This window comes from Mirounga angustirostris, unplaced genomic scaffold (assembly GCF_029215605.1).
Source record: "Mirounga angustirostris isolate CCGP_5_RB_7025 unplaced genomic scaffold, mMirAng1.0.hap1 SCAF_3, whole genome shotgun sequence".
Taxonomy (NCBI): domain Eukaryota; kingdom Metazoa; phylum Chordata; class Mammalia; order Carnivora; family Phocidae; genus Mirounga; species Mirounga angustirostris.
This window is the reverse complement of record NW_026991711.1, coordinates 186710429-186849357: the sequence shown is the minus strand read 5'-3', so window position 1 is coordinate 186849357 and position 138929 is coordinate 186710429. Positions and strand designations below refer to the sequence as shown.

The 138929-nt window shown below is 43.0% G+C and overlaps 1 protein-coding gene and 1 long non-coding RNA gene across 2 annotated transcripts; one reads left to right on the top strand and one right to left on the bottom strand.

The window, feature by feature from the left end:
• The first annotated feature begins 16017 nt into the window (after positions 1 to 16017).
• Positions 16018 to 18686, top strand: LOC135363925 (uncharacterized). The gene is made up of 3 exons (XR_010410334.1): positions 16018 to 17038; positions 17341 to 17547; positions 18197 to 18686. It is a non-coding gene; the product is annotated as an uncharacterized LOC135363925 (long non-coding RNA).
• A 7701-nt stretch (positions 18687 to 26387) lies between these two features.
• On the bottom strand, positions 26388 to 112665 carry CAB39 (calcium binding protein 39). The gene is made up of 9 exons (XM_045867770.3): positions 112297 to 112665; positions 76159 to 76314; positions 51225 to 51389; positions 48942 to 49060; positions 44089 to 44257; positions 37004 to 37063; positions 33280 to 33345; positions 29538 to 29681; positions 26388 to 28940 (listed from the first exon to the last, which is right to left on the bottom strand). The coding sequence occupies exons 2-9, from the start codon at positions 76270 to 76272 to the stop codon at positions 28752 to 28754; spliced, it is 1026 nt and encodes a 341-aa protein (XP_045723726.1). The 5' UTR covers positions 76273 to 76314; positions 112297 to 112665; the 3' UTR covers positions 26388 to 28751.
• Between the last annotated feature and the right edge of the window lie 26264 nt (positions 112666 to 138929).

The window sequence follows — 138929 nt, the reverse complement described above, 5'->3', positions numbered from 1 at the left end:
ATTCATCCACCCACCATCCGTCCGTCCGTCCATCCACCCATCCATCCATCCACCCATCCACCCATCCATCCATCCATCCATCCACCCACCCACCCACCCACCCACCCACCCACCCATCCATCCATCCACCCATCCATCCATCCATCCATCCCTCCCTCCCTCCCTCCCTCCATCCATCCATCCATCCACCCATCCATCCATCCACCCACCCATCCATCCCTCCCTCCCTCCCTCCCTCCCTCCCTCCCTCCATCCATCCACCCATCCATCCACCCACCCACCCACCCACCCATCCATCCATCCATCCACCCATCCATCCATCCACCCATCCATCCATCCACCCACCCATCCATCCACCCATCCACCCATCCATCCATCTATCCATCCATCCATCAGGCATGGACTCAGCCCCTTTCGCAGCCTTATCCCATCCAGCTTCCTCCCCAAGACCAGCGTCCCCCTAACACTGTCTTTGTTAAAAGTGTTTGTCCGGCAAATACAGCTTCTAGACAAATTCCTCATCTCCCCTCGCCCACTTCATACCCTCCTCTTTGGAAATGCTGCTGCCTCCACTGCACCTGCCCTCACTGCTCCCTCCCACCGGTCCTGGGCCCAGGAGTTGGCTTCAAGGCCAGGTGCCGAAGTGCCTGCATCCTGCGTCCATCCACATCTCTTTCATATTCCATCATCCTTTTTCCTTCATTTTTCATTCCTGTAGAATCTTCCTGAAGGTCTCTGGGGACACGCGCTAAGGATGCTGGGAGTAGAGAAACGAGGGCAGCCTGCAGCCTCAGTTAGTGAGTGACCAGCCCTGTGGCCCGTTTCTCCCCTATCCAGGAGGGCCTAGTGTGGCAGGAAGATCTGCCGGGTGGGTGACTGGAGGCTTGGGTTCAAGACTTTGCTCCTGCAAAGTACCACTGGGATTGTGTAGGACCAGGGGCTTGTGTTACTGGAGTGTCTTTTGGCACCCAAACCCTGGATCCTTCCTTACTGTCCCTGGTCCAGACTGGACCGGGGACAACACCCAGTAGACTACACATAGCCTTGGGCTGAACACCAGCTTTTGGTTCTGCAGTTGAGTTGACTGGGGAAGGCAGGGGAGTCTGAGAGCTTGTTGAGGATAGTCGGAAGTCCTCCACTGACCCTTCCTACATGTCAGGTCTTGGGTGGCTGCCTTGAGCCCTAGGTGCCCACATCCTAGACTCCAACATCCTGGTTCAGATCTTGGATGAACCTATCAGCCTTGAGGACAGACAGCTTGAGAAGGAAGATTTAACTGATGCTAAGGCCACCACCCTAGTAAACTGGGAGAAGGAAAGGGAAGGTGGAAGAAGATGGTTTGGAGGCAGATGAATTTGGTTTGGACAAGAGCCAGAGAGGAAGTTGTTAACCACCTCCAAGGACTCCTAGTTGAATCTTGATGTTTGGAGAAGTTAAGTCCCAGCCCTTGGTTAGATTCCCACCCAGCATCCCCAACATACATTCCTCCATTCAGAAAGTGTTTCCCAAGGGCCCCTGCATGTCAAGCTTTGTGTTAATCCCTGTGGCAGAAGATAGAAAGCCCTAAGATGCAACCCGGCAACCATAGACCTAATCACGTTCAACCTTCCACCTGCCAAAGTCTCATAATGTTTATGAAATTTACCCACAATGCTTTGTTCTTTTTAATGGCTGAGTAATATTCCATTTTGTTAATATACTGCAATTTTCTGTCTGTTCTCCTTGTTATGGACATTTGGGTTGCTTTCGGTCTTTGGCTATAATGAATAAAGCTGCTGTGAACATTTCTGGACATAGCATTTTTTGTTGACATTTGTTGTCATTTTTCTTGAGTAAATAGCATCACAAAGAATGAGGTAGGAACGGTCCACTCCAACAGATAGGCATATTTTATCACATGGCGTTGATAAAGTGAACCAATGTTTAGTTGGTTTGGTTTTATTCTTGTGTTTAAATTCTCCACAGATATTGCACCCTCTAGTTGCCTGACCTGGGGCAGATCATTCATACCACCCTGTCCCCCTCCTCGGTATACTACTGCTTAGGAGTGGAATTTTATCATTTTATACTCCCACCAGCAATGTATGAGAGTTCCAGTTGCTCCACAATTTCACCAACGTTTGGTGCTGTCAGCCAGTCTAATTTTAGTAATCTTAGCTGATATAATCTTGTTTTGTTTTTGTTTTTGTTTTTAGTGAGGGAGGGGGGAGGGGCAGAGGGAGAGGGAGAGAGACAATCTTAAGCAGGCTTCACGCCCGGCGTGGAGCCTACAGGGGGCTCAGTCTCACAACCCTGAGATCATGACCTGAGCCAAAATCAAGGGTTGGTCGCTTAACCCACTGAGCCACCCAGGTGCCCCCTTATTGTGGTTTTAATTTGCATTTCCCTGATGACTATGAATGTTGAGCACCTTTTCTTATGGTATTGACCATTTGTATATCTTCTTTTGTGAAATGTCTGTTCAAGTCTTTTGGTCATGTTAGAGGTTAGATTGTCTTTTTTATTATTGATTTGTAGGAGTTCATTGTATGAATATACATTTGTAGGAGTTCATTGTATGAATACAAGCCCTTTATCGTATATATTTATTGTGAATATTTCCTCTCAGATTGTGGCTTGTCTTTTCATTTTCTTAATTTTGTCATATGATGAGCAGAAGTTTACAATTTTGATACAGTTTAATGTATCAATTTTTAATTTTATGGTTAGCACTTTCAGGGTTTTGTCTAAAAAATCTTTGCCCACCCTGAAATTTTGAAGATATTTTATTTAGTATGATTTCTTCTAGAAGCTTTGTAATTTTAGGCTTTACATATAGGTCTATGATCGATTTTTAGGTTTTTTTTTTTTTAATGTATAGTGTAGGGTAGAAGTTAAGGTTTTGTTTTGTTTTGTTTTCTATATGGTTATCCATATAGAAATGTTCCAGACTCATTTGTTTAATGAAATGGAAGCTCCATTTTCCATTGAATTGCCTTGGCACTTCTGTCAAAATCGGTTGACAATTTATATGTTAGTTTATTTCTGGACTCTGTTCTGTTACATTCTTCTAGTTTTTTTTCTACCCTTACGCCAATTCACACTATCTTGACTGTTGTAGATTTCTAGTAAGTCTTGTAATCAGGCAGTGGAAATCTTTTTCTTCTTTCTCAAGATTACTTTGGCCCTTCTAGATCCATAAAATCTTTAGAATTGCCTTGTCAGTTTCTATAAAACAAATTGGGTTCGAGTTGAATCTAGAGATCAGTTAGGGGGAAATTGATGTCTTAATATTGAATTTAAATCCATGAACATGGCATTTCTCTCTGTTTTGTTTAGCTTGTCTTTAATTCTTCTCACCAAGTTTTGCAGTTTTTAGTGCAGAGGCCTTATATATCTCTTGTTAGATTTATGCCTAAGTGTTTTATGTTTTTGATGTTATTGCATTTATTATATATGTCATCTTCCAATTCTTTACTGGTAGCATATAGACATACAATTGATTTTGGAAAATTGATCTTGTATTTTGTAAATTTAATATATTTATTTGTCACAGTATTTTTTATAGATTCCTTGGGCTTTCTAATATATATTCATGCCATCTGAGAACAAAGACAGTTTTACTCCTTTTTCTCAATCTTTATGACTTTTATTACTTTTTTTTCTAGCCTCATTGGTTAGGACTCTAGTAGTGTCGAATAAAAGTGTTAAGGGTAGATATCCTCATTTTTGTTTCTCATCTTAGGAGGGAAACGTCCAGTCTTTCACCATGAATGTAATTTAGTTGTAGGTTTTTCATAGATGCCCTTTGTATTAGTTTACCAGGGCTGATAAACAGGCTGACACCACAACTCAGGTGGCTGAAAACAAGAGATTTATTGTTTCAAAGTTCTGGAAGCTCTAAGTCTCAAATCAAGGTTTCAGGGGCACCTGGGTGGCTCAGTCAGTTAAGCATCTGACTCTCAGTTTCGGCTCAGGTCATGATCTCATGGGTTGTGTGTTGTGGCACTGAGCCCCATGTTGGGCTCCGAGCTCAGTCTGCTTGAAGAGTCTCTTCCTCTGCCCCTCCCCCTACACATGTTTGTGCGAGTGCGTGCACACACACATACTCTCTCTCTCCCAAATAAATAAATGCATCTAAATAAATAAAATCAAATCAGGGTTTCAGTAGGGTTATGCTTCCTCTTATCCCTATAGGGGAGAATCCTTCCTTCCCTCTTCTACCTTCTGCTATTTGTTGGCAACCCTGGCATAACTTGACTTAGAGACACATCACTCCAATCTTTGCCTCCATTATCACATGGCTTTCTTCTGCCTCTGCCTCTGTTTTCACATGACACTTTCCTCTTCTTGTAAGAACACCAGAGTCATACTGGATTAGGGCCCACCATGATGACCTCATCTTAACTTGATTATATCTGAAAAGACCCTATTTCCAAATACAGTCACATGTACAAGTTGTTAGAAATTCAACACATCTTTTTGGAGGACACAACTCAACCTGTGACATCCTTAATCATATTGAGGAAGTTCTCTTTTTTCCTAGTTTGCTGAGAGTTTTAATCATGAATGGGTATTACATTAGATCAAATACATTTTCTTCACCTATAGAAGTGACCATATGAGTTTCATCTTTTATTAGAAATTGTATTAATTGATCATTGAATATTAAAAGAGCCTCGCATTCCTGCGATAAACCTTACTTGGTCATAATTACTTTTCATATATTACTGGAGTCAACTGGTTGATATTTCATTAAAATTTTTTGGTTGTTGTTTGTTTTGTTTTTTTATCTATGTTCATGAGGGCTATCAGTCTCTCTTTTCTTGTAATGCCAATTTTTGGTATCAGGGTTATGCTGACTTCACACAATGAATTAGGGAGTCTTCCATCCTCCTTTTCTTTTTTTTTCCTGAGAAAGTTTAAGTGAGATTGGTGTTATTACTTCCTTAAAATATTTGATTCATTCACCAATAAAGGCATGGGGATCTGGAATCTTTACTATGGGAAGGCTTTTAATTATGAATTCAACTTCTTTAACAAATATAGTACTATTAAGACTTTCTATTTCTTCTTATGTCAGTTTTGGGAATTGCACCTTTGAAGGAATTTGTCCATGCCATCGAAATTGTCAAGGTGGTGACATTTTAGTGGAGAGGTCAGTGTGCAAGGTCAGAACCCTCAGCAGGCCAAAAGAGAGAACCCTAGACCAAGGCCTTTGCCTGGGCTCTTTCAGCACACTACGGAGAGTAAACAGATAAAGCTGGCCTGGTGATCATTGTGCCATCTGTGAAGGGAGAACAGGTGAAACATTCTTGGGAGTTTATTCACTATCTGAAAATTCTCATAAGGGAGCAATGATGTGCACATAAGTTTGGCTTAAATTTGTAAGGGCTTGGACCCCCTCCCTCCTCAAAAAATTTTAATCTGTTTAAATCAGTAGTTCTCAAAGTGTGTTTTGGGGACTCCTGGGCATCCCCACAACTCTTTCTGAGAATTTGGAGGTCAAAGCTATTTTTCTAATAACATTAAGATGTTATTTGCCTTTTTCAATCTCATTCTCTCATGAGAATACAGTGGAGTAATTAAGAAGTTACCCGACATGTGGTATCATAACAGATTGGAAGCAGAAGAAAATAGGAGAATCCAGCTCTCTTCTGTTAAGCTAGATATTAAAGATATTTGCAAAAATGTAAAGTGGCTCCACTATTCTTATGACTTTTTTTTACTTTGGAAAATATAGTTTTAAAAAATAAAAATATTATTATATTAACATGTAATAGGTTTATATTGTTATTTTTATATGACTTAATAAATATCCCATATATGTCTCAGTTTTAATTGTCAATATGTTAAATATCATTAAATGTATTTCCTACATAAACAAAAGATCTTTAGGATCCTTGATGTTTTTAAGAGTTTAAAGGGGCCCTGAGGGGCGCCTGGGTGACTCAGTCGTTGAGCGTCTGCCTTCGGCTCAGGTCAAGATCCCTGGGTCCTGGGATCGAGCCCCGCATCGGGCTCCCTGCTCAGCGGGAAGCATGCTTCTCCCTCTCCCTCTCCCCCTGCTTGTGTTTCCTCTCTCGCTGTGTCTCTCTCTGCCAAATAAATAAATAAAATCTTAAAAATAAATAAATAAAGGGGCCCTGAGTCTAAAATATTTGAGAACTGTTGATTCAGACAGTTTTTTGGGGGGGAGGTGGTGAATACATTTTATTGAAATGTGACATATGCCCACAAATATTCTTAAGTTATAAGCGAGCAGCTCAGTGGATATTCACAAAACAAAACAAAATATTCACACACATGTAACTAACCCCCAGATCAAGAAACAGAGAATTAACATCCCCCTTTGTCGCCACTCCTGACCCAAGAGTAAACAGTATCCTCATTTCCTACCCAGTGAGGAGCTTTGCCTATTTTTTAAAATTAGTCTATGGGAATCTCACGGTGTGTGAGATTTTTCTGTCCAGCATCCTTAATGTCACAATTGTGAGGGTCATCCATGCTGAGGGTCCTGAGGGCTGGTTCATTCTGGAGTGCATGGTGTTCTGCTGTGCACCCCGATGTGCATATCCAGTCTGCGGTTGGTACGCACTTGGGTTGTTGCCAGTTCGGGGCTCTTACCAACAGCGTTCCGTTCTTCCATGTGACCTCAGCGAATGTGCGCACCCATTTCTGCTGAGCACCTGCTGGGGACTGGGTTTCCTTTTTAGGGTGTCTTTTTCACTTCACAGACTGGAAGGCAAGGCTTTCTCTGCAGCGAGCTTACGTTCCACAAGAACCACCCTGATGAAGGTGCCACTCAGAATCTTCCACCAGTCCTTTCATTTATCATCTTGCCACACACACGGTCTTAGGGATGACCCTCAAAGCTGGATTTGTGCTGTGAAAGTCTTTTGACGGGAAGAGTTTCTTTGGAGAGAGGTGGTATAGTGTCTGGGTTGTGGCCATACATCCCTTGGGACTGAATCTCCATCCCCACCACCTCCTAACTCCAGGACCTCCTCAAAAGAGCTTCTCACGCTCTGCTGGTGTTGGGACTGCTGGGAGCCAAGACAGGCCTGCAATGACCTCACTGAAAGTCTCCCCACACACCGTCACACCAACCTAGCCCCTGTGACACACGCCATCAGCAATATCATGGGTAAGAACTTCCCTTCAAGAGAGCAACTCCAAATGTAACATTCTGAGGAATAAACTTTATGGCCTATGTAAAGAAAGGCACAATATTTCATGGAAGGCATAAAGCTTAAGTAAAACGAAGAGACAAACCGTCTTCTTGGATGGGAAGATGAAGAAAATGTTGATTCTCCTCCAAATCAAAGCAAATCCAATTAAAATCCTAATAGGTTTTTGCAGACAAGCAGAAATACTACTCTAAAATTTGTCACTGCAGTTGCCAGGAATTTTAAAAGAAAAAAGAATGATAAGTACAGTTTTCAGCATAACAAAATACTATACTGAAATTTACCCAACGAAGATACTGGTGACTATGGAGTGGGGACTTTCTAACTGTACCAGGCAAGAAGTCATGATGGAAAATTTGATATGTTTACATATCTGAAAATACCATGTATGAAATAAAGAGGCAGTTGTCAACTAGGAAAAATCCTAGTTATTCCTGATAGAGGTAAGGCTGAGAAATGTAGTCCTTTTAATTTGGCAGCAATGAGCTCAGTAGATTTCTATTACTAAAGAAGAAAGAGTGAGAGAAGCAGGGAATCAGCAGTTCCTGCAGAAAGAATTCATAATAAAACAGTAAGAGTCCATAGAATTAAAAAAGGAATTCAGAGGTGCCTGGCAGTCAGAGGAGAACGTGATTCTTGATCTTGGGGCTGTGAGTTTGAGCCCCACATTGGGTGTAGAGATGACTAAAAAAATAAATAAAACGTAAAAAAATAGAATTCATAATATAAAGAATAAAAATAAAGTAAATGACTTAAGGATTGACACCAAGAACCTAGGAGGGGACCAAAAAAACAAACCTGAAGAAAAGAGAAGGAAATAAATTAATGGGAAAATGGAAAAACGGGAGAACTGGTAAGTATGTATATTTTTCTCTTTTTTCTGCAACATCTTTTTTCTCTTCCCCAGCTTTATTGAGGTATAATTGACTAGTGAACATTGTATGTACCTCAGGTGTACAATGTGATGATTTGATATATGTATGCATGGTGAAATGATCACCACAATCAAGTTCATTAATACATCCATTCACGTTGTTGCCACTTTGTGTTTGTTTGATGAGAACATTGAAGATCTACACTATTTAGCAAATTTACTGTATACAGCACAGTATTGTGAACTAGTCACCATGCTGGACGTTAGATCCCTAAGACTTATTCATCTTAGAACTGAAAGTTTGTACCTTTGGCCAGCATCTCCCCACTTCCCCACCCCCCAGCCTGTGGTCACCACCATTCTACTCTTTGGTTCTATGAGTTTGACTGTTTTAGATTCCACATGTAAATGAGATCATACAGTACTTTCTTTCTCTGTCCACTTTATTTCCCTAAGCATGATGTCCTCCAGGTTCATCGATGTCACAAATGTGAAGGTTTTCTTCATTTTTATGGCTGAACAGTATTCCATGATATATAGAGTTTTCTTTATCCATTCATCCACTGATGGACACCTAGGTTGTTTCCATGTCTTGGCTATTGTGAATAATGCTGTGCTGAACATGGGCGTGCAGATTATCTTTTTGAGACTCTGATTTCATTTCCTTTGGATACTTACCCAGTAGTGGGATTGTTTGGTCATATGATAGTTTTATTTTTATTTTCTGAGGAACCTCCATATGGTTTTCCATAATTGTTATACCTGCTAAGTATATGAAAAGATAGCTCTTCTGAAAAAATCAGTAGAAAGAGACAAATCTAGAGAAAATCTAATTAATAAATAAGAGAGAAAAATATTAATTTAATGAGAAAGATATAATTATAGATAAGGTGGATATTATAAATTATAAACTATTTTTATATACAATCATATCTAATAAATATAAATATTTTGAAGTGAATGAGTTAATAGGAAAGTGTAAATGGCCAACACTAACCAAAGAAGAGGTAGAATATCATAATGCCCTATAATCAGGGAAACTACCGAAGAAAGTTCTCAAAGCAATTATCTCAAAAAAAGGAAAAAAATTTATTTCCTTCTCTTTTCTTCAGGTTTGTTTTTTTGGTCCCCTCCTAGGTTCTTGGTGTCAATCCTTAAGTCATTTACTTTATTTTTATTCTTTATATTATGAATTCTATTTTTTTAAGTTTTATTTACTTTTTTAGTCATCTCTACACCCAACGTGGGGCTCAAACTCACAGCCCCGAGATCAAGAATCACGTCCACGAGATCCAGATCAAGACCACTTAACTAGATAGTTCTCTCATAATGAAGGAACAGCTAATTCTATGGATGCTTCCATTAATTTTAGGCATCGATGATATATTCTGACACCAAAGTCTGACAAATAAAGGAGAAAAATATAATTTCAGTTATGAATAGAGATACAAATATTCAACAGTCCACAAGAAGAGTGAAGTGCCATCAAGTAGAACTTCTCCCAAGAGTAAAGACACAGATTTCATGCTTGAAAATCCATTTGAGGAGAAATTGCTTTGTCAAATAATGCTTAGAAGCAATAGCTATTCAAACTTGAAAAGCATAGGAAAGAATAAGAAAATAAAATGACTATTATGACAAAACCCACAATAACCACTGTTAATACTTTGTTATTTTTCATCCAATGTTTTTTACTCTCTCTTAATATGTGTGTGTGCTGTGTTTTCTACAGAACCAGGACCCCATTTCATGTGTATTTGTGTGTGTGGAGTGTGTCTGTGTTCTTTTTTATTTTCTTTTCTTTTTAAAAAAGATTTTATTATTCATTTTTAAGATTTATTTATATATTTTAGAGAGAGAGTGTGTGAAACAGGGGAGAGGGAGAGGGAGAGAAAAAATCCTCAAGCAGGCTCCACACTCAGCGCGGAGCCTGACTCGGGGCTCGATCTCATAAACCTGAGATCATGACCTGAGCCGAAATCAAGAGTCAGATGCTTAACCGACTGAGCCACCCAGGTGCCCCAAGATTTTACTTTTTTAAGTAATCTCTGCACCCAGTGTGGGGCTCAAACTTACAACCTCAAGATCAAGAGTTGCTCGATCCATTGACTAAGCCAGCCGGGCGCCCCCAGTATGTGAGTGGTCTTAACTGGGGGCGTTTTTGACCTTCAGGGAACATTTGGCAATGTTTGCAGACACTTTCAGTTGTCACAGCTTGGGTGGGCGAGGCGCCATTGGCCTCTGATGGGTCGAGGCTGGGGTTGGTGCCTCATCTATAATACACAGGACAGTCCCCACAACAAAGAATTATCCAGTCTGAAATGTCAATGGTGCCAAGGTTGAGAAACCCTGATGAATATCTTGCTTTTTTTCTCTTTAAAATAATTGCAGCATTTTCTCATGAGGTAGGTAGAATTCACCCCCACCACCTTGCCCACATTCCCCACGTGATGTTGTTACCTTAAGTGGTGCAGGGAACTTCACAGAAGTAACTACGTTACTAAACCCATCCTGGATTATCTGTGTGGTCCCAATCTCATTGCATCGCTTAGAAGCAGAGAACTTTCTCTTGCTGGGGCAAGACAGGTGTGGCAGAAGGAGAACTCAGATTTGAAGCATGGAAGGACAGGAGTGGTTTTGCTGGGTAAAGATGGGGCAGGTGCAACATGACAAGGAATGCAGGAGAAACTCCCAGCTGAGGGCAAGAAGGCAGAGACCTCGGTCCCACCAGCACACAGAACTGCATTCTGCCAACAACCTGAATGAGCCTGGAAGTGCTTTCCTTCCCCTGCCCCCACCCCTGGACCCTCCAGGTTTCGAGCTTGAGCTGGCTCACACCTTGCTTTTGACCTGTGAGCCCAGGAGCAGAGGAAACAGCAGAGCCCACCTGGATGTTGACTGACAGAGCTCTGGGATGATGAATTGTATTGCCACTAAATTTATGATAATGTTCCCGCAGCAATATAAAACAAATATGTACGGCACAATTAACAATTCTCTCATATTCACGAACATCCGTGTGTGTAGATCTTTGTCCCCATCTCATAGGCTTTTTACACATGTCACCTGGTTCCTCTCTGGAAATGTTTTTTTTTTCAATTTATTATCAGCCATATTTGAGAGAAATGGCTACACCTTGCTCTTACTAACATTTAGTGAAATCATGTAAAATGTATCCTTTAATTTGATAAGTAAAAACGTATACCTTGATATTATATCTTGTCAATTTTTCATTAAAATAATTTAAAGTGAGATATTTGCTAATGATGTATTTTTAAAAATTTTTTAAAATTTAAAATTTTTTAAAATTTAAAAATACCTCTTGGATTTATCAATTCTGCTTTTTCCTGTTTTCTAATTACTTTATTCTGCATTTATTTATTATATTTTTAACAGTTTTTTTTTTTTTAGAGAGAGAGAGAGAGAAAAAGAGAGCGCGAGAGCAAGTGGGGGGAGGGGCAGAGGGAGAGAGAGTCTTAAGCAGGTTCCCCCCGAGTGTGGAGCCTGGCATGGGGCTCGATCTCACAACCCACAAATCATGACCTGAGCTGAAACCAAGTGTCGGACGCTTAACCGACTGAGCCATCCAGGTGCCCCTATTTCTGCCTTAAAAAACATTAATTTCCTTCTCTTTTCTTCATGTGTATTCCGTTCTTCTTTTCCCAACTATTTTTATTTTTATCGTTACTGAAGATGAACTTTCTTTTTCTCATGTTCAAATTAGGGAAGACAGGTCAAACTATTTCATAGGTAATGATGATTAAATCCTAATATTAAGGCTTCAACGAGATAACAAACAGCCCAGAACATGGAGGTACTTATTGGACCTCAAATAACTTTCTGCTGTTGGCTGTTTGGGTCACTTCCAGTTTTTCCCTAGTATAAACAATGCCTTAGCGGACATCCTCATTACTTTTCACAAAGGCATTCTTACCTTTCACAAAGACTTCCAACCCACCAATTTCTTACCTTCCTCCAGCCTCGGCAGCAGGGGGGACATTTTTTTTTTTTCCAATTTAAATCATTTAAAAAAACCGAGTGACCTTGTTTTATCTGCACTTTCCAGAATACGGCTCAGAAAATAAAAATATCAATAAGAATACAAATTTGAAATAGATTTAGGAGCACGTTGTTTTTACCCATTATATCACATTATATCAGAGACTTACTTTTTAATACAAATTTATTTAAAATAGAAATACTTTGTTTTTCTGGGGATAAATTAAATAAGTGCATATTGCAGAAATATCAGACAATATAGGAAGTCAGCCTTATTGGGGCACTTGGGTGGCTTTCAGTGGGTTAAGGGATCAACTCTTGATTTTGGCTCAGGTCATGATCTCAGGGTTGTGAGATTGAGCCCTGCATGGGGCTCTGCGCTGGGCACCGAGTTTGCTTAAGATTCTCTCCCTCTCCCTCCGCCCTTCTCCTGCCACTCACACACGCAAGCATGCTCTCTCTCTAAACAAACAAACAAACAAAAAAAAGGCAAGAAAAGAAAGTCAACTGTATTAGTTAGCTAGGGCTGCCATAACAGAGTCCCACAAACTGAGTAGCTCAGACAACAGAAATGCACGGTCTCACAGTTCTGGGGGTTTGAAGTTCAGATCACGGGGCTGCCATAAGTAGTTCCTTCTGAGGCTGTGAGGGGCAGTCAGTCCCCGGCCTGCCGCCTGGCTTCTCCTGGGTTTACTGGTCATCTTTGGTGCTCCTTGGTGTGTAGAAGCATCACCCTGATCTCTGCCTCCATCTTCACATGGTGTTCTCCGTGTGTGTGTGTGTGTCCAAATTGCCCCTTTCCCCCGTTTTATAAGGACACCTATTATCCCATCCTAATGACCTCATCTTGACTAATTACATCAGCAACGACTGTATTTTCAAATAAGATCAAATTCCAAGGTACTGTAAGGCTTAGGATCCCAACATATGAATTTTAAAGATTTTATTTATTTATTTGACAGAGAGAGACACAGCGAGAGAGGGAACACAAGCAGGGGGAGTGGGAGAGGGAGAAGTAGGCTTCCCGCCAAACAGGGAGCCCGATGCGGGGCTCGATCCCAGGACCCTGGGATCGTGACCTGAGCCGAAGGCAGATGCTTAACGACTGAGCCACCCAGGCGCCCCCAAACATATGAATTTTAGAGGACACGATTTGACCCACAACAGCAACCTTGTTCTTCCCTAGGATCACAGCTGTTGTATGCAATCGGTGCATATTCTCCCAGGTTCGATCCACTTGCGTGTGTACACTCACAGTTTGTCAAAATGGAATTATACAGTTTTCTGATCTGCTTTTTTCACTTAACTAAATGTTCTGAACACCTTTCCACGTCACCAAATACACATTATATTTTAATGGGCGTGTAGAATTCTACTCTTCAATGCGCCATGTTTTATTGATTGAAGAATATTTGTTTTTCCAAATGTTTGCTCTTACGAGCAGAGGCACCATGAAGGCATTTTTTTTTTCCAATTTAAATCATTTAAAAAACCATGAAGATACTTGTATGCAATGTGCTCTCTTGATCCCTAGCTTGCTATTTTCCCAAGATACATTGCTGCAAGTGGGTCTGCTGGTTTAAAATGGCCTGTGTCTTGCAAAATATTTTGACACACATTGACAACCTTCCCTCCAGAAACGCTGTGATCTTCACACTCCCGCCACCAAAGCACTTTCTCTTCCAGACCTGCCTCTCCCCGGCCTTCCACACCCCAGCCAGGACAGCTCCCTTCTAGCAGCTGAGGTCAAATCTTGAAGTCATCCTTGTTGCCTTTTTGCCTCACACCTCGCACTGGATCTATCAGCACATTCCCTGGGCTCTGTCTCCAAAGTCTATCCAGTCGGACCGCTTCTCCCGCCTTGATCCCCGCCGCTTTCTCACCTGGAGCCTCTGGCTTCTCACCTGGACCTTGGCAAGGTCTCCCCCGGGCCCCGCAAAGTCTGTTCTCGCCACAGCCGCCAGAGGGCGCACGTTCTATCGTAAATCAGACCGGGCCCGGCCTCCGCTCAGACTTCTCGGCTTATTCGGAATAAACCGCACAGCCCTAGCCGGGCGGGCGGGGGACCGGGCGGTGTGTGTGTGGGGGTGATCCAGACCCCACTCTTTGAGGCCCTGCCTGTGTCTTTTCCCCGTTTTTCCATTCCCGTGTTTATCTCATAAAAAACAGAAGACCCCTTTGTACATTCAGAATATTAGCTCTGTCCACCAGAAGTCACTGGAATTTTTCCATTTTGACATCTGCCTCTTTATTGAATTCATGGACTGTTTTGATAAGTAAATCCATCACATTTCCCCTTATGATTTCCCCCTTGCCTGTACACTTAGAAAGACTCCTCCTTAAACTTATGTGTTCACCAATATTTCCTTCTAGCATTGTTATGTATATAGGACATCAAAATCATTAGTACTTTTTCTTTTTTAAAGTTCTTGACAATTGTAATGCATTGGCTTCTCAAGACAACTTTTAGAATGAATTTTCTAGTTGTCTGCAAAAACCTAGGGGGATTTTTGTTGGCGTTGCTTTAATTTGGGGGGGAAACCGTATTCCTATCCAGGAATACGGTTTCTCCCTCCATTTACTGGAAGCTTTATGGTCCCCGGTAAAATGTGCCTTTTTTTTTTTTTAAGATTTTATTTATTCACTTGAGACACAGAGATACAGAGAGGGAGAGAGAGAGCATGAGCAGGGAGAGAGGCAGAGGGAGGAGGAGAAGCAGGCTCCCCGCCGAGCCAGGAGCCCGATGTGGGGCTCGATCCCAAGACCCTGGGATCATGACCTGAGCCGAAGGCAGATGCTTAACCATCTGAGCCACCCAGGCACCCCCAAAATGTGCCTTTCTTTACGTAGGTCGCAGAGAGTTCCCAGGAATTGTGTTTTCGCAGGTACTCTCGTGAAGGCACCTTCGCGGCCGCGGGGTTCAAACGGAAACCAAGACAGACAAGCGCCTTACTGTTCCCTCGCATCTTCTGTTCTAGTGAAAGGAGACAAAAATAATCAAGTAATTATCTCCAAGGGAAATAAATAATTTGAAGATCATAAAGCAGGAACAGAGAGGGGGGTGGGGGGGGCAGCCGTGGCTAGGGGTCAGGGTGGGCTTCTTGGAGGAGGTGCCGCGGAGGGTCAGGTGAAGGAGGAGTCAGCGCGGGAAGATGGGTGTGCTAGACATTGCCCGCTCTTGTCAAATCCCGTATTTTTTATACAGGGGAACATTCAATTAGGAGGAAAGTGGAATATATCCGTCCTTGTTGCCTTGCGCGGTCCTTCATATCCGTGTCTCCCAACGCGGTTATGTGTCACCCACAAGGACGAGTGAAGGTCTGTTTGTCATGTGAGGAAGTGGGGTCTGCAGGCCCAGAAATGAGTTCTTGTTTGGGGAACGTGGATGTCGGAGCTTTGGCCTGCGTGTGGGGACAAGCCAAGGCGAGAGGCCTCCATTGGAACCAACCCCGACAACAACTTGATCTTGGATTCCTGGCCTCCGCATTGTGAGAAAGTAATTTTCTGTTGTTTAAGTGAGACAATCTTCCCTACTTGCTATGGCAGCCCTAGCCGACTCATACATGTAGATTAGTGTTATCTTTAGAAGGAAATTTAAAAGAATCAAAGTGTGGCGGTTGACACAAATGACTTACTGTAAGAAATGTTTGTAAATATGGGCTTTCTATTCTGGGAGAGGGACAGAAGTGGGTGGATTCAAGATGGGTTGGAAGTAGAGTCGGAAGAATGTCAGAGACTGGACACGTGGGGAGGTGGGAAGGAAAGAGAATTCCCAAGGATGATTCCTGGGTTTGGGGCCTGAGGAAAGGGGCAGATGGTGGGGAAATGGGAGGAGAATCTATTTCTTGGCTCTCTGGGGTTTGAGATGCTCTTGAAACATCCAGGAGACATCCAGTAGCAGCTTGATAACGTGAACTCTGAAAGCAGGTTGGGCTGGAGATAAAAATGTGGGATTCCGCAGCTCACAGGCAGAATTTAAAGTCATGGGACTAGATCAAGTCACTTGGATGAAGAAGCCGGAGGCTGGGGTGACGTCTGATATGTTAGGTTTTTATTTTCATTTATATTAAAATATTTTCTTATTTCCCTTGTGATTTCTTTTTTCTTTTTTCTTTTTTTTTTGGCACAGGATTATTGTGAAAAGTGTTTTTTAATGCCGCCATATTTGGGGATGTGAGAGCTATCTTTGTGTAATTGATTTCTAATATATTTCTATTATGTTCAGAGAGCATACCCTAAATAATTTAAATCCCTTTTCTCTCAGATTTGTTGAGCCTCACTCAGTGGTCCCGTGTATAGCTGATCTTGACAAACATTTCGTGTGTGCTTGAAAGAAATGTGTATTTTGTGCAGTTTGGGGTTTTAAGTTCTACGAATGTCAATTACAGCAAGTTGGTTGGTAACATTATTCACATCTCCTGTACCCTCAGTAACTTTTTAAAAAAATTAACTTCATTTTTTAGAGAAGTTTTAGATTTACAGAAAAACTGCAAATATAGGACAGAGGAGTTCCCATATGCCCCACACCCAATTTCCCTCAAAATTAACATCTCACATGGGGATGGTACTTTTATTACCATCATGAATCTGTATGCTTTATTCAGATTTCCTTAGTTTTTACCTGATATGCCTATTCTGTTCCAGGATCTCACCCACAATCCCACATGACATTTAGTCATTCCCTTGTTTTTGATGACCTTGACAGTTTTGAGATATTCTGTAGAATGTCCCGCTAAGGGATTTGTCTGATGTGCTTGTTATGATCAGATGGGGGCTAGGGGTTTGGAGAAGGAAGACCAGAGGTCAAGTGCCATTCTTTACTGCTTCATGTCAGAGACATGTGATCAACATGACTCACGCCCGTCGATGCTGATGATCAATCACCAGGCTGAGGAGATAATTTGTCGGTTTAACGGAGCATCCTGCGTTTTATCGGGTAACGCTCTCCAGCCACCTTCCTGGCCTCTGCCAGATGTCCACGTGGAACATCAGGGGTGTAAGTTTACTCCTCAAAATATGGGCATCCTTCCCCAATAATTTTCATCTGATGTATGAATGTTCTTTTCTTTTTTATTTATTCATTTGAAAGGGAGACAGAGACAGAGAGAGCACAAGCGGGGAGAGAGAGAGGCAGGCTCCCCGCTGAGCAGGGAGCCCGACGCGGGGCTCGACCTCAGGACTCTGAGATCATGACTTGAGCTGAAGGCAGACGCTTAACCGACTGAGCCACCCAGGCGCCTCTGAATGTTCTTTCCTTAAGCGTTCAAGGGTTTTTTGTTTTGTTTTGTTTTGTTTCAGCCACCTGAGCTCTCAGCCCATCGCCGTGAGTTTTTTCGCTCGTGGGAAATAAGCTGGCTTCAGTAATGGCCCAGGATCCTTTGGAATTTGCCTGACAGAATCTTGGCTCGTGCTCTGTGATTGTCCAGCGCGGCCGGTCCTGCCATCTGCTTTGGAGAGATTCTCCTCTCACGTTAAAGGGCAATTTCCCTGTCGCTTGGAGGTTTGGTGAGCCTTCATCTGTTTGTCTTGCTGTAAATCAGCAAGGCCCTGAATGTCTGCTGGTGCTATTGTCTCTCCCTTTCTGTGTTTTCTTAACATCAGTGAAGCTTTTGAAGTTTGAAGACTTTACATATGAGGACACTGATGATTTCATCTTCCTCAGCCCATGTGGCGTACATCTGATTTCCTTTAAAGTGTTTTGAAATAACGTTTTGAGGGAGGGCATCGATCAGTTTCTTTAGGAGTCCTTTTGATCTGTCTAGGAGGTGTTTATTTACTCATTTGAGAGAGAGCGAGAGCATGAGCGGGGGGGGGGGGGAGAGGGAGAGGGAGAGAGAGAGAGAGAAAATCTCAAGCAGAATCCCCACTGAGTGCAGAGCCTGACTGAGCCACCCAGGCACCCCAAGACTTTCTTTCTTTCTTTCTTTTTTTAAAGATCTTATTTATTTATTCGTCAGAGACAGAGAGAGAAAGAACAGCAGGGGGAGAAGCAGGCAGAGGGAGAAGGAGAAGCAGACTCCCAGCTGAGCAGGGAGACCAATGTGGGGTTCGATCCCAGGACCCTGGGATCATGACCTGAGTCAAAGGCAGACGCTTAACTGACTGAGCCACCCAGGCGCCCCAACTTTCTTTCTTTTTCTTTTTTCTTTTTTAGAGTCATCTTGGAGTCACAGTAAAATTCAAAGGAAAGTACAGAGATTTCCCATATACCATCTGCCCCCCACTCACGCACAGCATCCCCCACCACCAACATCCCCCACCGAGTGAGACATTTGTTATAGGTGATAAACTGATGGTGACATGTCATTATCACCCAAAGCCCATGGTTTAAGCCAGGCTTCCCTCCTGGTGTTGTACATTCTATGGGTTTGGGCAAATGTATAATGGCAGGTATCCATCAGTTTTTTTCACTGCCCTAAAAATCTTGGCCATTTTAATAGGTGTGTAGTAACACCGCATTGCTGTTTTAATTTGTATTTCTCTGGTGATATATGATGTGGGGCATCTTTTCATATGTGTCTTTGCCATTGGAATTTCTTCTTTGGTGAGGTGTCTGTTAATAAAGTTTTGGCCCATATTTAAGTCGGGTTGTTTTCTTATTGTTGAGTTTTAAGAGTTCTGTGTAAAGTTTGGATAATAGTACTTTGTCAGATGTGTCTTTTGCAAATACTTTCTCCTAGTCTGTGGCTTGCTTCTTGTTCTCTTGATAATGTCTTTTGCAGAGCAGAAGTTTTTAATTTTAATGAAGTCCTGCTTATCAGTCATGTCTTTCGTGAGTTATGTCTTTGGTTGTATTGAAAAGGTCATCACCATATCCAAGGTCATTTCTCCTATGTTATCCTCTGGGAGTTTCATCATTTTGCTTTTTACAGTTGGGTCTGTATCCAATTTGAGTAAATTTTTATGAAGGGTGAAAGGTCTGTGTTTAGATTTTGGAAGAGGCCCAGAATCCAATCACCCCACGAATGATTGGGATTATCCACTTTCCTTCTATTTACCGTCCTCTACCCTATTTTCTTGTCCAAACTCAGATGAGGGAATTTCTGGGCCGAGTGAACTGTTCTTGTGTTTGGGGCTCTTCGGGACTCCAGTCTGTCCCATGAACCCGCCCCACTTTCCGGGATCTGCCTGATTTCCTCTTGCCTTGCCAAGTCTCTCCATCCATGGCAGGACTGCTCTTACCCAGACCAGGCAGCACCTCTGGGTTCTGGAGGCTGCCTCAGCTCCCCACCAAAGCTCCCCTCAGCTCACCCACGAGAGCCTCAGTCCTCTTAGCAACTAGTTCATCCAGCTTCCCTCGGGTCCCCCAGCCGGCACCTAGCATCGCCATGAGTTGGAGAGGAACACCTGGAAGCTACCAGATGTCCCCAGCCTTCCTGGGAGCCCCCCTTAGCCAGCAGCTTGCTCTCCCGGAACCACCTCTGGGGCTTCCCCAGGCTCCCCCAGGGCCTCAGTTGTGGGCGTTCCCTCTGCACAGCCCCCAGACAGGCCGCTGTGGAATGAGGATCCTCCAGGATCACCACCACGCCTGGAGGAACCCGGGCTCCTGCCTCCCGCCTCCCGCCTCCCGCCTCGTCTGCCTGCATTTAGGACAAGAGCCAGAGATCACTGCCACCGTGTGGGCCCGTGAGGCTTCCACCAGCCAGACTCAGAGCACCCCAGTGGCAGCTCAGGAATGTCCTCCCCCCCTGCCTTGTCCCTGCTGGTGACAGGCCGCGGGGCAGAGGCCCTCTGGGAAGGTCTAATGGGAGGCTGGGCGCCCACCTGTCCTCAGAACTTGGCCATGTCTCAGGGCGTCACGGCCTGCACGGGCACAGGGGTTCTGGTTGCTCGGCTCCCAGCGAGGAGGGGGCAGCCGCCTCTCTCTTCAGCACATCTGAGCACCTGGCCTGCCCGCGGGAAGGACCGGAGCTACCAGCCCTCGTGGGTTCTGTTCTTTCACTCGATCGCGGAGTGGCAGCCCTGATGGTGTTTTGTGGGCACTCGTCCCCAAGACGCTTCCCTGCCATCTGCTGGAAAACTGGCAGATTAAATACACAACCCCGGGTATGACAGGAATGATGGTACCCCTAGAGGCCTGCAGCAGGCTCCCCTGTTGGGATGTGGCTCTCAGCTGAGCTTGCATGATGCCTGACCCCTGATCTCCCTGATCGGCAGAAGCTCATGGTCAGGGGGGACAGGGACAGAAACATAAGGTGTGATACACAAGAGAGGGATGGACAGCAAACTGGGAGCCCAGCTCAGACCCACACCCTCTCTGGGGGGCCGCACGGCTCAGGATCCCTCCTCTGGGTGCTGGGTCCAGGCCTGACCCAGTCCTCTGGTCCCCAGGCTGGTCCACACCACGCCCCGCCCCCCAGGTCTCTCCGGTGGCCCTGGCCATCGTGGGTGGCCTCACGGCCTGGCATCACAGCCGCATCCCCCTGGGCCCACTGCCCGCCCTCGTCCTGGAGGATGAGCTTGCCTGGAGCTGCTCTTTACTCATTGGCATGGAAGCCAGATGACCTGCGGCTGAGGCTGAGCACCTGCACCCCGTGTCACCTGCCCTCTCTGGCTTCTCCACGTGTGGCCCCTCGGCCGCAGCACCCTGGGAGCTGGTTAGAAAGGCAGAATCTCAGGCCCCATCATCCCACACCCTCTGGATCAGAACCAGCTTTTTATCAACCCCCCGGGTGCGTGCCAAGGACATCACCGTTTGAGGCCAGACAGCACCTGGGAGCTGGGAGCACCTCGGAGTGGCACAGGGCTCCGACCTATGGGGACGGTGAGTGACAGAGCCGTAGCCGTAGCCGCTCCTCTCGCGCATCTCATGTAAACAGCTGATCAGAATGGGTGGGATTCGGAGACCCCCTTTTGCCACTGTTCCCTGCGTCACTGAACCACCTTGAGTTTGCTCCCTGGTGAGTCACAAGTAGAAACTGACACACAAAGGAAGCTGTATTTGCAGCAGATAAAGCGATCAAGGGGAATCGCGTCCAAAGCTGTGACTCCCCAGCAAGAGTGAATGGGTTTCCCTTGTTTAGGGTTAGAGTGAATATTTAGAAAGGGGAGCCTTATCTCCGTGTGTGGAGGAGGCTCAGGGGGCGTCTGTGCCTTAAGCAAACTCACCCCCACATACACTGTCATGTACCCCTACATACACAGGCTTGTGCTCTCACTTGCGCGGGGATTTTAGCATTATAATGAGGGAAAGGTAAGTGGGTCACTCCGTAGGTCACCCCACAGTCCCTCTGCACAGGCATCAGTCAGGGGTCGAGCTCGGGCTGGTCGGGGCGGTCTGGGCCACCCCGGCTCTCCTGGGCAGTTATTGCTTCAAGGGTAATTTTGGTTCCCATCATGCGATGCTATGCTTGTCGGGTGTTTTGCCTGAGTTAAGAGAGAAGCTGGAAAGAAGAGCTTAGGGAACAATGTGGGAGAAAGAATGGTGGGTCCACACAAGCAGGTGAACAGTAAAAGGTCGGGTCTTGGGGTCTGGCCTCAATTATCTGCTTATTGATGACTTTTGGAGGAAGACAGGCAATTGGAAGAGGGTGTAGAGGGTCAGACTAAAGAAAAGAGATCCTGCCTGCCCAGTCCCCTTCTGGCTCTGTTACGTGGCCTTGGCCAAGAGGCTGACCCTGCCTGGGCCTCTGTTTCCTCATCTGTAAAGTCGGGATCCCTGAGGACCTATCCACCTGAGTGTCATGAGAATTGAGTTAACCCTTGTGGAGCACTTGGTAATCACTCAGTCAGTATTATGGGGATTGTTGGTGATTAACTAAGAACCTTGAGAGAATGGGGATCTGTTGACGTGGGTGCTTTAGGAGGACTTAGATGCAGAAGGTCAGCAAATATTTACCCGCCAGTCACCACAAAATACACATTAAATCAATACTGATGCTGTATTGCATCATCACACAATTGAATCTGTAAGTCTGTTTCCTAAGAAGGGAAAAGAGCTTTCTTAGGATTTTAGAAGGCTTGTTGTAATTGGTGCAAGGACGTCGCCTTTGCAACCTCGAGACCAACACACTTCAAGGCAAAGCAAGCAGGATTTGCCCCGGACAGGATGGGAGGAAGGGGTGGGAGCTGAGGCAGCAACTCAGGAGCCAGAGCAGAGCTGGGGGCCCCTGGCAGGTGGGCCGCCCTGAGTTCCGGTTTGGGCCGGCACATCTGGGATTGCTGCTGGGCGTCCATGAGGCAGTGGGAGAGTGAACTCCAGGGAAGTTGCTGTGCATGCTGCTCAGGCCCCTCAAACACACGGGGCCCTTCATCTGGGGTTCAGCAGTGTCTGCAGGACACATATCCCCCTCCCCCCGTCCATTTTTGGGATCATTTAATTTTGTTGCCACCATTTTGTAATGAAACATTTCAAGCATACAGAAAATTCTACAAGGGAAGTTTACAGGTGGAAATGATATCATGGGGAGAAGAGACAGCTCTCTCATGCAGAACCATTCCAAATAATCCATGTGGATACTTGCTACTTGTGTCCAAGCAAGTGGAGCCTGATCCCCACTCCTGGAATGTGGGCTGACGTGGCGACTTCTTCCTGAGGACAGAATCAAAAGAGGGAAAACGAAAGAACAGCTTTACTGCAGAGAAACCTGTCTCCACCAGATGATCAAGGTCAACATCGAGGGGTAAGTCATGGGGCTGTGCGCACCCTTGATAAGATGCACTGAGGATGGCACTCTCTCTGGGTGGTCTTCCTCCCCCAAAACCCATAGTCTCATTGTAATCAGGAGAAAAATTTCAGACAGATCCCACCTGCGAGAGATGCTACAAAATGCCCCTCAGGGCAAACCCTTAAGGGAGTCTGAGGAGCCGAAGGAGACACGATGACCAGATAAATGTCATGTAGGGTCAGATCGGGGACAGGGGAAGGACGTTAAGGAAAAACTAAGGAAATCTGAGGAAAGTATGGATTTGAAGTATTAATAATACTTTCGAGTATTAATAATAACACATCAGTATTGGTCCATGAATTATGACAAATATACCATATTAATTTAGGATGTTAATAATAGGAGAAGCCAGATGTGGGGAATATGGAAACTCTCTTTATTATCTTTGCATTTTTTTCTGTAAATCTAAAATTCTTCTAAATGCTAAAGCTGCTTTAAAACAAAACAACCGTATACCCACCACCTAAATTCTACCCTTCATACTTTACGGTCCACACATTGCATCCGTATGATGCATCTATCCCTCCCTCTGGCTCTTTGTTTACCTCTCTTGACTGTCCTCTTTTTTCTCTCTCTCAAAAGGGCACTCGGGAAGCTGGGGCAGGTGGGCACTCAGCGCCGCGGGGTCCCCAGGCGCAGCTACGCTCCCGGAACGCCCCGCCCCAGGCTCAGCTGCAGCTGGAAACAAGGAGCTCTACTGCCACCCAGTGGATTTTTTTTAAGAATTAAAGTTGAGTGCAGGGGTGGGGGAAGCTGGAGGAGGCCGTGCGGGCAGGGGGCTCCTCTGGCTGGGAGCGTCTCTGAGCCCAGCTGCATGCGACCCTAGCCCCGTCGCAAATGTTTAGCTAGACCCAGACATTTGCTAATTCTGGCCCCGGTTCCCAACTGTGCGGTCATCTCGCAGGGTTATATATGCTACACTTTTCAAAAAAGTCTTTTTGGGGAAGAGAAAGAGCATGAGGGAATCGGGACCTTTCCAGTTTTGCTAGTAGTTTTGACGACCATGAAGAGTAACTTCGGAGCAGTGGCATGGCCTGTCTAGCTGTTTCTGAAAGATAGGAGTCTGGAGGCTTCAGGTGACTGGGGCCTGGGTCTGCAGCCTGTCCTGGGTCACAGGTACCTGGTGTCAGGCTTTGACACACACTGCGGCCACAGCCTCTCCTAAATGCCAGGGCCAGAGGGACAGGACGTGCGTGCTCTGAAGGGCAGGCAGCAAGCAGGGCCGCCTCTTCTAAGAGAGGCCCGTGTGTGACCTGGCTGACCACAGGAGTGGCTGTTCATGCCTCTCGGTTAGGAGAAGGAACAAAACCAGCGTGTCGTAGTTTGGGTCTCCCCAGAAGCAGAGCCTGGGGCAAGGGTTCAAATGCTGGTCATTTGTTTGGGACTTGATCCCAGGAAGCCCTGGGACGGAGCGGGACGGGAGCCAGGGGAGGGAAAGAATCTGCTAAAGGATGCTTCATGGAACCATTAACATCGTGGTTTTGGAGCTCGGTTCTGCTGGGAAGCACCTATGCCAGCTGAGGTCAGGTGAGGACGCTGGCTTCTGGGGACATCAACTGCCACCCTTTTGGTGCCCTGGGCCACAATAAACAGCTTTGAGGGGGCAGAAGTGGGTGCTAAGGAGACGGGTGGGGGCCCTGCCGGGTCCTTAGTGTGTTCGTGCTGGGGGTGGACAGCAATCCTACTCCAGCCACCTCATCCCCATGCGGGAGAGGTCCAAGGTGGGGCTGCCTGACGGCTGGGGAGAGCTCAGGACCACAGGGAGATTCAGCTGAGCATGAGAAGGTACTGTTTGGGTTAGGAGTGGGGCGGGCAAGAGGGGACCCTCCCTGCCTTCTCCACACAGGTGAGACTTTGTAAGGTGGGGAGATGCAAATGTCTCTCAAACGTGGAAGGGAGCATGAGGGCCGCCCCCCCACCAGGGAGGAAGGAGAGGGAGCCAGCTGGGGGTGCGGCCTTGTCTGGAAGCTTCCCCTGGGCCAGCCCTGAGGCTCCTCCCACAGCCTTGGCCATTGCCCCTGATGAATCTCCCCCAGATGGAAGACCCAGGTACTGAAAAACAGAACAGGCCCATGTTATTTCCACAGAACACCAAGTATTTAGGTGATAAAAATTTATTACCAAGGAGCTAAAGCTCATCTTGTAGAGAATGTTGAAAAATATGAATCTTGCCCCCCCAAATCTCCAGTGTCTAGCCTTCCTGAAGTGCGGCCTAGAAAAATGTATTTCGCAAATTACAGAGGACACGACCTCCTGCCTAGAAACCCGGTGGTCACTCACTGTACTCGGGGACCTAGATCCCCAGGGACCCGCCAGGCACGAGGCCTCGGGGCACGTGCTGGCCCTTCTGGGCGTCAGTTCCCACCTGGTCACACGGGCAACCAAACATCAGCGGGGCCTTAGAGGTCACGGGTCCTCAGGGCCCGCGGCCAGAGGCGAAGGAAGCACTGGCAGCCGGAAGCCGACGGTCCTGTCCTGGCAGAGCGAAGTGGGACGCGTCCCGAGTGCTCCTGAGGGAGCGGTTTCCGTGGGGCTGGCTTCCGTGAGCAGCCGAGGGGGCTCTGAGGTTGTAGTGCGGGGTGTCTTACCTTGTCCTTCACTTTCTAGAAGAGGATGGTCAGAGAGAGAGGGTATCAGGCTCTGAAAGTTGCTGTAAGGACACAAAGGGCCAGGGGGAGAACACTCCTTGTAAACCGAGCAGCAGCTGAAGGGAAGCGTATCTGGGGGCACTTCTGGCGAATTCTCAGGGGGATTACTCATTATCTCAGAGTGGCTCTCGTCTCCTGAATGAACAAGGTATCGAGCATTAAGCCTTCAGAAAGCTTTTGCAGTCAGGATCTTCTTTGGTCCTTATAAATAATACATATAAATAAAGAAGCCAGGGTAAGAGCTACGCGTTACCTCTGAGCAGCCGGACCCTCAGTTTTTCTTGCGCCACGTGGGGAGGTGACACCCGAGTGGTGACTGGTACGAAGTGGGACGTGTGCTAGCGCATGAGGCCAGCCCTCAGCATGGCCACTTCTTCCCGTCTGATCAGAGAAAGGGCAAAGTCACAAGTTCTGACCTTATGGGACCCTGTCACCTTTGGAGATGACCGACTGAACTGGAAGAGATAAATAAGATGTTGTTCACGTGAAGTGCTTTGGCAAGAACACGTCCCCTGCCATCCCCACAGAGAACAGCGGTCCCACGGACAGACCAAGGTTAAAATGAGAAGCGAGGACAGGGCTATGCCCCCTCAGCCCAGGCGGCCCGGGGACAGACGGTCGCTTCGGCGCTTCGGTGGCATTCTTGCCTTCACTGTAATCTCACCCTGTAACTTATACCCTCCTGCCCAGCGGTCCAGTTCTACCCTTGAGTGTTCACAATAAAAGGTCACAGAGCAATGGATGAAGGGCCCGCTCCCCAAATCCTAGGGTCTAAAAAAGCCATCAAACAAGGGGTGACAATACTGAACTGTGAGAAGCAGGGCCAGGGAGCTGGGAGCCCCAGCACGTAAGGGAAAGTCGCATTCGACACCAAAAGTAGAACCTTGAATAGGAAAAAAGACTCGGAGAGGCATGTGTGTTAACTGTTTCCGGTTAGTTTGTGACAAGATTTGTGCTGGTGTTTCTCCTGACGGGGCTGTTCACAGGGACACAAGTGCAACCACCTGTAAGACACCATAAAAACGGACAATGCTGTTTCTCCAAAATTTTATTTTAATTTAAATTACAGGGCCAGCCAGATATTCTGATAAGAAATTTACGTTTCCTCAGGAAAAAAGAAATGCTTTCATGGCATTGTTAACAACTGTATACATCTCCACCTTTTTTTTTTTAAGGGTTAAAAATCACATTGAGTAACTGTAACGGACTTACATAAAATTAAATCTTTATAACACACAAAGAAACCACTTCCAGTATAGTAGTTTTGGTGATGTGAATATATTAAATGATCGTAACTTCAAATGCAACTTTTCAACTTTGAATGTTTTCACATTTTTGTTAAAAAACAAAACCAAAACAGATCCCAATACATCGGCGGCGTATGGGTTCTGACAGGCTGCACCCCCACTGCCTTCCACACGGGGGCGCCAGAGCCGTGAAGCCGCCGCCCAAGTGGAAGCTGGTTGGTTGGTTCAAGTTTGAAGAACCAGCTTGGCGCTTGGCAAGGAAACCTTTCTTCCACTTGCTTTAACTGATGTTTTCACGCTAAACCCAGATACCAAGCACGAGACCACGAGAACCAGAACGCTTCATCACGGTCACGTCTGCCGTTCCCTTCCTAAACATCTTGGATATTTTCATTTCGAGGAGCTTGGATCGCTTTCCATACTTCCGATAGAAAAACAGGAATTATTTTACACAGATTTTGGAAAAGACAGCCTCAGAAAACCAATTATAATGTAGGCTGCCTTTTTAATGGGATGGAATAAAACACATCTATGTTTCCTGGAGCTATCTTCCTCACTGGTATTCCTAGGAGGGTTGAAAACCTCATGCTTAAAACATCCACTGGGAGACTCATTTTGCTGGCTGATAAATAATTCAATTAGTGAGAGAGGCTAGCAAAGAGTAATTATATAAATTTCTTAATCAGCTACAGCCATGCTGAATTCAAACTGGCAAACTCTGATTTGTTAAGATGTTAGCTGTGATCTCTGTATCACTAAGATGAACAGATACCATTCTAGTAACTTTACACAGATATGTTCTAGGAGACATTGTTCTGCTGTGGTCACAGTAACAAAAAGTGGTGCAAAATCAGTTACTTCATAAATACTGATCATCTGCAGCATTAAGGAACAGGACATTAAAAAAAATAAATTTCCCCATAGGACACCTAGGACTAGGGACTCTTCTTTTCCTAAGAGAAGCCAAAGTTTTAATTATTCAGTTTCACAACTATTGTACTGGATTACTTACTCTAAGAAGGAAGAGGTGCTCTACAGAGGCTTCCCCCACATACGGAGAATCAGCAGTAATTTAGCATAATCGGGATCATCCGTATCTGGCAAACTCACAACTCATTTAAATGAATAAGGCCAATATCACGCAGGAAAGCGTAGCCGATGGACGGCTCCCCAGTAGGTAACTGAATACAAAGGATTGGTTTCCATTTTTTTCTTTTAATGCTGTGATACTTAAATGTTAAATCAGCATTTTCATGTGATCGGAAGTATTTCAATTACATATGAGCATTCATTTTTTTTTTTTTGCAAAAACTCAATATTAGGTAATAGTTACATACTAATACAGTAACATTCCTCTGCTGTACAAATTAAATCATTTAAAAGAAATGAGCATTCTAAGAATTATATACAAAAGAAACCTGTGAGCATTGTTGAAATGAAATGCAAGGTGTCACTGTTAGCTCTACTAGTTTAAAATACCTTCCAAAAAGTAAAATTAACAAATACCCTTCAACATACCCAGGTTTACAAGTCTCAAGAAAATCAAATGTCAAAAAATTCTAGAAAGCTGTGAAAAGCATATATACATTTTCCTTATGACCTTATGAAGCTTCACACCTTTGAGAAGTTGCTATCAATTTATTCGCACGTCAACTTTATCCACCCAAAAAGCTCACATCTTGGATACGGTTGCCCTCTGATTTCAAATGCAGCTCTGCTCCATCTTCCTTTAGTGAAGGCGTACGACCGTACCAAGAATCCACGCTCAGACCTTTAACAGAGATCAATGGAAACACGCAGGTTTAATCGGATAACAGCAATCCCCTTCTTCCCTACATCACACCACCATCTATACATCTGCCTTCGGGAACCTAGCCACGTTCAGAACTCCTACAGCAAACAGAGTCCTTGAACTCTGAAATGACACAAAGATCAAGAGAAAGTCCACGTGTGCTCTAGTGTGCAAGAAAGCAGCAGCTACGTTCTCCAACTTGGACTAAAAAAACAAAAAAGGTAAAAATGAAAAACCGTTCACTTAACAGCAGGTTAGCAGTAAAGTTCCTCATGAACCGATAAGAGCGCCTGATGCTGAATAGCTAACAGCAAATGCTGAATTTGGATTTAATATTTTAGATGTTGACTGGAAATTAGGCTTCTTGCTGAGCTGGTCTCTTCAAATCCCTGATCTGTTTAACTAAATAGGTCTTCTCATCGTTAAACTGTTCGTCCTCGGTCCTGTCATTCTGAAACTTGCTGAGGAACTCTATAAGTTTGGTCTGGTTCTTGAGGAGGATGTCTAGGATGGGCTGCGTCTTGTTGGGATTGGCTACAAACACCTGCATGGAGAGAAACTGGCATCAGTCACAGGGAAGAACGAGACCCCGGCCGCCGGCCGCAGTCAAGACACACTGCAGAAGCTTCTGCTTTGGAAGACCTCATTTTACAAGAGGGGTGGGTGTGAGAGGTGTGTGTGTATGTGGGGGGGGGGGGAGATTATATGTTTCAGTCAAAAGGACTGACACATCCATTCATGCTCTGAAATTCAGTGGCTGGTATTAAATATAGACTGATTTTAGAATAAACTGAGCAGGAATTATTTCTGGGCACAGAAAGTCAGAATAGATTTTAAGTACTAAAACCTCCAAGAAAAGCATTAAAAAAATGGATTACCCTTTACCTTGTGATTAATAATATTCTATGCTGAAGATAAATGACATTCCTCTAAAATATACACTTTTCTTGTCCCCAGTCCAGATGATATACCCTGTTTCCAGGTATATTTTTGTTTAAATGTTAATACTACACAAATATGAATACTGACTGTTGGATCACTTAGATTACGAAAATGAGGTGAATACTATTTCAATAACTGGTAAATGAAATGAGATTAGCAACTCTAGAGGAAAATACTGTTTATGGTTCTAGTACTCTACCTTAAAAACGTGGAAGGCCTCAAACTGGATATTACGACTCTTGTCTCGTAGGAGATTCATCATTAATTTGAGGTTCTCTGGTTTACTGATGTACTTTGTCATAATTGTGAAGTTGTGTCTATCTAAGAGTAGTTCACCAAGAAGCTGAGAAGACATTTAAACAATTAACTCTTACATTATCATCAAGATTTCAAGGAAAACCAAAGTTTAAAAAAATAATTCACTTTATGATCATCATTGTTAAGCACAGAATATTAGCAGGTATTCAAAAGACCAATGAGCTGAACTCAAATTATGACTGAAAAGCTACTGAGTGCCCACCTACTTGCCGCTTGCTACTTGCACCCTTAAGCCTTTCTTTTGGGGGTAAGCCTATGGGGAGTCCAATACTACTCTCTGCTTGGCCCAGAATCGGAAACTGTCAGAACCTACTCTTTAAATATGCATTTCCATTATCTCATTAAAAAAAAAAAACTATCAAAGAAAATGGTCAGAAGGTAAGTTACTGATAATTCTTGTTTAACTACAAATCTTAGCTTAGTTAAAAAATTATTCTGGACTTCCCAGGACAGAGGGTTCCAGGTCCAAAGCTTCCATACACTTACCCTTAAGCTTGCCAAAGTTATGCTTTCATCATATCTGATTCACGAAGGTTTATAAAAATGATTATTTCTCTGTTCTTTCTTCAGCAAAGTATCCTGAAGATACTCCAATTTTCTCTTAATAACTCCCCATCATCACTAATGACATCAATTAAGCTAAAAAAAAAAAAAAAAAAAAAAAAAAAAGCCTGTCTCCAGGGCTGAGTTCTAAAGAGTCCACTATTCCGTTTCAGTCCTTGGTTTTCAAATTGTCACTGCTTGCTCTAGTTTTATTTTCCCAAAACCAGCAGCCACCCCTTCATGTTGTCAGTGGGCCAACTTCTAGTCTGGGTCTAGCAGGCCTGCCGTGGGCTAGAGGTCGCGTTGCAGTCCTTGTGGCATCAGCCTGCGTGGGTTCAAATCCTGGCTCCCTGCTCTCTCTGTGAGCTATGCAACCTTGGGCACATTAATTTCCCTGCACCCCAGTTTCATCAACCTGTGACAGTGGGAATGGAGAACAGGACCTACATCTCACGAGAGTGTAGTGAGGTCTGAGGGAAGCAAAATGTATGAATACAGTTATTCTGGATTAATTGCTTTGGTTAATTCCTTTCTGGGCTCCTGGCTATGTTCTAGGTACTTGGAAGTTGCCAAACAACCGATTTCTAGATAAGCAACATGTCATCATATGAAATAAAAAATAACCTGATGTGCAGGAGAACCAATCTATTCTACTTAGGATTTATAATGAAATTAAAGGAAGATTTCAGAAGCTCAAGCTCAGGCTTCACATCAATCTGAATCACAAAATATACAACTTTTTTTTTTTTAAAGATTTTTATTTATTTATTTGAGAGAGAGAATGAGATAGAGAGAGCATGAGAGTGGGGAGGGTCAGAGGGAGAAGCAGACTCCCTGCCGAGCAGGGAGCCCGATGCGGGACTCGATCCGGGGACTCCAGGATCATGACCTGAGCTGAAGGCAAGTCGCTTAACCAGCTGAGCCACCCAGGCGCCCAAAATATACAACTTTTAAGGTAAGAAGCAACAGGTATTTACTCTTATGAAGACTCAAAAGTTACTATTAAGTATGTGAAGGTTTATCGCTTTACTGGTGTTCATTTTCTATCATAGAAACCAAGGAAATACTGAACATGGCTCATTTGGTTATCTGGAGGGGGGTAACTGTTAATTCTTTATATTTCTTTAGACATAAAAGTCTGAGGTCTTGCACAGGGAATACACATTAGCTGATAAAATAAATATAGGAATAATAAATGCCAATGTAGCTGCAAAAAGAGAAGTACAATTAAAATCCATTTTTAAAGTACCACTGGTTCCCAAATTGCTCCATGCATTCATGAGGTATTATGAAACTGCAGGAGCCAAAGACCAGCTTCGTGTCCATGACTAAGGTCTTGCAAATAGTGGTCTTAAACTTCTTTTTCATGGTGGCAATTAGTAAGTGGCAGAAAGGTCTTGAAAGCCCTTCTCCTTACCTAAGCAGCCCCCAAATTCAGGATTTGGTCAAAGTCTATTGATTTGCCAATAAACTACCCTGCTCCCCCTCCTGTGAAGAGGTATTGGCCCTGGAAGCTACTACTACCCTAGGTAATCCTGCCTGGCGTCCTCGACCTTGGAAGACGCTGGCTCTATCCCGCTGCTCATATCTGTGTGATGCTGTGGAGACCTTGGCCCTCGGACAGAAAGGGGCTGCACAGGGCCACTTGACCGAGTGCAGAATCACAGGGGGGCCTACACTGTATCATGAATCTTAAAAATGTGTATTACATCACACCGATGTACAGGGAAGAAAATGTCCTTAAACAGCTGCAAGAGAAGTACCGCTCCCCACTCCCAAGATGAAAAGATTTATCTTCTCAGTGGCCATGGGCAGCCGGCGCACCGGGAGAAGGGAGGAGGCAGAGGGCCCCGGGTGCTGGACCATGGGCCAGGCTGGGAGGCGAGGGCCAAACGGCAACAAGGAGCGGGAAGCGCCCCAGCCGCCCGGACCATTTCAGCAGCAATACACTTCCAAACTGTGGCTACGATGGGTCCCCCACTGTGGGAGTTACAGCCTTCAGGGAAAAGGAAGCAGCTGGCCTGATGGGAAGGATTCTTTTGGAAATTTGGATGGTAGAGCACGTTCTCATCAAAGGACACAAAGTATAAAGGACGCCCCTGATGTCCTTTAGTCCATTCCCATAGAAAGATAAGGTCTTCACGAGTGATCTCCCCATGGCAAGAAGGGCAGCAGGAATGCAGTCCTGATCAAATGAATTCAGACAGCTCTGACAGGAAGAACTCCGAGCAGAGTAGAATTTAAAGTGGACATGGCAAAAAGTATAAATGGAATTAGGATTTTCCCCCTAAATCCTTTGTGATTTCCATCTATAGTTCCTGTCAGGACCACTTACTGACAGAGTGAGAGGTATGCTTTTATTAACTGCATTGAGAATTTTCTAGAGCAGAGGTCAGCAAATTTTCTGTAAAGGACCAGATAGGAAATGTTTTTAGACTTTGCCAGCCATATGGTCTCTGCAGCAACCATTCAAATCTGCTGTTATCCTCTGAAACAGTCTCACATAATATGTAAATAAATGCATGTTATCTGTGTGCCAATAAATCTTTATTTACAAAAATAGCAGGGAGCTGGATTTGGCCCATGAGCTACAGTCTGCCAAACCCTGTTCCAGAGTTTTAAATCTTAAATTTAAATTCCAAATGGAACTGTCCATACCCCAGGTTGATACAAAGCAGCCAAACCTGCCTGTGGTTCAAGGTTTCACTGCTCACGTCCCCTCCACACAACAAGCCTGTGCCGTCCCAGGGAGCACAACAGCTACTGGGCCTTCGTCTGGTTGAGGTAATTCCAAGTTTCAAAAACAGGCTTCCAAATGTAAAATACTGTATTGCTAAGAAGTAGAGACCTCTTCAAACTTCTGTATATTCCATTTTGGTATCCCTACCTACAGGCAGGTGGGCAGGTGCCCTGTGTAGACCACTGCTGAACTCCTTCCTTTCCACAAAAGTCTTGACCATGGACAAATATATTTTCCTCTCAAAGGTCTAAGACCCACACCAGCATATCTCCCTTTCCCCAAATACAAGTTTCAAACACAGGGTGAAGAGAAGTAAGCGACATGAAATAATCAGTCATACCTTGAGTGACTGTCTTTTTGTCACATAATTTTCTGAATGAAGTAACTTCTCATATTCACTGAAGAACTAAAACACAAGAAAACATGTATCAGGAGTTACATTTTTAAAGACTGGTAGAGAACATTAAAAAGCTGAGCACAAACTTTTTTTTTTTTTTTTTTAAGATTTTGCTTATTTTGAAGAGAGTGAGAGAACATGAGCAGAGAGAGGGGCAGTGGGAGAGGGAGAGTGACAAGCAGACTCCCTGCTGAGTGGGAAGCCCGTTGTGGGGCTTGATCCCAGGACCCTGAGACCGTGACCTGAGCTGAAGTTAGATGCTTAACCAACTAGCCACCCAGGCACCCTTGGGCATGAACTTCCAACACCACGAAGGCCACCAGCCGCCCTTCCATCTCACTTCCATCTTTCTCAGAGGCGCTCAGAGATCCTCAGGGGTGCCTGAGGATGACCTCCAGGAGGAGGGCTCCTGGGACCGACCCTTGCCCAGCGCTAGACAGGCCCATACGGCTTAAATCTGGTATTCTTCTGTCATCCAAACTCCATATGCACAAACATAACTCCTACCCTCTAACTGTTTCTCAAGGTGGAGTCAGCTCTCATTTCTTGGTTCTAGAAAATTTCTATTTTTTTACAGTTCAGTGAGCCTGAAGCACAACCACAAAGAGAAAAGTTACCTGTTCCTTCAACGCATCAAGCAAAAGGTGAAAATAATTAAAAATAAAGGAGGAGAAATTCAGCGCTGTCAAATAGGTAGGTGTCCTAGAGAAGTTGGGACTTGGGCTCAATCTTGAATAATGGCAGCAATTTCATTTAGAAAAGGGGAGGAGAAAAGTATTCTTCAGAGATAAAAAGGGAAGGACACAGCATGGATGAAGACTGGAGAATGCACAATGTGACATACTTAGGAAGTGACACGTGTCCACTAGATTTACAAAATGGTGCTCACTGACAAGCGTGGTGTCACCGGCATGGTAAGGAGAAGCCCATCAAAGCAGGAGGGACACGCAGGGGCCAAGGCCACACTCGCTGAAGCTGTTGGCGCCTACCCTTTACCATGGGTCCTCACCCGCCAGAATCATCTGTGACTGAGCAGGTGTTAGCAAACTGCTGCTCTGGGGCCAAATCGAGCCCGCCACCTGTTTTTATAAATAAAGCTTTGTTGAACACAGCCACGCTCATTCACGTATTGTAAATAAGTCTGTTTATGTGTTGTCTATGGTTGCTTTCTCCAACACAGGAGACAGGAGAATCGACAGAGACTGCATGGCCAGGAAGCCTCAAGTATTTACTATCTGGCCCGTTACAGAAAAGGTTTTCTGACCCCTGCTTTAGAGCTAACCCAGAACATATGCTTATCTCTAGGCAGAGGTGGGATGGCAGACTTCTTCTTCAGAGAAGGATGTTAACCCGACTTTCTCCTCAAAGGATCATCCAACCCAACGATCCAAACAAGTGGATCTGCCTTTAATCAGTAACACGGAAAATGTACCCCTCAAGTTCTTGACAGAAAATGCAGGTTAAGATTTTTTGCTGCCCAATTTTTAGGATAAGCTTCGGTGCAAGAGATTACCCTGACGGAGGACTGGCTGAAGAGTGCACGTGTGGTCCATGTGCTCCCCCGGGGATGTCGGATCTCCTCCCGGGGTTAGGAATATGGGGTGAGGACAGGCACCGCTGGGGCTCCTCGAAGATCTGCTCTCGGGGAATTCACTACACTTCAGTTCAGCATTTCAGTCACCTTGAGGGCTGTATCCACTACATGCCACTCTGATCGAATTCCCCCGGGAATGCCAACAGGAGAAATATGTTTTGTTTTACAGGAGTTGCCATTTTTTTAACGGATTCTGTTTCTCTCTCTGCTTCTGGTTATTAGAAAGCTCAGGGCCCAAGTGTGCAGGACTTCAGATGACGAAGTCTTGTGTAATCGCACCCCCTGGCTCCTCGCTCACCTTCTCACTCCCTGAGATCTGACCACACGGTCTACACACTTCTGTTAGCTGCCTCACATAAATTTTCCTAAAATCCTCTTAACCAATGTCATCCATTAGTAACATGTAGGGAAGTATTTTACCACCAAACTAACTGATGTCACTGTTCGTTTGGATCTTCAGGGGGCTTTAAACTAAGATACCGGTATGTTAGGTCAGGGAATCCCTGAGACCAGGCAGAAACACGATCCGCCGACAGTTCCTAGCTGCGTTCTGCGTTCCAGGCGCTGCTGTCGTGCGCGCGACACGCACATTCTCAGTGATCCTCACAACAACCCACGACAACAGCGACGGTGCTATTAGGAGCCTTCTTTTAGGGCTGAGGATTCGGAGGCAGAGAGTGAACGAAGGCAGCCACCCAAGGTGGGGCTGGGACTTGAAGCCAGACTCCAGGCAACCTGGTGCCGAAGCCCACGCTTCTAACTGCTGTAGAAAGGCAGCCCTGAGATGCCCGTGCTCCCACTTTGAACCAATGCACATGCAAAGAAACGTACCATATCCAAATGGAAAATTTAAAAAAACTGATGACCAGCAATGTTTAAGCCACTCGTGAGGCCTTCCATGAGGGATTTCCTATGTACTCAGCATTGCGTGATGGATGTTACCGAGCGGGAGGGAGAGAGGAGCACAAAAGAGTTCAAAAGCGCAGATTTTGCCTCTGAGAATCTTACAATTTAGTTGAACAGCAACTGAACAGTGAACGATGAAGTATTAACAGTGCGTGCCTAGGATTCAGAAATTCAAACGACTAGTGGAGAATGAAAACCTAAGCCAGATCTCATGGCTTAGACGGGAATTTTCAGTGGGCTGTTATTATCCTAGCTTCTCTCAGCGAGCCCCTCGTGTTGCGGACAGCATGACAGTTAAACCAGTGTGGCCTAAGGAGGCGCTGGTGGGCGCGGTGGGGAGCAGAGCCCAGGGCACTGTAGCCTGCTGCGCGCATCAAGGGCACTCAGGATTGTTTACAGACTGCTGGGAGTTCCAGAACCAGGCAGTGTGACAATGGCTCAACCTGGAAGGGACCTTACTACTGGGCTAGTCCAGTGTCCTCACTTTATAAGGAGGACGGACGTCTGAGTCCCCCAGAGGTAACGGCCTTGGTCATGGCCACCAGCAGGCAGCAGCAGGGCAGGAGCAGAGCCCGCCCAGCCTAATGCTCTTCTCACCCTCAGGGTCACCCCCCCTTCTCTCTCCTGGAAGCAACAGGAATGTCAACAACTGATAGAAAGGAAGGGAGAGTTAAGTCATCTTAACTGTATATTGTCTTTCGGCAACAAAGCACTTTTATTTCCTCCCCTAAAGCAAGAAAAGATGCGAAGGGTAGTGTGTCAATCAAAAAGATAAAATTCTGCTTCTGACCAAGTTAACACTCTATACCTCATTTCAGTAGAGAAATGATTATAGTACCATTTAAAACCATTACAGATGCAAAAAAAAGTATCTGGCATAAAAATCTAACTTAAATCTTTCATTTCTGGTACAAGACTTACTATTTATTTATTTGAGAGAGAAAGAGAGAGAGAGCATGTGCGTGAGCAGGGCAGAGGGAGAGGGAGAGAAAGAGAGAGAATCTTAAGCAGGCTCCACACTCAGCAAGGACAGAGCCTGACGTAGGGCTCGATCTCATGACCCTGAGATCATGACCTGAGCTGAAATCAAGAGTTGGATGCTTAACCGACTGGGCCACCCAGGCGCCCCCAAACTTACAATATTAAGGTAGTATTTCATATACTTACTTTATCATAATGTTGTTCCAAAAATTCTGCACTGAGCAACTTATGTCTTGTAAGTAAATCCTAGAGAAAGAAAATACATTATTTTACAGTTGTTCTGCATTCAAGTTCTTTTAGAAAAGAGAATCCTAAAACATGCCACGCCATTTTACTGGATAAAAACTGTTGTTAAAAATCACTATACTTAAAAACATTTGAACATGAATTATACTGAAATGTTGATTCTAGGTAAGAGCGAATCAAATCGTTAACAATTTGAAACTGTGATTATAATGATTGTGATTAGTCACAGGTCTACAGATCTTAGAAGGAAAAATTTAAAAACAAACAAATTCAAAGAAAGGGAATAAAGCAATAAAGTGAAATAAAAGTAAATGATTATGGTAAAATGTCAAATAAAATACGGCTCCTGGTGGAGAAAGAGGAAATTTCTTTCATTAGGAAAAGTATTGGAGGTTCCATTTTCTTCCTCCTAAATTCTGTTACATTCAGTTTCATATCTAATGCAATCTTTTTTTCAGGGGCAGAATGTTTTAAAAAACCCCACCATGTTAAAAACATTAGCTCCTCAGTAAGCAGACTAATGCTGCAAAAATGTAGACTCAAACATCAGAATGTCCTAGAGTCCAAGTTCGCATGACTACAAAGTAGAGCTTATGCCTCACCATATAGCTGTCCCAGGATACAACTCAAGGGTCATTCATTCAGAAAGTATCTACTATGTGCCAGGTGAAGTTCTAGGTGCTGGGGCTACAAAGACAAAAAATGTGGTCCCGGCCTTTAAGAACCTGCAAGTTAGCAACGAACTAGCCTTGGTCTCACCAGGTGGAAAAGAGAATGGGAACATGTGACAGCAGAAACGGTCAGTCACTACTTGGTGAATTATTGAATACAATCCCTTTACAGCCACCTATTGGAGAGCTTAGTGCCAATAATCCCCGTTCTCCGAACCAACTCTCCTTGTTCTCTTAGCTGTTGATGTTTGAGTGGCCCAGGTCGCGATGAACTAGTGTTTCCTGAAGTATGTCCAAGTGTAATGCCGGTCCTAAGAAACGTTCTAGGAAATGTTCCACGGTCAAACACATGTGGAAAGTGCTACGGCTCTGGTTCCCTCGTGGGGACCTGGCAGGCCTGGAGAAATCCTGCAGGGAGCTCTTCCGTCGCCTACCGTGTGACTGCCCTTCCCTGAAAGGCCTTCCTCGCACAGGCTTTCCCCTTGGCCTAGCTAACTACCACCTTTGAACCTTGCTCCCACATCACTGCCATAGAGAAGCCTTCCAGACTGGTCACCAGCACCAAAGCATGGACAGAGCTGTCTTTATGTCTGTGGGACTATCTGATTACCATCTCTCTCATGCTAGACTGTAAGTTCTGTAAATATTATGGTCATGTCTATTTTTACTAATCTTTGAATCCCCAGCACCCATGCAGTGCCCAGCACATAGTAAGAGCTTAATATTTAATAAATAAATGAATGAACCAACAAAATCAGGGAACAGGTTTGGGAAAAGATCACATCTAGCAATCTTCAAAGTATGCTTTTAAGAAGGCTTCTAACTCCACCCCAAAGATTTACAGGTGTTCAAACTGCTGGATAGGGTATGCATTATAGGCCCAGGAAAAGACCTAATTTTTTCCAAATCCCCCTTGGGGATTAAATCGACAAAATTAGGAAACCTGAAGTTTGAGCATCCTCAAGAAGCCGGAAAAGAAACGCTATGAAGCTTCCCCATATGGGGCAGGAGATGGGGGGGTGAAAAGGAGAATTTATATTACCGTAGCATATTGGCCCACGGGAGTTAGCTATTAGGGAGAGAGGTACACAAGACCTTGAAGGGAATGTATCAAGGATGCTTGTTAAAGGCACTTCCTCCTTCTATATGCTACCGTCAACTGTTTATGGTGGTCCCCCCCTGTGTAGGAGCCTCAAGGGCAGGGGTCTGCCTGGTTCACTGTTGAACCTCAGCACCTACAGAACGGTGCCTGGCACAGGACTGGCACTCAGGCTTGTGGAGTGAGCTGAATGAACAAATGAATAAGCGAATTAAGGGATTAGTGTGTCAGGATCCATGCAAATCTAAGTGTCATTTCTTTTTTGTGTGTGGCTAAGTCATTCTGGAGACCAATATAAGGAAGTACAGTGAAAGGAACCCAGTGTTCACTGCTCTGCCATAATCTGACAGAAGAGAATGACGAAGGTGGGGATCTTAAAGACGATGGCTCTCAATTGGGGTTGATATTAGGGACAGGGAGGTAGAAAATACTGCTCAGAAAGCAAAAGTCCTAAATACGTGGTGCAACAGATTTTTACTGAAGTTCTGAGTAAGGGAAGTACTCTGAAGGTTGGATCTCAAATAGCAGCAAGAGCCTCATAGTTGGGCCACACAGGAAAAGTGGGGACCTCTAACATCTCCCCTCTAGGAAAGATTCTATTACCATTTGGTTTCAAGAGACCAGGAAACCCCTGTCAATCTAGGAATCAAATCTCAGTGACCTTGGGGTAGGGAGAGACTGAAGGGGCGCTCTGAGACTGCTGAAGTAGGGACCGGAACCCCAATGCACCGGAGGACATAAGCTCCTTGTCAACACGGGCCACACGAGGGCCTGGACAGGAGTGACACACTGGTAGGAAAGAAGCAACTGCTGAGAGCCAGCACCGAAAAAGGCTGATTCTAAGCAGGGAAAAGAGGAGGTGGGGACTTGGGCAGAGCCTCTATCTACTGAGAGATGAGAAGGAACCTCAGCCTAGGGGCTAGAGCCAAGAGCTCTGGAGAGTTCAAATCACGCTTGGGGGGGGGGGGAACAGAAGAAAACAAAGGGAAAAGGTCATGTAGTCAGTGGTCAGCAACCTGCAAAATGTCCAGGGTGCCATGTGGTCCCAGACCACAAGGTGCTGGGTCAGCTAGCAGTGGGGAGAAGGAGCAGGATCTCTGATTTCCTCCCTATCTAAATTCTAGTCTTCCCAAGGCCCTGGCAGGACTGGGAGAAAGGCAGGGGTCATCTCCCGAGCCCAGCAGATTGAGCAGCCAACTTTTAGGGTATGCTGAATTTAAAAAGATTCCTAAAAGCTAGTAAGTTGGGGTCTCAAAACACCATGTGGCAAGGACGGCCCTGGGGTGGCTGAGGAAATGCCACTGACCCCAGGGCTTGATTTCACAGAGCCTTGGCAAGTTGCGTGGCTCATTTTCCTCCTTGATGCTTGACCATGTCCCAGGACAAAAGACTCAATTCTTCCAACTGTGTGGTTTCCCTTTGGAGCTCTTGAGGGTTAGAAAGTCCTCCCTGTGCTAGAGTCAAACCTATCCCCGGGTTATTTCCAGAAACCGTCAGAGCCCACAGAAATAGGTTCAACCCACTGTCTATAGGACCCCACTTCACATACATGTAGCGCTCTCACGGCAAGTCCCTACCGAGTCTTCTCTTCTCCAGGCTAAATACGTCCAAGTTCCTTTAACCACTCCTCGCATGACAGGTTCTGAGTCCCCCTCACCATCTACTGTCTTCTGAAAGTCATCTATTTGTCTATGTGCCTCTTAAAGTGTAGCGCCTGGAACGGAACACATTTATGTGTTGTTACCTTAATGGCTAATAGTGGGGCGAGACCATCATCAGCTCCTTAGGTCACACACTATGTGGTCACACGTGGCTCTGGGGCAGCAGCATCACATTGTTTACTTTTACAGGACGTATTCAGAATTTTGTTTCGTCAGAGTGGGCTCTGGAGGCAGACTGCCTGGGTTCAAATTCTGGCTTGCCCATTTATAGCCTGGCTTCACCCAACATTTCTATAGACCCCAGTTTCCTTATCTGTAAAGGAGATGGTTGAGTCGGATACGAAATTGCCTACATTTCAGTATCTATCAAGCTTAGTAATTATTATAGTTATTATTCACTATATTATTATGCCTTCTTCCCACATCCCTTATTTATAGAGTTGGGTCCTCGAGTGGAAGACCTCAGTCTGTTCCATTCTGGCCTCTCCGGATTGCTATGAAGCCTTATTTTAGGATCACCATTGTCTGCTATCTTTCCTTTCACAGCTGTCACCTACACATTTGGTAAGTAGGCCTTGTCACCCTTTATCTAAGTCATTAACAATGTTCAGCTGGGCTAGGACAAAGCCCAGTGGAAATCCACCAGAAATTTCTCTCCAGGGTGATGGCAATCCATTCTCTAGCACCCTATGGATAGGAGAGCATTCAATTAGATGTAAATCACTACACCGAAACTCTAGCTCTGATCTTTTCACCGATTCCATGAAAACAGATCTGTACGATTATTCAACATCCAGTATATCCTCACGGTCATAAAGGAATAATTCTAATAGCTACTGTTTGCTGCACACATATTGTGTGGAGGCACAATAACCCTTGCATATTAGTATTATTACTTCCATCTTAACAGATGAAGAGCTTGAGATTAAATCCACAGCAGAGCTGGGAAATGAACCCAGGCAGCCACACGCTCTAAGTCCCCTCAGCTACTGGCATCTATGAGATTAATAGGACTGAACTTACTCTTCGTGAATCCATGCTGGCTGTGGGTACACGGTTTCCTTTCCAAAATGCTCAGAAATCATCTCTTTAGAAACACTTTCTAGAACCTTACACAGGTATAACATCGAGCTCCAAGCTCCACCAGCCTCTCTGGGGAATCTACCTTCTTTTACTCTGGAAAAATTGGAAATATATTTGTTGGCCTTCTGACGCCCCTCCCCATTCTCCTTAAGTCCTCAAAAAAGAAAACACTAACAACATTTGGTCACTAATCTACTATCTTAGTACACATTCATTCAAGCTACAAATCTTGGATACATTTAGAGCAGGTAGTTTTGGGTTTTTAAAAAAATATTTATTTAAGTAATCTCTGCACCCAACGTGGGGCTTGAAATCAAGAGTCACACACTCTTCTGACCGAGCCAGTCCGGCGCTCCTGGAGCAGGTAGTTTTTAATTTCCTTTTGAGACTCAGCACCTGTTCCACAGACTCTAAATCCAGGTTTACGGATGAGCTGCATTTGCTTGAAAGTTTTTATGTGCAGAGTGCATTTTCTGGAGAGAGAGGTCTGGTCACGTTCTTCAAGGTTAGCGCAAGCCACGGATCTATCCTCCTTTTTCTAGGATACAAGCAGTCTGGTGGGAGGCTCTGTCACTGTCACGGCTAACCCGGGTTCCCTCTAGGGAAGGTGGGGAGGGAAGGTCTGCCTGATAGGTCTGTCTGTCTGTCTCTCTCTCACACACTCTCTTGGTTTTGGGCTCTACTTGACTTTGTTTCTCGCAGCGCTCTCTGTTCAGGGGCCTCTTGAAAGAGCTCCTCCCTTTCTGTGTCATCAGGAGCGGCTGAGACACACAAGCCAGGGCAGCTTCTCAACGCCGTCTCTTCCAGCGTCCATCCTGCGAATTCTGAACTATGCTGCAAAGTTTCCCTTCCTCAGGCAGACCTACCTGCCAGGCACTGGGTGCCCAGTCTCTCCCCCTCTGGCTAACGCGGCCTGCCGGGGTTGCTTTGCCCACAGTGATTCCACCACCACCGCTTTCTCCTTGGTGAGAATGTAAGTCAAAGCAGCAGCCCTGACTGAGGGCTGATCCTGAAACTATTGGCGAGGCCAATCAGGACTGTCAGACCCCGCGAATCGCGTTTCCGGCGGTGCTGACACGTCTCTCTCGCCTGCTGGCCCGCTGGGGCAGGCGGTCCGATCGCGCTCGCACGCCGCCGCCGCCTCGCCCACAGTGAGCGCCCTCAGCTCGTGCCTTGCTTTCCACACAGGGTCTCTCTCCGTAACAGGCCTGCTGCTTTACAATGGGGTAACCCCTTCCACTATATCCCAAGTAGGAGTCCTACCCCCAAAATGCAGCGACACAACAGACATCACATTTGTTGCTCTGTTATAACCCCGAATTCAATCCATTTTGCTTTGGACGTTGACATAAAAATATCTGAGATCTTACCTAAGGCTTCTGATATCCTCTTTAATAATGGTTTCAGGACAATAAACCCTTGGGCACCTCTCACACTATTACCTCATTCTCGTTTCATGTGAAACCCTAATGGCCAGGTCCCCAGGTTTTCGTCCTGTGTTAAGGGTGTTCATTCACTGTGAGGGACATATTTTCCCCAGAGACCTAGGCGTGTGCTCATTATCTCAAGGGCTCTTTATCGTCATAATACTGAACCCTCGTGGGAAAAGTGGCTACTTTTCACTAAAACAGTGTTCATGGTTTCTAAGCAAAGTAGTCCGTAGGTGAGTATATTAAATTCTGATTACATTAAAGTAGCAGTAAATATTCACTTATGAGGTCAGACATTTTATATAAGGGAATGTAACATCTAAAAGCTTACTTTCATTGTGAAGAACACGAATATAAATATTACCGCTTTATATACTGGAAACGGCATAGACCCTCGCAATGCAAAACAAAATGTGCATGTTGTAGAGTGGTATCGTACCATATGTGTCTTTAGTTTATACAAATACACAACAGGGAGATAAGGTATACAGGGAAGGGCGGCGACATAGCAATTTGGATAGTGCAGGTGATTCTGCTCCCTTTCCCCCAAGCATTTGATAAATAAGCTTTGGCACGAGCATGAGGTAGGAGAGCTAAGTCTATCGTTCCCTTGGGCCTGTCCACAATGTGGAAATCTCTGTCCTGATTGTGGTTCTAGTATTTAAAGACATGCCTATTCCAAATTAGCATGGCCCTGAATAGAAGACAACTACTTTGTCCAGTGTTTAACCAAAGAAACTTTGTCCAGTATGTTCCAACACAGGAGAAAAACCTGTTTGCTAGACGTACGTATAACAATACACCACACCTAATGGGTAACTTAACAGAAAAGGGTGCTTTTGCCCACACTGACCACGCTTTTAGACAGAGCTTACAATCTAACTCTTCCACCCTTTTTAAGCTGTGACTCTCTTGCATACACCTAAGTCACACAGACACACATAAAACATATCTTCTCTCCTCCCGCTAGAGGGCAGCCGTGTATAGACTTGGAGCTTAGAGGTTCAGGAAAAAAAAAAAAACCAGCAAACCAGTTAATCAGACTTACAAGTGTATTTAGAATTCTACAGTTTTATGTTACCTTGAATGTGGCAAATGCATCTGAAGCTATGTCAAATGTTGACAATTCGACATATCTGAAGAAATCGTAAAATTGTTCTGACCACAAAATGATTTTTGCAAGTGGTTCATGTCTGATGCATTCTCTCAACATTATTCCACAATTTAGAGCTATTTCTGGAGATTCATACCTGCAAAAAGAAAAACAAACCATGATTGCTGTTTTAAAACTCCTCTAACACTGAACAGTTCAAATTTTTAGAACAGGAAGTTTCAGATGTGTCCTAATTGACCAGAGAAGGTTACAAAAGGCATCCCTCTCAGAGGAGGGTCTGTGCTCAGGTTAACTTACTCTAGAGGGCGCACACATATTAGCTGGTGATAACTGCTTCAAACCAAAGAAAAATAACAATAAATAAACGTTCATAATTTATTAGCTAAAAGAGTTGAGAAGTATGTAGGGTCTGACTTCCAAAAAGGGGCTAGATTTACGTGTGGTGCTCTCAAGACTTCAGAAAACCCAAAAGCTGAATCAAAAACCATTATGAAACAGAATCGTTTCCCAAATTCATAGTATCTAAACAGGGCTATCAAATATACAGCATTTATACTTCATTGTTTCGATTCAATACTCAAAATAGAACCTTCAAGACTCTGGGCAACATGAACCCTACAAAGTTAAAAAGCCTGATCCTGAGGAGGTCACAGAGCGCTTGTCAGGAGAGCCTGGAGGACTCTCGGACTCTCGCAGTGGGTGCCGGGGACGCCCCGGCAGCAGTCATGCACACACGGCTGTGTCTCACCTCGGTCAGAAAGGAGCCCCATTTTCCTCTCGGCCGCGCTGCCCGCCCCCTTCTGCCGGCTGCCTAGCCTCGGGGACTGGCCTTGGCCCCTCCACCGCCTCTCGGGCCGCATGCACCGGGCTCTGTGTCTTTCCCACCTACCGGCTCCTCAACCCTCCCGCATTCGTTGCATTTCCCAACATTCTACTTGCAAAAGACCTCTTCCTGGCTAAAAGAAACTTCTCTCACCACATAAATTCTACTCCTTAGTATCCCAACAGTGCCAACCTTTGCATCTCTGTCTCTGAAAAAGGAAAAGAAAAAGCTCTCTGTTCTCCTTTTTACCCCTCGCGAGGACTGTTCCTACTTCTGGCCTGGCTGAGGGCGTTCCTCCGTGGCCGCTGGCCTGCTGGTGATCGCCTGGACAATTTCACGGCTCCCACCATGACTCCACAGTTCCCTTACTCAGGTCTGCTCCTGAACTCCAGTTAGGCATTTTCTGTTGCCTCTGGACAACTTCAGTTAAGGGTCTACCATAAGCACTACATATGTAAATTCAAATCTCATCTTCCTCCGCAAAACAGTCACCCTCCCCTGCTTCCTCGTTTCTATAATTTGGCGCCACGATTTTGTTTCAGATACCTGGGTCTAAAACAGGTCTTCCAGAACTTTCTCATCTGATAATGTAAGTGTTCTATACCTGTGCTGTCCACTGTGGTAGTTACTACTAGGCCACACGTGGCTACTGAGCACTTGAAATTTGGCTAGCATGACTGAGGGATTGAATTCTAAATGTTACTTAATTTAAATGGATTTAAAACAAAATGATGGTGTGTGTTTAGTAGGTACTGCACTGGACAGAACAGTTCACACTTTCCCCCTTTCAGCACATCCAAACCTTCCCATCTTCGGTGTCACCACCACCCACCCTTTTTAAGACTTCTCTGAAATATTTTAGTTTCATTTCCTTTCATCCATCCCCACTGGGATTAACTCACACCTAGAGAAAAGCAAGAGCTCCCTAACCAGCATCTTTGTTTAAGCTGTGTCTTAACCATTTTACCCAACACGACAAGGGTATCAACAGCATTTCCAGCTTAGGAGTTCAAAATGATTTCTACTTGCCAATCAAATAAAGACAAACTTCTGGGCTTAATGTCCAGGCTTCTCCTTATGAGATCTGTTCCTACCGTACCAACGTCATCTTCCACTCGGCCATCCAGCACTCACTCCGATTATCTCCTTATTGCTGCCCATCACTATGTTCATTCCTGTCCCTGGACCCACTCTCTTTTTTTCTAACTATGCAAACTCCAAACCCTCTGGAACTCCAATCATTAGTCTCGCCTCTTTTATCAGCCCTTGCCTCATTGACTAAACATTTTATCCCCTGAAATCCTACAGTACTAATCATTCTCTAGCAGTGGCATCCCTCTGTCGTACACGGGTTCATCACAGAGCCTCAAGAAGTTCCAAATGACTCCCTCTGTATCATGTGTGGCCCAGCAACTAGAATGCTCACTGACGCTTTGGTCATGAAAGTGTCTGCTCACAAAATGGCTGATTATACCATTCACCACTGATCTTAATTTAATAAGCAGGAGACTAGAAAGACAAGGGTAAGACAGTTTGGTACAACAAGTTGGGCAGGTTTTGATGGTGGTTTGTCAAGCTTGCCTTAAACGATTAAGCCATAAACCACTGAGTACAGGGCAAACAGTTACGCTGCACAACCTGTTAGCACTAGAGTGGAAAACACATTGACATTCAAGTCACCGGAGGAAAAAACTACTCCCTCCAGATGCAGTCAAGCACGAGCAACAAGATTATGTTCAAATGCACACAGACACCAGCAGCGTAAGTCCCCCGACGTCTAACAACAAAGTACTTCCAGCCTATGCAGGTGGTCATGTTGTACACGAGCAGTCTAAACTCACGAACTAAGGCACAGAAATCTTAAAAGGTAGTTCACAAGGCTCTTTGAAGAAATGGCTGTTTCCAAGTCTGGGGTAGGAACCCGTACAAAATGAGCAAGGGACATCTTGTGCCAGAAAGCAAGGAAGCTATCAAAGACTAATGGGGTCTTGCCATAAGGACACGGGCACCAACCTGAAGGAGCTTCCCAATGGCCCAATGATGACACAATGTGGATACAAAAATCTGGACACAATGACTGCAATGGACTGAAACACATCAAATATGTTTTAAATCCAACCCCCCCGCCCCCCGCCGGCTGGAGTTCATAAAGACTTGCTCACCAATTTAAAAGAACAGAAGACAAAGGAACACACTAAATGAAACCACAGGGATGCAAAATCCAAAATATGTGATTTTTCTATAGAACAAATGACCCAGTTGCTTCAACAAAGAAAAAAGAAGGCATAAGAGTCATATGAACCAAATTCAGTTTGTGGATCTTGCTTAGAACTGGATTTAAACAAACTAACTGAAAAATGGCATTCTGTGTGTGAAAGTCTGGGGCATCTGAACACTGAGTATAAGATAACATTGGGTTTGTAAATGGTTATCATGACTATGGTAAAAAACAAATCCTTGGATGTATTATGTATAAAATCCTAGGGATGCATACTAAGTGACTGTTGAGTGAGAGGAGGGAAAGGAGGAGGCAAGGGCAATGAAGTAGGAGTGACAGAAGGTTAGTGACGGTCAGAGCTGGGGAAGGGGTAGGAAAAGGCTGGTTATTTTCTTCCCTCCAGCTTTCTGCACACTTTCTACTCTTAGGGCTAAAAAAGGATGGGGAGACCAACACCAGCTGCATTTTCATTTCTCCTCCTCTCTTCCCTCACTGAGTTTTCTGCTCTGGCCCGCTCATGTGAGAGCTCTCAATTTTTCTTTAAATTGTACCTTAAAATTCTGAATTCACATGATTTTAACAATGTTTAGATCATACCTCTGGCTACTTTCAAGCGAAAATGTAGGCAAACTAATTTATGGATTTTAATAACCACTGCTTTCTATGGAAAAGGAAATACTCTGTTTAAAAATACACAAAGGCATCTGGAAGGTGCTCTAAGAACACCAAAATTTCAAACTACTCACTACATGTTTACACACGCAACTCTGGATTGGTAACAACAAAAAATTAGATGCCAAAAGTTCTGTATGGCAACATCTGAAGAAGCAACATAGATATTTAGAAATAGAAGGAAATAGAATGCTGGTATCAAACACATGCACTGACTCATGCTTTGTCTAAACAAGTTTGAACTTGGGGGAAGTGTTAAACCGCAGAGATATGAATCAGAGGGAGGCAAGCTATAAAGCGAGGGGTAGGAGAGCAAGCTGATTCACGCCAACAGTCATGCCAGTAAAACGCTTGTCCGCCAATTTAATAGAACAGCACCCAATGCTGGGACAAACAGATGCACACCAGACCCAGAGCTGGCAAACAAGTCCTGTATGAAACAACAGGGGGTAACCTTGCCAATCAGGGAGGCTCACTGTTGAGGGAGAAGAGGATTTGTTTTCAAGTTTTTAGGCTTTTTTGGTTTTGGTTTGTTTTTCAATACTAACAAACTACCATAAATGCCTGCTTATTAGTCCAGCTATTACCTCCAGGAAGATGCACTAAGTGGGTGAGCGAGCAGACACATACAGGTAAAAAGCGAAGGGCGGACTTCATAAGCGTGTTCTTTGTTGATGGAACACAGGTAAGCTATACAGCACCCCAGCTCCATTTCCTAGGCAGCTTCTACTGCCTCACAGTGTGCACATCTGTCCAAAGAAGACGTCTTTAGACAAAGCATTTAACTGACAGTTCATATAAACTTTTAAAATCTGGAGACTAGAAGTAAGACCACAGAAGACTTTTTTTCCTTCAGTTGTATAGGATTTGAGAATTTAAGGGCTCACGATTCACCCACTTTTAAACTCCCATATGGGCATTTTCAAATTCAATTTACCTCACTGGCCGAATTTTAAGGAGGGAAATGTGTTTAAGATGTTTGGAAAAATTAGCTGACTAAACTATAGAGAAAATACTTTCCCACATTTACCATTCTGTCTTTGCCCAAGACCATCTTTCCTTTTTATTTTTCAACTGAGAATATAAATTTTGTTACATTGTACATACCCTTTCAATAACATGAACAAAATATTCTGTTGAGTGCAGATGTATTCAACAGTAGGAGTTCTTGTACCAATTTGTCTTCTGAGAATATTGTTGAAAATTTGAGCCACGTCTTTTTTGCCCTATTAGGAATACAATCATTAAAATGTTTACCCGACTAACCACCAAAAAGCCCATCCACCCTCCCAAGTAAACTCAAATTAAGGCATTGCATATTTGTAATTATGACTGAATATCTGACTTCAAAATGTTCACAGATATTAAATTTTCGTATTTATAATTCCAAATTCTAAGTTTTAATAGTATACTATTTTTAATATGAGCAGTACGTTCACAAAGTGAAATCTTACTACATATAATTTCAACCATTTCTAACCCTTAGAATCATGTGGACTCAGATATGAAAAGTAAAACCTTGCTACATGCTTACAATGTTCAGGGATCCGATTCCTGTCCATATGGAACAAGCAGCCTCAAATAAAATGCTTGCGTTGTAAACAATATATATAATTTCCTTTTATAGTGATGGAAGGAAGAGAAGCTGCATAAGCTGCATTCTGCTAGTATAATAAAACTAAAAGAATCTTGTAGGCAGCTGAGCTTTCATGGCAAATAGACATATCCCCCTATTAAGCTAGGTCTACTTCAGAGAGATTTTATATAGATTAATAATGAAGGCTCTAAGTACCACATGATGTAGCAGTTCAGAGGTCAGAATTATACAACTGTACTTTACTAAACAAAACAGAAGGACTTTACTGCTATACAGCGAACCTGATAATCAGAAAACTGCACAAGAAATTAACAAATGGAAAACAAACCCATGGGATTTTTCAGAATGGCCACCTCTTGTGAGGCTGACAAGCCTGCAGGAGAGTGAGTGAAATGCTACTTTCTGGCGCCTGAGATCCCGGGCCTGAGCTAGGTCAGGAGTGGCAATGGCAATCTCTAAGAACACATCTCAGTGGCACACACTGCTCTTACATTTAAGTCTCAAATGACTGTTAAATTCAGCGTCCGGGTTGGGGAATGAGATGGGTGGGCAAAGCAGAAGGAACTGGATGTTCCAGCGCATTCCCAACTTCACAGAGGAAAGAGGAATTGCTGTTGGTGGAATCTGATACACTATTAAAAATACATGAAATCATCTATATAAATGGAAATATCATTTTTATCTGTTCTACAGGATAGAAGTAAACTTTTATTATCCTTTATTATCAATATTATATTGAAGTTAACCTATGAACCACACCCTCCCATCGCTCTCCAACACTGAGTCTGATTATCCGTCTGCCATTCTCTCCTCTGATTTTTCAAGCACCTGCACAGACATCTAATTGATCACTCAGGACGATAAACGCTGGGCTTAAAACAAAGCACACCCATGACAAAGACTCAGAGGAACCTGCTCATAACCATGCCACGGCCCTTCATTACCATATATACTTCTCAGACTTCCTTTCAGACTGGTATCAAGGAACCATTATTCTCACTGTTAAGTTCACTAAACATCTAACATGGCACACGATTCAGCTGTATAAGCTTGGGCAATAATATCAAATGCCTACCAGGGCCAGGCAGGGGACACAGCTGGGTAAAGCAGGCCCTGGGACAGAAAAGCAAGCTGCTGTCCGCAGCACACGCCAGTGTGCCATGGGGTGGTAGGTGCTCTGTTCCAGCTGCGGGGCCAATGGAGGCCTACAGGCTCCATGTTGACAGCGTCAACATTTTCAAGGGAAGCCAGAAATGCAAAACTGCGTATAAGGTCTCCTGCTATGTAACTGTTACCCTAACTTAAACATCTAAAAGCAGTGCCAAACAAACAGAACATATAATCTTCACTGTAATGAGTTCTTAGCAGGTTAGAAAAGCAAAAAAACAAAAAAACAAACCAAAACACAACGGGATATCCCCTAAGATCTCCCTACCTCTAGTGTTCTATGGTCTTCTTTAGATTGTTGATTCCTTGAGAATCCAAGGCCAGTGAATTATGTAAAAGGGCAGCTACTTATTAAATATAATGTAAACAAAAGGGCACAACGAATACCGAAGAAACTTCATACGCAGTGTGGTGAAAGAGGAGGCGACCTGGCCGCGGCCTGAGGCGGCCCTGAGCTCCTGCCCCGCTCCGCTAATTAGGCAGGCAGCCTGGGCACGCTTGCAGGTCGGCGACCCCTGAGCCAAGAGCCTGACAGGAATCTTAGGATCTTCCGGAGGAGAGAACACAAGGAAAAGGGCCATGAAGAAGGCACCGTTTTTGAAAAGTTTTGAAAACTGATTTCTTACCTCAAAGTCAATGAGCTGTAAATCAGCTACCAGGGTGCTCAGGAGCCCGCTGTTATACAGTTCTTGAGCGAGCTGCGCCACGGCTTCGGTCTGCGGCTCTTTTTCGTTTGTGCCATATAGGATTTCTTTCATGGCAACCAGATTTTTGGAAACTTCTTCTGTGGCCTGATTTTGGGGGAGAGGAGAAAAACTCCTTTAAAAAAAACATATGACATGCGTCCAGTTGTTACATACCTTCTCTCTTGATTATATACCCACAGAGTGACGTAAAGACACAAAGGTGGACAAGTTCCGTCGAGGCCCTCGGGAGCTGAGCACGCGTGCGTAAGCACACGTGAGGACTGACACACGCGTTCCAGGGGGAAGGCCAGCAGATTCACAACACGTGCGCTCGAATGCTGAAAGCAGTGTTGTTATGGTAGAAACAGAACAGGGAGAGAAGGTTCAAGTCTGCCTCCTCTGGGAGGGAAATGACATGGAAGAGGCCCCTGAGCCGACCCCAAGAACAGAGAGCCACGGATGAGCAAGGACGAGGGAAAGGGGGATTGAGGAAAAGGAATGGCATGAGGTGGGGATGAAGGAGGGGGAGAAGCACAGAGTCTGTCTGAGGAAAGGTGTGGAGGGAACAAGGGAATGACAGCAGAAGGTGGCTTTGAATGCTGAGCTAAAATGTTAGCAATAATCATTGGAGAGCCTCCACTTCTGGCTAAGATAGAGGAACAAGAGCCAGATTTACCTTCCCCCATGAAAAAGACGACAAAAGAGGAGAAATGATATGAAACAATAAATTTTATTTATTTTTATTTATTTTTAAAGATTTTATTTATTTATTTGACAGAGACAAGAGACAGCGAGAGCAGGAACACAAGCAGGGGGAGTGGGAGAGCGAGAAGCAGGCTTCCCGCTGAGCAGGGAGCCCGATGTGGAACTCGATCCCAGGACTCTGGGATCGTGACCTGAGCTGAAGGCAGACGCTTAATGACTGAGCCACCCAGGCGCCCGAAACAATAAATTTTAAACACTGAACTTCAGCCAGCACAGGACAGTGACCCCTGCGAGAAGGGGAAGAAATGAAGTGAAACTCACAACTGCCCCAGTGTCCTGCCTGGAGAAGGGTTTCTAGGCCCCAGCGCAGGGAGGGGGGGGTCTCCAGGAGTTGAGGAGACAGAGCTGGGAATCTGCAGGGCAGAGTACCAGAGAGGAGAGAGGTGTGCAAAGACACACTGCTTCTTCAGCGGAGTACCGATAAGCCTGTGCACGTGAGGAACACACCCACAGTCAGGGAGCAGCCTGCCCATCTCTCGGCTTCTCCAGAAAACCTCCTCTCAGCTTCTTCAACTATTCTTTTACGAAAGGTAAGGCTAATGTTGCAATCCCGTCTAGGATGGAATGATGCAGAAGACACTAGACCACGACTTCCCCATAAATGTCACAAATGGTAATGTAGCCCGAGGCTACCCTTAAGAATTTTTGCAATTAAATCATGTAATTCACTGAAGCCAGGTCTCTGAGTGACACTGCATGCAATGAAGGCCTTACCTCTTCTCGCTATTTAACTGAACCTCGTTAACAGCCCATTGTTCAACACTGTGGACCTACTTCTGGATTCTGAAGGACATCCAACATACCAGCTATCACTCTCATATCTGCATTATCTGCAAATCTGATAGGTATACCTCCCACGGCCTCAATCATTAACCAAAACACCGAAAAGGAAATAATTCTGAACGGAACCTACCATTATGCCTTTGAATCATCATGCTCTTTTCATTAACCATCTACTAATAATCTTTGGGCATGGTCTCTCAGCCACTTACATATAAACCTATTCCCAAATCATGTTCAAAAGACTTTTTGTTAAATACTTGGATAAAATAACATTTGACCCTTGAACAACAAGGGTCTGAACTGTGCTAGTCCGCTTATACACGCATTTTTTACAGGACAGTACTAGAAATGTATTTGCTCTTCCTTATGATTCTCTTAACGACATTTTCTTTCCTCTAGCTGACTTTAAGAATACAGCATACGATACATATAACGTACAAAATGTGGTAACTCGATGTTATCAGCAAGACTTACGGTCAGCTGTAGGCTACTAGTAGTTAAATTCTGGGGGAGTCAAAAGTTTTATGTGGATTTTTGACTGTGTGGGGGGTCGGCACCCCTTGACCCCCTTACCCTGTGCTGGATAGTATTTCTTCCACATTTCCTGAATATAAGACAATGAAATTAAATTAATTTGGTATGACCTTTTTCCTAAGCCTATGCTGATTTTTACTGACTCCGACTTTCTTTTCTAAATGTGTAAGATCATCCTACTAATCCTATGCAGAACTTCTTCAGTATCAGTGGTCCACAGAATCTTTACCTTCTCCGTTCAGCTGTTACTGCCCTATTCTGTGAATGCCTTAGATTTCTGACAGCAGCTCATCATCCCATATACCAAGTTTAAGTTCCCCAAAATGTACTTTTTGGGGGCCAGTAGATAAAATCATTTATCAAGAGAAAATGCTCTCTTAAAAGCTAATTACATATGTTACTTCTGTAATTTCATTTTATTAATCTTTATTCTTAAGACGATTTTCTCTGACAGGGAAGAGCTTGGCATTTAGTGCATTTCCTGAGTTTATTATCTGTTGATTTTATACTAGTGATCCTAAGTAGTAGGCCTCAGCCCCCTGTGCATCTCTGGCTAGATCACCATTTTGAGGCTCTTGGCAACCTTTCATATGCCTCAGCTTACATATGCTCTTCTATGAAATCATGATATGATTTTAGATTTGAATTCAGACCATACTCTATGCTTTCTCTGACAGCAAAAGATGAATAAGAAGGGAGGGGGGTGATAGCTAAAAGGTATGAGGTTTCTTTTTGAAGTGATGAAATGTTCCAAAATTGACTATGGTTATGGTTGCACATTATCTGTGAATAAACTAAAAACCACTGAAATGTACACTTTGGGTGAATTGTGTGAGTTATCTCAATAAAGATATTAAAAACAACAACAACAGGAAGGAGAGAAGCAAGGAAATCGAAAGCAACTTACAGTATTTCTCAGATGAAAGGCAACCCGGACCCACATGTAAAGCCCTCTTCTTCCCTCTCAGAAGACACTGTCACCTATATTATGGATTGGAGGGGGGACAACCATGGCATTCCCATATCTGCTAACCACTGTACTCGTCTGCTTATGTGGATGCTTCTGGATTCCACTCACCCTCTGGATTTCTGAGGAACTGACTCGTCCATTTTCTCACCTCCTTTTATCATACAGCCAACTCCCTCTCACTTGATTTTTCCTTCCAATCAGTTTTAAATATGATCAAGACTCCCATTAACAAAATCAAACAAGCTCTCCCTTGGCTAACACCATAGCCCCCTCCCGGCTACTGCCCACCTGTAAACAAACCTCTAAAAAGCATCCACCTGTGTGTGCTATAGTCCACATCTCCTTCCCGGTCCCTCCCAGCCCAATCCCATGGGGCTTCTCCACCTAGCACTTCACAGCTTTTAGCCAGTCACCAAAGACCTGCCTGCCAGGAAATACAATTCTCTGTCTTTAGTACATGTTAGCTCTTGGCAGCATCTGAAGGTGTTGATTACACCCTTCTTTTAAAACTGCTCCTCCCTTGTTCTCTGTGACTCACCACCACCCTAATTTTTCCTGCCTGTCTCCTTGGTTGCTCCTTTGGCCTCCTTCTTGGCTCATCCCTCTTGACATGGCCATTTAAATATTGGGAATTCCTCAAGGCAGGGTACAAGGCCTATTCTTCTCATTCTATCATCTCTCCCAAAGTGATGTCATCCACACCCACAGCTTTAATTAACACCTCAATGCAGATACCTCACAGATGCCTATCTCTAATCCAGTTCTCCTATTAGTACATTCAGCAGCCTATCTGAAATGTCTCCACTTGAATGTCTCAAGGTACCTCAAACCTAATGCAATTGAAAACAGAACTCATGATCTTGCCCTAATGCCTGATATTCTTCCCTTGTTCTCTATTTCAGGGAATGATACCACTACTGATGCTCTTATGCATGTTGGAAACTCAGAAGCCATCCTCAACCCTTCCCTCTTTCTCACCCCACCTCAATATCTAATTCACCATCATGTCTCCCAAATCCATCCATTTATCCCCATACCCCCCATCCCCCCACCCCCATCAGAGTCCGCAATCAGAGTCCACACAATTCTTGCCTGGACCAGTCTAAGTAGCCCACTGACTGATTTCCCTATAATCCATTCTCCACATCACAACTAGAATGATCCTTTCTTAATACAAATACGATTGTCATGACTTCTGCTTCAAAAATGCTCCAATTACCTATTACTCTTGGGATGGAGAAAATTTCTTAACATGGCCCCTAAGACCCTGCATGGTCTGACCCTCCCTGTCTAACCTTACTCTGCACTACAGTTCCTCCCCCACCATCTCTATGCCACTCCTCTGGTCACACTGGTATCCTTTCAGGATCCCCGCATATGTGGCCTCCTAGGCCCACGCCCTGCCCCCACCTCTTGGCCAACTCACATTCTTCCTTCATCTCTCAGCTCAATGATCACTTCCTCAGAGGAGACTTTTCTCGTTAAATTCACCACCACCACATGCTTCTTTTCTCACAGTTGTATGTAATTCTGCTTTTCCTTGTGATTTCTAATTAATGTGTTCCCTTCTACTCCATCAGTGGCCCAGCGCTGGCAGGTACACTATACATGCTTGATGAATGGTTGAAAATCAGTAATCTTGAGCACCAGGATATAAAAAAAAAATCCAGATGAAAACTGGATGTAGGAAAATGTGATGTTACCACACCATGAAGGCAAGGAATTCCTAAAAAACATAGTGATCCAAGAAAGGCAATCTACCTGACAGAGCTACAGGAGTGAGCAATGAAAACAAATCCCTGTGTTCTCACAGAGAACAGTCTGGAAGAAGACACCCCAAACTGAGCATAGTCTGCCTATGAGGACAGGGAAGAAGAATACTTTCACTTTTCACTCTACTTCAGAATTGTATGTTTTACAATTTACATTTTACTTTTACATCCAAGCTTAGTTGCCACCTACAGAGGATAATTAGCAGCATGATATAAAAAAACTAAAACTCATCAACCTTATTATTTATTAGCAGTCCTGATACATGAGAGAGATTAAGTTCATATTTCAACTGATGACTTATAATTTTATGCATATTTCAACTACTTGTGTGATTTCTGTTCCCCATTATATGGATAATTACAAGTTGATTAAACAAAACCTTAAAAAAAAAAAAGATGTCCAAAGTTTCCTAAAAGATCATCAGAAAACCTTGGGCACCTGGGTGGCTCAGTCGGTTAAGTGTCTGCCTTCGTCTCAGGTCATGATCCCAGGGTCCTGGGATCGAGTCCCACATTGGGCTCCCTGCTCAGCACGGAGTCTGCTTCTCCCTCTTCCCCTCCCCGCTGCTTGTGATCTCCCTTACTCTCTCTCAAGTAAATAAATTAAAAAAAAAAAAAGAAAAGATCAGAAAACCTTAAGAAGTATTTCACCAGAAAAGGTGATGCGTCAAGTGTTTACTGAATGAAGATAGCATACAGAACAAATAAACTTGTCTGTTCTTGTGTAGGTTTGGCTTGGCGCCCTTTATCGGCATTCACATCTGGGAGCCTGCCTAGTCCCCCATCTCTGGCCTCCTGGCATTAAGTCAACATGTTCTCTGCCTCTCTGACCACATCCTCCTTATTGCACCTCCCCGTCTGTCCCTTCACAGCTACCGAGTAAGGGAGTCACACTTACTGCTTCTCCAAGCATGATACCCTTTCAAGCTGCTGAGACGATCGTATTACCTCATCCATGGGGCTCCTTAATGACCATGTTACCTGTCCCACTAAGACTGCACGTTTCAGGGGGCGCCTGGGTGGCTCAGTCGGTTGAGCAGCTGCCTTCGGCTCAGGTCATGGTCCTGGAGTCCCGGGATCGAGTCCCGCATCGGGCTCCCTGCTCGGCAGGGAGCTTGCTTCTCCCTCTGACCCTCCCCCATCTCATGTACTCTCTCTCTCTCTCTCATTCTCGCTCTCTCAAATAAATAAATAAGTCAAAAAAAAATTCATTAAAAAAAAAAGACTGCACGTTTCAGTGCTGTGCATGCCCACAGCAACGGATCTCTTGTTCCCCTAAATAATGCTGGATGTCCTTCACTGAAACTTTCTCTACTTCAGCTTCCAGGGTTCTGAACACTGTAGAGAAAGTGCTGGAAACCTGTGTACACTTAGTCTGCTAACATTCATGATGTTCGACAGCCTTCAATCCAGTCAGAAACATTTCTTCCGACTGCATTATTTCCAACCAGTAACGCCTAGTAGCAGATGCGTCAAAATTGCTCCATTTTCCTCAAGAGACTTCAGTGTCCCTCTCTCTCTGCTCCCTATCTGAACATCTTGCTTCACTCTTTCCATGTTGAGGTAAGACTTCATAATGAAAACACCCTCAACTTCTCCATCCATCTTGATGTACTTCTGCCATCCTCCATCCCAACCCTGGACACACACCAGAATCACTTGGGGGACTTTTAAAAAAGATGCCCAATCCCCTCAAGAGACTTATTAATGACAAAAGGAAAAACAGTACTTTCACATGCAGACACCATCATAACCATGTGACAGAAGTAAGGCAATGGTAACGGGACCATTGACCTCATGTGCCTCCGGGCACCGCCAAGTGTACAGCATTACTTCTGGGATTTTCTTGCCAAAAAGGCACCACCTGCATTGAATCATGAGGAAACATCAGCCAAACCCAAACTAAGGAACAGTCTACAAAACAACTGGCCAGTACTCTTCAAAAGTGTCCAGGTCATGGGAGTCAATGGAAGACTGGGACACTGTTCCAGATTAAAGGAGAATTAAGGAGATGTGACAAATAAATGCAATGTGTCATCCTGAACTGGATCCTGGGCCAGAAAAAGGACATGAGTAGAACAACTGATGAATCTGAGAGAGACCCATGGATTAGTTAATATTATCATATAAATGTCAGTTTCCTGATTCTGATCATTAGACTGGTTATGAAAAATGTTAACATTTGGGGAAGCTGGGAGAAAAGAAAGAAACTCTTTCTGCAATCATTTTATAAGTCTAAAAAGTTCACCTACTCTCTTATTTTGCTTTTTCTTCACAGGTGAGAGGCAGCCCTCCTGAGTTCCTAGGCTGATGGCTCTATATATGTGTGCTGGAGAAAGGGCCTCTTGCCTCCAGTCCCCCATGGGCAATTTTGCTAGTTGTGTGGCCTCGTGGAAGGTGCAGATTCCATACCTTAAGATCTCAAATTCCAAATAAAGGCTCTTCCAATTCTCTACTGCCCCATCCTCTCTCCTCACTCTCTCGCCCTGACATCTTTGTCTCTCCTCAAGCAACCCTGAGTGCTCACACTACTCCTCTCCACCGTCGGAGCCCCCACACCCACAAAGCCTTCCCTCACTTCCCCCGCTCTCCTCCTCTGATGCCACAGCAGTTGTTACCCTGTTTCAGCCCCCGGCCTTGTAGGGTCAGATCTTCTCATCTCTACCTCTCATTTCCCAAACTTATTACAGGGCTTTGGAAAAGTCCTGCTTACACGTTTTTATTCCCTCCCTGCTCCAATGTCTATGATGGTGACTTGCACACGGTCTGACTTCAGGATTTTGTTAATGGACTCAATTGTCTAAGACATTTCAGTCAGTTGAACACGGTGTTCTGGGACACCGATGCTACCCTTGGGTGGCCAGTGAGCATCATATTAAGTTTCATGGGCACAGACTACTAAGAGCAGCCAACTGTTTCACAAATACATGGTCATGAAGAGAAGCACGTGAAAGAATTAGCCCCCTCATGACCAGCCACTCACTTGACTGGAAAACGATGTGGATCATGCCTCACTAATCATGCTGCTGTGGATCATGCTGTTGCCCTGTCTAGGTAAGAAGCACAGAAGTTCTTAGTTGTTTTCTTGAGGCTTTCTGAGCCACACACAGTGGGAATTTGGGGATACCCAGTGGAGCAAAGTCACAGAGAAAAGAATCTGGGGCTTGAGAGAGCTTCTCAGGGTCAAGGCTCCAAGTTGAGAAGCACTGTCGATACTGCCGGGGGGGAGGCATATTAATCCTCTGCCAGAAGCCTCACTGACTTCCACGTACAACGGACTGGTAACAAACTTTATTTTTAGTTAATATCTCCAAGAGATATTTTTAAATTAAACAATTTAAGTTACAGGATCAACTTAAGTAGTGACCAGTATTCCGAAGTTCACATTGCACACTCACTTCACTGGTAACAATATCAGAACTGTATCACTTTTCCTCCCAGGGGGAGGACACAGGAACTACTTCAAATTTTTAAGTGTAGTATCCATATAATAACTTCTCCAATTAGAACTAAGGCTGGGAGTCTTTCCACTGCCTGTTTTCCCATTAAAAAACACAGCAAAGTGGGAAATTAAGAAATTAGTAAGCCAAACACTAGTAAAAATGGCCTACATTAAGACCTCCAAAAACTCAGAAGGTTTTGTGTTAAAGCTCTAGCCTTAAGCCCAATGTTCCCACAGTACCCATCACTGTACTATTTTACCATCATTAGTGGCAACCACTGAAACACAAAGCAATGATGTGAAAAAATTTCAGAAGACAAAAGGAGATATTCACTTACCCATTAGTGCTTCTAGACCATGTCCCTGACGTGCTCATAGCCATTTCACCCACTCCCCCTCTGGACGCAACAAGGCCCAACTATCAGCAGATCTCAAAGTGGCTTCATAGTAGGAGTGAAAGGTGACAAGGTGGCTACTGACAGGTGCAGGCACGGGGTTGTGGGGTTTTCAGAAAACTGGGTCTGCCCACTCTCTTACCCTCAATTTTTAATAAAGTTAACTAGGTAAACCTAACTTTAAATATAAAGCACATTTAAAGATAAACACAGCAAAAGTAATATGTTTAAAGTATAGATATGCCTGATTTATAAATTATAAGGCAAAAAAACCCTTTAAAAAAAGATAGTCTGCTTTAAAATAATAATTAAGTTAAAATGGTACAATATTTTTTCCCTCCTGCCAGAGGTAAAGACTTCAAAAAGAAGTCTGGTGGGTGAGAAATAAATTGGTACAACACACTGGATGGCAATTTGGCAAAATGTATCAAAAAGCTTTAAAAGGTGTAATAGCTCTATAAATCACACATTATACTTCCAGGAATTTACCCTAGGGAAATAGATAATTACACAAAGATATAAGTATAAGCAGTGTGATTTATAATAGCAAAGAATTAGATGAAAAGTTATCCCATTGAACTGGTTAAATTATAATGTCCCCATAAAATGGAAGACCACGGCAAGCTTTAAAGGTAATTAAGTAGATCTATACTGACAATGCAAAGATGTTAACATTAAACCTGAAAGATAAACCAGGTTACAGAATAATATGCTCCCACATTCATTACTTATTTGCCCGGGGAGAGAGAGGGCGGGGGGACATATGAATGAGAATCTGTGCAGATATCCTACCGTGTCAACAGGAGTCATTTCATGCGGTAGTGGAATGAGGAGGAGCTTTAAATATAAAGAGATTATATATGTATCAATCACAACCATTAGGCATAATGGAAGGAGCACAGCTCTCTCCTACACCAACCCAGACGCCTCGCAACCCCTTGTTACCTACAGAGTGCTTAGGAAAAGAGAAAGAGAGAGAAGTTGCAGATGTCAGCCTCCTCTTCCCCCACCAAATGACTTCAAATGAACAGGGCTTTGGCAAATAGATGCTGAAGTAAGGAGAAAGATCTGATGACTAAGGTTGTGAGCCAGGAACATAAAGGCAACACTTCTTTCTTTTTTAAAAAGATTTTATTTTTAAGTAATCTCTACACTAAACATGGGGCTCAAACTTACAACCCAGAGATCAAGAGTCGCATGCTCTCCTGACTGAGCCAGCCAGGCGCCCAAGGCAACACTTCTTCAGTCAGGAGGAGACAGACCAACCAATTTTCTCAGAGAAAATGAATTATGAATTGAAATGTGAAATTTAGAGCGACGCTGCAATATGGAATCAGAGCATCTTAAATGTTGAAAGGAACATCAGAGATCATACAAATAAGTGGATTTTTAAAGAAGATTTGCTTATTTGAGAGAGAGCATGCGTAAGCAGCAGGGGGCAGGGGGGTGGAGAGGGAGAGGGAGAGGGAGAAGGAGTCTTTTTTTTTTTTTTTTTTTTTTTTGAGAGGGAACACAAAGCAGGGGGAGTGGGAGACAGAAAAGCAGGCTTTCCGCGGAGCAGGGAGCCCGATGCGGGGCTCGATCCCAGGACCCTGGAATCATGACCTGAGCCGAAGGCAGACGCTTAACGACTGAGCCACCCAGGCACCCTGAGTGAGTCTTGAGTAGACTCTCTGCGGAGCCCAACACAGGGCTCAATCTCACGACTCTGAGATCTAGACCTGAGCTGAAACAAGAGCCAGGCGCTTAGCCAATTGCGCCACCCGGATGCCCCAAGTGGTTTTTAAAATCCTTTTGGGGCCACTGATATCCTGCTCCCTACTGTCCATCACCACTTTTTAAAATAAAAATCTTACGTAGAATCCCAACATACAAATGAGGATAAAGTAAAACTAAAAAAACAGACAAAGGAAGAAGGAGCACCTGAAACCATGGTCAGCTTCTCTATCTAGAGCACACCTTTGGAACACTAAGTTTAAAAGCAAAATACACATACACAAACACACACTTTCCCTAGCCCCCATTTCTAACCAAAATAAGAATCCCTGCTTTAGTCTGTTTCATCAGAAACATCAAAGTTTCTTTAGATAAGTAGGTAGCAAGCTTTTTGTGGGTCATATAGTGTCTGTCACAACCAGTCAACTCCGCTGCCACAGGCCATCGTCAATGAACGGGCATGGCTGTGTTCCAATAAAACTTTATTTATTAAACCAGGTAATGGGCTGTCCTGGGCCACAGTTTATTGACTCATGCACTGGAAAATATCTGGTGGGGAGAAAATAGGCCAGAGGTTATGTGACCCTAGAGTTAGTATACAACTATCAAATCCTCTCAAATTCTCCCTCAGAAATCTAGTCTCATCTCTTGCTTCTTCTCATCCTTTAGCTTTCCCTGTCACCAGAGTTCTCTCACGATGTTCATCTTCTGCCATTATGTCCATCTTCTCCAACACGCTTCCTATCTCACCTCATCTCTGACATGAAACCTTGCTAGTGGGAATGAAAAGTGGTACACCGACGCTGGAAAAGAGTTTGGTGGTTTCTTGCAAACTAAACATGCAGTTACCGTACGACCCAAGAATTGTACTCTTGGGCATTTATCCCAGAGGAATGAAAACCTACGTTCATACAAAACCTGTACAAAAATGTCCACAGTAGTTTTATTTGTAATACCCCAAAACTGGAAGCAGTCTAGATGTCCTTCAATGGGTGACTGATTAAACACACTGGGGCACATCCACAGAATGGACTAGTAAAACTCAGCAATCAAAAGGAATTATCACTACTCACAACCACTTGCATTGATCTTGTGGGAATTCAGCTGAGTGAAAAAAAGCCAGTCTCAAAAGGTTGTACACTGTACGATTCTATTTATAAAATATTCTTGAAATAGCAAAATTATTTGTGGTTGCCAGCAAGGGTTAGGGAAGGAGAGAGGATGGGGGTGGCTATAAAGGGATAGCAAGGGGGGCCTTGTGGTGATGGAACAGTTCTGTGTCTTGAGTGTGGTGGTGGTTACAAAGAAACCACACAGCTAGACACACGCGTGGGTGCGCGCGCACACACACACACATAAAACTCATGAAATTGAACAAGGCCTGTGGACTGTATCAATGTCAATTTCCTGGTCTTGATATTGGACATAGTTATGTGCCATTTTACCACTGGGGGGAACTGGGGGAAAGGTACAAGGGCTCCCCCTGTATACTTTTTTGAAACTTATGAATAATTATTTAAAAATAGATTTAAAACAAGGCAAAACCACCACCACAAAGATTTCTGCAGCTCCCTCAGTATATACATCTTTAGATTGTATATAAGGCCTTTGTCAATCTACTACAACCTACACCTGCAGCCTCACTTCCCACCACTCCCCTCTATCCAGTCAGTCAGCCTATAATGTCCCTCTGAACTTGTCACCATGTTCTGGACATAAACTGTTTCACATTCCATTCCCTCTCACTCTTTGCCTGGCAACACCTTAAAATCCAGTTCAAATGTCACTTCAAACTTAAAGCTGTATCTGTACCTGTCTCTGAGACAGGTCAGTACGCACTGTTTTATCCTCCTGGTTCCCACGGAATTTCATTCATATCTCCAAGTCTCTCTATACTACATTATGTTATTTATATATAAACCTATTTCCTCTAGTAGATTATAAACTCCTTAAGAATAGGGACAAAATTTGATCTGTGTGCCCATCTATCTGCCCACAGAGATGAGGGCACTAAAATGTCTGTGGATTCGATCAAGTTGGGAATCTTCTGCAAAAGATGACAATGGAAGTATTGAAGTCATCTTTTGTAAGAGCCTGTCCTTCCAACCACCATGCACACGAAACCTGGCATAAGGAAACATAATTCAGATGGGAATCATTGTTTATTAAGCCATCTTTTTTAGGAACAATTTTGAAATGATCTACTAAGCAAATTTTCCATGCTTCTGTTCACCATTAGTTTATATAATCAAATTTATTATAATTTACATGTAACTAGTTATTATTGAGAAATGCCTCAAAGAGCTCAGATTTTTTGGTGGGGGGAGGAGGGAGGCTTAAATCATTTATAGTTTGTCTTATATCTTTGTTTTGAAGATTTATTTATTTGAGAGAGAGAGAGAGGAAGCAGACTCCCCACTGAACACGGAGCCCAAGGTGGGGCTCAATCTCAGGACCCAGAGATCATGACCTGAACCAAAACCAAGAGTCAGGCACTTAACTAGCTGAGCCACCCAGGCACCCCTTGTCTTATATTTTTCTTTTTTTGAATTTCTTTGTATCTACTCTTGAGCAAAAGAATCATTTTAAACAAGTGTCCTCTACATATGTACCAATCTATGTTTAATGCCTTAAATATCAATTCATTCTCAAAAAGGGATCTATTACATGACCTCATTGAAAAAAGGAAGTTTTTAAATCAAAGTAAATTAAGATAAAGGATGTGAGATGGAATCTAAAAGTAAACTGAAAAATACTGTTGGTGCCAAACATTTGATAAAAACAATTCTATTTTCACATTAATTCTTGTGTTAATTAAAAAAAAAACAAACAAACAACTCCTACAAACACACACACATACCTCCCTACTAAAGAAAATGCCTGAGTAGTCTAAGCTGAAAGATCATGGTCTAAGAATAACCTATTAATAACCTTTTGGTGTCAAAGATTACTCTAAACAAGTTGAGTAACCATGAGTCACTGTTAAATGGTCATGCTAGAAAAGGCTACTCCCCTTTGCCCCTCTTAAATATGCCAACATAGAGCAAACTTATTCCTCTCATGAAATGAGTGAATATAGCCATTCAACACTGAACACATGCATTCACAGTGCTGAAGGGACCCAAGTATAAGCTGAACAAGGCAGTCATACCTTCCTTATACAGCATGCAGTGGGCAAAGAGTGTGTAAATAGTCATTAGATACACAGATTTACGTGGCTGTTAGCAATGAAAGAACAAATTTCACCCCATCCCACTCCACCCCCATGCCCCAGATACCTAAAAATAAGGATGGGTAAGATAAATCATTTTTCCCCCTAAAAGTATAAGGAAAATAGTTTTCAAATTCTTTTAAAAAGGTGTGGCATGGTTCCTAAGGGACTAATGTATTTGTATTATATACAATTCTTAAGATGGCAGCTGTGTACCATATAAAACAAATAAAAATACCAACATATTACAAACAGGGGCATAAGCATTCGAATGTTGTATTTATCATTTTGTCTATAAGATCACAAGAAATGAATGAGAAAATGCCCATGGATATGAGTAAAGCAGAAACAGGCAGAGATTCACCATGGGTCTGGCAGAGCTAGGAGTGAATTCCACCTCTGACTCCAATACAATGGGTTATATTAAAGCAACAGCTTTCTTTATATGGATCATGAGAATAATGACAGGAAACTATTATACCTCAAAATAAGACCGACGCCTATTCTCTATGAAGGCACCTTGCAAAATAATGGTGTTGTTTCAGCATAAGGATGCGTCAACCATGCAAAGCTTGTATTCCTTCTTACAAGACCTAAGTGGGCTCTTAGCCTGTGCCAAACACATATCCAGAGACAGAAACCTGCTCTCTCGCAGGGAAGCCAATTTCCACCTACTATTTTTCCTAATAGCAAGATGAAATTGGACTCCCTGTTTTACTTCCACTTACAGGTTTTAATTCTATCTCCTGCCACCATCTGGAACCTTCCCTTTCCTCACATAAGATGATCCCCTAAAGACATTTTACTAAGGGCTTAGGGCTCACATTTTATTCTTTCTCTACTTCACATCTCCAGTTTATTCAATTATTCCTCATGCAGAGTTCTCAATTTCTGTGCCAGGTGGACATTCCTCCCTCAACACATTCTAGTTTCTCTACATCCTCAAGTACAGACTGGTCTACATACAGCAGATGATCACTTTGAATTTAAATACTTTATTTCTATCATTGCCACCTAGGCTTTCAGTAATTTTTCTAGGTGCTTTACTACATGATCTATTCTTAGGGCAAATGTATATGGTTTGTAAGCCATCTCTCTCAGCTGGTCCATGGATAGTCCTTTCTTACTCTCTTTATTGAATTATAATTGACATAAAAGAAACCACACAGATTTTAAAGTGTACAATTTGATAAGTTCGGACTTATGTATATACCCATGAACCCATCAAGAGATTAAACATATCCATCACCACCAAGAGCCCTCTGAAGTCCCCTACTTTGCCAACCCTACTCTAACCCTCCACATCCCTGCCAATCCCAAAGCAATCACTGATCTGCTTTCTGTCATTATAGCTATCCAGAGTTTTATAGAAACAGAACCATACCTTATGTATTCTTTATAAGCTGGTTTCTTTCACTCAACATAATTATTTTGAGATCTGTTCATGTTGTTGTGTACAGGAACAGCTCCTTCTTTTTTATTGCTAAGTAGTATTCCTTTCTATGGATGTACCACAACTGGTTTATTCACACACCTGGACTATTTCCTACTTTACACTATTATAGATAATGTCTATCAACAGTTATGTACAAGTCTTATGTGTGGACATATATTTTTTGTTCTCTTGGGTAAACACCTAGGAATGGATGCTAGATGCAAAATTAGCTTTTTAAGAAACTGTTAAACTGTTTTTGGTAGTGGTTTCTCGTCTTACATTCCCAATAGCAGTTCCAGATGTTCTGCATAATCATCATTTGGTATAGCCTGAGTTTTCAATTTTTGCCATTCTAATGGTGTGTAGTGGTATTTCCTCATGGTTTTACTTTGCAATTCCCTAATGATTAACTTCTTTTTTTTTTTTTTAAAGATTTAATTTATTTATTCATGAGAGACAGAGAGAGAGAGAGGCAGAGGGAGAAGCAGGCTCCAAAGGAGCAGAGAGCCCGATGCGGGACTTGATCCCAGGACTCTGGGATCATGACCTGAGCCGAAGGCAGACGCCCAACCATCTGAGCCACCCAGGCGCCCGATTAACATCTTTTCAAGTGCTTACCTGAAAGCTGTGTATTTTCTTTGGGTAAGTGTATATTTGGATTTCTTGCCCACTTTTTACTGGATTGTCTGTTTTCATATTGTTAAGTTTTCAGAGTTCTTTGTATATTCTGGATGAAATCTTTTATCAGATATATGCTTTGCAAAGATTTTTCCTCTTTCTGTGGCTTGTCTTTTCATTCTTTAAGTGTCTTTTGAAGAGCAGAAAGTTTTAGTGCTGATGAATTCCGATTTATGAATTTTTTCTTTTAATAGAGTATGCTTTTGGTATCATACCTAAGAATTCTTTGCCTAGCCCAAGGTCACAAAGATTTTCTATTTGCTTTTATTAGATGCTTTATAATTTTAGGTTTTACATTTAGTTGTGTGATCCACTTTGAGTTAATTTTCGTATATGGCATGAGTTATGGGTCTAACATTTTTTTTGTATATGCGGTTATCAAACTGTTTCAGCACCAATTGTTGAAACAACTACCCTTTGGAATTGCATTTGTTCCTTTGTCAAAAATTTTCCATACACATGTAAGTTTAATTCTGTTCTGTTCCACTGGTGTTGATGCCACACTGTTTTGATTACTGTACCTTTAGAATTCTTGAAATCAGATGGTGTGAACCCTCCAACTTTGTTTTTGTTCCAATTTGTTTTAACTGTAGGTCCTTTGCATCTCCATACAAATTTTAGAGCCAGCTTGTCAATTTCTATAAAAAAGCCTGCTAGGATTGGGATGAATCTATAAATCACAATTTGGGGAGAACTGACATTTTAACAACACTGAGTCTTCCAACCCACGAACAGGTATCTCTCTCACTTATTTAAGTCTTTCAACTCTTAGCAAGATTTTGTAGTTTTCAGTGTATAGGTCTTTCACTTCGTTTGTAAGATTATCCCTAAATGTTTCATATTTTTTTGATACTACCCCAAATGATTTTTTTTCTAATTTCAATTTTGGGTTTTTCATTGCTATTATACAGAAATACAATTGTTCTTTGTATATTGATGTTGTAACCTGTGACCTTGCTGAACTTATGTATTAGTTCTACTAGCTTTTTTGTAAATTCCTTCAGCTTTTCTATGTAGATGATCATGTCATCCACAAATAAAGACAGTTTTACTTCTTCCTTTTCATGCGTTTTATTTTTTTCTTGCCTGCCTGCACAGGCTAGAAACTCCCGGAACAAGGCTGAAAAGAAGTGATAAAAGTGAACATCCCTTTTTCTTTTTTTCCCCCCTTTCTTATTCCTGTCCCTTTTTCTCCCCCCCCTTCTTGTTCCTGTCCCTTTTTCCTTCCCCCCCCTTTCTTATTCCTGTCCCTTTTTCTTTTTTTTCCCTCCTTTCTTATTCCTGATCTTGGAGATACATGATTCAGCCTTTCATCATTATGTATGTAGTGCTAGCTGTAGGGTTTTTGTAGCTACTCCTTGTTAGGTTGTTCTATTCCTAATTTGCTGAGAGTTTTTATCAGGATCTTTTTTTTTTTTTTTCCCCTTCTTTCTTTTCATCTACTGACATGTAGTTTGTCAATACAATGAATTCCATTGATTGATTTTTGAATGTTAAACCAGCCATGGGTTCTAGAAATAATGTATCACTTGGTCATGATGTATGGTCCTACTGTTAGATTCAATTTGCTAAAATTTAGTTTATAACTTGTGCATCTATGTTCATAAGGGATATTAGTCTACAGTTTTTTTGTAATGTCTTTGGTTTTGGTATCAGGATAATCCTGGCTTCACAGAATGAGTTAAGAACTATTTTTTCTTAAATTTTCTAAAAAAGTTTATGTAGAAATTGTGTTATTTCTTCCTTAAATGTTTGGTAGAAATCTTTAGTGAAACTATGCCTAGATTTTCCTTTGGGAGAGAATTACTAAGTAAATTTTGACTTACTTTAATGGATATAGGGCTATTAAAGTTAATTCATTTTTTTTCTTGAGTGAGCCTGGGCAAGTTATGTCTTTCAAAGAATCTGCCCATTTCATCTAAGTTGTCAAATTTATTGGCATGAAGTTGTTTATAATATCCCCTTATCACCCTTTTTAATATCTGTAGAATCTGTAGTGATGTCAACTCTTTCAATGCAGATACTGGTGATGTGTGTTTTCTCCTGATCAGTCCTAGCTAGAGTTTATCAATTTTATTCATCTTCTCAAAGAAGTTTGGTTTTGATTTTTTCCCTGATTTTTATTTAACAGATTTCTGCTTTGATCTTTATTTATTTCCTTTCTTCTTACTCTGTTTAATTTGCTCTTCTTTTTCTGGTTTCTTAAGGTAGGCACTAAGACCTTTCTTCTAATATTTGCATCTAGTGCTACAAAATTTCCCCAACTAATGTTTTGGCAACATCAGACTAATTCTGATGTTGTGTTTTTATTTTTATACTACTCAAATAACTTTCTAATTTCTTTGATCCATGATTTCGGAAGTATGTTTAGTTTCCAAATATTCTGGAATTTTTCCAAGACTGTTATTGATGTCTAATTTAATTCTACTGTAGTCACAGAACATATGTTATATAAATTTATTCATTTACATGTATTAGAACTTCTTTTCAGGCCCAAAATATGGTCTACACTTACTAAAAATGTGCCATATGTCAAAAGGATGTAGGAGTGTTCTGCTGTGGTTCTATACCTATCCATCAGACCAAGTTGGTTGATAGTATCTTGTTCTATCAAGTATTGAGATTGAGGTACTGAAATTTCCAATTATAATTGTGGATTTGACTGACTTACCTTGCAATTTTATCAGTTTTTACTTTATTTTGCTTTAAGGCTCTGTTACTAGGTGCATAAATAGTTAGGATTGTTATGTCCCTTGGATTAATTAACCTCTATTTTATCATGAAATGAGTTTATCTCTGGTAATATTCTTTGCTCTGAAATCTACTTTTGACTGATATTAATAGAGGCACTCCAGCTTTTTCTTTTGACAAGTATTAATATGGTATATCTTCTTCCATCCTTGTAACCTAATTGTGTCATTATCTTTATTTATTTATAAAATATTTATTTATTTAGAAAGAGCAAAAGCACAAGTGGGGGGAGGGGCAGAGGGAGAGGGAGAGAGAGCATCCCAAGCAGACTCCACACTGAGCACAGAGCCTGATGTGGGGGGCTTGATCCCATGACCCTGAGAGCATGACCTGAGCCAAAATCAAGAGTCAGAGGCTCAACTGACTGAGCCACCCAGGCACCCCTGTGTCATTATCTTTAAAGTTCATTTCTTATAGGCACATAAAGTTAGGGCTTTTTCATTCAGTCTTACGATCTCTGCCTTTTAATTGAAGTATTCAGACCATTTATTTTATTTTATTTTATTTTTTTTTAAAGATTTTATTTATTTATTTGAGACAGAGAGAATGAGAGAGAGAGAGCACATGAGAGGGGGGAGGGTCAGAGGGAGAAGCAGACTCCCTGCCGAGCAGGAAGCCCAATGCGGGACTCGATCCGGAGACTCCAGGATCATGACCTGAGCCGAATGCAGTCGCTTAACGAACTGAGCCACCCAGGCGCCCCCAGACCATTTATATTTAATGTGATTATTGATAATGGTATTTGAGTCTATCATCTTGCTGTTTATTTTCCATTTGTCCCATCTGTTCTTTAATCCCCCTTTTCCTCTTTTTCTGCCTTCTTTTGGTTTAATCAAGTTATTTTTAGTGATTCTCTTTTAGATGCCTTTGGCATCTAGTCTGGTTTTTTTGGTTTTTGTTTTTATTTTCTTAAGATTCTAGTCCAAAGCTGTAGTTTTTTCTGTATTGCATTTTATCAGTTAAGACCATGCCCTTCCTTCAACCTCTGCTCCACCACCCCTAGCTAACTAACCCTCCTCTGATACCAGAGTCAGTTACATACAGAATTTACTATCCTTCTACAATATTTGTCATTCACAAACGCTGCTAGTAAGCCCTTAATTCTCTTCATATAAATCAATAACAACAAATCAACAGCTTAGAGTTGAGGACAGTATCTTACAACAGATCACTAGAACCCTGCCTAGAAGCTCTGAGTGATCCACTAATCATGTCCACTGAGTATAATTATTCATCCAATCATTAAAAACGTCCTCTGAGCATCCTGAACTACAGGGGAAGATAATTAATGAACATAAAACTATTTGGAAGACACTAAGACCAACAGGGTAGATCTTTTGAGAAGGGTCATTTATCTCACTACTTCGATGTGTGGTAGCACTAAAAGGGAATGTGATACTTGGCCAACGTCATAAAAATCTAGAAGATACCTGACTATTATACACTCTTATTAGTCACAAACTCAAAATACAGATTGTTACATATTCTCAGTAATATCTGTTTTATCCTATTCAGTAGGAATTAAGAGTTCAGAGTTACAAGGTAACAGAATTTCAAGTTAACTGTGCTTTGTATTCCACTTTCAAATAAATGCAAATAGTTACTGAGCTATCTTTGGAAGGTTTAGAGTCTAACAGGGGGAAGAAAGAATAAACAAACATCATTAGTATATTAAAAATGTTAAGTGCTACAAAGGGAAATAGAGCAAGATCAAGAGGAACAGGAATGCCAGAGAGGACAGATGCATTTTAAATAGGGGGTTGGGTGAAAAGTGACATTTGAGCAAAGACTTGAAGGTGATAAGGGAGTAAGCCAAGCAGAGAGCTGGAGGAAGAACATTCTAGGCAAAAGAAACAGCCACATGCAAAGGCTTAAAGGCAAAAGCAAGACTGGAGTGTATGAAGAAAGGAAGTCAATGTTGGGGGAGAACCTGGAGAAGGGACCATTGAAGCCATAGACCTGAATGTCCAGGGAAAGGGTCATCATGTATTTTTCTGCTAAAGGGTAGACAGTAAATATTTTAAGCTTCGCAGGCCACATAAGATCTCTGTTGCATATTCTTCTTTGCTTCTTAAACCAAACCTTTAAAAAATGTAAAAACCAGTCTTAGCTCACCAGCCTTACAAAAATAGGCCTAGGCAAGGAATTGGCCTGTAGAACTTAGTTCAGACCCTTGTAAGGCCTCTGACTTTTATTCTAAGGGAAATATTTGGCTCATGTTTTGAAAGAACCACTATGCTTGTAGGGAGGCAAGAGAGACCAGTTAAAAGGATACTGTAGTAATCCAGAGCAGAGATAATGGTAGCTCAGACCAGAGTGGTAACTAGCAAAATGGGAGACATGGTTAGATTCTGGCTTTTAAACCAGATAAAGTGAATGGATTTGCTTCATCAATTGGATTTGGGAAATGAGAAAGGAGTCATGGATGACGCCAGACTTTTGGCCTGAAAAACAAGAAGGACCAAGTTTCATTAACTATGGTTGGAAAGACTGTGAGTGGATGTTTTTGTTTTGTTTCAAAACAAAGTAGAATTTAAATTCCTTCAATCCTGCCACAACTTTGTAGCTATTTTATTTATTCTTCTAGAACTTCAGAATAATTTTTAAGTTACAAAAAGATCCTACTGTAATTTGAATTAAATTGCTTTAAGCTTAAAAATTAATTTGAGAAGAAATGGCATCTTAACTATATGCCAGCTCATAACATGGACCAGGTATTCTTTGGTGTCTCTGAACAAGGTTTTATAGTTTTCTTCAAACAGGTTCTTCACACTTCCTGATGAAAGTTTTCCCAGACATCTGTACTTTCTTTTGTTGCTACTGTAAATGAAATACTTTCTTAAAATATTACAATTTCTAGATAGTTCTGATTGCATTTAGGGATGCTATGAATTTTCTATTGACTTAGCTGCCCTTGCGAACTCTCATTTTCACACTGGTTTACTTGTGTTTTATACAGATATATGAATATCTCAACAATGTAATTTCCCCTGTTTATTTGCAGTAGCTTTATTATTTTTTACTTCTAAGCCATTTCTTTATGTACTGGCTAGATTTCCAGAACAAACTAAATAAGTCATAGCAAGCATGGTTTTAACGGGACTACCTTCAAGTTTTCAGTCTTAAGTATGAGGTCAAAGTTGTTTCTCATGGTTTTTAATTGAGTGATCAGATTTTTATCTTTTCACTGTTTTCAGGTCTCAGTTCCCTCTTCACCATCTGCATCAGTTGCTACTTCCTTTTGAATCTTGATAACAAGGTGAGTCAGAAATTTAGGGGTCCTCCTCCCTCTTCTTAATCTACTTCAGAATAAGTAATTTGCATGGGTTGCCTTTCAGAGTCATCCCTTTCCTTTGAAATGAAATTTATTTTTCATAAATTCAACTATTTTTCTTTGCTTTGTTTATCCTAATAGTAGGAAGTCTATTCTTGCTAAGGTTTAAAGCAGTAGTTCTCAACCTCAGTGTTACTGACATTTTGGGCCAAATAATTCCTTGTTGTGGGGGGCTTTTCCATATTTAGCAGTATCTCTGGCCTATACTAACTAGATGCCAGCTGGAGCCGTCCCTCCAGTGTTAAAACCAATAATGTCTCTAGATATTGCCAAATGTAAAGGGGAAAATTGCCCCTGGTTGAAAACTACTGGTTGAGTAAAGTAGATGATGTGGATTCCAACAGAGACTGAACTTGCTTTCTAAAGATTTATTTTTATTTATTTATTTATTTATTTGTGAGAGAGAGAGAGAGCAGCGCTTGATCCCACAACCCTGAGATCATGACCTGAGCTGAAACCAAGAGGTGGATGTTTAACCGACTGAGCCATCCAGACAACCCTAAACTTGCTTTGTATAATCACAGAACTCATCTCCAGTGCCACCTCCTCAATGAGGCTTCATATGACTCCTCAAAATTAGGATACTCCCCCTACCCGATGCAACCCACCTATGCACATACACCTTCCATTAACTCCCACAGATTTCAAACCGTTGACCTCTGGGGGCCCTTGAGACCCTTTCAAGGGGACCGTGAGGCCAAAACTATTTTCAATCAATACGAGCACATTATTTGCCTTTTTCTGCTATACTGCCATTTGCACTGATGGCACAGACCCCCCGAGCCCAAGTCAAGACATGGGCAGCAAACTGTACTGCCATCACTGTAATCTTCATCATCATGCACTCAGGTAACAAACAAACAAAGTCAGTTTCACTTAGGAATGTCATGAGGAAGCAGGAACGAAATATTCATTTTATTAAATTTTGATCTCTGAATACACATACGTCTTTTTAACATTTGGTGTGATAAATGGCAAGTGTGCATAAAGCACTTTCTACCCCTAATTAAAGTATAATTGGCTGTCTTAAGGAAAAGTACTTGTATGACCGTTTGAGCTGTGAGCTGAACAAGCCACTTTTTTAATGGAAAATCATTTTTACTTGAAAGAAAACTGACAAATCATTCAGGCCTGGAAATCTGGCAGACATTTTCTTGAAAGTGAATAGAGTAAACCTGTCACTTTTAGGGAAAACACCCAAGAGTATTTGTTATCAAATTTCAGTTTTGAATACAACAGGCGTAAGTCCGACCACTTTCCAATACTTGGACTTTTCTGATGGGATTAGTGGTAATACTGAAAAATGTGAATTTTTTATAATGTATAATGTGTCAGCATTTGGAAGATGTGTTTGTGTCAGCGATCCGATACTTTCTAAATGATGAATGTTAGAAAATCATGCATGGATAAAAGATCTTTTCAAAATGCAGAGCATGAAAAGTTTATTCATATACTTTCAGATTCTATTACAACCAAGGAACTATCAATTGTTGAATTTTGGTTTGGTATAAAAAATATTCAAAATTATCTGAAAGGCTTTTCTTAAAATATACCTCCCTTTTCCACCTATATATCTGTATGGGCCAGATTTTCTTTATATACTTCAACCAAAATAACATAAGACAGCAGACTGAATGCAAACACAAATACAAGAATCTAGCTATCATCTATTACACCAGACTTTTTTTTTTTTTTAAAGTTTTATCATACCATTAACATTTATCTATATCTTACTATGGGAATGCAAGAAACTATCTAGAATTTCCATGGAAGATCTACTGAGTAGCCTGTCACAAATCCTAATCCCATGAGTATGAACTTCTTTTCTTCATAGGAACACAGGTAGACTTAAAAAGATGTTAAACAGTCTAATATTCAATAACCCAAGACAGGAAACAACCTTCTAAAATAAACAACGGGGTGGAAAATGTCATTCCAATGAATGTTTGAAACACTCATTCAAACAATAGTAGGTATCCAGCCCATGGGAATCAGGAACTGTGGAGGGCACAAGTGGACCAGGAATAACACATGGGTCAAAGAGTTCATGTTCTAATAAGGGAGACAAAAATCCGACACAAATAAAATCATGTTCAAGATGGCGGCAGTGCTGGCATTTCCAAAGGAGGTGGCCAAAAGGGAGAGGTATCTTTTAGGGGACAAGGATGAGGTAGGAAAGGGAGTACTCTGGGAAGCCATCTAGGAAAAGAAAGGTATAGGGTCGTTCTGAAAGATGAATGGCGGCTGAGGTGGAAATGGAAGGGGTAGATAAGATAAAGGCATTAAAAACAGTATAGCTGATTATTTGCTTCAGTTGCTCTAACAGAGATAAGTTGAGATTGTTAGAGCACATAGAATAAGGGGAAGTGGGGTTGGAAATCACCTAGAGAAACAGAGACCAGGTCATGAAGTGCCTTGTGTGCCATGGGAGGAGTCCGCATGGCAGGTTTAAAGCAGGGGAGGTATTTTAGAAAGAGTATTAAGGACTAAGATACTGCTAAGGTCCTTAAGAAAGGTCATGAGGGTCTTCATCAACTGGAAATGGAAGTCAGAATCAATTCACAAATCCCTTAGGAAGTAGGGGTTGATACTATCTCGTGAAAGATCACATCTTAAAGAAGAAGGAGACAGACTGGGGTGAAAGCCAAGTTTTAGACTATGGAGACTGGGTAGAGGAAGATACTCATCATGGATAAAGGGAATAAGGAAAGGAGGAAAGGAAACTGGGAGAGGCGCCTCTCCAAGAAGACTACCAGTGGAAACAGTGATTTCAGGAATCAAATAAACCACTTCAACAATGAAAACGAAACAAAACAAAACAAAACAAAACAAAATAACTCCCCGCCCCAAATTTAAACAAACTTGAAAACCTGAAATGAAAAACTGAGAAAGAAGTTAGAAATTGATCTGTTAGATGGCAGTACAGAAGAAAGCACGTGGTGTTTAAGCAGCAGCAAATGGCACTTTAGGACTCTATTTTAAAAACCCCAAACTGGGATTTATTGATCTTTTAAAATCACCTCATAATCCGTCTTACTTTTGCTCCTAAACAAAAGACTGAAAATATAAAATAAAGCCAAATACATACCTTTTCTGCTTTTTTGTCAGAAATGTCTTGCTTTTCCAGAACGGCCATGCTCTCCTTCAGGTTCTTCACAATGTCTGCTGGAGATTTGTGCGACTTCCCGAATGGGAACGGCATGGCGGCAGCGACAGACACCTCGCTGAGCTCTGCCTGCTTTACCTGCGGACACAGCACAAGGCACAAGTGAGAAAAAGTGGGGTCAACAGAAGACATACTTTTTGAATCCTAATGTGGGAAGAAAATCAGTGTTTGAGAAAGTCGTTTTATAACAAGACTTTCAAAATGAGCAGGAACTGGGAAACCCACAAATATACAAGGGAAATGATAATGCAGAGATATCTTAGAATTACGGAACACTTCGTACTTTTCAAAAATACCTTATCACCTGCTCTCCTAACCACCCATTTGAGGAGGAACATGCTGGTGCTGATGAGCAGGGCAAATAGTACTGCCAGGCCCCACACTAAGTACTTTAATTCATCATCTTATGGGATCTTTTTAAAGAGTTCCCTGAGGGACATTATTACTCCCATTTACAAGTGAACTTTAATGAGGTCAAGAAACTGACTCAAGGTAGTAAGCGATAAAACCAGCTCAGGTCTGTCTTGATCCAAAGTGTCCTTAATCATTGCACTACACCTTTAATTAATAGATATCTCTATTTGGCAGTTGAGGAAACTGAGGCAAAAAGCTAGGTAAGGAGCTCAGCCAAACAGCACTGGCAACAGGCTCACTCTCTAGGTCTCTCCAGATGCATGTTGGCCGGTGTTTACACCGTTTCCTCCCAAGCACCCAGTTGGACACACACCTCCTTCTCTTCAGTCAGTTAGGGTCTCAGAGTTGGAGAGACTCTGGGACCGAGCCTTGGGCAAATCTCCCAGCAGATCCTCAAGTCCCTTAAGTGACAGTTTCAATGTGTACTCTTTTTGCCTGGATAAGACTATCTCCTATGAAGGAACTCACTGGATAAAAGCCTAGGGATAATGAACTTCTGGAAGTTCTTAATTTTTTGTGGGTAGCCGAAAACAATATTTCAACCACATAAACCACAATATTACATCATGTAAAAGGAGGACATCAACTATTCCAAGAAGTCACCATGAAAAAACAAAGTTACTAACAAGACAAACAATGGAAGTAACTTGGGAACGTGTCAGATCTTATAATTACTTTTACTAAATAAACTGAAAGAAGTTATGTTCATAGACATTAAACAACCTCATATAAGATACCAAAAGATAACATTTTTGAGAAGAGCCTTTCAGATCACTTAGGTCCGTGGTTTTCAAACTGTGAGTTCCAAACTCCCGTATTTAACTGTCCCTGAGGCCCACTGCCCACCTCCGCCAAAGTTTTTTTCCCCATGTCAACATAAAATATCTCCAATGCACAGACAGCATCATTAACACTTCTTTTGAACTTTGCCTAAGACTTCACTTGAATAAAGTATTTGAATGCTTTTTCTCTAAAATTTGAGATACAGTGACCTGCATATCTGTTTATAAAGACACACTCAAGGGGAAAGAGCATGCAAATTAACACTAACATTAAGCCTTCAATTAAATCATGAGCAAGTGTGTTATTTCTTGACATGTTTTGATATGATCTGTTCTGACCAATCTTTACACCCAAATATCACCTAGATAGCTCACCATCTTCCTATCAGCTTGTAAATCTGCTTAATCACAGGACCAAAGAGAAATGTCCTCAAACACAGGTTCTCAAAAATCCAAAAATGCATAAAATTACATCTAAATATCTTGTCTATGACAAGAAGTTTAGATCAATTATAGCTGAGTTATCCCAAGTGGCTGTTACATTATCAGATTACCTGGCTAGGTACACAAGTTATGTTCATAGACACAGACCTCCACAAATCCTGGATCATTCTTTCCCATTACTTTTTTTTTTTTTTTTTTTTTTTGAGGGGGGTAATGCAGGTTGCTTTTCCATAAACACAGTGAATTCACAATCACAGTAAATCCCCTGAAAATACAATCTTTCCTATTTGTACTCTGCAAATGATAGCAATGATGCTACAAGTCAATGCTGGGTGGAGGGTGGGTATGTTTAATGGTATTTTGCAGGAAGTGCTATGGTACTATGCAACAGAGATACTGTCAGTTCTGGCTCAATGGTGGAAGAAGTGACTTTCCAGGGCAAAGGGGGTTTTAAAAGGTTCTACCATAAACCAAATTCTCGTCAGAGTAGAAAGAGTACAGCTGCCGAAGAGAACCCATATAAAGTATTTCTGTGAGGGAAAGAGGAAGCATGACACAATCATTCCTTGTAATTAGTATACTATGCGGCCAAAATTTTGCAGAACATAAAAACTAGTAAGACTGTACTTTGAGGAAATACAGTTAGTAACGAGCACTCAAAACAAGAAGTGGACACGCCTCAGCAAGATCCTTGAACCATGTGAAACGGTTTTGGAACTGACAATCCCAAGAGTATGGAGATACCCGGGCTGAAGCAGCAATGGTAAACAAGGATTAAGATGGTTAAAAAACACCTTTCACCATAACGACCTGCTTGCCTTTCCCGCAGGGGAAGGAACGCTTTCCTTCTTTACCATCAGCAGTATTTCATGACAAGTACTTGAGAGAGTTTTAGGGATTAGTTACAAGAGCCCACTGATGAAGGCCCTTCAATAATTCTGCACTGCCCTTATAATAAAATCCAAGTTCTGACCATGGCCCTCCCAGGCTTTACCCATTTCCAAGTCATGGCCCACTGCCCCGACCTTTATCACAGAGGTCCAGCCACACTGATGTCCTTTCTGTTCCCAGAATATGCCAACTACTTCTAAGCCAGAGTACCATGTTTGCAAATATGGTAAAAATCTTAATTTTTAAATCTAGGTGGTGGGCATACGGGTTTTCATTGTTACTCAATTTTTCTGTATGTTCAGACTATTTCTTAATACTGTTTTAAAACTGCCTGAACTATGTTTTGGACATAACTGGAGTTCATGAAAGAAATGGACAAAAATAGGGCTTCTGGGTGGCTCAGTCGTTAAGCGTCTGCCTTCGGCTCAGGTCATGATCCCAGGGTCCTGGGATCGAGTCCCACATCGGGCTCCCTGCTCCGCAGGAAGCCTGCTTCTCCCTCTCCCACTCCCCCTGCTTGTGTTCCTGCTCTCGCTATCTCTCTCTCTGTCAAATAAATAAATAAAATCTTAAAAAAAAAAAAAAGTTACACTTAAAAAAAAAAAAGAAATGGACAAAAATATATAATTGAAAAATCCATTTAGCTTTCAAATACAACCAATTTCCTCCATCCCTTCAAAAATTTTTTTTTTTGGTTCATAATATACCTCAGCAGGACTCTTTGGCCTGAGCCAAAATTATTAATGCAATTGGGAGAAAACCAGCCACTGTTAGGATTCTAGAGGGCTGTAGAAACCCATACCTACAATTCTCAAACTGGAGGTAAGCTTGCTCCTGATGGTGAACCGTGCTGGATGCTTGAATCCCAAAGATAAAGAAGCCTTAGACAGGAAATTTAACCTGAAAATTTGAGGGACTGGGCGAAGAATAATTAAATATACTAGTTTCATATTAAAACCAACATTTATGGAACTTCATGCTAAAGCTGCATGAAAGGAATCTGCGTGAATACTGAGCACTGCACACCCCTTAGCTTCCGTGCATTGCTCTCCCTTAGCTGTTTCCCTTTCTCTCCAAATGCCCTTCCTTTCTGCATTTAATTCAATGACTCATCTTTACTTCAACATTGATGTCCTTCCGGGTTCCACCCTTGGCTGTGTTCTTACTCTATATTCCAATTGATCTCATCCACCCATGGTTGGTTTCTTTCTTTCTTTTTTTAAAAGATTTTATTGATTTATTTATTTGAGAGAGTGAGAGCACAAGCGGGAGGGAGAGGGAGAGAGAGAAGCCGAAGCAGACTCTGCGCTGAGTGCTGAGCCCAATGTGGGGCTTAATCCCACAACCGTGAGATCATGACCTGAGCTGAAACCAAGAGTGAGATGCTTGACCTACTGAGCCACCCAGGCACCCCTACCCATGGTTTTAATAATCTGAAATCTATCTCCTGCCCCAACCAATCAGCCTACACTTCCAACTACTGCTCTCTGTAAATGTCCTCCAGGCAACTCAAACCTCATCCCAAGTCCTACTTCTTTTTTTAAGTTCCCCTTCACAGTGAATGAATCCATTGTTCATCCAGTCACAAACCCCAGTCATCATACCAGACAATTTCTACTTGTTAGCTCTTCCATACATAATCAGTTCACAATTTCAGTCAATTCTATCTTCTCAATCTCTCTATGCTACAGACACCAAATGTAGACCTTCACTATCCTCCACATAGGGCAGTGGTTGTAAATGGGGCCAATATCACCCTTAGGGGATATTTTGGGAAATTTGGTTCACATAAGGATTGGGACTACTGAAATCACCAAGAAACCCAAAAAACCAAAAACACTTTTTGTGCTGTTGTTCACATATGCAAAGCCTTCAGCAAGCTTCTATATCCTTGGGGGTGAGAGGGGGGGGAGTTGGGCTGGGGATCAGAATAATGAAAGTCCTTCTATCTACTTCTGCACCTATGTCCATCACTAAGAGTTAAACTTCTAGTTTTTAAGAAATGGTGACATTATTATGCAAAATTCAAACACTGAAGGACGACACAAGGTAGACAGTGAAAGTCACCAGCAAAGCCTATAGAGACAACAGGTATTAACAGTTTGGTATACATTCTCCTTTTCATTACTTGCTCTGTAACTGTGGTCTTTTGTACTGGGAGTCTACTCTCTTCTTCAAAACAGATGGAGACCAGATGATACTAGAAATGGTCACTTAATATCTTACAAAGAACAAAAACTGCAAATTACTGCTTTGTTATGTGAATACTCCTAAGAGCACAAAGCTCCACCCCAAAAAGTGCTGGAGAACATACAGAACACCCACGGGAAAATAAAAGTCTAATAACATCATTAGAGTGAGCACTGCTAGGCACTGCCCTTCTTAGGCAATCTGACTGCTTCTGGCTTGTGCAACCGCCTCCTCCTAACTGTAACTAATTCTATTCACCTATGTACTGACAAATACTGAAAAATAGTCAAATGGTCTATAAACGACTCATTAGGACATTCAACCATCCACAAACTGACTATGCACTTACTATATGCCACAAACATGAAGGGTGCCTGCTCTAAGGAAGACAACACTTTGGTGTGCATGGATGTAGGTGTTAAGTGTGTAGAGACAATAAGGAAAAGTGTTGAATGACAACACATTCTTAGACAGTTGAGTTCATAGGACTCTACACTAACTTAACTATTAGATCTGACTCATAAACTTGGTGGTCAAAGCAAAAACTGCAAACAAACAAAAAACCCCACATACAATAATAAGATTGTTACACACAAAGACTATTAAAGTACTTAAATAAGCAGTCATGGAAAGTGTGAAATGTAGTACACACCTGAACCCATTTTTAGATAGCTGGCTCTGAGGCCTCCTGCTTCTAGGGCTGATTTCCTTAATTCAAATAAATACTGAATATCTACAACATGCCAGATTTTGTGCTAGGTGCTAGACTATCCATACAGTTGTGCAGGCCAATTATATAAAGCACAGTGGTTAATTACACAGCTTTAAAGACAACCTGGGTTCAAATCCTGATTTCACCATGCCTTAGCTTACTTGGACTTTTCTTCTTCTTCTTCTTCTTCTTTTTTTAAGATTTGATTTTATTTATTTGAGACAGAGAGAGAGAGAGAAAGAGTACAAGAGGGGGTAGGGTGAGAGGGAGAAGCAGACTCCCTGCCGAGCAGGGAGCCTGATGCGGAACTCGATCCCAGGACTGCGGGATCATGACCAGAGCTGAAGGCAGTTGCTCAACCAACTGAGCCACCTGGGCACCCCTACTTAAGACTTTTCTAAGCCCCTTTTCCTCATCTCTAAAAGGAGAAAAATAGCTACCTCACAACTTAGCATAAGAATTAAATTACATGTGTTTAAATATGCTTAGTGCAGCATCTGAATATGGTCAAATATGAATAAATAGTAATAAGGGATAATTACACAGGCTTTTTTTTTTTTCTTCTAAAATCTGATTTGTGACTATTTCCACAATGAAAATTGGGTAAAAAAAGACTACCCTCAGACTGGATAGCAATATAAAATGAGTGATCTTGTTTTTCTTTTTTCTTTTAAAGATTTTATTTATTTATTTGACAGAGAGATACACAGTGAGAGAGGGAACACAAGCAGGGGGAGTGGGAGAGGGAGAAGCAGGCTCCCCGCTGAGCAGGGAGCCCAATGTGGGGCTCGATCCCAGGACCCCGGGACCATGACCTGAGCCGAAGGCAGACGCTTAATGACTGAGCCACCCAGGCGCCCTGATCGTGTTTTTCTTTTTAAACCTGCATCTCAGAAGTTTTGATTCAGCTTTTGGATGGACAGGATACATGCCCTTCTTAGCTGTAAATAAGATGCAATGACTTAGCTCCATTAAAATAAACCATCAATAGCTTGAAGAAGCAATTGAACCTTTGGTTAATTACCAAAGCCACCAAATACATGCTCATCATTAACTATGTCAAAACCAAAAGTAAGGGCCCAAGAGATACAAGACTTTAGAGTGTCTTTTGCAATTAATATACCTTGACTAGATTCCCAGGGGCCCAGGATGTTCAACACTGGACACCATGCAGGAGTCAAACTGACACTTGTATAGCCTAGATGGTAAACCAGAGGGCTGTAGTAGTGGTAACAGTAACTATTTAAAATAAGATCTCTCATAGGACACATCAGAGATTACAAAGCACTGTTCACTTCTCTGTTCAATACCTTTCCTAATGACTTCCCATTTCATTCAGGATAAAATCCAAACTCCTGACCGAGGCACGTAAGGCTCCTTGTGATCCACTCCTCTCTGTTCTCATCTCTTACACTCTAGACTTGAGCGCTTGAATTTCTGGGCCAGGCCTAAGTACATTCCCCATACTGTTTATGGAGAGCTCTTAGCTCAAATCACCATGGCTCTCTCCCTCATTTTACTCACACTTCTACTCAAATGACACCCTATCAATAGGGCCTTCCCAGACCACTGTTTCCAAAATAGCACCTCTCCCCTGCTCTCATCTCCTTATCTTCTTCATTGCTCTCCTAGTACTTATCACCATAAACCGACATATGTTTATCTGCTCCTTTCTGTTAAAAACGTCCTATGAAAACAAGGACCTCACTGGTTTCGCACATTCATTGTTGACCCAGAAACTGGAAGAGTGCTTGGTACATACTTGCAGAATATTTGAATGAATGAATGAACTATTTCTTTTGATCCTCAAGGAAAGAGTAGAACTCTTTTGATCCTTCATTCCTAAGAGAAGTTTTATTTTTTCCTGTTCTATAGATGAGTAAACTAAGGCTCAAAAATACTGGATAATTTGTTCAAATATCATGAACCTAGTTAGTAAAGTGGAAGAGCTGGGACTTCAAACAACTATGCACTATCAGGTTATCCAGTATCTTTCATATTATAATGAATATGTTCATTACATATCAGTAGGCTTAAAAATGTTTCTCTCTGCTTCTTTAACCTGCTTCTTTAAGATTTATGTGCCATCTGGTGATGGGTATTGGGGAGGGCACGTTCTGCATGGAGCACTGGGTGTTATGCACAAACAATGAATCATGGAACACTACATCAAAAACTAATGATGTAATGTATGGTGATTAACATAACAATAAAAATTTTTTTAAAAAGATTTATGTGCCATGATGGCAGAATTATTTTCAAAAGTGGAAAATGGGGAAAACAACAAAAATCTTCCACAAATATAACTGAACACTGTAAAGTCATCTAAAATAAATGCTTCTGAAGACTTCCACTGACACGAAAAAATGCCCGTAATTCCTCTTAACTGAAAACACTTTATAGATTCAAAAGTGCAAATACATATACATACTCTGTGTGTGTATAAAGTAATCCCATGTGTGATCTATACGTGCAGATACATATGCTAAGAGAAAGAAATATCAAGGATTAGTAACAGGTAGTGAGAATATGAGCTGTATACTAAATTTTAAAGGTTAAGTATTTACAATATGCATGTAATACTGTTTTTTGATAAAAGTACTATTTTTAAAAATTAATACATGATCATTCCTCTTAAGAGGAACCAGGTCTCCATGAAGGAGCAGGAAATACACAAACAAGATGAGCCTGGGACATGTTAATTACTTCAGGAAGCAAAGATGAATGGGTTCATGACAAAAAAAAGACACAGGGATCAATCTGAAAGGCTCCCACAGGCCTAAGATGATACAGTTTGGACATAAAAAAGAAAAAGGACCACAATGAACTGACACACAAATTAAATATTTGCATATATATAATATATAAATTATTACATATTTAATAAGAATACTTAATATAGTTAATATAAGTAAAACATTAAAATCCATGAAAATTATAGTACTAAAAAATTTCATCAGCCACTTTGGAGTTTTTGAGAGCAACACCTCAATACCCCCAAAACTGGTAAATAAAGGAAGGGAACAGCACATTTATCTTGTCTTTTCTGTATAGCCTGTATTTGAGGGTAACCAAATAGGTGACAAGGAAAAGTTCACATAGCTAGTAAACACAGGAAGAAAAACAGAAAATTACCATTGTGTAATCCCTGATGAATCTAGGATCTAGGCAACAATCATCAATGGTGATCATTAAAATCCTAGGAGAAAGGGTGATGGAGAACTTCACAGTGGATACACTGGAGCTGACAACTTGGAAGACACTGATCTATTGCTAAAAATAGGACAACCAGACATCAATCTGTCTCATGATATAATGCAATAGGAAATACAAAGCTCCATCTATAAGTATTTGATCTCCTTTCTCCCACTGTTAAAACAAAAACTCTGAATCTAATTAAGTTTCTAAAGCCACCAGTGTATAGGAAAACGGGGATAAAGAACAATTTAAACAACATCACTAGGAAGCAGTAAGTCAAGCCCTGAACAAGGGACAAGTCAAATAACTGGGTTTCTCCAACAGATTAAAGAGCACAAGGCAGGGTGGGGTGGGGAGCACAGAATATTAAGTAAGAGACTAATTCAATTCAAATAAACCAACTGTCAAAAAGATATGTTGGCAATCAGAAAAATTATACATTGGACAGATAATCAAGGAATCTGTTAATTCTGTCAGGTATTATAACGGACTATAGTAGGTAAGAAAAAAATACCCTTAATTAGACATACATACCAAAGTACAAGTAATTTGGGATTTGCTTTAAAATATTCCAGTGCCCCTCAGAGTAAGGTGGGGTGGGGGGAACAGATGAAACAAGGCTAGCAAATTATTAACTGCTGAAGTTGGAAATTAATTATACTAGAGTCTATTTGTATATGCTTGAACATTTTCATAATTAAAAAAAATTAGTAATAAGGAAAAGTTCCTATTCTGAAGAGTTGGTATATTTCTTTTAATTGGTATGTCTACTGCACTTTGCTTTGTCCCCTTATTTGCCAAAATGTCCAAAGTTAAATTTATGGGTAACTACAAAGACTACCTTAATACCTGTTTCTGACATAAAAACAACCCATTCTCCTCTACAGAGCCTCATAGCTCTCCTACTTCACTGTTCCGAACTACACGGTGTGTGTTCATTTTGTCCACTGCAGTTCCATAAACTAACTTTTCTGTTTACAGCAGACAGGAAGAGGAAGAACATCTACAGAGGAATAAGTACACGGGCAAGTCCTTCAACAGTGCCCCTCCTAGAAATAATTCTTGGAAAACCACAGCAATACCACCATGGGTAGCCCCTCCTTGGGAGGACCCTTCTCTACTTGTCCAAAACCCGGCCCATCCCCACCCCATATCTATAGGTCAGCCCCTCCAGGAAGACCACACAGTGCAAGTCCCCTCCCTCCTCACACTCCTAAGCTTTTAAAACCTTGATGATGCTGTGCTATTGTTATTTACATATGTATCACTCCCAACGACCCAGGAAGCCCTGTGGGGGCAAAACTGAGTATTAGCCATAATGTTATACGCTTTGTACAAGACTCCAAATACATTTATTGACGGGCACTGAAAAACACTTCTCAAACCCAAAACAAAGAAGGCCACAGAAATGACTGATATATAAACAAACAGGAGTTAACTAGAAAGTTTTAATTTGAAACCCAGCCAGTAAGGGGCTAGGGGCCACCACGTAAATGGTTTTGTAGGTGAAGTGAGCAGGAAATCTTAGGAAAGCACCTATAATTTACCTGTTGCTATGCACAAAGCTGGACCCCTACTTGCTGAGCAACTCTAATTTGTCCATGTGTATGCTGTTTGTGCCAAGAACATGAACATGGCAAAATTCTGATTAAAGTGCGATGGATTCAGGTAGTTAACCAACATGGAATACTGCTGGGTTCCTAAGACTGAGGCACAATTTGTAGAACTATCCTCTTTTGGATCTTCACAACTTTTTTTGCATGGACTGCTTTTATTAATGTTAAATCAGAATGAACTTAACAGTATTGATCACTTGTGCGTTATACTGTGATGTATATTCTCTAATCCAATGTCTCCAGGCTTTTTTTTTTTTGAGTTTAGTTAACATGCAATGTTATGGTAGTCTCAGGTGTCCAACCCAGCGATTCAACGGTTCCGTGTATTTATCAAGATAAGTGTCCTCTTAATCCCCTTCACCTATTTCCCCCATCCTCCCCCCACCCACCCACCTCCCCTCTGGTAACCATCTGCTGGTTCTCTATAGTTAAGAGTCTGTTTTTTCTTTGTTCATTTGTTTTGTTTCTTAAATTCCACATATGAATGAAATCATATGGTATTTGTCTTTCTCTGACTGGCTTATTTCACTTAGCATTATACTCTCTAGTTCCATCCATGTTGTTGCAAATGGCAGGATTTCATTCTTTTTATGGCTGAATAATATTCCATTGTACATAGATACCACATTTTCTTTATCCATTCATCTATCGATGGACACTTGGGCTGCTTCCATAATTTGGTTATTGTAAATAATGTTGCAATCAACACAGGAGTGAATATATTCCTTCAGACTAGTGTTTCTGTATTCTTACTACAAACACTTTCTATCTATGAAACTATCTCTTCCCACCCTCTCGAACTCCTATGGTAAATACTTCCTATACATCTTCAGATTCACAGAAATGGCTGGCCCTGAGGTCCCATAATGAGTGTGGATATCAGGATTCAAGGCAAGTCTCTTGACTCCAAATTCTCTTTCCATTTATCTTTTCATTTTACATACAGATCAAGTATGTAACAAAACATACAACGTAACAGTATTAAATTATCAGAGTTACCAGAAATAAATGTTCACCAAGTGACTTTTTAAAAAATATTGATTTTTAAAATTCTGATCAAATAGGTGAAAGGCAATTTCTAAGATTACTGAGTTAAATAAATATGAAAAGAATATCCCTGAATGTCCCCTATCCCCAAAAAACACAAAACAAAAATTGGCCCGTACTTCTGTTTCATACACTTTAGAAAGAATTCTTACTGCTCATTACTGAAAACCGAAGTTCCTTTTCTATTAAACATCAGAAATGCACTGCATAGAGAGCTAGGCTATGAAAACTGTATACTCCTTTCCAGTTTCAAGTAAGACTCCCAAACACACACAGAGGTCTGAATGACCATGAGCTTCTCCATCCTTTTGTTTTAAGTGAATTACAGAATGAGTACTTAATGAAACAGGCTTAGTAAAAATGATGTTTAGAAATAATTTCACTTTTGTGTTCTTCTAAAACTGGCTTTCTATTAATCCTTGAGAGTTTATTTTACTTACACTAAACCTGGGAATGTCAAATTATGAATGCTTATGAAATATTCTCTAATAATGAAGTTCATTCTATATTTGAGCAACAAAGCCAGAGATACATGCTTACAGGAGAGGGCTTTGCTTTAGTAGCTGATTTATAGACAAAAGTAATTTTACAAGAACTTGTTTTAAAGTACCAGCTCATGTAAAAAAAAAAGCTGTGTGTTGATTTTACAAACAGGAACCTCATGTTAACTTTCAGTTATTTCAGATAACCATATTACTAGTGTCAAGTTTTACTGTGGTAATTTCAGTGTGCCATGCAGTCATTATGGACTTTCAAGACTAAAGTTATGATAATTAGGTACAAGAGAATATTTCAAGCTACTTTAAATCCTTCTGGAGCAAGGTGGGGCATATATAAACACCCACTCAAACAGTTCTACAATTCACTTTAAAGACAAGAGTTGGAAGTATTTTAACTAAACTGAACACACAGCTAAGTAACTCTTAGGAGTTAAGAATGTATCATGGATCAGAGCTCCATGACTTCAATACACACACACACACACACACACACAGGTACTTCACCTCTGCAGAAAAAAGTGTGCTCTTTACATATATATTTCCTCTCTACCCCAGTAGAGGATTGGTCCCAGGAGCAGTTTTCAAATGTCTTTTGTTGTTTAAAAGAAAGGTGGTCTGCTCAGGACTAAAGCAAGAAGCCATGAACGGGAGTACTCCTACTAAAAATGTTTTTCTTCTAGTTGTGACTAAATGAATATCAGATTCCAAATCAGCTTAGTAATATTACAGATAAAGCTGAGTTTAAAAAATTAAGGTCCGTGTCTTTATGTTTCAACCTTCTGTATGCACAATTTGGCAAAACTTAGTATTTTATATCAATAATTCCATGCAGAATACACCTTTAACAATGTCTTTTAAATAAAGCTTCACAGCTGAAATTTTTGGATCAACACAGCTCTTTTCTGAGTCAGCAGGGGGTCACTGCAGCATTTCTCCAAAGGATGGGCTGTTTTATAACTTCTTCAGCAGAAATACTCAGGTCACAGCTTTTGGTCTTATCTCTAATGGGTGACCAGATGTCCCTTCCCTTCTGTGCAGGATCTGCCCAGCTTTACTTTGTATTAAGGTACTAGGCCAGTTGTCCCTGGAAGTCATTAAAACAAGTGAAGATAAAGAAACCCCTTGTCTTCTCTCTACTAGCCAGATGTATCTGAGTCAGGACTGTCACTGAACATTAAGTGTCAGTTCTTAATCTTTATAAACCCTGAAGAAATGATCCCTGGCCTGCCCACCTTAGAGAGCAATTTCTCATAAAGAATGACCAACCAGCGGGCTGCTCTGGCCACAAAAAGACCACACGATGTTCTGTGCAGTTCTGGATGCCAGATACTACAGTAAAAGAAGCCAAGGAGATTCTGAGTGACTCAGGTAAGGCAGCAGTCTGAGAGTCAGAACATCAAGATTCTTAACTTGTACCAAAAGCTTATGCCAATTTCCACTGCCATCAACAGTGCACCAGCTAACCAACAGTAGGCTCTAGAAATCCTTTTGATTTCTGCCAATCTGTCAGATTAAGAACTGCTATTTTCTTGATCTCCTCCTCTCCCTAACCCTCTCATTCTTGCAATTCTTTTTATTTGAATTGCTGATCACTGGTAACAATGAACATATTTTCATGCCTACTGTCCGTTTGCATTTCCTTAGTAAAATTGTACATCTCTACTGTCCATGAGTCTACTGGGTTTGGAGTATGTCTTCTTACTGATTTGTAGAATACTGTATAATTATCAATATTATCTCTTTGGCTGTTATTTTTTTGCAAATATGTTGTCCTACTTGGCCATTTGCATTTCAGCTTCTTAAACTTAATGTACAAATCATTTTCTTATAGCTTTATCTATACCTTTTTCTTTATGAATTCCAGATTTTCTATTGGGCTTGTAACTGCATGCTGAATATGAATGCAAGATTTCATATCTACAGGTATCAGACATTATTTACAATTAAACAATGAATATCCTTTTCTGAAATAATGTTCTAGGAGAATCTAATTTAACAAACCTCACTACATTATCCAGTTTGACAAAGCACGTCAACTTTTACATTAATGCTGCTTAGTTGTGGGAAAGTCAATCAAGAAATCCACTATAACATGAATTCATGACCTTTCTCCAGTTAATCACCAACTGATTTAAGTTATTTGGAAGGGGGGCAGCACAGAATACATTCTTTATATATAACTACACAAAAATACATGCTAAATAAGTACAATGTTAAACACTAAACTTGATACATTTTTCAAAATTATAGGTGTATGATTTGAGATTTTTAAGATGAATCTACAGACATGCCTTTTAGACATGGATTCCAACATGATGTGACCAATTTCTCGTACCTAAACTTTATCCCAATCTAAGCAAGCCAGAGGCAAATACCAGGATTAGAAGTAAACTGACAATATGCCATCAAACCGCGGTAGCAATTTCAGTGAGCATCAGGTAGGAATATTTTGCAGCAGACATGTCTCCTCATGTCCTAAGCAATGATGCATCCAGGACTAGGGTAAAAGGAAAGTGAGAGATTCGTGTAGAAGAAACTCAAAGCTTTATGAGCAGCCTAATCAGACATGTTATTATGTAAATTACCATCACCACACTAGCCTGTGAGCTGTGAGTGTGCAAAAGCCATGGATCCACTTTCAATCTGCACTACACTGAGCATAGTTGGTAACCAAATTCCTATATAATTCATCCAGTTTGGGTTCTGTGACAGGTAAAGATGAACTGTGGGGGAGCGGACTCAGAGGACCCCCCCGGTTATTCTCCAGGCATTCCAGCTTGTCACTGTCCTTAAGAGTGTAGTGTTTCGAACTGAATATGTTCCATATGTGATCTGACCAGCCAAGACTACCCATCCATGTATTTCATAAATGTAGTCTTAGACTCCATCAAGAGCTTTGGCTGCTTTCTACTGAGCAGTTTAATTGACCTAAGGCTTCTCCACATGTTATAGGGAGCCACATCTTCACCCATTGTTTACTTCTGCATTTTGGGACATACCTGCATGACTGAACAATTATTCCTATTAAATTGCTTCTACTTTAAATTCAGTATACGGTAGGACATTTCAAATTTTTTTCTGGGATCTTACGTCTGTTATCCAGTGTCTTATTAGCTTTCCCTACCAGATTCCTGTCAACTACGAATCTGATCAGCAAGTCACACATGTCTTCCTTTACTCCCTGTTAACAGTACAAATAATGAAGCTTTCCAATTAAAGCATGCCATCAATCTGAATTGTGTGTATAGCAATTTAAACAACCACAAGGCCACCAGGCCACCTAACTGCATTACCACTAGCAGTGACAGTTTACAGATTTCTCTGACCTTGTGACACACATATATTCATACATAAAAAATAAGTATCATACATACACGTACAGTACCAACAAACAGTACTTATCCTTACCAACTAAAATTACAGTGATATTCTCTATTCTATTTTATTCTATCCTAGTCCCCTGTTCCCTTCCTCCCTCTTAAAATGCTAAGCTGATTTCACAAACAACTGATAGGATGGAACCTGCGGTTTGTAAAAGAGACTTAGAATCAATCTGAGTAGCTCTTTTACTAGTGCCAGCTAACTTATTCACAATGTTGAACTTTTCCAATTATCATAAGCCAAAAAGATTTCATGACTTGGTTTAAGACTTGAAATTACAGTTACATACTACAAAGCCTTATTGAGAAACATCTGTAATACATGAATAATTAACTGATTCCATGAATATGTTAAAGGCCTTTTATCAATATGATGTGCCATCTTTAATTGTGTCTACATTGATTCACTTACAGATGGTCTTAAGGAATTAAGAGTGACATTTTAGAATTAGGTCCAGAAAATGTGAACTTCACAATTATTTCTTTACAAATTAATATTATATTTTAATAATACAAAAGGTTAATCAATGTCCACATTTTAAAATGTGAAACCATCGGTCTTTAAGCATGAAATCGTATATCCAGTTTTCTTCTAGTTGAATTTACTGCTCACTTTGCTGCAGGGTTGTGTAAACATAGTCCATATGATCATGGGCAAACATCATGGTTTTACCCATGTTTTAGTAAATAAGAAAAGCAAATAGCCAATCCTGCTCTTTTAAAAAGATGGCAATTCCCTAAAAAGAATGTGTAATTCAAAACTGGAACTGTAAACAAGTGAAAAAATTGGAAACGAAGTTCCAATATGAAGAAAAAAAAAAAGCCTTTTAGAAAATTATTTTTGTGTCAAGAGAGATCGAAAAAGTAAAAGAAATGCTGTGGCTCTTAAAGGGTACACCTGAGAGTGGCGAAATGATTTTTTTTTTCTTTTTAATTATTCTAATGAAGAACTGTATTTTGGAAAAAACAATTTCCTTTTGAAAATTTACAACCTTCAGGGGTTCCTGGGGCTCAGTTCGTTGACCATCCAACTCTTGATTTCGGTTCAGGTCATGATCCCAGGGTCGTGGGAGTGAGCCCCATGTTAGGGATCCATGCTCAGCAAAGAGTCTGCTTGGGATTCTCTCTCTCCCTCTCCCTCTGCCCACCCCTCCCCCCAAGGCATATGTACGCATGCGGTCTCTCTCTCAAATAAATAAATAAAATCTTAAAGAGAAAATTTACAACCTTCAAACTTATATCTAGAGGATCAGATATAAACCTGGAAAATCACTTTCCTTCAAGGTCCAGCATTGCTATTTCTGTTCTGGCCAAATGCCCATGAAAGCACAAACATGCCACAAAGCCAGCCTGAGCTGAAGCACCATAGTTGGAGATTTGAAGGTTTGTTTCCTTTTTAAACTGCTCAAAGGCCACCGTATAGTGGTATTTAGTGTAAATATGCTTTTTCCAGCAGAAGTATTTAGAGTCACAGAATACACAGTTCCAGGGCCTTTTAGAGGATGGTGTAAAACATTTTACTCAAAGAGGATTTATCTCCTAACGAGTCAACACATCCTTTCCTCCCCTCATCCTGTGGTACACACTCACTAGGAGTTGTTCCAGGCCTTCGAATACAACTGGGGAGACAAGGCACACACACAGAAAGACTGAAATCTATGGCGACTAACGCATGCCACCAGAGCCTGTATGAAAAAACCCAAATAAATGATATGAGGAGCAAGTTCAGAGGACGGACACAGCACTGTGTGCTGAAGACCTCAGACTTCAACTGAGGAGATGCTTCTTGAGCTGCGTTGTGTAGACAGGATAAATCTGGGTAAGAGTCAGAAAATGTTTTACAATTGACTGGAGAGCTTTATGCAACAGTATGAATTATGATAAGAAAACAAAAATTATTTTGTAATTTTATCAAGCTCTGGTAGGTAATAAAGTATCAAGTGAAGAGGAAGGCAGAAGGTAAAAAAAAAAAAAAACTCACTGTAAACTCAAGGGCTGTTTACAGAATAATCACATGCCTTCTTTTATTGCCCAAAGAACATTCCACACTTGATGGAGTGGTGGTTTCCAGGTGAGTGTTGACATCACAATACAGTCACAATGGAAAACTTGCTTTTTAATCTGAAAGCTGTATCTAAAATACACAACAAAAACATCTTATATCCAAGGGAGTCCAAAAAGCTAAGGTTTGGGTAGAAGCCCCAAAATATTCAGAAAGAGCTACAGCGGATGCAATTACTTAACACTGAAAGTTTAAGTAATTGCATCTACAAAAGTTTTGAATATGGGATTCCATGTTTCCTTTACTATTTCAGCAGAAGAATCTACTAACTCAAGTGAATGTGGTGACTATAATATTTGTGAAAGTGCTCTATAATCTGCAAAAAAACGTATGGAGATTATCATTTCTGTGCAGGCCTCAAAAATCTACCTTCTTGGTTTTTATTTATTTATTTATTTATTTATTTATTTATTTATTTATTTATTTATTTATTTTTAAAGATTTTACTTATTTGACAAAAGAGCGAGCTCCACAAGCAGGGGGAGCGGCAGGCAGAGGAAGAGGAAGAAGCAGGCTCCTGGCGGAGCAGGAAGCCCAATGCAGGGCTCGAGCCCAGGACCTAGCTAGGATCATGACCTGAGCCGAAGGCAGACGCTTAACCATCTGAGCCACCCAGGCGCCCCTACCTTCTTGGTTTTTAACTTGATTTCCCAAATGCTTGATTATTGCTAACCATACTGCCAACCTGTCAGAATCTTAGTGGTTCGAACAGGAAGTTAATGTTAATGAAAACTGGGCTTTCTATAGGTGTTCCCGTGGGCAGGGGGGTGCAGAGGGCGAGCCTGTTCAGTGGGAGACTAATGATGCAGGCTTTGAAATTTTTCCAGACTAAAGTAACATTAGCCATGAAACTGACAGTGGCTTTTAAACCTTGCTCTAAGGTCCAAGGAAATCAGGCGAGGGTCCATCTCTTCTTGAACCCAAATACCTCATTCCTATCAGTTTTTTATACTGCACTTCGGTGTCAGAAATTTAACAAGAATGTTTAAACTACTACTTTATGACATTAAACATGTCTGTATCTTGAACACAGAACTATTTTTTTGAGGAAAACACTGACCTGGCCTCCAAGTCAACTTATACATCTAGATTGGAAATCAAGTCCTGGTTAAGCTCTTTAATTTTCAAAGGCTGACACTGGGGCTGCTGGCCAGCTCAGCTGGCTGTGAAAGCGGAGTGGTTGCTAGAAAACTCGAACCTTGGGCTTCTCTGGTACCCAATTTTAATAAAAAGTTCAGTGGTAGGAACAATTACAGGGGGCCACTTCCAAAGCTCCAGAACATCAGAAAAGTAACGATTTAACTAAACTGCACTCTGGCCTAATATTATTCCTTATGTTTTTATACTAAAATAGCTTAAACTGGAACTTAGGTACTTTACTTTTGCAGGTACTGTAGAGAATCGAGAGAAACGTACTAAGGACTCAGAGCCTATATTAATAAAAGATCTATAGGGTCTCAATTCCTGGAAAGATTACATTTCTCTTAAGTGGCTGATTTGTTTTTTTATCTCCTGAACAGTCTTACAACTGTTCTTGTTTTCTTCTTTGTTCTGGCCACTAAAACTCAGAGCCACAGGTGTGGTCCCCAACTAGCTAGTGTCAAAGACATGCACTTATTTGTGTACTTACCCTGCCCCGGGGATCATTCTCCTTCCCTTTCCTTATTTTTCCTTCGCTCCTTATGTAATTCTTTGGGGTGAAGTCGGGAGGGGGAGGGGACATAAGGGGGAAGAAAAGAGGAAACATAACCCTAACTTTTTCCACTTGCCTCAACTGGAAAGAAGGAACATGAAAGAACAGCTCATTTTAGCATGAGGGTGTGGCTTTTAGTCTTAACCACCATGATAAATTTGTTAAATACTTCATGATCAATTCTCCTGTTCAGGTGAAAATAGGTGACCCTGCTAAGGGGACATTCTGCCTGGGGAGATTACTAAATTAAGTCAAAGAGGTAAAGTGTATCAAGGCAGTCAACAGGTATGAGGGACAGTACAATAAGGTACTTCTACCACTTTTCTTCAGAGTCAAATAATTCTTACCTGTGCTAACTAACAATGGCCCTGGTCTCCTCCGTAACATGACAGGCTCTCAAGCAGATCCTACTCCAGTGTGCAAGGCCTATTTAGTCCCTGTCATTCTCCTTTCTGGTAAGAAAGGATGAATAAAAGTATTTCCAAGTTTATTCAACATATTTTTCAAGCTCCTATTATATGTGAGGCATTGAAGACATTAAGGACTAAATGGCTGCCTTTAGAGAAAAATACGTTTTTTAATCAATTATACGAAATGTACTTCATTCAACTAGTGTAAAAAATACCATTAGTAAATTAAAATGGCTGAGCTGTACTTTTAAAACTTCTATATTCGATTCCAATCTCTTCTCAGAAATTAGAAAAAAACAGTAAGAATACAAGTTGAGGTAAGGGTGGCGTGGGAGGGTGACAGGCAAAGGGCACAAGGTAAATGTTAACAAACTACAAATGATGAGAAACCAAAATGCCACCCAATCAAATACTGGTACTTTGGACTAAAAGCAGATTAATAAAGCAGAACATTCCACCTTTGGGTGGCATACATTCTAATCCCTCCTTGCGTATTTCTGGGATTGCAGAATGACAATCAGTGCAGTAGCTTTTAGTCAGGGGTGGAATTCCTTTGGGATTCTGTGATCCAGTCCTGCCTTGAGGATATCTATGGGCAGAGGAGCTAAAAAGGAGCCCGCTTTTCAGGGCAAAGTGAGAGATAAAGGACAAAATGAGAATAGGAAGGAGTATGTGTCCTCAGTGCAGACAAATAACCAAGAAGTTCATCTGAACTTATTTTTGGACACCTAAACAAAGCAGACAGGAGAAGAACCTCAACAATCCTCACAGTTGGGAAGGTCATAGGGTCATTCTACCTTGCCTCCAGCACCACCTCCTTCTGGCAACTGCTCCCCCCACCCAACCATTAACATAGCTACAGTGGGAGATGCCACAGTCCTGTAAGAACCACACTCCCGCTGGCCCTAGCGTAGTAACCCAGAGGGGAAGGTAGACCTCCCCTTAAAGTTTCTGTTGCAGGGCTGAAGCTCCACGAAAGAACATTTATGAAATGCAGGTGGCCAGGCTTTCTACCAGGTGGAAAAGGCTGGTGTGCACAGACAGAACGAGTAAGCAGAGAAACGCAGAAGCACATGGATAGTCATAATGGAGTTTGTGTTCCTGATTCCGACTGTTGGTGAAGATCCAGGCGCACTGCTGCCTTTTCCCACACTTTCAGTGTGAGACTCCTCCCGAGATAAGCTTTCACTAAATCCCGACCTTGCTGGAAAAAACAAGAGTTCCAAGTAACACGGAGGCTACCTGCAAGCTATCACTGCTGCAGTCCTGCGCCCCAGAAGGCAGCTCCAACAAAGGCAGGACTCGGACATTTCTCCTCTTCACCTCTGAAAGGGCCAAACCCTGCCTCGTGGACACTGAGACTGGCACTGTCTTTTATGCTTGCATGTACTCTGCGTACCTGCATTTAGAGCTGAAGATCAGAAATGTGTCATTAAACGACGGAGGAAGAAACATAAAAAAAAAAACAACAATGTGAAAACAGGTGTGTGTTTATTCTCACAAATTGAGAATAAAGTTTGAGATTATTCAAGGAAACACAAACTAAATGCAATTTTTTTCCCTAGCTATCCTTAACTGAACTCTCAAGATGATCTTGTGGAACTCCTGATCTTTTTTTTTTTTTTAAAGATTTAATTAATTAATTAATTTATTTATTTATTTAAAGATTTTATTTATTTATTTGAGAGAGAGAGAATGAGAGAGAGAGAGCATGAGGGGGGGAGGGTCAGAGGGAGAAGCAGACTCCCCGCCGAGCAGGGAGCCCGATGCGGGACTCCATCCAGGGACTCCAGGATCATGACCTGAGCCGAAGGCAGTGGCTTAACCAACTGAGCCACCCAAGCGCCCCTGGAACTCCTGATCTTTTCCTTTGGATACCGTTGCTCTAAAACTTGCAAGAAATACGGAAAGGAAAGAATAAAGATTTAAAAATTACATAAATATAAGTGTATGAATAGCGGTGTATCACCTCCCTGAAAAGTTTCATGGCACCCAAGAACAACCATTTAACAACTAGAATGCCACACCTTCTCTTCTTCTGTAGTAGTTCCTGAGAAGGGGAGGGAGAGTGGAAGAGAGAATCTGGGCGAAAACAGGGTGTTTACATTTACAGAGTCTCAGTGTTTGACTTGAGGCAAAGCAGAACATTTTCGAGTTAGAACATCATAGCTCTCATTCAGAGAGAACAGTCAAGGCAATCTAGTGAAAAATCCTCTTGGTTCCAGAGGGACCAGGTAGCTGCTATGGCTTTAGAATTAGTGCCTCAAAATCAAGCTACTTGAGGACCTGACAGCCAGCCTTGTGCCCTGAGCATCAAAAACTGAGGGGACGGGGTCAAGAAACAGCTAGTTTTGCAACGGCTAAATGTTAGATGACATAATTTATCATCCTAACCAGGACAATCTGGGGAATGAAGGGGGATGCGATGAATAATTATGTAGGGACAAGAGGCATAAACCTGGACTTTCCCTGGCAAACAGGGCTTTTGGTCACCAATACTAAACTGTGGCTATCTTCCCTCCCCTATGACCAGCCAACTTTTCTATTTCATTTCCCCTGATAAAGGCAAAGCACCCTCTACTTAGAGCAGAGCCTAGCAGAGTCACCTGCACATAAATATTAGCGGTGATGAAAATAAGTCTCTCTTGGCAATATTTGGTATTTCAAATCATTTGACATCTACAATTTACTGGGTTTATAAAGGAATATGCCCATGTCACAGAATAACTATAACTCTCCACTTCGCACCAAATACTCTTTGCTCCAGGCCAGCTGGTCAACAAGTTGCCAATTCCCCTACAGGGTGAAATATTATCCTGATTCATCCCACCATGCTCTTGTTGCTGAAGGGATGAGAACAGGCTGATCTAACTTCTGCAAGAGTCCAGTATATTTCAATGTGAGCTCCCCGCCCCCACCTCTCCATATCCCCTGCCCCAACCTCTGTGCTATGTTACTCTGACTTATGGATCCTTGTATTTGAAAATTACAAAAAGCACATTTCATGTATGCCCCTAGAAAACAAGGGCAATCTTCATACAGTCTTCACAAGGTAGGATACCAAAGGAAAATCAACAGTGAGAGAGTGTGTGTGTGCACACAAGAGTTTTTTTTGTTTTTTTTTTTTTTTAAAGATTTTATTTATTTATTTGAGAGAGAATGAGATAGAGAGAGAGAGCATGAGAGGGGGGAGGGTCAGAGGGAGAAGCAAGACTCCCCGCCGACCAGGGAGCCCGATGCGGGACTCGATCCCGGGACTCCAGGATCATGACCTGAGCCGAAGGCAGTCGCCCAACCGACTGAGCCACCCAGGCGCCTGTGCACACAAGAGTTTTAAATAATGATGAGGTGTAAGGCGTCTCCTGAAATCCAAGCACGTGATCTTAAGACTGACTTTGATAAACCTGAAGCCATAAAACTTCTAAGTTCCCTGCTCAAGGAGGACTCCACTGGGCTACCAGCTCTCTCACTTGGATGACTAGGATATCCTCAGCACCAATTACACCTTCTTCAGGTTTATGATGCTGCATCAAACAGAGCCTTCCAATAAAATCAGTGCAGCATCAGTTGGAAGAATCCGATTTGTTTAAACATCTTTCACAATTCAAATGATTCAGAGAAGCAAACTCCCATTTTCTTCTTCAACTCAACAGTTGAAATAGCTAATATAAATCACAGCTTTATTGACATATAATTTACATACCATACCATTCACTTACTTAAAGTATACAATTCAGCACTTTCAATAGTTCACAGAATTGTGCAGCCATCACCATAATCAATAAAATAGCTGGATTTTTTTTTTTTAAAGACACTGGAGATCACTTGTAGTAAGGATGAAAAATAAATATATGTCACTTTATTTTCCCCTGGCTTACAGAAAAGGAACATCTTAAGAATCTGGATATATACTGGGCCAAAATATTTCCCAGAAAGGCCAAATGGGCAGTATATGAAACTGCCTTATCTCCCTCTCAATGCATCCCTAACATAAGCATTACCACCTAAAAACAAAACAAAACAAAACAAAAACCTCTATTTAACATCCCCGTTGTTACTTGTATTTTATTTAGCCACTACCTGAATTCACTGTTCATTTACCCAGTGTTTTAGCCTTTGACATGTTTGAAAAACAGCATGCTTCAAGGGCTAAGAGGCTAAGCTCTTATCAGACCCGGTTTGAACCCCAGTTTTGCCATTTAGAAGAGGTATAGAACAAAACCCTTGGGCAAAATATTTACCTTCTTTATTATAAAATGATAGCATGACTTAAAATTTTAACATAACAAAACATCCAGGGTAGCATTTACTAATAAACAGTAGTTGCCAGTTTGTATGACCTTTTGGCTATACTGAACTAAAATATAACCCTTTGTCTATCATCATGCAAAATTTTTTTTCATCTGTTTATCTCAGGTTTTTTTTTTCCCCCTTTTGATCACTTGATAGCAATGGAAATAAGCCTACTTCCCCATCCAAAGGTCTGACAAATATTCATATAAATGTTCTTCTAATTTGTTTTAAAACTCATTCTTCCATCAAATTAATTTTCATAAAGAGTAGCTTATCAAAATTGATTTTCCCAAAGAATAGATAACCAATTATCTAAAAATCTGCTAAATAATCCTTCCTCTTTCCCCAGTGATGTGTGATCTCATTCATGTAGTAGGCACATATATACATTTTACTGAGCTTCCTAAGTTAACCTTTAAAAAATCTGACTTTACTCTCTGGCCAATAGTATGCTAACTTGGGAAATTTTCTTGCTTCCTAACATTCATTCAGTCTTCACATTCAAGACCATGGTAACTCCCCATTCTTACTTAGGTCTTTTTTCCACTCAATTAAGTTTATCGTTTTCTTCATAGAGATCCCAAACTATTTCATACAGATCCCCCCCACTTTAGGTGTTTCATTTTTTGTATAATGAGATTTTTGTCCTAATATTTTTATAACTGAATATTGCTAGGAAGAAAAAATGTTACCAATTTTTAAATATCTTTATGTGGTATATGGCTATCTTATTGAACTCTTATTTTCAGTTGATTCTGTTGGTTTTCCTAGCTTTAAGATTGTAACATCTGCACATATTCCTATTTTCCACCATTTTTTCCTAACAGTTATACATTTTATTTGATGCTTTCTTGCATTGGCTAGGATGGTATCGACTATCGGAAGTGTTACCGGGCATGCCTATTTCACTTTCTTATTTCAAGGGGGAATTCTACCAGAGTTTTCCCATCGGTAGGCTGCTTGCTGTTGGTTTAAGGCAGATAACTCTTTTATCGCCTACCAGCTTTTAAAGAGCTCATAATCAAGAACTGGTAAATTAGCATTGTTATCTTGGCACCTACTGAGATGGTGCAGCACGAAGGGGCAACATGCACCACTGCCAGACCCCAAGGGTTTGAAACCCCTGGCTCTGTGACTTACCACCAATTTATCCTGGGGCAGATTATTTTACCTCTTGATCCAAATTCCTTTATCTGTAAAATGAGGGTAATAATAATACTAATAACAACCTCTTTGTTGGGGTTGTTGGATTAATTGAGATAATTCGAACAACACCTGGCACACAGTAAATACCAAGTGTTACGTGTTATTTGCCCTCTTTAATTAAGACAATTTCCTATTTAATTATTTGCTGATGTTTTACTTAGGATTTTCATGACTACTTCCATAAATGAACTGAAACATAGTATTCTTCCTTTGTAATGTCTTATCAGGTTGCCGTTCTTATATTCTATCAGGTTTCTAAGAGTTTTTGCTAGTTTTGAAACATGATTTTGTTATCTTTTGGTATTCTAGGATCTAGAATAAATGAGGTCATTTTTAAAGAGAACTTATAATTTCCATATCATCCAGGTCCAGAGCTCTACACACTTTTTTGGTTGGGAGCCCATGGCCTTTAATCTTTATCTAATACATTCCATGATTAATAATCTATTCAACTGCTCCATTTTTTTTAAAAATTTATTTATTTGAGAGAGAGAGAGAGAGAAAGCTCGCACAGGAGGGAGGGAGGGAGAGAGAGGGAGAGACAGAGAAGCAGACTCTAGGCTGAGCCTGGAGCCCCACATGGGGCTCGATCTCACAACCCTGAGATCACAACCTGAACTGAAACCAAGAGTCAGATGCTTAATCAACTGAGTCACCCAGGCACCCCTCAAGTGCTCCACTTCTTAAGACAGTTCTGAAAAGCAACCAGTTCCACTTTTATCATTAGATCTTTCAAAGTTGTACATAACACACTCATTTAGACTCAGTTTTCTCTGATCAATTCTTTCTGGATGTACTCCTCTGTCTTGCTCCTTCTATTTCTTATTCCTTCCTCCTTTCAACAACAAAAGCCTCTGTAAAAGATAGTTTTGCCCTTTCCACACCCCTATGGGGTGTCTGTATACAGTATACTATGCTAAGCAGACTCATCTCTCGGTCTTCCTTTCACCATATTGAAGTTTAAAAGTGGGGCAGCTTTCATAAGATAAACAAGAAAAAACGAGCATGCCTCACCCTCACCACCATCTCCCGTGAGGTTTTACCTTGTGTGAAGAAGGAATGCACTCTATTGTCCAGCCTACTTCCCGTCAACACAGCTTCCAATCACACACTATGTAGTGCTGAAGAATAAGAGCAAGACTAGCTCTTGATAAACAAATGGGTTACGACCAATTGTAAAGAAGAGGGATGAATAATTCTAACAGTATAAAGCTAGAAAGTATTTACCCTGCTGTGTGCACATACCAGGAAGAAGTTACCAGTTCTAGTTCCTTCTTGCCTACTTGAGAAGGCAAGGCACCAGGATGCGGGCCATTGAATCTGTGACTGATTTGCTATGCAGCACTTAGGAAAAGCATATTATACAGCTTATATTCTAATGCAATGAACATAAGTAAAATAATCCTGTAAAAACATCAAAATGACTTCAAGTCCTAGAAAATATTCCAACTTACACACTTTTAACATTTTTCAGATAATCTCAAATATGAATGAAACTACGAATCTTTTTTTTTTTTTTTAAAGATTTTATTTATTTATTTGAGAGAGAGAGAATGAGAGAGAGCACATGAGAGGGGGGAGGGTCAGAGGGAGAAGCAGGCTCCCCGCCGAGCAGGGAGCCCGATGCGGGACTCGATCCCGGGACTCCAGGATCACGACCTGAGCCGAAGGCAGTCGCTTAACCCAACTGAGCCACCCAGGCGCCCGAAACTACGAATCTTTACAGATACCTGTATCCTGCCTACATCCTTATCTAAGACACGTAGAATTCTATTAGGAAAAGGAAATAGTTAATAAACTATATTTGGTAGCTTCTAGAAATCAACACTTTGCTAAGGACTCACTCCCTTCTGGAATATGTCCCAGCAATCAACATCAATTTCAGTCTCTATGATTTGTGGATTCCACCCCTCCCTTTGGAAAAACAGTACATTAGCATCTCTAATCTTCCTGCACTGCTCCCTCTCTTCACAGCTCCTCAACAGTCACTGACAGCAAATCAGTACTGTGAACATTCTCTCAGTGTCCTCGGATCTCACACATCCTGACCAGAAAACTTGACCTCATGTTTCTGTAACAGAAATTCTCCATGTTCCAGGATGATTCTACATTCCATTACCTTGTGGTGGAAGTAACAGAGTTTGGTGGGTTACGGGTATACACTCTGGGACCAGGGTTTCAAATCTAGGTGTATGACTTCAGACCAATTACCCCGCTTCTTTTTTCTCCATTTACTCACCTGAAAATATGGGGATGACAACAGGGTTATTACAGGATTAAATGAGGTTAAGATGGAGGGGTCTTCAACTTTATACCAGCAGTTAATATATATGTGCTATGTTAGCAATTTTTTATTCTTTTGCTTACACAAGTAGAGAATCTTTATGCTACCTTAACACTGAACTGGTATACCTCAACAATGCCAATTAGAACCTCTCATTTCAGCAACCCCATGCCCTCCTGAGGACAAATGGGCAATAAAAGAGACAAACAGAGAAACATTTAATCAGGAATAGACAACGCCAATGCCTCAGTAGGTGATGTAAATGTAGGAAGTGGCTAGCTATGTTCAGGACAACAATGAACAGTCTACAAACTAGATCTGGCCCCCACCACTGTTAATGTCCCTAAATGTCTCTTTTCTTAGGTCAAGATGCAAAATTAAACTCCCAATAGCAATATAAAATACTGAGGATGGGGGGATTTTTAAAAACTGCAGAATGAGCATAAAACAAGAAATAGCAACTTTTGCTTTGCCTTGTTCTTTTAGTGAATTAAAACTATCAGAATGCTAAATTAATCACTGATGTAAGTATGCACATACTTGTATTTAATGATGTTATAAAAGCAAGATTATTCTAAATTTAAGATATTGTTAAAAGAGAATGGTTTAAAAATATACAATAATATTGCATAAAGCTCAGCAATTGTGAGTCCATTTGCAAGTATGAGGCAAAACAATTTTAAGTGGGCCCTTTTGACTATTTTAAAACTATTCCAGAAGGCTGATATCCCAACAAATGATACATCTAGCTACAGATCAAAAGAGTCCAGGTTCACTGAAGGCCACTTTAACACCTCCAAAGGCTTAAAATATTTTTGAAAACGTGTATGGTACAGCAGAGTGTCTTAGAGCTTCGGTTATCACAAAAGCTAAAATGGACTGGGCACTTAGAGCATATCAGATGTGTTATGTAAAGCATTTCTCACTGAATTCTCACAACTACTTTATGCACAGGTTCTACTATTGTTATTTTACAGATGAGAAAGCTGAGGCAGAATGGGCATTAAACACCCACCCAATAAACCACCACCAGAATCTAAATGCAGGAATTCCAAGGCTAGAGCCCTTCTTCTTATCTCTATGCTGAGCTTTAGTTTTCTACCAGTCTCTCCAGGGCCTTCTCCCAATAGCATCTTAGGCATTTATAAACTCATGTAATCTTTCAGTGTTTCTCAAATTACATGCTGCATTGTTTTAGTCACTCATAACATACATTAAAAAATAAAGTAGGACGAAAAGTATTCGAACGCATCGTACACAGGAAGGCCTAAGTATTGTTTCGTGAAACTTCTTTCTCAGTTTTGACAGTGTGTTTATGTATGGTGCTGGGTCACTGGTCAAAAATGTAATTTCTCACCGTGGGCTGAAGTTTAAAAAAAAAAAAAAAGGCTTGATAAGTGTTCATTCTTTTACTTAACAAAATGAAAATAAATTATTCCAACCTTAGCTGGATTCCAAACCTGATATAAGTAATCATCCCAATCAAATCTTCTTGATACTAATCCTCTAATAAAGTGGTATGCTGGCTTGGATCATAGGATCATAGGATCATAGGATCACTACAGGACAAGTATCCCACTATGTATGGATATGTAAAAAGTATGTAAATAAGAAGGTTTCTCAAACTGTATTCCAGTAGAACCCTCCTTCAAGACTTTGGGGGTTGTTTTTCCTGGGGGGAGGGGGTGTTCTTGTGACCAAATAAACTTGGCAAACTGGGAAATACTGCACATTATATTTCCTTCCTGGACAGCCACACTGTACATTATTGAAAACTCTGAAGAAAAACAGTAACACAATCACTACCAAAAATTAAAATCGGATTAACAGTTTTAACCCAGTGTTTTCCCAAACTTAAATTTCATTCTGAAACTTCTCTCACCAACAACTAGTCTCTCATAAGACTAATGTTGTACAAAACAATTTGTGAAACACTGTTTTAAGTGAGCTTATCTGGAAAAGGGAGATCCTAATAAACTTCAGCTATTATAGTATATACACCGTCAAATAAGCACAAATATAGCAGAGATAAATAAAATACACAGAAAATGTATTTTGGTTAGTATTTCATCTCTGCTGAGCAGTTTTGTCACAGTATTACACAGCTCTATCATTTAACAAGCATTTACAGAAACAATGTATTATAATCTGAAAACACAAGGTGGGGGAAGAGGGAAGAGAAGAGATGTGAAAAAAGATTTAAAAAATCTGCAACTCAAATAAATTACAATCTATTGTACAAAACTTACATAAGAAAAACCTAAAACTCACACATGAGCACAGGATGAACAGAAAATAAAACCATACTATAAACAGCCAAAAGATCTGCAAAGGTCATGTTGGTGACCTGAGTTTCGTCTCCCTGACTGGAGAATTCAGACATAAATGAACTGGCTGATACCATGTCAGCAGAGAGGGGAAGAGCTGTTTACCTAGGCTAGGAACTTTTTGCAACTGGCATATAGAACAGGGCTCAGCATAATGGGCTATAAAAACTGCTTGTGGAACAAATTAATTCATAATAGATGTCTAGGAGTTATGAATGCTCAGGGGTGGCACACAGCTGCCATCTCTTACCAGTGGGAGAACCCTGGGATGGAAATGATCCTATGATCCAAGTCAGCATACCACTTTATTAGAGGATTAGCATCAATTACAGCCAAAGAATACTTATCTTAAGCATGTTCTTCACATCTTCAAATTTGATCCTACATTTTGGTCCTTTCCACTTTTTCACTCTTGTTGCCTCTGTTAATATTCTTTCTTTTCCCAAAACAAAGAGTTCTTAGAACTTCACAGCATACATACTTAAAAGCTGACAATGAAATTTGATGTAAAGCTTGAGGATTTGTTAATCATTAACTTGACTTACTAAGCTTGTACTTTACAAGCAGATAACATTTAGTTCTTAACCATTTATTCCTAAGTACAAAAGCAGAAAATTTGAAAATACATATTGTGATGTTATATTATCTGAAGCAGAGAGCTACCACTTCTGGCCAACCAGAAGAGAATAATGTCAAAGCATGGTTACACGCCATAAAGCCCTCATAAAGAAACAGGACTTAAAGACCACAGGCAAAAGGAGAGGTACCTAGTACAAGGGGAAAAAAGACAAGTCAGAAAGTCTACACACAGGATCACTGAAAATAAGAGCAAAAGAGACAAGGGATTTTCAGTCTGGTCCCCTTTGCATAATAATGGCATGACTGAAGCCCAAAGAGGTGGAGTGACTTGCCCAGAGTGAAATGATGAGTCACTGAGTCAGGACCCAGCCCAGGCCTTCCAATTCCCAGGCTTCTGTGTTGCCCACTGTAACAAAGGCCTCCCATCTTGTCCACTAGTATGAAAAGTATGAAAGACTAGTATGAAAAATAAACACTATCCACTGGCCTAACTAAAACTAGAAACCACTAATCAAATTACGACTCTAACAACCAGAGTTATGTAGAACAAACCATCTCATTTTGTACTATAACATGGTTACTGTCTGGAAATTGATTAAAATCCTCATTACACTTTACTTACAAACCTTAATTCTGAAGTACTAAATCAAAAATGGTAAGCAGAAAACCAAGACCCTATAAAGGAAAATAAAAATACCGTATTCCAGGGAGCACACAGTTTGAAGTGAGGCAAATCTGGGTTCAAATCCTACCTCAACTGTGCAATGCCTGTGTGACCTTGGACGAGGCCCTCCACTTTTATTTCCCATCTGGAATGATGCTAGAGGACAATACTACCTACCTTAGAGGTCTGTCCAACACTTCATGGTACTCAAATGGTAATTTTCTCCCCCAATCTATTATTTTTTTTTAATCTATTTCAACTTTTAACTTCATACAACCACCCCTAAGAAACTTGCCAGCTACATCACAGTGATAAACATGAATAAACACCTTTAAAAAAAAGGATTATGCACCAAAGAGCATTTAATATGTGAAAGCAATCTTTGTAAATGTTAGTGTAAAGGTTCAAAAAAGACATTACTGCATAAAGTATAAAACTTAATTTCTTTCAAGCAAACTAGATAAAGACTAGAGAGAGGCAGGCTCTAGGATCAGTCCCGTGGCTAGTAAGTCAGACGACCCTAGCACGTGACTCCACCTCCAAGAAAGCCCCACCAGTTACAGCTCAAGGTTCGTCACTCACTGCTCCAGTACCTGTACCTGTGCCCCACCCACAGAAAGAGGGTCTCTAAAATTCTCACCTTTCTTCTCCCCTGAAACCGTCTGGCATCAGCATCATCACAAAACTTACTGTGTCCAGCACTCGGTATGTGCCAGGCCCTGTTCTGAGCACTTTCGATGCAGTAACTAATTTAATCCCTCTACAATCTTCTCAGATCCGGTGTATATCACACCTGTGCAAGAACTCTAAGCTACAGTGAAGTGGAGGCACTTGCCTAACGTTACTGAGCCCACAGGACAGGTGAGGGTTCAACAATCCAGGGAGTCTGGTTGTAGGGAGTCTGCTAGTGCTTTTAAGCACCAGTAATACTGCCAATCAGAATTCAATAAATCCCAGAATGGGCCTTAACTATAGACATGTAAAAAGAAATGTATTCATGCTATTTCTTCTTTGTGCCCAAATACAGCTGATACATAATCCACTGTGGAGGGAGAGAATCATGAGTAACATGTTCACAGTTCCTTGTATGAGACCAAGCTACAGTTCATTAGACAAAGTTATAAAGTAGCAACTTAAGATCAAGTTACAAAAGGTATTATTTTGTTTCTTGAACATTTTATCAAAATAATCAAAGTGTTGTGATGTTTTAACATTATCATACTTCGTTAGTCATCAACAAATGATCTGCTGGATAATGTTCCAAAGGAATAATTATCATATAAAACCAGACTGCTACTAAATATTGGTTAACTAGATTTTCTTAGTCTTTGTAACCATGCATATGAAAATGCGGATATACATATAAACAAGCAAACCCAAACCTACAACATTGTACTCTGAGTGTCAAAATCTCAAGTCAGGCACACTGTTATCATGTGAACAGGTATGTGCTGGACACTGCCTACAAAAATGGCCAGGCAGTCTTTACCTCCCTCCTTTGGGGCCACTTCACACCTGACTGACCTCTTGCAATTCTCTGCATGCCATTCTTCCCTCCTCTGCCAGCTTACCATCACAGGTGCTAATAAACCACAATTCCACCATCCCCTCACCCCTTCTAAAAGCACAGAGGAGTCAGGAGGCTCAGTAGGGTGAAGAATGATACCTACACATATGCACACACATGTACACACACAAATCCCAAAACAAAATGCTAATGGCAACAACCTGTTAACCTTCATTTCATCACTATCAGTCTAGCATCTGACACCCATCCTGTAATAACTCTTCTCACAATCCTGGGAAGGCCTGAGAAACAGAGGCGGAACAAACATTTAATGTTTACTGTCAGACTGGTCTACTCCACAATTGCTGGTAGTAGAGATGTTGGCCTCACTTTGTTCTGCTTTCATACTCTGGACTGATAAGGGCAGTGACCAGGGTCCACTTGGATAGCATTAGAACAATGAGACAACAGAGGAAGAACTCTCATACAGCTCAGTTCCTTCTTTAATTAAGGGTGGCCCCAACACCGTCTTCTTTTCCAGTAAAAACCAAACTACAGACTGATGACTAAATTGTTATGCAAGTTTTAGGCTACTTGGCTTTATCTGCATTCACACAAACACAAGATCTTTACACCTTTAGAAATAATAAAACAAGTCTCAAGCAATCTAACCTAGAGGTTTAGAGATTCGGTCTTCTTTCCCACAATTTTATAACACAACAAAGTTTTACCAACATTTTGCTGTTATCCGTACTAATCCACCTATCACATTCCTATTTCTAGAACACCAGACAACTTCCATAAAATAAAATTCCTAGTTAAAAGGAGCAATGGAAAAGGAGAAAGTGGATTTGTAAACTAGAACCCCACAAGAAAGGTAACCAGAGACACTACCTGAAGAGAAATTCTACCCTACGCTGGATTTTATATTTTGTGTGCTGGAGGTGGATGTGGATTTATGTCTGTATTTTTATGGCAGATGGAAAAACTGTGAATGATCAATAATCAATCCCTCCTGGAAAAAAAGACTCTAGGGAAAGCATGGCAGTAATTACAGAAATCCGTAAACTACAGAAGTTGATCAAAGAAAAAACTTTAGTTAATATTCAAAAGTAATAAAGGATGTTTATTATAATATAATAAACAATATAAAATAGAGTCAATATAAAAATAGTCAAATAAAACCAAATTATAAAGCCAAACCCCATACTGACATTAGACTTCCTTAACTATTCTTTTATACTAACTTTATGAAAATTTATACAACCTAACTCAATGTCTCACTTTATATGCCATTAGAAACAGAAACAGAGACCTCATTAACACATTTCAGAATGTAAAGCAAGAGGAAAAAAAAAAAACTGGTTGAAGCAAGAACCTGCAATCTGAAATGTTAATGAACTAAAGTGAATTGTCTTGAAAAGGGGGGAAAAAAGTCCTTTTGTTATAGCAGCAAATTATTTCACCAAATTCTATATTTTACAAAAGAAATACCAACAGAAAAACTACATATAGCCTGAATCTTTGTGATGTCATGATCAAAAAGTAGTTAACCTATATGGATAGCCCTAGTATAAAGACTATTTTTTAGGCGGGGGTGGCAGGGGAGGGTAAGGTGGGATGGGGAGGTGTATCACTGTGTATGGGAGATTTTACACAAAATAAGAAACTCTTTTTAATAAGTACATGCCTTTTTAAAAAGTACATCTACTCATACAGCAGAGATGCATGATCTCTTCCATATCTGATGACAACACACACCCTAAATAAAAAAGCCTTTCTTCAATAAGCAATAGGACTTAAATCCTACAAATAATAAATATACCTCAAACAAGACACCTTTAGAAAAAGTTCTGCCCACAGTAGCAGTTACTAAGCATGACTACTGCATGTTACCGGAGATAAATGCAACCTTGTCAGAAAAAAAGAATACATTTAAGACTTCTTTTACTTGGGTAAAAATATTTTTACATAAAGATACTTAATGACAAAAAATTTTAATAAAATTTATACATATATATGCAATTTTTATTTCATCACGCAAGGAAAAAATAAGCATAAAAAGACTGGAAAGAAAATATGCAAAAATGTTAACAGCAACCAAATCTAAGTGGTAAGATTACAGAAGATAATTTTAAAAAATTTTCCAGTACCTCTTGCATTTTACAAGTTTTTTAACTGAAAAAAGTTGACATTCACTTGTAATTTAAACAAACAACAAAAAAGTGTTTATGAAACTAACATGGGTTCTAAGCTGCTTCCACAAATCATATATTTAGACTTTAAATATAGCTAATTATCTGCTAGTAATTTGGGAAAAAATGTACAAAATCAAGCTACATTTTCACTTCTCACTCTCCTATATTTTCATAACTAAAAATAAAGAAATGTTTACCTTTCTATAAAAAGGTTCTATGTCCAACTTGCCATCCCAGAATATAAGTAACAATCTGATTTTAAAAAAAATCATCAATTTAGATTGCTTTACAAAATGCCATTTCAAAGAAGTTATGGTCAGCTCAGGAATTCCAAAGTGCAGCCACCTAACACACCGTGGGAGAAGTTTCGATGCATTTTAGTGAACTGCACCAACAGAACTGCCTTATGTGCAGAAGAGCTTAGTTTACACACACCTTTCCATTACCTCTTAAGAGCATGATATCTAAATGAAGCTTTTTGCAAAAGGTACTTTGCTTAGCCTGGACATGAATTTATTCGTAGCTGTCAAAATCGATCTCAAACTGCATCATATTCAAGGCACAGAATGTCAACTCTTTACTGGGCCTCCTTCTCTTTCTTTCACAAGACTGCCTTTAGTATCTCCTAGCTTACATTTCCGGGCTCATGACTCACTGAGTAATGAGCTCTAAGTTTACCTTAGAACGCCACTCAAACAGCTCCTCTACAGCATTCAAGGATCTGGCCCCCCAATACCTCTTTAGCCTACCCTTAACTCCCCAACATGGCCACAGGCAACTGAATGATTCACTATTTCTAGACTATGCCTTTTTATCTTTGTCCTCTGGTTTGCTGCCCCTCCACATACCGTCTTTTCCCCATCCGTCCTCTCCCAAACCCCATCGGGCCTTCAAGACCCAGCCTGGCACCGCCTCGCCCAGGAAGTCTTCCAGATTTCTGCGAGGCGGAAGTGATCGATCGGTCCGGTCATCCCTGGGTGCCTTTCTAGCACTTTGTAGTTCTTTCACAGGACTTATCACCTCTTTCCCGGTACCGAGGTTATTTGTGTACTGGTCTTATCTCCCCCACCAGCGCGTAAGCTCCTCGGGGGTGGGGACCGTGGGCCCCGCTTCACCTTTGAATCCCTCCGGCGCGGACCGACCACGGCGCCTGCACGCAGTGCAGGGCTCGGCTTGGTTCAACCGAACTCGGGAACGCTCCGGCCGCACAATTCCTAACCAGAAGTCAGTTAGGCATTTTCCCGAAAGATGCTGCCTGCCTGCCTCCCCGTAACAGGAAGTTTACCAGGGGCCAGGAACGAGGTGGCCAGAGCCCGTGTGCGGTGGGAGTGACAGCTGGCCCGGCCCGCACCTCCCTGCCCACCCGGCTCCGGCCGCGGACGCCCCCACCCGCCTGTCCTGCCGGAGAGCCGCGGAGGGGTGGCAGAGGAGCACCGGGCTCCGGGGCTCCGGCCGCAGGCCACTGGGCGCCGCGCCGGCGGGGGCAAGCGGGGGAAGGCTCCGCGAGAGGCCCGGGTCGGGCCGGGCCGAGCCGAGCGAGGAGGGCGGGCCGCCTCCGCCGCCCGAGAAAATGGAGGCAGCCCGGGGCCGGTGACGGGCAGGGACAAGCGGAAGCCGGGCGGGCGTCCGCGCCGCGAGCAGGGCCGGGACGGGGGTCACTCACGGGGCTGGGCCGGGCGGCTCCCTCTCCGCCTCCGCGTCGTCGCCGTCCCCGTCTTCGGCCGCCGCCGCCGCCTCGGGCTGCTCGCTCGGTCCCCGCGGCGCGGCTCGGGCGCTCGGCCCCTCCGTTGTCTTCCGCCTGCTCCTGCTCCCGGCGACGGGCTCCCGCGGCGGCGGCTGCGCGGGCGGACGGCGGCCCAGGGGCTCCCGCGGCGGCCGCCGCACTGCTGCGCTCACTCGCTCGGGCTGCGGCTGCGGCTGCGGCTGCTGCTGCCGGACCAGGCGCCGCCTTCGCCTTCGCCGGCTCCTGGAGGCTCAGTCTCTCCCAGGCCGCGCCGCTCCCCGGTCCCGGCCCGAGCCCGGCTTTGACGTACGCACTGCGCAGCCGCCGAGGGCGCGACGTCGGGCGGTGCCGCAACGCCCCCTGCGGCCTCGGGCGCACCCCAGCGGCCGGGCGGACTCGGAACACCGCAGTCCGCGCCTAGGCCCAAGCAGGGGGGGACGCAGAGAAAAGGCAGCGGGGGAGGACCGGGGTCCTTTGACCTGCCGCTTAAAGGTTGGTGCTCAGCCTTTCTCGGCTGTCTCAGCACTCTTCCTGGAGGAATCCTACGTCCGCTTTCTACGACCACTTCCTCGGCTGTTAAGAAAGCTTTATTTTTTCCTAAAAGCCAGGGGCGACTTTGTGTGAACCGATTCTTTCATACTTGCGAGGGACAGATAACTCACTTAGCATCCTCTGAGAGAGTGCAGAAAGTGATGGAATGGTCCAGATTAACAGGATTCAACAGCCTGGATTTAAACTCCAGCTCCGCTATGTGGGCTCCATGGATTATTTCATGTCCCTATGCCTGGGATCCTTTACACACACACACACACACACACACACACACACACACACACACACGTATAGCAAATACAGTACGATAGGCTTCTGCGGATAAATGAGATAATGCATTGCAAAGGTCTGACAGCAGAGTCCGCTACGTGGAAATGCCATGCGTGTATATTTTTGTTTCACTCTGTTGCTTTGTTTTTAATTTGTCATTGAACGGGTATTTTCGAGCATCTACTGTGTGCCGCTATTCTAGGCGGCGGGGCAGTGAACAAAACAGTCCCTGCTCCTGAGACATACCAATAAGTAAACCAGCACATATATGACATTGGATGGTTTCCGGTGCTATGGAGACAAACAACACAGGCTAAGGAGGGGAGAGAAGGAAAGATACTGTTATTTATAGCGCTCCTACCGGGAACAGCTTCATGAAGAAAGAGCACGCTGTGAGCTTTGTGTATGGAAAGGCAGAGGGAACAGCAAGGATGAAGGCCCTGAGATGGGACACCAGGGAGCCCAACAAGGCAAGCGCACTGAGGGAGGGGAAAGGGGGAAAGAGGAGGAGAGAATGGGAGCCAAATAGAACAAAGTGAGGACTTTGGTTTTCACTCTGCATGAGATGGGAAGCTATTTGGAGGGTTTCGGGCAGAGAAAGGCCATGGGCTGACCTTTCAAAAGGCTGTAAGGACCAGGTGGAAGGGCCTGAGGGTTTCAGCCAAGAGACAGGTTAGAAGGCTTTTGAAATAATCCAGTCAAGAGAAGACAGGCTCAGCCCTGAGTGGTAGCAGTGGAAGAGCATAGAAGTGGCCAGGTTCTGGGCACCTGGGTGGCTCAGTCGTTAAGCGTCTGCCTTTGGCTCAGATCATGATGCCAGGGTCCTGGGATCGAGTTCCACATCAGGCTCCCTGCTCGGGGGGAAGCCTGCTTCTCCCACTCCCCCTGCTTGCGCTCTCTCTCTCTCTGTCGAAAAATAAAAATAAAATCTTAAAAAAAAAAAAAAAAGAAGTGGTCAGGTTCTAGGCACATTTAAAAGGTAGAGCTGACAGATTTTTGCTGATTTCTAAAGTTTTTTGGTTTTTGTTTTCTCAAGGAACTGGAAGATACAGTTGGTGAAATGAGGAAGATTTAAACAGAAGCAGATGGGAAGGGAGGAACTCAAGAATACATCTGGGGCCATATTGAGTTTGAGCTGCCTGTTAGACACCCAAGTACGAAGCCAGATATAGAAGTCTGGGGCTTGGGGGAGAGGTCCAGGCTGGAGATAGAATTTTGGGAGTCTGCAGAATAGGTAAAATTTCAGGACTCAATGAGATCATTTAGGGGGTGAGTATTAGTGAAGTATAGGGGCCAGGGATGAGCCTGAGACCCCCAATACTGAGAGGTCAGTCAGGAAGATAACAAGGAACCAGCAAAAGATTCTGAGGAAAGGAGCCAGGGTAGCAGGGGGAGACTTAGGAAAGCATCAATGTGCTGGAAGACCAGGGATGGAGGATGGATTCATGGCATCAAATGCAGCTAATAGTTCAAGTAAGGCTAGTGGTGGCGATTGAATATTGGTGTCAGCACTGCAGAGGTAACTAGTGGCTTTGGAAAGTGTCACTGTAACAGAGGTGGGTGGGAAAGCCTGCTTGGAGTGGTCTCTAGAAAGAATGAGACCTAGAAAGAATGGGGCTCTAGAAAGAGACCATGACAACTTTTTCACGAAGTTTTGCTCTGAAGGGGAGCAGAGAATTAGGGTGATCGTTGGAGGGGAATGTAGGGTCAAAGCAGATATTTGTTTTGTTTTGTTTCATTTTGTTTTGTTTCTAGAACGGAAGCCTGTTTGCATGCTGATGGGAATGATTTAGTAGTGAGGAAAAATTCGATAATGCAGGCATGTGAGGTGGGGGGCATTTTCTGGAGAGCTGTCCTTGAGCGAGCAAGAAGAGAAGGTCTGGCCTCGGGTACCAGAAAGGCCGGTGTTCACTGACAGTAACAGAGGGCAGGCAGAGTGTGGGCATAGAGGCAGGGAGCCGGATGGTCGAGGTGCCAGAACGTGGGGACTTGTCCTTCTGAGAGCTTCTATTTTCTCAGGGAAACAGGAAGCAAGGTCATCAGTTTGGAGTGTGAAGAGGGAGGAGGTGTTGAAAACTTGAGGGAAGAGGAGAAGGTGTAAAGAAGGATTGGTCAGCAGGGTTAGTCTGTGTTTTCACTGACCACATTTTGCTGGGCAGGTGCAGGCACAGGAAGGTGGGGAGTAGGATTCCACCAGGGTTATTTTTGTGGAGAGAGAAAGGGAAAGGAAGGAGAGGTATGTATGTGCAAGGAAGTAATAATGAAAATGACCAGCTGTTGAATCCAAGCCAGATGAGAGGGGAGTAAGCAAATTGGGGTTGGGGGAGGTGGGGGCGGTGGTAGAGGAGAGACCCCATAAACGTGGTAGAATCAATGGAATGATGGGCAGAAGGATTGTTGGAATCAGCACAGGAACGGGGGTGAGCTGGAGAGAAGGAGGTGCTGGTGGAGGAGCCAGGTTGCTTGCACTGAGATTATGTGAGGAACAGTTCTCAGTAAATGCAGGGCCTGGGGCTGCTTCTCAAACTATAACATCCATATGCATTCCTGGGAGATCTTGTCAAAATGCGGTCACTGATGCCATTGACCTAGCATGGGGTCCATCATCTTACATTTCAACCAAGTTGGGGGTGGGATGGGGAGGATGCTGATTAGTCTTACTCTTGTTAATAGCTTTGATACCAAAACCTCAGTTAATCCAATACACGCACACACAAAGAAAACTAGACAAACTTTGCTAGTGAATAGATTTAAAAAATGGCAGCATGTTAAAAGTAAAGTCCACCCCAACCAAGGACAATTTATGCCAAGCATATTAGAAGCTAATTAGAAAAACCATAGCTGTCTAGGGGCTGTCTCTGCTCAGAGAGATGTAAGCTGACAAGAAATCCAGAGCAAGCCCTGGACTTGGGGAGTGGCTGGTTCCTGGAGCTGTCTCTTTGCTTTTCTCTGGTAACAGTGGGAGGGAGGCGCCCACGGTGGAAGGGAGGTGCCTGGCAGTCTCAAGTGTGTGGACTGCAAGTTTTATCTAATTTTGAAACTTTGTTCAATAAGGACTTTACCCCCACAGCGATTTTTTGTGTGGGGGTTTTTTGTTTTGTTTTGTTTTGTTTAAAGCCAAGAGTTCTTTTTAATCGTAGCCCCAAAGGGAGAGGGAGGCCTTTAGTGTGCTCACATTCCACGAAAACAACTGAGGACCCAATTTCCCACAGAATAAAAGATGCAAATCCCATATGCAGGGGTTTGATTCCTTTGTTTTAAGGATCAGATCAGGATTCCAGATTAATCTCTTAACTGGGATAAAGCCACTGCAGTGGCAAAACAGCAGAAATTTCTGGAGCCAGGGTTTGTAACAAATTCTGAAGCCCAAGTGGAAGGAGTCATGTCATTTGACTGCTTGAATTTATGCTGGGAGACACCTTCTCAGTACTTCTATAGAGCCTTCTGGAAAGCCCTTTCTACTAATATATTTCTTTGTAGGCACAACCTCTTTCTGGGAAATTCCTCTACCCCTTCATCTTGAAACCCCCTTCACAGAGGCTCCCCTGCCCCCACCTTCTTGTGCAGAATCCACAGATCTCAGGGTCCTAAGGCAGGGTCTTCATGTTCAAGACAAACCAATCAGTGATGATCCTGTGTAGATGTCTTGTCACTTTCATTTCCTTTCCTTTCCTCTCCTCCTTTGAAGCTGGGCCATCCGATGAAGGCACCTTCTTGCCTTCATCAGCACCATCTGTGAAAGGACTTTGAAGCCTGACTCACAGCTTCCTCCCCACCCCACCCAGTGCCTGACTTCTCCTGGGCAATGTTAGTGCCACTCATTTAATATGTTGGGTCATAGTTCCTTGTATCATCCTCCCTGGTGACCTTCACTTCTTTTCCACTTCAGCAACCACTTGGTTCGCCCTACCCTGGTCTCTTTGGCCAGACTCTACCTTTGAAGCTTGAAGTCTGTAACTTTCTGGGGTAACTGCTCCTCCCATCCACCCACTCCCTCCACTCCCTCATACCCACCAAACCTGCTCTAAATCTCATTGAAACCTTGTTTACTCAACAAGTACTTTTTGAAAGCACATAATTACTGAGCATAAGCAGTGGCAATGAGACGTTGAACAATGCATGTTCCCTGCTCTCAGTGATCTTGTAGTCCAGGAGAGACACACGAGTAAACAGGCAATTACAGAAGACTGAGACATGGAGCATGAATAAGATTTAGGCCGTTGAAGATGGAGATAAATGTTCAGGAAAATCATGCAAATACCATAAAAGCAGGAAAGCACGGTGAATTTGGGGAAGCGCATAGGAATAGCTCAGTATAGACAGCTTAGAGTTTTAGAAGAGAAATTTTTTTATTGCTATTTTTTTCCTCAGCTTTATTGAGAAATTATTGACACCTAACACATGTAAGTTTAAGGTGTACAATGTGGTGATTAGATACATGTATATATTGCAAAATGGTTACCACAATACAGTTAATTAATACATCTTTTACCTCGCATAATGATTTGTGTGTGTGGTGATAACATTTAAGACCTAGTCTCTTAAAAACTTTCAAGTATATATGTAATAAGGTATTGTTAATTATAGTCACCATGCTGCACATTAGATCCCCAGATCTTATTTATCTTATAGCTGGGAGTTTGTTTCCTTTGACCTTTTCCCCATTTCCCCCATCCAAAGCCACTGGCAACCATCATTCTACTTTCTATTTCTATGGGTTCAGCTTCTTTAGATTCTGCATATAGGTGAGAACATACAGTATTTGCCTTTCTCTGACTATTTAACTTAGTGGAGCACCCTTAAGGTCCATCCATGTTGTTAAAAATGGCAGGATCTGAGGAGGGGAGTTGGCACCAGATAAGGTTGGAAAGATAAGCAAAGGTTGAATGACAAAGAGTGAAACCACCCATGCTAAGTAGGCTGGGTTTCAACAGGAAGGCAGTGGGGTAAGTTGGGAGGAGTGGGCATTGAGACTTTAAGCCATGGAATGATGAGCTCAGATGTGTTCTTTAGATTTAGAAACAGCACTCTGGGGGCGCTTGGGTGGCTCAGTCGGTTAAGTGTCTGCCTTCGGCTGGGGTGATCCCAGAGTCCCGGGATCGAGTCCTGCATTGGGCTCCCTGCTCAGCAGGGAGTCTGCTTCTACTTCTGCCCCTCACCCCATTCGTCTACTCTCTTGTCTCTCTCTCAAATAAATAAAAATCTTAAAAAAAGAGAGAGAGAAACAGCATTCTGACCCTCTGTATGATGTGATGGGAAAAAGGCCAGATTGGAAGTAGTGGGATCAGTAGGAGGCTGCTCTCATCCTGGCAAGGGAAAATGGGGCCTCAGCTAAGATGGTGGCAGGGGCCCTGGAGGGGAATGAATCAGTGAGAAAAAGAAGTTTTTAGAAGTTGGTACTGGTGACTTGATGGATATAGATGGGGAGACCGTAGGATGACAAGTAGGTTTTTGACATGAGCACCTGGTTAGACAGTGGGGCTCTTTGCTCAGATGGACACCATCCAGGAGCAATCAGAGGACAGGAGGAAAACCACAAACACATTTCCAGAGAGAGGCTAGGCGACAGTCCAGAGCTACAGTGGGATCAAGTGATACAAGGCTGGAAGGTATGGGTTGGATATGGCAATGGGAGGGGCTCTTGGTGAACTTGGAGAGAGCTGTACCAGTGGAGGATGAGCAAAGAGGCCTGCAGATGGCAGTGGGCTTAGGGTGTGAATGGGAGATCAGGAATGGAAGTAATAAGCATAGGCAGCACTTTCAAGACCGGAAGGTGGAGAGGAAGGGCTGGTCAAGAGAGGACCTGAGGGGAGCAGAGATGAGCATGTTTAAATGCTGATGAGAAGGAGCCACTGAAGAAGAAGGTGCCGGAAAGAGAAAGTATCACAGATACCTGGAGGTCCTTCCATTGGGAAGAGGCTTTATGGGAGCACAGAAGGAGGGCTCCCTCTTTGCAATAGAGAAAGAAGAAGAGAGAGGTCCAGGAAAAGGATGGTGGAGTGAAATGGGGGGGAATTCCTGGGAATTGAGGTATATACAGGATGTGTTTTGTTAAGCAAAAAAAGTGTTTTTTTCCTAAAGTAAAATGCTGGTTGTTCCAGAATGAGAGAGAAGAAAGTATAGGATATAATGGGAATGGATATTGAAAGTTATAGAAGGTTCTAGAAAAGAGAATTTTATCTGTCATGGTTAAAGCTGGCTAAGGTTTGATGGATTTATTTGTAAGATTTTCAAAAAGAGCTTTAGCATCCAATAGGTTGATGGCAAACTAGAATTTGGTTTCCTCTCTGTTAAAATGAGAAAATTATTGGTCTGCCCTTCATAAGAGGTTTGTGGTAGATCGAACAATGGCCCCTGAATGATGGCCATGGCCCAATCCCTAGAACCAGTGAATAATCTATTTTGCATGGCAAAAGGAATTTTGCAGATTAAATTAAGGACCTTGAGTTGGGGGAGATTATCCTGGATCACCCGGTGGGCTCAGTGTAATCAGAGGTGTCATTATAAGAGGGAGGCAGGAGAGTCAGAATGAGAAAAAGGCCATATAACAATGGAAGCAAAAGGACATTGGAAGATAAAGCGCTGCTGACTTTGAAGATGGAGGAAGGGCCACAAGCAGGAGTGAAAAGGGCCTCTCGATGGTGGAAAAGGCAAGGAAATAGATTGTCTCTTAAAGGCTCCAGAAGGAAGTAGCTTTGCTGACATCTTAACTTTGAGACTGATTGTGGACTTCTGACCTCTAGAACTATAAGATAATAAATTTATGTTGTTTTAAGCTCTTCAGTTTTCAGTAATTTGTTAGTAATTCACTAGGAAATGAATACGAGGTTGTTAGATTATTCTTTACCTTCTGGGTAGTTTGCCTAGATAACAAAGACTGTGTGCTTTACCAGAATAACCTTCTATGGTTTATGCTGACTTTCTGACATCCTTGATTATTTAAAAGAACAAAATTTTCTCACTTGAGAAAGAGCTACGATTCTTTACAATTGTGTTACCCTTTATGTTTATTTTTTAAATCCTTTATTGTCACTTTAAGTAAGTAGCCAGGTATTATTTCTCAGAAATGTGGGATCCTGCCTTATTCAGGTATTCAAAACTCCTGACAACTTTTGATGTCTGCCTTCCCCCAAATTGATCCTGAGTGATACCTTTTGCACCTAAAACTGTCTTTGAGGTTTCCCAAAGGAAAAACCACAAATGATTTGTTCTTTCATTTTGTAAGAAAAGAAATGCTAGGAAATAATTGGGTTTATCTAACGGTTGCTACTGATGTGTCACATAGGAAGAGATGCTCTTAGCCTGTCCCAGGTTAAATCGGTAATAGGTAGTTACGTTCCGATTTCCAGAACTGTGCATTGTGTGGGAAATTCCCAGAGCTTTACCAATGTCCTCACTGGCCCTGAAGTTTCTTGGTTCTGCTGTAGCTGATGGTAGCCAACCATAGATAGCAGATGTTGTCAGTGAGGATGTCAGCAATTTCTCCAAATGGTAACTCGCTTACAACTTCCTTCATTTGAATCTAGCATCTTCTAGGGGGACCGTTTTCCACTGGAACTCCTATCACCTAATGTGGAGTTTAGAACTTATTCCAGATTTCCAGAGTCTCTTTACTTGATATTCTTTTTATATTCCTAGTGTATTCTATCTATATGTTCAGTAAATGCATGGAATACTATGTGAGAATTATTCAAGGTTATATCTGAAGATTTTTTTTCCTCTATGAAGATTATGTTCCTCCATTTTTATAAATTAGATATAATATCTGCTCCTCTTTGAAAATAGAGTTAGTCATTGTGTTAATAGATATTTTGTCTACAAGACTTTCTGGATCGAGTATATCATTTTGGTTTGTGTGCCACCTAAACGACCGATTGTCCTTATCAGCTGTACTGTTTCTGTTACGAACTCCCAAGAGATCTTACACTTTAGAAAATTGTCAGTGGGGTGCCTGGGTGGCTCAGCCGGTTAAGCGTCTGCCTTCAGCTCAGGTCATGATCCCAGGGTCCTGCGATCAAGCCCTGCATTGAGCTCCCTGCTCAGCGGGGAGTCTGCTTCTCCCTCTCCCTCTGCTGCTCCCCCTGCTTGTGCTTTCTTGCTGTCAAAATCTTGGGGCACCTGGGTGGCTCAGCTGGTTAAGCGTCTGTCTGCCTTCCGCTCAGGTCATGATCTCAGGGTCCTGGGATCGAGCCCCGCATCGGGCTCCCTGCTCAGTGGGGAGCCTGCCTCTCCCTCTGCCTGCCGCTCCCCCTGCTCGTGCTCTCTCTCTCTCAAATACATAAAATCTTTTTAAAAATAAAAAAAAATAGAAAATTGTCAGTATTAGGTTAACCAAAGCCATTTTATTTTGTCATGTGCAGATAGTTTTGTTTTGTTTTGTTTTTCTCTGATGCTGCCCCGAAAGCACCCGCAGTCAGCGGCAGACTAGAGCGATTGTCATCGAAGCACGCTCGATTGCCTTGCAGCTGGCTTTCCCCCCAGAATCTGAAGAAGGTCTGCGAGCTGAAGCTCCATAACTTGGCATTAACCTGAAGGGACCCAGCACCGCAGCAGACCATGCATGGGCTGGAATTCTCCCCGGAAGTCGGACAAAACGCTTGGGTCACACATGCTTTTGAAGACTATGGACAACACCACCAAAAGCATGGCCATCTTAGCATCAAGCAGCTCGGTGATAATGCTGGTTTTTCTTCTGCGGACCTCTGGAATCCACTGGACTGGTTAATTCTCAAGGTTCAACTCCTGGTTCCTTGCTCCAATACAACTTCTATGGCATTATTTCTCTACTTGGAGCATTCCTCTTTTAAGATGCCTGATCTTTAAGACCTTAAAACCACTGACCTTTGCCCCACCTCTCAAGAGATGGCTCACCAATTTTGCAGGAACGACACCAGCAAGAATCCTGGAGGGACTATTTCTTAGGCCTTGCTTTATCCCACTCAGGAGGTGTATGACTACCTCTGAGTTATTCGGAGACAGATGACCTTCATCTTGAATAAAAGGTGGTTCTGACAATGTTGAACTTCATCTGAGCCCTGTGCAGCCTCAACCATGATGCTTAAAAAATTACCCCCTCTTTTGTGTTTTGGAAATAGAAAATCAGCTAACCACAAAGGACCACGCTGCCCTGAGTGTTTCCAGGAGAAGTCTCATTTCCATCCTTTCTTGTGACTCCCATATGACTCCAAAATGACCCCCTTGTTTACCTGCCTCTATAAAATTCCAGGCTCCCTTCCTTTTCTTTGAGATGTTCCTCACTAACGTGCTTTTTACCACAATAGCCAGAGTAAAAGTCTCTTCTTAATTACCAGGTGAATTTTGCCTGTCGCAGCTCCAGAGAGGACCTCCCTCCGGTGGTGGCCAGAGCATCACCCCTGACTGTCCAGCTGAGGCAACACCACCTGTGCCCTGAGGCTCTGTTCAGTGCCCCCGTGACTTCACCCTGTGGGCAACCACCCTTTCAACAGCTCAGACATGAGTGAACTGAGAGAAGGACATGTGGCCCCAGATACCTTGGGTCCTGGTGGAGTTGTGGAACGGGGACAGAAAGAAATCAGTCTGACATGCTCCTGGGCTGAGCCAGGGGTAGACACACCCCGTTATGCCTTTAAAGGAAAGAGGAAATGATATTGAGGCAGCTGAGGTTCCAGCCCAGCCAGGTGGTGGGCAGAGCGCAGGTGCCGCTCAGGTCTGGGGAGCTGTCAGAGTGGCCAGTATGAAGGCCAAGGGTGAGCCCGAAAGTCAGAAATGCCAGGGGGCAGCTCTATAAGCTGGGGGGAGTGGAGGCCCCAAAGAGGGAAAGTCCTGGGGATAAGACTGGCCAAAAAAATAAAAAAATAAGAATAAAATAAAAGCCTTTAGCCAACCTGACCGCTCTCATTCCTCTTCTTGCTGGGGGAATGGGGGCAGGCAGGGAAGGCTTCACTTCCCTGGGTAGAATGTACATAGTCAGCGGTGTTTGAAGGCAACATGTGACAGGATCCGCCGCCTCTGCAACTTTACAGCAATCAGAAAGTGCCTTCCCAACTTCAGCAGGGGCATGTCGCAGAGAAGGGTGAGAAGTCCAGATGATGCCATCATTCTGGAATGATCTCTCTTATAGCCTGAAGGCTCTAGACATCCGTGGCTCTAGACCTCTGATGTGGTAGATATCTGATTCCCCTGAGTGAAGCGAGCACGTCTGGAGCAAGGTCCCTGGGGCCAGTGATAACCAGGGAGCCCCCAAGAATTCTCAGGGCCCTGGCACATTCTCTGTGCTGTCCTTGGGTGGGGTGTGGTGCCTGGGACTGAGGAGGCATTTCACAGTGCTGGAAATCTGTACTTACCGTGCAAAGTGTGTTGTGGGTCATATAAAGACTGGCAAAGTCAGAAAACTCATCAGAGGCAGGGTAAGAGAATAGGTCATGCTTGACTGATGTGTAGCCAGTGGTCATATTAAAGATATTTAACAACTAGAACTACACAAGTCCCTGCTGAGCAGAATGGATTCTGGCTGAAAACCAGCCCTGTGTATAGCAATGGTAGGACCTCTGTGGCGTCCGGCTCACGTTTTTTTAACAAAAGCGAGGGACAGAGAAATGGATTGGGCACATACTAAGCTTTGAACTATGCCTTCAGAATTGGGGTGCCAACTGAGGCCCAGTGGATTGGAACCCGACCTTGATGAGTAGGGCTATGACAGCTGGAAGCAGGACTCTGGTCCAGGAGATCATGCTCATCATCTTGATGATGCCATCCATAACACCAGCAATTCAAGAGGCCAAGACCATCACAGAGTCCAGTTTTTCAGGGGCCTCTGGCATCTGAGATGGATAAAGAAGCCTTCAGGGTCTTCCTGGGCCTCACCTTGACTTTGAAGCATGTTCTGCTGGAAGACCTGACATTGGGTCCTTTGGGGTTGGCATCCTGGCAGCAATCATACCTGTGCTCTGGCTTTCCCCCAGGCAACATGCTGGAGGGGTCGCCATGGCAGAATAGGCCTCCCCTATCCTCTGCACCCTGGAAGTCCCTACAGGATGGTGCAGGACCTGGTCCAGGGGCTGCTGAATGCAACAGTCTGTTCCTAGTGTCTGATCATGCTGGTGGTTCTAAGGATGCTTAGCTACAATTTTTTTCAGAATAGAAGATCTTTCTCAGGTTAGAGAATCCTCAGCTGGCTCCTGTGGTTTGGGATGGTATGGCAAGGTTTTCGTCGAGTGGTTACCTAGCTGGGCTAGTTGTTTGAAAATGCCAATCACTGAAGGTCAAGTGCCCACTCCAAGTGGCCAGGGCTGAGTTTGCCTACCTCTTGGGGTTGTTTCAAGCCACAATGGTCAGCCTTCAAGGCCCACCAATGCCTGTTTCCATTGAGTTTGTCTCTCCAAGCCATAAAGCCCCAGAACGTGGATTGGCTTCACACAGAACTGGAGTCTATGAAAAGTAGGCATAAGAGCAGAAGTTCCCTAGCAACATGGTGGCCCCATATACATGGTTGGGAGGCTTTTACGTCAGGTAGACATGGGTGGGCTGAGTTAGGACAGTCTTGGATGAGGGCAGAAGAGAGCAATTCCATGGTTTCCTGAGGAATTTTTGCTCACTTTGGGGTCCAAATAATATTCCTTTCATTTTGAGGAGGTCTGTTGACAAGGTGGTAATGGAAAAGTGAGTTTTGGGATACCTATAGTAAACAGATAATTTTTATTATCCCTGGTGTGATAAGGGTTGCTATTTGATTATAAAAACCTGGTCAAGTTAACCTCAAATATTTTGAATATATATTTGGGGGAGGGGACACCAGCCAAGGATTTGCAGTTCAGTGGGGTTTCCAGCAGGGGCTGTGGATAGCAGTTGAGGAGCTCGTGGGCACACTCTTGGCGGTAGTGGGGCACCCCAGTAGCAGGGACTCATCGGTGCTGTCTGCCTGTCCATACTGCTGTGGACCAGAGTTCCGAAGGCTCCTGACACCCTGCAATCTGTCATGACAAAGATGATAATTAGCTGCAATCCCGTAGGTAGCCAGATCCTCTCTGCCCAGGGTTTTAAGGTGGAGGGTTGGGTCTTAATTCCTGGTGAATGATATCATCCTCAGGGGCTGGCAAGGGATGGATGCAAAGGAGCATCTATCAAGCTGAGGAATGTGCCATGCATGGTTCCCTTGGATGGTTTGCCCATTTGGTGGTGAGGATGTGTGAATGTGAAATGCACACAGGTGAATGAGCATGTGTGAGAATAAGCGTGAATGTGTGTACCTGTGGGGAGGTATAGCAGGAGGCAGGCTTTAATGCCTACATAGGAAACCACTGGCCCACCCCAGGCAGTGCCTGCTGGGCTGGTCAGGAAGGCAGGAAGATGCTGAGCTCTATTAACCCATTGTCTTCTGCCCAGTTCATTCCCTACCAAAAAAAAAAAAAAAAAAAAAAGAGTTGAGGGTGCCAGGTGGGACAAGCCCCAGCCAGTAGAAGCATCCCTGACCTCCCACGGAAGGGTGATCAGTGACCATCGCCAGTATGAGCAGTGGCTTACCTTCTGGAAGAAGAAGAAGGATCCAGAGATCAGGACCATTCAGGCCGACACTCAAGCAGCAGCCTTGGCTGGAGTTCAGCCTTCTGGAGATTCTGCTACAGTGGAAGAGAGCCTGGGGAAGCTGCCAGCCACTGTGGGGTAGTCCCACTCCTTCCAGAAAGGATTGTTCAGACCTAGAATGGTGCAGAAGACAGGCCCTTCCCAGTCCAGGCATAGTCTGGGTGACAGCACTCCATGGTAATGCCCGGGTTGGTGCAGCTAGGATGCAGCTGATGGACTTGGCACTTGGCCTCCACTTGCCAGCAGGACCCTCAAGAAGGAACTGCAATATCTCCAGCTATTTTAGGATCATGCAGAAGATGTTATTTATACTGCCACAGTGTCTGAGGAACAGTACATAAGGTACATAAAATGTGCTGGAGATGGCCCAGATCAAATTTATCAAACGGAAGCTTGATTTCTTCCAGGCTGAGGATCCATGTATATAGTCACAGTCTCGGTGCAGCTTCGGCACACCCCAGTGCATCCAGCTATACCAGTTCCAAACTCGCTGCACACTCTCCCAGCCACCCCCAGCATCATGCAAATCCATTTCCAGCCATTTCTAGAACCAGCAGAGGGATAGGTACAGACTAAGCTGTAAACAAGTTTCAAATTAAGAGATAAAAATTGCTTTCAAAAAAGATAAAGTATCAACAGTGTAACATCTTCGTTAAGTGTCTGTTGTCTGTTTATAAGCCTGGGTTGATCCCAAGCGTCCAGTTGGCCAGCTCCATTTTATGGTGATTTCACTACAAACCACCCCAGAACACAGGCCAGGTTATGGGTAGATGAGATACCGCTAAAAACATAAAATCCCATTGAGTTCGCTGATAATCATTGTGTGCCCCCATCAAAATTACCAAGCAAATTAACCCTAACACTATGGAGTGTTTTCAATTAAGATTACATTAAAACAGCCCAATTTCCATCTCAGCATTGCAAATGTAAGTTCCATCACTGACTGTTTTGACAAAAATTATCTCTAAAGAAAAGGCATCTTGATTAAATTAAAGGACAGATTACCTCATAGACATTATTTATAAACATGTTGTTACTTGCCAAGCTATCTTATGATCAAAAACTCAGTTCTGCATTTTTGTATGATCTCTATTTTCTGAATATAATTCTGTCATACAACTTTATACTTTCCTTGAGCAGAATTGGCCACACTTAATAATCGTATGGTGAGTTATATACAAACCGAGTATTTTCAAATGAGCTCGATTCAGCCATCAAGGTAACATAACGATTGGCGATTCTACCCCTAGAATAATTCATTAATAGTTCTCCCCCCAGTAATGAACACAAATTTCTTGGTAAGCTTATTTATCTGGGGATGTTTTAATGTCCTTCCCTGATTCTTATAACTGGGACCTGCAAAACCATAAACACTTGACATCCTGCAGAACTTTTCCAGATCAATACAGATCAAACCTTGATCTTACTGTAAATATTACCCTACTCCATTAAGTAATGAAATCCTTTTACAAAACACATTTCAAAAGCCAATCTAAACATTCAAACTCAAGTACAAACTCAAGTACAAACACCCAGATACTCATACACTAACAAAATTTTAACAAAATTGATACAGTCCAAGTTGAGCAAATCACTTATGTGTGTTGGGGTGGGGGATGGGCAATACGTGGGGGAAGCAGGTGGATTCTGAGCCGGAGGTAAAATCAGGCATTCTTTCCAGATCTACTGCCAGGTACCTATGAGTGTTCTTCAGTTTCTTTAAAAATCAATGGGGAGCTTTGCATCAAGCAACGGTCTCTATCTTTTCAATTAAAAGGAAAAAAGAAAAGAAAAAGTTGTGCGTTTTCAACTTACAACTTTATAATAACCAAAGTTCATGGTTTCTTGGTTCTTTCAGGTCTGGTTCTCTGAGGCTAAGGATGATTTGTTCTGGATGTTCTTTGCTCCTTGCTGAATCAGTCCTTAGGCTTCATCATTTGCTTTTCCCAGGCTTGGAACCAGCATCTCCTACATTTCAATTGTTTTTGTAAGGTTCCAATGAGGTGATCAATTAATAGTTTATCTTTCATTTTTCCTCTTGCTAAAGTCCCTCTGCCTTTCCCCTCCCCCAGTCCTCTAGGTTTTAATTCCAGTCCCCCCCTGCAAAGCCAGAGCACATCAGCCAAGTCTTGCAAGGACACCTCCTAAGGCCTATACCGAGTCTGAGGCTAGGAGTCAAACAATTCACAGAGACTCTGAAGATGTTTTCTTTAAATATCTTGAAGTAATAGGGTTAAAATAGCATTTTTTTTTCTTGAGTCTCTGTTATGTTTGGTCCCATGCCAGAGGCTTTACCTACATGATTGCTGATCCAAAAAAAAAAAAAAAAAAAAAAGGGAAATACTGTATTTCATCAAATCCAGCACACCTTGGTTCTAATATTCACCATTACTTCATGTAACATTAAAAAAAAAAATCACAATCAACTATATTGTAACCTGTCACTGATTGCAAATTGCATCCTTATTACAGAGATGTTAAAATGTGAAGAAAAAAAAAGTGCATGTTAGAATTGATGACAAAGAATTTTACAGAGAAGTTGGGTAATGTGGCCAGAACCACAGAGCTGATAAGAGGCAGAGCTGAGTTTAGATTGTTCTATAGTCCGCTGCTCTTGGGAGGTTTGAAGGCTTTGTTTTCCGGAGTGGTTTCTTCTGCCCTGCCTGCCAGTAGTCAGCAGCCAGTTTCTAAGCCATCTGTCCTGGAAAACAGAGCCTCCCCTTTAAGTTAGCCAGACTGCTAACTGAGCTAAAACTGCCTTTTTGCGACTGCTTCCCCTCTGCACAATGCCTAATTATAGAGACTACCCCTTCTGCTGCCGCTAGATGATTCTTGGTGGGTCGGAGGGGAAGGAGTGGGTGTCGGTGAAGGCTACTCGACCTTCCCCTCTCTCCCATAGCTCCTTGCTTCCCTACTCCTCGTCTCAGGCAGCCAGGGGCCACAGCACAGCCAGCAGATTAGCAGGATCGGATTTAGGGAGCTAGAAGATATTGGGATAATCCACTCATGCCTCTCCTTATCAGATATTCTTGCTCTTCTCTGTCCAAATGAGCTGCTTCTCTGATCCCTAACTCAACTTCACCCCTCTGAGCTGATACTCTGTGTCTCCAGAGGTGAACTCCCAACTGCCGTGCCCACTGCCGATTTGTTCCGTTGATTGACTGACTGATTGATTGATTATTCAGTTTGTTCCTATTTAGTGAATAGCTACTATGTGCAGGTATGCTGAAGACCGACTATAAGCCAATACACACACAATTCCTGCCTTTCTGGGGTTCACAGCCTAGCAAGAGACACAGATATCATCTAAGAAACTTGCAGATAGATATAAAATGACAACTGCAATAAAAGGTTCTCAGGAAAAGCTGTGCAGAGACAGAGCTCCCCAAATATTCTGTGCATTCCCCTAGGCCCCTTTACAGTTTAGATTGGGGCCATATGATTAATTCTGGTCAAGGACCTTGAACTGGGGTGTTGTGTGGGGCCTCCACAGAAAGACTTGGAGAGCTGGTCTGTCTCTTTCAACACTCTGCTCTGCTTTGATGACCTTGGGCACCATGCGTTCCAAATGGTGTAGCTACAGGATGGAGGAGAGCTACCCACCCCACATTGAACTTTACAGTTGGGGGAAATCAACCTCTGCTGTGTTTGCTCATGGAGACCTCAGGTTTGACTGAGTAGCTGATGGTGATCACCTTAACTGATATAGAATCACATGTTCCTATGAGGGAAACCAGGGAAAGAATTGATCAGGCAAAGGGTCAGGAGAGGCCTTCTTAGGGAAGTGATATTTAAGCCAGGGTCAAAAGGAAGAGTGGAGGTTAACTTGGAAAACAGTGTGGGGAGGAGCATTCCAGGCAGACTGACAGCTTGTGCAAAGGTCCTATGGCTAGAGGATGTAGGACACATTTGATGAAATGGATACAGGGCCAAGGGACAGGGGGAGCTCAGTATGAAGGACTCATCTACTCGCTGTCAGGCCAATCTGAGACAAAGCCTGACATCCAGACCACACACTTGGATGCTACTGCCATCTTTGAACCACGAGGAAATGGATGATGGGGGACACCCTGTCATCAAAAGGTTATTGAAATCCCCTGGACTGCCATGGCCTGTAGGATGGGTCACCCAGGTTCGAAATGGGGTCAGCTTTGCCCTCCCAACCTCCTTGGCCCCTCACAGCCAGTGTCTTGCCCATAGTCTATCCCTCTGTGTTGCTGTGTCTATTTATCTAGTGGGACCAGGGGGCCTGGGGAGGGGGTGGGGGCAGGAACCCTGGGAATCTCTTACTCAGCATTGCTGAGGCATGGAACCTGAATTCTGTGACAGGAGCCTCAGGGCAGCTGGGCAAGAGGGCCGGCATCAAATGAGAGGACCATGGTGAGGACCACAGGGCATGCGAAAGAGGCTGGAGGGATGGGACAGCGAGGCCTGCGGAGGGCTGATCTGACCTGAGCCACCTCTCGTGGTATGCCACAGGGCCTTGACTTCCTCTTGTGAACAGAGCAGTCTAACCCATCCACCTGGGTTGCCCAGTTCACATGTCTGTGGTGCCCAGAGGCCTCAAGGGAGTATGGGAGGCTGGGCAGCCATGCTCCCACCCGAACTGGTGCCATGGTCCCCCCTGCCTCCCCGCTACATCTGACCAAGGCTGGCTCTTCTGTCTCCCTGAGGACAACTCTACCTGTCACGCACCTGCTTAAAATCCTGCTAAGAGCTCCCCTTTGAGCCCAGTGCAAACTTAGGCCTGGAGTCCAAGGACCCTGAAGCTCTGGCCTCTGACCACCTTCCTGTTACTCTCCTCCCCATCCCGTCCCCCACTGGCCTGAGTCCTAACCTTCTGGAGCAGGACAAGACCTGTTGCCATGGGTTGCATGCTTGCCTAACCAATATCCAGTCCCTGCTTCTTCCTTGAATCTAGTTCCATGCAGCAGTGTGCCCAACCTCAGGATGTAAATCTATTATGGCAGTCTCGTTCCCAGTTCTGGTTTTCTTGTATCCAGGGAAGACCACATGACTCCATTAGCTCAAGGAGAGCTAGGTAGGGATCTCCTGGGGGTGAGGCAGTGTTTTCTGGAAATGCTTTTGCTTTCCTAATAACTGGGAACACCTGTTATTGTTATGGCTGGTACCACCTTTTCTCCTTCTCTCCTTGACTGCAAATGTGATGGTTGGAGCAGGGGCAGCCATCTTTGACCCATGAGGAAATGGATCATGGCGGTCACCCTGTCATCAAAAGGTTATTGAACTATCATTACCATCCGTCAATTTCTGGACTTTGTATTATGTATATCCCCTTGTTCATGTAAGCCACTGTAGTCATTTTCTGTTGCTTGCAGTTGAATGTCATTCCTACCTGATACACCTATTTGGGAGCCTAGCCTCAGATTTCTTTGATCTCCTCAATTCCAACTACTCTTACCTCTGCTTCATTTCAGCATCCAAATCCTGGATCTTGTTATTACCTCGAACTACTCCATGCCTGAAATACCTGATACAAACTGCCCACTTTCTGAGCCAAACTCTGATCCTTCCTTATTCCCAGGGTGATGGTGAAAGGATGCCATTGATTTGGAATTGGAAGATTATTTTGGACTCCCTGTGGGAAGGGTCAGGATTCTCAGGTAAGCTCTTCATAATATTTCTCTCCAGTGTTCACACTGGATGAAGTCATCCAGCTTTCCCTTGTGTTTGGTCATCCTGCTTTCCCTTGCTTGGCCATCCTGCTTTCCCTTGAGTTTCACACACACCCTCCCACCCACCCTTGTCTCTGGGGATTAGGCATCCCTCCTCAGGGTCAAGTCCAGCCCCTCCACTTGATCCTGTTCCCTCTGCTGCCTCCAGGACTTGCTCCATCCACTCCTATCGCCCTGTGATGCCTTCAACCTCTCCCAGCTTACCCACCACCTGGAAACATGCTCAAACTTTCCTCCACCCCCACCCCCAAAGCACCTTCCTTTGACCTTGTACTCCCTCTTTCCTTTCCTTTTGCCCCAAGCTTAGTGAAAGAGCCATCTTCACTGAGTGGAAGGCCCCCACCACTCATTGCTCCCCATCCTGGCACTCTGCTTCTACAACTGTTTCCAGAAGTCCCCAGTGAGTTCCAGATGATCAGGCCCACTGAATACATGTCATTCCTTATCTTCCTGGACTGCTTTGTTGATTCGACCTGGTGACCACGATCTCATTCTTGGGACTTCCCACTTCCTTGGCTTCCAACATAGCCTCTTTCTCACCTAGCACTCCTTCTACTCATTAACCGGTTCTTCTGAGAGTCCTTGATGGAGGCTCAGGATCTTGAGACCCAAGTCTTGCTCCTCAGGGTTCTGTGCTCAGCGTAGTGCTGTTTTTCCCCACACTCTGCCGCGTTTCTCATCCATGTTAGAATTTCTATGACCTCAGGATGCCTGGGTGGCTCAGTCGGTTGGGTGTCTGCCTTTGGCTCAGGTCATGATCCCAGGGTCCTGGGATTGAGTCCCGCATCGGACTCCTTGCTCAGAGGGGAGCCTGCTTCTCCCTCTGCCTGCCACTCCCCCTGCTTGTGCTCGCTCTCTCTGGCAAATAAATAAATAAAATCTTTTTTTAAAAAAGAATTTCTATGACCTCTTTGCTGCCAGTGTCTTGGTATCTATCTTCAGCCCTCATACTGCTTCTAAGGTTTAATAAATCATTCGATCACCTATGGATTACATCTCTAGCTGCCCCATGAACATTGCCACATGGCTGGCCACCAAGGCCAAGTTCCTCAGGATGACATATGTGCCCTGCTCTTTCTTCAGTCTTAATAATCATTCCAGACTCACTGGGCTTCCCAATACACGCCATGATGCCTCATACCTCTGAATTTTGATACACGTAGCCTGAAACTCCCTTTTCTGCTTCTTTCCTCCCTGCCTCATGCTTACTCATCCTCAGTGCTCCCCCTCGGCATCGCCTCTTTGCCAGGAAGCTTTACCTGCCTGGTGTCCTCAGGCAGAGCCACGTGCCCCTCTTCTGGGCATGTCTCTACTGCTCACATATCACAGCACATTGTGTCAGATGATCAGACCCAGCCTCCCTCGGTCTCCCTCTCTCTGTCTCTCTCCACCTCTCCATCTCTCTTTCTCTGTCTCTCCCTCACAGCCTGCACCCCTCTGCACACTTGCTCCACGGTCCCCTTGATAGCTTGTGGAGTTTTGCCTTACATGTGGTGCTGACACACACTCTATGTCTCTTCCCAGCTGCACTGCCCTGAGACAGCTTCCAAAAAAGCAGCAGCACCTCTGGGCACTGGGACTCACTTCCACATCCCTAGGAGAAAGTGATTAGGCCACCTTGGGTCAGGGATGGCCCATGGGAAAACTGGGGATAGGGGTTGGAGAGGCGCCTCCTGAAACACAGGCTGCCTATCTGTGGGAGCCCTGCTTTGACTTTCTTGGACCCTCACTCCTTGGAGACTGGTTGGGTGATCTGGGTAAGGGGAAACACAGGTTTAGACACCTAGGGATCTCAGGGCTCTCAAGCAGTAAATGGCTCCCACAGGATCCCAGGAGCACCCAAGGAACATCTGCCAACTCAAGGCTTTCTTGAAACCAATTCTGGGGACTGAGCCAATGTCATTTCTGTGAGCCCTTAAAGAGGAGGACTTCAGGCAAAGAATCGATCAAAATTCTGATTTTCAACAAACCTATGAATCATAATGCAGCATTAACAGCCAGATGACTAGCAGACAGCCCTGCCCAGATAACTTCATAAGAACCATAATCCACTTGGAGATGCTTGCTCTGGACATGGGGAAAAGAAGCCAGCTTTAATGCTGTTGTCTAGAAGTTTCTTTTTTCATGGTTTATTTTTTGAATCAGTTATACTAGAAATGGGTATCATTTCCTTCCAGGCTGTAGCTCAGATAGGCAACCCTGGTGGAGAGGACCACTCAGTAGAGTGCCTGGCCAGGCAGAAGGGAAACACAATCAAATGCCTATCTGCTGGGACCATGCAGTGATTGAGACACATACATAACTGACCTCTCCATGCCTCATACCCTTTGCTGCTTTGTTTATCTTTACAGAACTTCCCATCTGACATGCCATGTAGTTTACTTACTCCCACACACTTTAGAGTGTAGCTTCCATAGGGCAGGGATTTTTTTTTTTTTTTGGTTCTTCTGTTCACTGCTGCATCTCCAGGACCTAGGACAGGTGCATAGTAGGTGCTTAAGTATTCATTAGAGGAATGAATGAAACACTAGGAGCAAGGTCTGTGTAGGGTACTGGAGAAATGGAATCCATTCTAGGGGTTCGGGGATGGCTTTCGGCAGCCAGCGTGTCTAAGCTGCATCTCTAAGCATTTGCCAGGCGAATTTGGGTAGGAAGAGGAAAGAGGGCATCGCAGGCAAAGGACAGAAGGAAGGAACAGCCTGGTGAATTGTTGGCCCCCCCTGCCTTCAGTGTGGGAAGGCTTCTGGATGTGGGTGGGGCTGCAGTGGCTGTGGGCAAGGGCCCAGGCTGGCAGATTCTGATCGGGGAAAAGAAGACCTGAAGTTATAGGTGTCCCTCTTTGGGGCGGGTAGGGCTGGGTGACACACAGGTGCTCACTCCTGTGTTGGGACTCAGGGGTGGGGGGCTGTTGGCATGTGGTGGCCTCTCCCAATAGCTGGATAACCAGCCCCTCTGCAGTCAATCACACTGGACCACAGAGCTGTGGGCACTTTGGGATTCAGTCTGTAGCAGGAGAGAGGTTCAGGATCTTGGACAGCAGAGGGACAGAAGAGGCCGGGATCTGGAGACGAGCACTCAGCATGGCACAGGATTCCCAGTGTCGGGGGGGACAGTACGTGGATGGAGACTTCAATCCAACTCCTTTTGGCTGCCGCCGCTCCTGGCCCTGCCACAAGGGAGTTACTGCTGGGAAAAGGCCTGGTGCCGAAGAAGGCCTCCTTGTTCTTGCTTGGGATGATGCCCGTGCTCCACTTTTAGCTCAGATGGCAGAAAAGCCCCGCCCTGGGCTTCCTGAATGGTCAGTTTACAGTCTCGTGCTCAGCCACAGTCTTTGAAGGCCACTCCAGGGGGAACCAGAGTCACTAACCCCTTGTGTTGAACCTGGGCCCTGAGACCCATCACCACCTGTCCTCATGGTGAGTTTCCCTCTGAGGTCCTGCCTGCACCGATCCTCATTTGGGACCGCCTCAGTCCATCAGATGTGCTCTTGTGATACCGAAGGTCAAAAGCCCTGGGGCCAGGGTCTGGGTTGCTTTTGTTCTGGGAGGCTCCGTGGCCCTTATGCAAGTATGCCCACCTGTCCCCAGGCCAGCTCTGCAGAGCAAGGAGCGATGACCTTGAACACTGGCTGCCGCATCCTCAGAGACCATTCTGTGGCCCCACAATGCTCCCAGCGGCATCACACCTCCGACGTGTCCTACCTAGTTCCCACTGGACAGAGGGCCCCTCTGTGGTCAGCCTGGAGCTTGCACTTGGTTCCACTAGCAGTTCGCTCATGCCCTAACTCCCTTGCTATGTTGACCCCCTCTGGGAAGCTCCCCATTTAGACTAAGGCTCCTTCAAAGCCCAGCCCATGTCCCCAGGATCCAAGTGTGGCTTGGCAGAGCTCAAATGTGAGGTGAGCTTTGCTGGACCCTCAGGTTGACACAGATGTGGCTGCATGCCAGGCTGGTACAGATAGCCTCCACCCCCGGCCCCCTGAGACCTGAGCAGGAAGTAGGGAGCGGGGGCCCGGTAGGTACCACAGGTAGCTACCCCACATTCTTCTGCAATACGCAGAACAGCTGTGTGGGCTACAAGGGAGGCCAGAAAGGGAGCAGAGTCGGTAGCACTTGGGAGGAGAGAAAAAAAGGCTGCCCCAACAGATTCCATCATTTGTTCGACTCATTCAGGGTTCAGAAAATATGAAGACGGGAACAAAGAGAAGATCTCAGTTCTCTTCCTCAAAGAGCCAAACAAAAGCTTTTGTTTTTCTTTTGAGCAAGAACTTTGTATTTGCTGGAAGAGAAGGGTTCTCCTCTCCCCTCACCTTGCTCTTGTTTATATCCTATCCACCTCTCACAGATTGGGACATACATTGAGTTGCTTTGTATCCCCCTCCCCTAAGCTCTGCTTGGGCTACTTGCTTCTTCCTGAGCTGGAGGGGGCCCCCTCTTCCCTCACGTCTACACAGGATGCCAAAAATACATTTTGTTAAAAGCTAAGTTGGAGGTAGGGCAAGGGGAGATCAAGTAATTTAGAACATCTTTCTCAAGGCAATAGCTTGACTTGTGAGGCTGTTTTTTTCCTCCATAGAAGTTGAATGGCACTTAGATATTTTTCTTAATTTAACTTTTGAAACAAATCCTAAAATTTCCCCCTGCAGATGGAGCACAGACTAAGGTGAAAGTTCAAGTTCTCATTCATATTTTTTAAACTAATCATATACTTTACTACTCATCCATTCCTCACATACAAATACAAAGTTCTTGCTCAAAAGAAAAACAAAAGCTTTTGTTTGGCTCTTTGAGGAAGAGAACTGAGATCTTCTCTTTGTTCCCGTCTTCATATTTTCTGAACCCTGAATGAGTCGAACAAATGATGGAATCTGTTGGGGCAGCCTTTTTTTCTCTCCTCCCAAGTGCTACCGACTCTGCTCCCTTTCTGGCCTCCCTTGTAGCCCACACAGCTGTTCTGCGTATTGCAGAAGAATGTGGGGTAGCTACCTGTGGTCATCTACTGCGCATGTGTGTGCTGCTATTCCCCCCAGGACACGATGCCAACATCTCAGGACACAACACACTCCCTGCAGTTGTCAAGGGGACGCAAATGGGTGGGTCAAGCCCTCCCCTGCACTCTGCTATCTGGACGTTTGCTTGGGAGATGATAAAGTTGCATTTCTTCATACCTGCTTGTGTTTACTGAGTATTTATGGAGAGAAGGCTCACAGAGGATACTGAGTCCCTTGCTCTGTCGGACTCCCCCTGTAGGATGCAAGACTCCCACTCGGCACAGAGTACCATAACAATGGTGACACAGCAGCTCCATCCACCCGAGCCTCAGTGGTCGGCTCCCTCACCCCTACCCCCACCCGTCTGCATGGGAACCCACACGGTCCCATTTGCCCTACATCCTATCTCTGGCACCTAGTGCCTAAAAGTCTGGGACTTGGCTCCTGAGCAGCTGGTTCAGAATCTGCCTCTGCTGCTCACTGGTCGTGTGACTTTTGTCCATCTCTCTGAGCCTCAATTTCCTTATCTATACATTGGGGATTATACTAGGACTCAGACGCAGGGTTTCATAGGGTTTCATGAGGACTAAATAAGATTGTATTTGGAAGGGGTTAAGCGCAGTCCCTGGCATGCCAGGAGTCAGGGACTCTGGTGACTTTGATCTTTACCTGCCTGGAGTCCATAACCAATTCTGGCTAAAGAGCTCTGAGCTGCAGCGGAAAGAGGAGAGGGCATTAGGCTCTGCTTGGGGAAATAAGACTAACCAATGGTGAGAAAAGAGAGGACAAATAAGAGCTAACTTGTGATACTGGCCACAGAGAAATTAGGGATTAAATAAGAAGAAAAGAGAGGACTGGGTGACTAAGGAGGTCTCAGAGCCGCTAGAGCTGATGTCCAGTGGGACCAAAAGGATCCTCTTTGGGTAAATAGAGGCCGTTCTTGCGAGGCTGGGTTGGGGCTGACTGAGGCTGAGCCAGCCCCCAGCAGACCCAGGTGGTGGGCTCAGAAGACTTGGTACCACGCCAAGGTGGTTTGCACTTGGACTTATTAAGCAGCTACTATGGGATCGGCATACATTTGTAGAACAGCCCCAGTTTCACAAAACATTATTTCGGGAAGTATAAATACATGACTTGCAGGCTTGCTGTTAAATATATACCTAGAGGCTTCCTGGATAGATGTTTGGCAGAGCTGAAAGGCTTACTTGTTCTTCTGTGGTGAGAACCCAATTTAGAAGTTTTTGAGGACAAATCCAGGCTTGGGTTGGTATGATTTTACTCTATAATCACTGACCCTCCCTTATTTTTCTAGTCATGCAAAGCTTCTTTACTTAGAAAAAAATATTAGTTATAAGTTGTTTTTTTTAAAGATGTATTTATTTATTTGAGAGAGAGCATGAGAGCATGCGTGCGTATATGGGGAGAGGGGCAGAGGGAGAAGGAGAGAGAATCTTAAGTAGACTCCGTGCTGAGTGTGGAGCCCGACGTGGGGCTTGATCTCACAACCCTGAGGTCAGGACCCTGAGATCACTACCTGAGCTGAAACGAGGATTCGGATGCTTCACCAACTGTGCCACCCAGGCGCCTCAAGTTGTTGTTTTAAGTCAAATACCCATTGCACTTGGTTTTGCGGTTATGCAGGAGAATGGACAATTCTTTGGAGATGCCGCTAAAGCAATTAAGGCGGCTGTGTCTCCATGTCTGGAGCTCATTGTCGAATGTTTCAAATGCAGACAGGTAGATGGGGACTCGGGCAAAAGAGGAGCAATTGTCGCATCTAGACGGAGGCTTCATGAGCGGTTGTATCTTCCTTCCGTTTTTCTCTCTGTTTGGAAATGGTCAAATAAAAAGGTGGCGAAAGCCCAGTGGAGTCTGGGGGAAAGATGAGGTCAGAGGGGCAACTGTCCCCTCCTGGTGGGTAGTTTTGGGCTCTAGCCCAGGGCCCTTCCCTCTTCATGCCCGAAGCTGGAGAGCGTTTCCCCTACACTTCAGGGCTCTTTAAGACTTGGGCGCACTGGCTTTCACTCCAGGCGTCCAGTTTCGGCTGTCCGCTGGGGCCACCTCCATGCCTCTCACTGGCTTCATCCTCAGCCTGTTGGATCTTCCGAGGAGCTACCAGGCCCTGGCCTGGCTGCCATGGCAACACAGGAGCAGCCCCTGGAGGAGAATGAGAGAGGATGGAGAGCCTCTTATTTTTAGGATTTCTAGATGTGGGTTTTTTGGGGGGACATGTTGGATAAACCCTGAGAATCCCTGCAAAGCCCCTGTCAGCCCCGTGTCTAGGGCAGATATCTGGGAGTCCACGGGGAGGAGAGGGAAGGACTAGGTTCCTCTCCTTAGGTTTTGCAGGGGGGTAGGTATCTGAGGAGACAGGTCTTGTGGAGGAAATATAGTCCCACTGGACTTAATGAGAGATTTACGCCTTCCAGATGGAGTTTCAAGGGTGATTTAAACTGTGAGCTCTTTAGACCTTATTTGCTAACTTTGGACCTAACCTCTGTGAG

Coding starts and splice junctions, on each gene's coding strand:
- CAB39 (XM_045867770.3), bottom strand. CDS start 76,272: ATGCCGTTCCCATTCGGGAAGTCGCACAAATCTCCAGCAGACATTGTG. Junction 51,390..76,158: donor CTGACAAAAAAGCAGAAAAG/GTATGTATTTGG, acceptor CCCCAAAATCAG/GCCACAGAAGAAGTTTCCAA. Junction 37,064..44,088: donor ATGCATTTGCCACATTCAAG/GTAACATAAAAC, acceptor TTCTTTCTCTAG/GATTTACTTACAAGACATAA.